At 42.5% G+C, this 144,179-nt stretch overlaps 2 protein-coding genes across 3 annotated transcripts; both read right to left on the bottom strand.

Moving 5' to 3' along the window:
- Positions 1–2,401: 2,401 nt before the first annotated feature.
- Positions 2,402–35,336, bottom strand: RNF175 (ring finger protein 175). 2 transcript variants are annotated; one of them, XM_080673207.1, is made up of 9 exons: positions 35,093–35,336; positions 32,400–32,437; positions 29,301–29,442; positions 18,847–19,001; positions 14,318–14,425; positions 10,907–11,027; positions 9,084–9,217; positions 6,142–6,243; positions 2,402–4,194 (listed from the first exon to the last, which is right to left on the bottom strand). In XM_080673207.1, the coding sequence occupies exons 1-9, from the start codon at positions 35,153–35,155 to the stop codon at positions 4,074–4,076; spliced, it is 984 nt and encodes a 327-aa protein (XP_080529333.1). In that variant the 5' UTR covers positions 35,156–35,336; the 3' UTR covers positions 2,402–4,073. The 2 variants fall into 2 exon arrangements, with proteins under 2 accessions (XP_080529333.1, XP_080529334.1); XM_080673208.1 differs by lacking the exons at positions 32,400–32,437; positions 35,093–35,336 and adding an exon at positions 30,802–30,902 and having other exon boundaries at positions 2,408–4,194.
- Positions 35,337–55,574: 20,238 nt separating this feature from the next.
- Positions 55,575–64,026, bottom strand: SFRP2 (secreted frizzled related protein 2). Its single transcript, XM_080675386.1, has 3 exons — positions 63,066–64,026; positions 60,799–60,879; positions 55,575–56,721 (listed from the first exon to the last, which is right to left on the bottom strand). The coding sequence occupies exons 1-3, from the start codon at positions 63,562–63,564 to the stop codon at positions 56,417–56,419; spliced, it is 885 nt and encodes a 294-aa protein (XP_080531512.1). The 5' UTR covers positions 63,565–64,026; the 3' UTR covers positions 55,575–56,416.
- Between the last annotated feature and the right edge of the window lie 80,153 nt (positions 64,027–144,179).

A 144,179-nucleotide genomic window follows, 5' to 3' on the forward strand; every position in this document is an offset into this window, starting at 1 on the left:
TCTGACACAAGTATATATAAACTACATGAGGCTTTGCTTACTAAAACTGTTCAAGTTTTATCTAGAGTGCTATTTTATAAAAATTACTAGCAGATTGAAAAAAAAAGAGATTTGTTTTTTCTTTATCCTGGGAGATAATCAGGATCTAAGTCCATTATTGTTTTCTGAATTATCTGTAGCAAATGGTTTAGTTCATTAGGAAATTGCACAGATGAACAGAAGATTTCAAAAGACTGTAGTCAGCTCTGCTAGCGGACTCATCCATGCCTACAGAGGGTGTTGGCCATCCCACCCAGCTGTCTCCTCATCAAAAAGGCAAAATGTTAGGGTCACCCAGCCCCAATATTGCTATTCCTAGAAGAAAAGTGTTGTGTGTCCCCATAAGACTTTACAGGATACAAATTGCATAAAAAAGCGTGTGTTTTCATGTTAAGTGGGCCTGTCTGTCTGGGTATTTGATAGGTTTCTTTAGCCATAGTTACTTGAGTGAGGGTACACAACACAAGATATAGCAAATTACGATTTTCACTGAAAATCAAACTAATAAAGTAAATAAAATACTCAGTTTAGAAGAATTTGAAAGAAGCTGTGCATATCCTGACTCTTCCTCCAGCCTCTAACTATAGGTGCAGTTCTAATTTGTCTCGAGTGACCTGGCTCTCAGCCCCGTATTCTAGTCTGTCTCCCTGGCATCGTGGTGCTTTTTGCTTCTTTGAAAGGTCTTGTTTCTGATTCCTTTTTTTTTTTCTTCTGAAAATTTATAATAGTACCTGTGAGCTAAATATATTTTTAAACAAGTATAAACCTCTAGGTTCCTCATAATGAGAAAAAAAATATTTGGCACGCAATTATTTTGAAAGATAGATAATATTTCCCTGTGTTAATTTTTATAATGTAGATTTAATAACACATTAAATTTAATGCAATTCATGCTATTTACTGATTTAGTGCAACTACCTTCTTAAGCTGGGAACCACGTGTGAAAGGAAGTGAACTTCCTTTGACCCCGCTTAGTTCTCAGCTGGAACTGGGTTTGTGTGGTTAATTGGGCTCTGGAGTCAGAAAGTACTGGGTTAGTAGGTCAGCTGGAACTGGGTTTGTGTGGTTAATTGGGCTCTGGAGTCAGAAAGTACTGGGTTAGTAGGTACGTATCTTTGGGCAAGTTACTTAACTTGACCCAAAATATTTTCCCTTCAAGTAGGGATAATAATATCGAGATCATAGGGCCTGATGTAGATATCAATGTACAGTAATGTTCACTAAGTCTCTGTGCACATGCCCCTTGGTCACCATTCCTTCTGGAGGGGTGAGGAGGGCGAGAGGACCAAGCCATGAGAATGAGAACCATGAGGTGGTTGCATGGGGCAGCAGGGATGCCTGGAGTAGATGTTGGCTGTTATTTTCCAAGAAGTAATTAATCTCCTTACGTATTATGGTTGACAAATGGATTTTTTTTTCTGTTAAGGGTACTAGCAGGAATATAAGAGATCCTGTTGTTCACAGAAAAGTATCCCAAAGAAGTAAGTTCATTAAGTGTATAACAGGCTATAGTCCCTGGAACACTCACAGAACACTTCTCTCCCTCATACAAACTCCCAGGAGAGTGTTATGGAGGAAACAGTGGCTAGCCTAAGAAAAACATGGAAAAGTTCAGGAGAAGGAAACTTGAGGAGGTGCCGCAGAAACCAAACACAATAATGGACTTTTTGCTTTACTTCTCTATTTCCTACATTAAACACAATGTTAATTATCATGAGGACTAGATACATTTAACATGGACTTGATCTCTTAGATTGAATTGCAATAATTTGCACAGCAATAGAAAAATAGCTTAATACTTCATCGATAGATTTGAAGGAATATTTTAAAAAGAATCTTTATTTTTCTGATTGTGAATGCTAAACATGTTCACTGTAGAAATTTTGGAAAAGAGATAAAATTATATTAAAGAAAATAAGTATCAGCTCTTACCCTTGTACCTTCAGATAACCACAGATAACTGGGTAGTGTATAGGTCTCTACTATTTTATATATAAACAGTGGTGGGCAAAAATAGGTCTACAGTTATTCATATGGGAACCACAGAGTTTATTCTTGTATTATTATTTATTAATTATTGTATTATTTTCTATATATATATGCATATATAACTTCACAAATTGGGATTCAATTATAAATACTTAAACTGCATAAAAAAATAGCATCTTTATTTTTTTTCCTGAGATTGTTTAGCTATTATCTAACATATTTCTGAACTCTGAGGGTCATTCAGAATTCCAAGCAAATTCATACTGGCTGACTTGCCCAGGGTTCTAAATTGTTCTAAAAGCTACCTTTATGCACCTGTCCACTGAAGATAAGTGGCAAATACATCAGAGGTCAATTTATTTTATTTATTTTTAAAAATATATTTTTATTGATTTCAGAGAGGAAGGGAGAGGGAGTGAGAGATAGAAACACCAATGAGAGGGAGTCATTGATCGGCTGCCTCCTGCATGCCCCCTACTGGGGATCGAGCCCACAGCCCAGGCATGTTGACTGGAATCAAACCTGGGACCCTTCAGTCCTCAGCCTGACGCTCTATTTGCTGAGTCAAACTGGCTAGGGCCAGAGGTCAATTTAAAGGGTCCTTCTTTTCCACAAGAAAAACTAATTTTTAGTTAGTATTTTATCCAACTATGAGCTTATTTGTCAATAAAATCAAGACTATAAAATAAAGAATCTTGTTTTATCTCCTTAACCCTTATACATTCCTGGTATGTAGTAAGTATTGAATTGCTGAAATGTTTGCTGAGTGGAGAAATAAACCAGAGTTAAATCTTCTAGTAATCTGGATGCTGAACCAATCATAACACTGAAGCACTGGGCAATTTCACGAAGGCTAATTACCAACAGGTAGAAAATCCTAGTGTGTTTCTTTGTTAAAACTATGATGGAACTTTGCATAGCATTAAGTACATTGCCAATATTTTTGACAGTGTGTGTGCTTTTTTCTACTTCTTATGAATGCAATACCTTTAAATATTACAGAGTAGATGTTTGGTGTTATGTATACAGTGTTGGCTGTTTAACAAATGACCAGTAATTTAAAATGAATTAATTTTGTGGAGTATGACATATCATTCATGGGTTAATTCTTTCTGACTGGTCTTTGCTGTTCTGTTAATTTTGTTTCCTCCTGCCAAAGGATTATTTTATTCTTTCAATAAATATTTATAGAGTGCCTATTACATACCAGGCACTGCTCCAAGTGCTGGAGATACAGTAGGGAAAAAACAAACAGTTAAAATTCTCTGCATTCATTGGAGAGAAAGACAATCAATAAACAAATCTATGATATGATTGCAGGTATGGATAAATGCTATGAAGAAAATAGAAGCAGAGTATGGCAACAGAGTGACTGTGTGTGTGTGTGTGTGTGTGTGTGTGTGTGTGTGTGTACAGAGTTGCACAAAAGACTGAGAGTGATTCTCTCCACTTCAGTGCAGCCCCTGGGTAAGCTGCGTGCATTTGGCAGACTCAGGAAACCTGGCATAGCTCTGGCCCACTGAGTGCGCTGTGGCACCTAATCTAGAGGTTTCAGGAGTAATTGTCGCTATGGGAGGGTTTAGTGGTGTCAAAGTGGCCAAGTGGTCACAAGCACAAAGAGTAGAAAAGGCCTTATCCTTCAACCGCAGATTACTTAACAACTCTGCCGGCTTCTCTGAAGATGCTGAGTTGATCAGAAGGTATTAGTTATCACCAAATGGTCTGTGTGAGAAGTGCTTTGCAAACCTCTGAAACACTCTACAGATGAGATCATCATCAGCCAAATCAGAGGAGGGATGGTCACATGTGTGGATTAGAAAACAACCGTAATGGGAAAGATGCAGAGCGTGCTTCGTTTGTTTATTTTGTTGTTCAGTTCTTTAAATTCTTTCCACATAGACAAATTGCCTTAGGTAGACCACCAAATCTTATTTAGTTCTCTAAACTCTCAGAATCATCTCTAAAATTAAAAAAACGAATATCAATAGTCAATCTAGAATCAAGGATTTGAAAACATTTCAACATGCAACACCTTGCTTCCTGTATCATTCCAGCCCTAGTGAGTAGTTAATGCCTTGAACTATTCCTATCACCATGGGTTGCCAGGCTACCAAATAACGAAGCCAATCCAGGATTTGTCCATACAAAATGTGTGTTCGCTCCCAGCTAAATCTCAGTTAAGGACGTTGCTCTGTATATGGCCAAAGAGCAGAAATATTTATAAGTATCATTTGCAAATATAAGCAATGGCGTGAGTGGACATTTCCTTTCATAGTTCTATGTGCTCATGTAAAAACTCCACGCATGGTTTTTATAGCATTGGCTATAATTATTTCCAAGACACCTAATTTCTCATAATAAAAGTTGATACCACAATCCCAACTCTAAAACAAGAATAAAAGGCCAGGGTCACGTACTGAAAGAAAGAGGAAGAGTGGAATGGCAGCATTGGACGCCAAGGGTCATGGGAGCTGCGGTAACTGAGCAAAACAGCTCTGGGCTTTCCTGTGGGCGGCTGGTCAGAGGAAATTCATTGTATATTGAAAAGCGGAACTTGTGTTCACAGGTAAAATGTACCCTCTCCTGGTATCTTCGATAAATTGTGCCGAGGGGACTTCATACATCCTATCTCTGATAGCAATGTTACATGCATGAAGGCAGTTTTTCACATGTAGCTTTTTCTTCTAGTTAGTCTCAGTAAAAAGAGCACCTGCAATATTCAAAAGTTTATTCTCAGAAGACTATAAAAATAAACCGATTCTTCCTTATTATCTTAATGATCACTTAAGGTGACACTTATGATCACATTGTGACCCATTTTAAAACAAAGATTTAGGAGCTGTGGTTTTATAAGTTATTCACCCAAAATGGTTCTGGGCTCAGTCTCCTCACACGAGAATGGAAATTCAGGGAGAGTGGATGAAAAGGAAGGAGGAAGGAGTATCACACACCTTTAGCTTTGGTTGTGCTTGAGTTACACGGACTCACTGAGAAAGGCCCGGCCTGTGGATGGAGCTGGTGGCTGCGGGCCTGTGGATGGAGCTGGTGGCTGTTGCTATAGTGAGGCTCTAGGGACCCAAAGACCCATCAGTGCTGCCTCTTCTGCTGCCCTACATGAAAGTCTTTCTTGGATTTTCAAACCTCAGAGATTGGGGGAGGGAGGTTGCTGCTAGCAGTCATTGTTGAAAGTGCATTTAGGGTTGGTGAGAGGCAGGGAACCAGGCGGTATCTGCTTTAGCACTGTACAGTTTAGGGGACTGAGACTCAGAAAGTATAGAAAGGCTGTCTCTTCTGAGAAGAGAGGGTATTTGGCAGGTTGATACCAACCTCTCAATGCCTCCTGCTTAAAGCGGGATATGTTGTAATCCATTCACCCCTGAAAGAGATACGTGTATTACGGCCTTGAACCAGTGGCTGAGGACTGAGTGTTTGCAGTCAGATCTGGATGGGGCCATCACCTGCCTGTGCCTTAATGACATTTGGGTTTATTTAGATGGGGATCCTGGTGTCTCTAAAAATCCTAGTTGCTGCCATAAGCCGACCAAGCCATTAGGTCTCCATTTCCTTTCAATATTATTATCCCTAGGGTTTAGCCTAAGAAAAAAATGAGGGCATGGCAAGGAATTTAAAAAGTCAAAATCCAGGGGAGAAAGCCCTACTTAGTTCTGGAAATAGTAAAATTTGGTACACCGTAAAAATACTTTTCCATACTCTAGTTCACATTTGGGGCTTTTAAAATTAAAATTCCAAGCTATCTGTTTCTCTCTCTCTCTCTCTCTCTCTCCCTTTCCCCCCCCCCCTCTCTCTCGTTTTCCCATATATTTACCTATCTTTTGCAATGTCCCATCACATTTCCACTAAAGCCCTTATACCGGAACATATGGAATATAAAGAGTAGAGTATGTCTCTTTTGGCACTTCAGTTCCTAATCAGAATGATAGCAGATGCAGGGAAGGAAAGAGACCAGTAAGTGGTTTTGATGAGGTAGGTGTTTTGGGAAAACAGAGAATTTTCTGTTGTGACTACAATGGAGATAATGAAAGTTTAGACGGAGAAATACAACACCAGAAACATGTAAGATAACGTTTCACAACTTATTTTTTAAAAGGATACGGGTTACTGATCATCCTCTTCAAATCAACCTTCTCTTTGCAGTAAGGGCAGGTCTGCTTTTTACCAACAATACACCAACCTCGGATGCAGAATTCATGAAAGCTTGGGCATCTTGTTAGGGAAGCTTCTAGATATGAAAGGCAAGGTTTGCTTTGTGAGGACATGCTGGAAATGACTCCATCTGTAGGGTGGAGTAGTGGAGGGTGAGAGAATGGCTGCCAGTTATGACCTGATTGTGCACATCACTTTTTAAGGGAGATGCTGGAGGACAGTGGACCACCCAGGACTGAGCTTGGAGTCAGAGCTGCAATAGCTTTATGGCCCTGAGGAGTTACCAAGCTTCTTGGACTCACTTTATTCCCACAAGAATTAAATTAGATTAAGAATGTGAAAAAGCTTTTTTACGGTAATTATCTTATGTAAATGCATCATTTTATTTCTCTGCCCAGCTTACTGTGCATTTCTCATGCATTTCCCATAGCATTCCGCTATTCTACTCTTGTGCATTACTATCTATATGTGATCAGACTTGTCTTAGGCACTTAGATGAATTTAAGTTATTTGTGGTCATAAACTTACAAATCTTTCTATTAGTTTCTTATATTTTTAATTACTGATAAGGAGCTGGTTGTTTTTAATAAAATATAAATCTAGGCATTTGTAAATTTAGTTGTATACATCCCCTTATCTAGAAAGTCTGGCCCTTTGCCTCCAAAGTTGAGAGTGAAACCTGTTTCCCACAGCACTATGTGTCACACTGTATCATGACTGTCTGCTCACATGTTTCTTCTGGACCATATGCTACATGTCATTCATCTCTGTCCTCTCTGCCTAAGTGCCTACGTATTGCATGAATATTTGAGTGAAACACTCAAAGCCAATTGCTTTTGCAAATACATTTCCTCAGGTTCCACAACATTGTTGATTTGGGTAGGATGATGACCTATAAGAGACCCATCCTATTGATTCATTTATTTCTATGGCCATTGATCTTAAGGTGGCTTTCTAGATCAAGATCTCATGATTTACTGCCTGGCCTACCACACATCCATGTGAATAGCAATGATATAGAAGGCCCTGCCCTGACAAATGGAGGGTCGAGGAGGTGTAGACAATCAAGGCCGTGTGAATAATCCCTTAATATTAGATCTGTGTGCAACTAACAGTTTCCACTATTTTATATTTTTGGGATTGGGGTCACTTTTGCAACATGCTTGGGTGAAGATAAAGTGGTGTATTATAACAAAGATTTGAAGCAAAACCCATTTGGCCCTTCATTTGAAAGGGCTGGAGCCAGCATTGAAAAGTCCACCTCCTCTTTAATATCCTCTTTCATCTCCAGAATCTCCACGCTTCTTTGCTCCAGAGCAAGACCCAGATCTCTGCCCCTGCCTTGTTAATTGGACTCATGTTTGCCTGCTTCTGGCTAATATGACTCATGCTAAAATGGGCCATTAATAATACTCCCTGCAAAGCAAATTTAAAGATAACTGCATTTTGGATTACATATGCACACATGTACAACGATTCCCAAGGGCTTTTAAAGGTGGAGAGAGAAAATATTTCCACCTGCAAAAGGCAGCAGGGGCTCTGTTCCAACATTTGAAAAGTAAGTCATATTTAAAACTACAGCCAGACTTGGAAAATTTCTATTAAGAATGATAGTTTTTTGGGAAAGGTATCCCACTGAAAAACCAACATCAAGTTCCATATGGGATGTCTTTGTTTCTTACCTTAACATGCTAAGGCCTAAATGTTGGAGCAAAGGTTCCTATTACATTTCAAATGCATCTGATCCAGTGTTTTATTCTCAGGATTGAATAAGTGTAATCTGTCTGGATTAAAGAGAATTGAGTCATAAGCGCTGCACATCTGGGGTCTTACTGACTGAGGTAGGTGGGCTTTGCAGGCAAGAGGCAGATGGTTTAACTGCCTCATAATGCCAGAGCTTTGAACTGAGTGTATAGCAATATTGTAAAATTGATATTACACTATAAAGTAAAGTATTATGTACTTAGAAAAGAGTTAAAATACTGGTTGTTGGCCAGCCCAAGCACAACTTTGCTATCCAGAGGCACATGCTTAGGCAGCACAGGCTGCCTCACTCAGGGCTCTTGATCTTGGCGTCTTTCCACATATTGAGGTTCTCCTCAGTAGTTACTGGGGGTTCCCAGAGAATGCTGGTCTCCAGGCCCAGGCTTGACTGGTTCATAACATCCAAGATTCTTCAGCCAGTAGATGGCTGTTCGGGGCAGAACTCATAGGTAGGAGAGCCAAATGGTCCAAGAACTGGGTGCTAACATTTTGGTTCCTCCTTTTGTAATCTACAGTGTCCTGCTGCCTGTGGCATTATCCTCTTTGCAGGACCAAAGCTGATATTTGCCTGCACCCATTGACACCGATGACACAAGCAGTTTCCTAGGATGACAAAGCAAAACACACCTTGTCCTTCTTGGTCCTGTGAGATTCAGACACAAGGCTCCACTCGCATAGTCCCACGTTCCTCCCTGCACCTGAAACTTTACTCTTTTTCTCACCCCTTAACCCCCTTCTTTCTCTGGTCCTTCTTGGCTACCTGTTCACTTATGGCTTCACCAGCGGTCCAGCCAGCATCCTATACAGGTGCTGAGCCTTCCTGTCCCTGTGGCACTAAAATTCCTTTTTAAAAAGGAAATTACTGGAGCAGAAGGTTCACTTTAAATTAGCAGTAAATTATTCGCAGGGATGATCAGAAACTCTCAAGAAGGAAGATGGGCAGAAGGATAAAGGCCCGGGAACTAAGCAAAGCAGGGGAGATGGGGATAGGAGGAGGAGAGGAAGGAGGGTAGGTGAGGAGATAGTCTTACCTGACTTGCCATCTCCCATACCCAACACAGATTAGTTGAAATGTGCCTCCCAGTATTGCTTCATGAAGACCAAATGGTTTCCCATGAAAAGGATACACGTGATTACAGGAAAGCTGGTAAGTGTTTTCAATGAGCCCTTCTTCATCGAGCTCCACAATGATTTTTTGTCCACAGACAGCACAGATGCTGTCTGACAAGCTCCTTGTGGGTATCCCACTGTCGCTGTAGAACTGTTGGGAGAAATGCACAGAGCATTGTTGAACAGGAGAGCACAGACCATTCTCTGAACACAGGGAAGACACTGCCAGGCTTTGGGATACTCCTTCCTTGTTGGTTTAGAACTTGAAACACCTTTTTCCCATAGGAATGATGCTAGTCTGTGTGAGGTTTCCAGACAAACAACCACAGAACCCCAAATAAGCCCAAAGTACATTGCTAAGTATAATCTCCACTCTAATCTTCCGACAAAGGAATCCTTCAAGAGGAACAGTTTCTATTCAGGGATGTAGCTCAGAATCACACAGGAAGCTTTTAAGCTTACCCAGAAATTCATAGCTCTGGAGTAAACCCAGGCATCTCTATATTTTTTAATCCTCATGTGATTGTAATGCCTGTGTGCACACACACAGAGACACACACATGCATACACCATCAATTCAAGTCACTGGGGGCTATCCCAATGGCTCGAGGCATTGTCTTTATGTATTTGGTAGCTGAAGTGAAGATGACAGAGGATGGGTGTGATCAGGTGAGAAGTCTCCAGAAAGTTGGTGCTTCAAGACTTGGTTGTCTTGCTAGGTTAAATCTCTCCTTCCAGACCCACTGGACAAGAGGGGCATACAACTCTTCTCTTCCTCTTTTGCCCATCAGCAAGCACAAGAGGCCCTGGGAATTTTTAAAGGGGTATGGTTTCTGGTTTTTGTTGGAGGAACTGGGAGTGGAAATGCTTCCTCCTTTGTTGACTTTAAGCCTTATCAGAATGGCAGTTGGCCTACAGATGACACATGGCAGAGGAATCCCAAAAGGTATCTTGTTCCAGCATTTTACCACAGAAGCTGGATTCCAAGCTCAAGGAAAAGGGTAAGATAGAGCCTATGGAGATGGGTGGAAAGGAAATCAAGATAATATCCACTTAGCCCTGCCCCATAAATGGAGAGAGAGAACAGTTCAGAAGTTCATTCTTGCCACTCACACTAGATTTTCCATTTCAGATCGGCCGTGTACTAAGAGACATGGCTGAGAATTCCTGAAACCACTGGGTCTGCCCGGCAGGCTTTGGTTTATGTTTAAGAGATGTGCATGTGTCAGACACAGATAGATGCTCCCAATATCTGACTCTGAAATCCAGCCAACCAGCAAGTATGTCCATTCTGAGTTTTATTTTTAAGAGAGTTGAACTATTAGGGATTTTTTTTTTTTAATTCTAGGGAACAATATACAGTCAGAATTACATTTAACACACTTTTTATGTTATTTACTTCTTTACATGCTATATAACAATAACTGATCTTTATGATGAGTATTACCCTGAAACAATGGTTGATTCTAAAGTGTTTTAGTTGCATCAAATATGACTTTTATTTGAAGTAGGCAAAAATAATGGGTTTTTGGTATTGTTGAATTTTTAATCCTTTAAATTATGGCAAATTGGAGTATGCTAGATATGGTTGCTTCCAAATAATTGGTATATTTTATTTTAAAAGATGCATTATTTCCTAACGACTTTATATCAAGGAGAAATATATTTTCTAATTAATTAGCAAAGACAATTTTTGGTGCAAGGAGAATCCAAGGAGCAATTGGGCTGAGAGAACCAAGAAAGATTTATTGATTTCTGAAAATGGATGCAAATATGGTGTCAGAATAGACCATTTCTCCATGTACCACAAGTGGTTACAAATAATAAAAGCAACACTTACCCCTATAGTAGAAGCCATGTAATCCGAGCAGATCTCTGCAAAGTCTCTCCCCATTATGCCATAGTAGAGACCATAGAACAGAGACACAATGCCAAAATCCATGGAATCTCTAGCCTTGATTCTATTAAAAACAGCAGGACAAAAAAATAAGAATGTGGCATTTGGGGGGCAGTGGGAGTGTTGCAGCTAGGAGAATATTTCCTGCCACAGTATCTAATAGAAACTTGGGGGGATTTTTTTTTTTTCATTGATTGGTGTAGTTTGCCTTTTTGTTAATGAAAAAATTTTAAATTCTCTAAATTTCCCTAAAATTTTACCACTCAGTGCTAAGTGGACAAAGTAATTCTTGAGAGTCTTCAAATGCTTCTTAAGATCGAGGTCCTTAGACAAGCTGATTCTAACCAATGGTTCTCAAGCTGGGCTGAGCATATAAGGACCTGGGCAGCAATTACATCACATTCTGTGGGGATGAGGCCTGTGCAGCTATATTTTTGGAAGCTCTCTGGACCCCAGGTATCCCATTGGGCAGGTAACATTCCAAACCTCTTTAACAGAGCAATAGTTTTCAGCCCTAAATATAGATTAGGATCACCTGGGGAGATTTAAAACTAGGCTGATATGTGAGTTCTCTTGAAGGGCTCTAATTTAGGTGGCCTTGGGTGGGGTCTGCACAGAAGTGCTTTTTAGGAGCTATGTAGATAACAACTGTAACATAGCTAACATTGAGAATCCCTGCTTTAGACCTCAGACTTTACATAATGCTTTCAAATACTTTATCTTACCTGAAAATATTTGAGATAGAGTCAAGAATCAACCTCAAGTTTTGAGGCCTTTTGCTACTATGCCATAGTTGTCAGGTATTAGACAAAATTTTTTTTTGCAAGTTGCATTATATTTCAAATACAATAGGATTCTCTATTAGAACCCCCTTTCTTTTTAAAGAGAAAGACCTTTTTTTAAAAAAGTAAAATAATTAGTCTCTAATTTAATTTCTAAATCTTAATCATTGCATATTTGGTTTGTTATATCTATCAACAGTCTCAATATTAGCAGTGGGCCTGGGTGGGTCTGATTCAATCGGGAAGGGAGTGGAGAGGAGTTGGGTAGTCTGTCTCAGGAATTTTATTCTGGGTGTTTTTAGGCTATGTTAATTTGAGATAGAAATGTAAAGGTAGAGAGTTTGTAGACTTAGAGGGTACAGATCTTTTGTGATGTGACTTAGGAATTCCAACACAGGTGGCAGCTTCATCATTTCAAGATTTGCCTGGAGATATATATATATATATATATATGCTTTATTTACCCCTTCTAGCCCTCCTCCCATCCCCAGCCCAGGCCCTCACCACAGTATAGTCTGTGTCCATGGGTTATGCATGTATTTATACAAGTTCTTTGGTTAATCGCTTCCTACCCACCCACCCACCCTTGCCTTCCCTCTGAGATTCGACAGTATGTTCCATGCTTTTATGTCTCTGGATCTATTTTGTTTGTCGGTTTATTTTTTTATTAAGATTTCACATATAAAGACCTAAAGTGAGATCATGTGATGCTTGTCTTTCTCTGACTGGTTTATTTCGTTTAGCATAATGCTCTCAAGTTCCCTCCAGCTGTCTCAAAGGCTAAGAGACCCTTCTTTTTTACTGCTGTGTAGTATTTGCCTGGGTCACCTTACAACTAGGGCAGTGGGAGGAGTGAAGATGACCTTCCCTCCAAGTCCAAGGGAGCAGGTGTTGATTAAAAGTATAGTAACAGCCCTGGCCAGCTTGGCTCAATGGATAGAGCATCAGCCTTCGGACTGAAGGGTCCCAGGTTCGATTCCAGCTGAGGGCACATGCCTGGGTTGTGGGCTTGATCCCCGGTAGGGGGTGTGCAGGGGGCAGCCGATCAATGATTCTCTCTTATCATTGATGTTTCTATCTCTCTCTCCTTCTCCTTTCCTCTCTGAAATCAATAAAGAAATATATATTTTTTAAAAAAGTATAGTAACAAACACATGGTTCCACAGAAGAGGATCTCAATGCAATGATAACCAACAATACTTTAGAAGGAAACAATAATTCCTTCCCAACCTGAAGGGTTAAGGCCTAGCTATGCCTCGTTGCAGGAGAAGTCATGGTTAAGGATCTTAAAATCTTATGAGATAATAGCTTTGGGACAACATAGTTTCAAGTGACTTAATAAAAGCCCTTACAGTATTTTTGCATTCACTCAAAGAAAGTAATATAGACAGTATGCTAAAGGAAGAAATCAGTGTCTTTCTCGGTCTTAAACTAGCAATAACAGACCTGTACAGTTACTTTCTGTCCCTTTCCTGCTAGAAAGTGGTAGGAGCTCCAGTTCCGACAGCTTCACGAAGTGCTTATGCAATCGGGTTGCCCTGTTGCCATAGAAAGAGCCCTTTCCACCAGGGCTGGTGCTCTCTCCTGTCGCCTCCTCATTTTATGAGTTAAGGGTTGCTGATCTCTGCCTTTCAATTTCTATTATGGCCACAGAGTAACTTTGATGTGAGAGACATCTGGCAAATTGTTGTGTGAACTGGTGTCCGTAGCTATGTGGTGTGACTGAATTCCCCTTTCCTGAACACAGGCTGATTACACAGCCTCAGCTCCGCCGGCGAGGACCTTCTCCACAGCACCTCTCAGCCACCCTCTCCCTATGGGAACTTGGTCTGGGTCATAGATATAGTGATCCGATTTCCTTTATTTCCCCCAAGATTTTCTTGCTCTGTTATCTCATTACTTCCCTTTCCATGTCTAAGCACTCAGTTCCTCCTTTTCCAACTGTCCCCAGCAAAAGGGATTTCATGGGTGCTAGAAACAAAACTCCAGAGCTGTACTGTCCAATGAAAATATAGATTGGAACCCTGGCCAGTGCTGCTAAGTGGGTAGAGCATCGGCCCTCTGACTGAAGGATCTTGGGTTCAATTCCCAGTAATGGGGATGTAACAGGGTTGCAGGTTCCATCCCCAGCCCAGGCAACCAATCAATGTGTCTCTTTTACTTCAATGTTTCTCTCCTTCCATCCCTCCCTCCCTCCCTCCCTCCTTCCCTCCCTCCGTCTCTCCTTCCCTCCCTCCCTCCCTCTTCCCATCTCTATCCCTTCCACTTTCTTTAAAATCAAATGGAAAAAATATCCTCACTCTTTGGGTGAGGATTTAAAATCAATCAATAAAAAGAATGTGAAAAATATTCATTTGTCATAAAAGTTGTTGCATGCATTGGTATTTTCTCAATAATTTACATGGATCATTAAGCTGTATAACTTCCTTTGGAATGTTCTTTTCTAGGTGGAGTAAAGAGGGGTATTTTTAAAAAAAGGCAAATAAACAAAATATAGATACAGAGAATTTGACCAGATGAATGTTCCAAGCAAGTGTTTGGAGATATTAATGTCTTCATTGGATATACTTACTTGAAAAATAAATGAAGTCCACTCAATGAAAATATGATAGCCAAATAACCCACAACACCAAATGTGTAGCTGAGTTTATAGATGAGAAGAAACCATTTGTAGACCAATCTGTAGAGTGAAAAATGGGGAGAAACACAGAGCATGATATATGATAAAGTATTTTATCTTTTTTAAACATTGTCATAAGTCAGTTTTGAGTTTCTAAAATTCTATTTATTATGTAATACAAGAACGTAAGTATATTCTATCAGCTACCATGTACATGTGTTTCTGTGTATATGCATATATAAAGTCATTGTAATTTACCCATCTTCCTCATGTGAAAATGGCCTTCAGGGATGGTTACTCCACCTGGCACCCTGCCTCTTCCTTCCCCTCCTTTTCCCATTTGGCTCTAGGGTTGGTTAGCTTAGAGTGCTTTTGGCAGGAGTGCCTTGGAGAGACAAAGTTGGGAGGAGAAGTCAAGAGGAGACAGCACCTCCTCCAGGAGTTACGCTTCCTCCTGCTCCTCCTGCTGCCCCCAGCCCCAGAGCAAACGAACTCAGCCCTCAGCCCATCTCATCTTCATCAAAGAGCCCCTCCCCAGCCCTGGGGTGAACTTGCAAGAGTGCTTCAGCCTCGTTTTTTTCTGTTCTTTGGATGCTCTGACCATGACCTCTCTTAAGGCCTTTCCTTCTTCCCACAGGGCCTCGGTGGGCAAGTGAGAGGATGGGGATGGAGGATGGAGTGGAGATGATCTAGAAGGGAACCCTGTTCATTCCCCACATCCCTGGCAGTAAAACCCTTAGAAAAAGCTATGCAGTGGGCCACAAGGCTGCTTCATGCCTGGGAGGATGTGGGAGGAGGCTGGTGCCCAGTTCCATTCCTGGTGTGCCACAGTTCAAGTCCCCCCTACTCCAGCCCGGAGACAGGAAGAGGTGGTGGAAGGAGGAGCCGCTAGCTGGGAGGCTACCTTTGGTGCCCAGAGGCAATAGCAGGTGGCTGGACTGATGCTCTCAAGGGCGAACAATGGCGGGAGGCCCTGCTTGCCTCTCAGTCCTTTCTTTCCTCATCTTCCTGAAGCCCCTCTCCTGCCTTCTACACCAAACTTCATTTAGAGTCTCACTCCAGAAACCTGACCCCACCCTCTCACCTCCAACCCTGAAGCCCTGTCCTCAACTCTCCCACCTCCCCTGTCTTCCTCCCTGTTGGAGCCATTGCATCAAATGCTTTAGTTCTGTGATATTACTAATGTAGTGGTTTTTAAATATATATATATTTTTATTGATTTCAGAGAGGGAGAGAGAGATAGAAAGATTAATGATGAAAGAGAATCATTGAGCCCTAACTGGTTTGGCTCAGTGGATAGAGCGTCGGCCTGCAGACTCAAGGGTCCCAGGTTCGATTCCGGTCAAGGGCATGTACCTTGGTTGCGGGCACATCCCCAGTAGGGGGTGTGCAGGAGGCAGCTGATGGATGTTTCTAACTCTCTATCCCTCTTCCTTCCTCTCTGTTAAAAAAATCAATAAAATATATTTAAAAAAAAAAAAAGAGAATCATTGATCAGCTGCCTCCTGCATGCCCCACATGCCCCACACTGGGGATCTATCCTGCAACCCGGGTATATGCCCTGACTGGGAATCGAACCGTGAACTCCTGTTTTACAGGCTGATGCTCAACTACTGAGCCATGCCAGTTGGTTTTATGTAATGTTTTGATGTTATTTAAAAGGTACCCCACTTCACTGAGCTCCATTCAGAAGAGACTTTCTGAAACGTGTTTTAAGTGGGGGTTGTGGGCTAACCGGAGAAATGAATTGTCATTTACATAATTTCTATGGTGAAATGCTTTCTTCATTTCAAGCAACTCACATATAAGGGCAGTCGAGAGATGGGGGTGGGGGGTAGCACACCTCCTCCTCCAAGTATAATCCTGCCTGAGGGAGGCCTCAGCAATGAGGAGTGACAAGGCAGAGCGGGAAACCTGCAGGAAGTGACTCCAATCACTGTGAGGCTGTGTCATCACTAAAGGGGCCAGAGCGGCTTTAGGGCCAGAGTGTCTCCCGGGGCCATGGTGTGGGTGCTTTTGCTTTGCCAGTGCTGAACAGTTTGAATCTTGGCTTAGTGCAGCCAGATCAAGGTGGAAGTTTGTGTTGCTAAAAGGGGAGATGATGGGAAAAGTGGCCAACCTCGAGAAGAGCTCCCTCTTCACTCCAAAACACCAGCGTGCACCGGAGTGGGGATCCTTGGACTCCACACATCCTCTCTCTACCTGAAGGGCCCCTCTCAAGGTGGTGCCAGCACCAGAGGTGTTCCTAACAGCTTCTGTAAGTGCAGGGTTTCTCTGTGCAAAGCAGTTTGTTGATGTCATTAAGCCACAGCCTGCTGTTGGGAGCAGGGGCTTGGCATGTCAGCCATCTTTGGGTTGTTTCTGGGCTCTGCCACTTACTCCCTGGGGGACCCTGGCCACCCTACCCCACATTTCTTCCTACGACCGCTCATTTATAAAGGGAGGATGACAACACCAGCTGCTAAATCGCCCTGAAGGTTGTGTGAGATAACGTATTAATGTTCCAAAGACTTGGCACATTCAATGCTTACTGTGTCATATTATCATGAGGGATGTACAGTATTAGCTTTTCCAAATATCACCCCCTAAATTGTCCTCCTTTTGGGGGTACAGGTTCCCAGAGTCCAGAACTTCCTTGTTAGTTTGATTACAGATAAGCCAGGACAGAAACTGGGTAGGGCTTCAGAGCAGTGTCCACAGACTTGATGGGATCAGGCCAAGCTCTTTGTGGCCTATTTTTGAGCCTGAACATTGCTTGACCGACACCCCGACCGTAGTAGAAACGAAACCCACTTCTTATCTGCGACCCTGCCCCTCAGCCGGGGCTTGGTGTGCTCTGGGGGAGGAACAGCCAGTTTTTAAACTGCCTTGGCACCGAAGACCACTCCTCTGGGGTTTGCCTTCTGCACCATGCACATTTGCTATAATGTGATGATGAAGCAAAGATCCATAAAGATGCTTAGGGCCCACTACCTCTACTCAATGAGTTTCTTTATCCTTACTGCTTTTCTAAAAGGAAAGGGGCCCTAATTAGCCTCTTCCATTGTTTCTCTCCAAGCGGCGGCTGGGCCTGCATAACATGTGAGTGGCGTGGCTTGGCCTTCAGACTACTGCAGGGAGGAAGAAGCTGACATGGGTGCACTGTGGGCACGAGAAGCAGAGGGCGTGGGACCCCGGCCATCTGAGCTATTGGAGCCATGGGGGTAACAAGGCAGCACTTGGGTATTTCCTGTAGTGAAGGTCTCGGCACTGAATGAGCTGATGTGCACAGAAGGACTGCATTTCACCAGGGGAATGCATTATGCATTGGAAAAGAGAACTGCTTTCATTAAAATACAATATAGATTATATCCAGGGGATGAAAGAAAGTACATTTCAATTCATCCAAAACTTAGATCACATCACAATTCTTAAATAACTTACACATTTTGTAGGAAGGAAGGGTCCCAGCTGTCCATTTGCTGATGGGGGAACCAGGTCCTTACAAAGACTAAGACCTCAAACTGGCCAGTATAGAAGGTCTCCTAACACCACCCCAAGCACTTCCCAACGTGGGATTAAATTAAAGTGCTCATAAGCCTAAATTCGTTTATTTGAATTTCAATCTTTATCATGACATGTATTGATCTAATTTCTCTTACTGCATATTTTTTTCTTACTGCATACTAGAAGGAAAAGCTGATTTTATCTCTCTCACTATTTTAGAGGATTAAACACAAGCATCTGAATGGCTAAATAATCATAAAAATATTTTACAGGCGTTTATGACTTATTTTCCAACAAAGATCATTTGTCTTTATTACCATTAAATTGCATTGTCTTATTACCATTAAACACTTCACCCATTTTCTCTTTCTCCTATTCCAGTTATAGCTGGAATTGGGTTCAGATCTTATCTAAAGAACAAGGAGAGGGAGAGCAAGCTTGTGGGCACATTATAAGCACTTTGGAAAGATGTGAATAATGTGATGAAATTATATAAATGTCCAGAGGTTGACAATGGTCATTAAAATGATCAATGGAATTTTAAAGCTTCATTTGTTATGAGAGTAATAAATCATTTCTTATGATTTATCAGATACAAACCTCATGCAGAGTTGTTAAAAATATGGACTTCTAACTCTTGCTCTCTTATAAAATGTGCGTGACAACTTATAGTGGAATAAACAAAATGCCGAGTTAAAAATAAACACGCAGAGTGCTCTAGAAAACTTAACAGTTTCACTTCTCTTTCTCCAGGCCTTCACTACTTAATAGCTAAAGTAATAAATTTTACAGGCATGTCTGAATCACCATTAAATAATGAATGTGAACTGACAGTGTTATGGCTAATCTCCAAACAGTTTTGTTACTGAAGACAAAAAAAAGAAGCATAACATCCCCCCCGCCCGCCCCGCCCATCCAGGAAAATGGAAGTTAAATATACTTTTTAGTGTTTACAATAAAGGCGATGGTAGAGAAGAAACAAGTGGAATACCTACCGGGGTGTTCTCCCGGAGAGGGGCTTTCGTGTAGCTTTGAAGAGGATGTAACTGGTGATAACTGAGAACATTCCCCACATAGACAGAAACCGCCACCAGTAAAGTTTTATTGTGAAATACAAAGGGACAACCCACATCTGCAACAGGGTCACCAGCTGTTAGAGAAATGAACAGAAAGTCTCTTTCAATGACTCAGGGCCCAGAAGGGCATGCCCATCGTCAAACGATTCAGAATCCTGTCTGTAACACTCAACTGGTTAACCATTCAACTACAAACTCCTATGTACCATGCACATGGAGCAGACCGGCACAATTACCTGAAAATTCGAATGGGAAATAATTCAAAATATCCAGCTTCTGACACTTTCTTTCTTTGGGATATTTCAGATGAAAGCAACGTTAGGCTTGGACAGCTATGTGATTTTGGATAAAGGAGCTTCCTTTCAGTTGTAAAATGGGAGATAACAATGCCTGACCCGCCTGCCTGTGCTGACTGAGGTGGGGATCAAAGGAAATCCCTGAAGGGAAAGCCCCTGCAAACAGTACTGCACAGAGCTCAGGGGCTGTGGTTACTACAGGGGCACACGTGCAGATGCACCTGATCTCAAGGGAGGAGTGGTGTCCCCGCAGCTTCTGGGAGGCTTCTGCTTGCTGTCCCAGTGCACGCCGCAGGGTTAACCCTGCAGTCCCGACTGTGCTGTTACCTCAACCCTGACTATTAGATTTGCAACCCACCATTTGCTTCTTGTCTTTCCTCTTTGGTTTCTGCTGCCTTTTCCAGGCAGCCCTAAGACATGGATCAGACTATCTCCTGCCCCTCTGTGTATAACCCCTTCGTGGTCTATACCACTGACCTGAGTCCAAGTAGCCATCAGATGGTTTTGTAAGTTGGCCGGCCTCAAGCTCGCATGGCAGGAAGCAGGACTACACTGATGGGCTGGAGGTCAATGACTTGATATGGTTACCATAGTGACTGACATTCCTATTTGTTAGATCGTTTGGGCCTAATACTGAAGCATCCATCTTATATAAAAACTGCTGTTTGAAATTTTAACCCTGCTATTTTGGCTTCTGTAAATGCTTGCTTGCTTAAATAATAAGGAAAATAAGGCTACTCCCACTTCAGAGAGGCCATTAAACCTTCCCCAGACGAAGTTATCAGTGCTGGCACCAGGCCAAGCCTTTGGTTGAGGTCTCAAAGCCCCAGCACATAGGGGCTCTTTAAGAACTTGCAAAGGGGCCCGGAAAACCCCATATTTGGGAGACAAAGATGGTAAAAAGGTATAAATACAGGAAACTTCTTGTGTGACTTCGCCCAGAATTTGAGAGACATTTCCTCTGGGCCCACGTGTAATAATAATAATAATAATAATAATAATAATAAATGTAACTCCATCTCTCTAAGTGTTGCTTGGTTCTTCTCCGGTTTTCTGTAACAATATGAGCTATTCACCTCTCTTGTGAAAAGCGGATAGGTTTAAACAATAGCAATAATCTTTGGTATTTTATGTTTTATCGTCTGTAGACTAACCACCTATCATTTACTCAGCACCAGTATAAGAAGGGAATGGCAACAAGGTTTAATTTCCGGTGTGGACTTTAATTGGTGGTGGCACCTGGCAATGCTCTGTTGAGGAGGATTCTAAGCGTGGGTCCTGGTTTTGTGTTAAAGAGTATCATGATCGATTAATCATGCCTGCCAGGATGTAGAAAGAGTTGTTATAGCATGCATGTACATATGTCATCTGGGTATAAACAAAGGCTGATGTAATTTATTTGTTGTCTTTACTCTCTTCATCTTTGTAATTAAAGGAGGTGGCCTTACACAATGAAAACTTTCTAATAGAAATTGTCTCTTAATACATTTAAAGTCTTATATTTAGAAACTAAATATATATGTGAAATAACAAATAAACCCTTTTTAAGTTTGAAAAAGATAAAAGGAGGTGGCTTTAAAAAAAGAGTATATGGATGTATTTGTGGATCTTTTAATAAGATCTTGGTTATAATAGTCCAAAGGTCAATAACCAAATTTGATAGGATTTCAAGATGTAAGTGAAAAAGGCAAGGCCACAGCCATTCTCCTTTCCATGTCAAATAAGAAGACATTTCCCAGGCTTTCCATTCTCTTTTAATTGCTTCATCCCTAAAACAACCTGGATCCGTAATCTTAGCATTGCTCTAAGTCTTTCAGAGAACAGTACAGTTGTCATTATACATATGCATTTGAACAAAAATACACATGGAGCAAATCTGAGGTAACTATCTAAAGAGTTCAGAAAAAATATCCTATAACCTGCTTTTTGTTTTAGAATTCAGTACTTCCAAGGAAGGATACATATTCTTACTCTTGCCTGAATTAGTCAGATAATTGCTTTAATTTTCCATCCTATTTTGTGGGTATGGTCAAAGCTAATGAATGGGTTTGCACCTTTATTTATGAAATATATATCCTATCTAATAAAAGAGTAATATGCAAATTGACCGTACCTCCGCTACACCCACAAGCCATGCCCACCAGCCAATCAGGAGCAAGTATGCAAATTAACCCAACCAAGATGGCTGCAGCCACGGAGTGAGCAGGAGGCTTGGGTTTCCCTGGCAATGGAGGAAGCCAAGCTTCCTGCACACCCTGGCTGGCCTTGGACTCCACTCAAGGCTACAAAGTTTCAATTAGAGAAGATAAATAAATCCCAACAAAAATGGCTGCAGCCACAGAGCGAGCAGGAGGCTTGGCTCCTCTCAAGGCTACAAAGTTTCAATTATAGAAGATAAATAATAAATCCCAGATACCAGGGCCTCCGCTTGGGTCGCTGGGGGTGTGGCTGGCCTGCAAATCACCACAGGCCCCTCACCCAGGCCACCCCATGCCCTAAGGGAACCCCTACCCTGATCCGGGACACCCTTCAGGGCAAAGCAGCTGGCCCCCACCCATGCACCAGGCCTCTATCCTATCTAATAAAAGAGTAATATGCAAATTGGCCATCACTCCAACACACAAGATGGCTGCCCCTATGTGGCCAAAGATGGCTACCCCCATGTGGACATAAGATGGCCGCCACAAGATGGCCAGCAGGAGAGGGCAGTTGGGAGCAACCAGACCTGCAAGGGAGGGCAGTTGGGGGTGATCAAGCCTGCAGGGGAGGGCAGTTAGGGGTGACCAGGCTGGCAGAGGAGGTAAGTTGGGGGTGACTGGGGCCTGTAGGGAAGGGCAGTTGGGCGGTCCCAGGCCTGCAGGGAAGGGCAGTTGGGGGGACCAGGCCTGCAGGGGAGGGTAGATAGGGGTGACCAGACCTGCAGGGGAGGGCAGTTAGGGGTGACCAGGCTGGCAGGGGAGCAGTTAGACATCAATCAGGCTGTCAGGGGAGTGGTTAGGGGGTGATCAGGCTGGCAGGCAGAAGTGGTTAGGGGCAATCAGGAAGGCAGGCAGGCGAGCAGTTGGGAGCCAGCAGTCCCAGTTTGGAGAGGGCGCAGGCTGGGCTGAAGGACACCCCCCACTCCATGCACGAATTTCGTGCACAGGGCCTCTAGTATGTATATATACTCAAATAGGAAAAACAGGCTTCCTTAAGGAAGTAGAATAGTTTTTGTGAGGACCAGAAGCCATATATGAGGAAATCAAGACTCAAGATTCACTCCTTTTAACATTCAGCATTAGCAACTTTGAGTTTCTACTGTTGTTGTTTTTTAAATAACCCATTTAAAAAATATGTATATATCTTTACTGATTTCAGAGAGGAGGGAAAGGGAGAGATAGAAACATCAATGATGAGAGAGAACCATTGATTGGTTGCCTCCTGCATGGCCCACACAGGGGATTGAGCCTGAAACCCAGAAATGTGCCCTGACTGGGAATCGAACTGTGACCTCCTGGTTCATAGGTCAACATTCAATCACTAAGCCATGTCAGTCGGACTGACCCTCTACTGCTGAGAATAAGTGTGGAGCTCCTTAAAAATCTCATCAGTATTTGGGTCCCTCGTTTCCTTTTGCTTATTGTGGAGATAGTCATCTATGCTTTATTGTAGGTTTTGAATTTTTTAGTTCATTACTTCTGATATCAAAGAAGGAAATGGATATGAAATCCATCTTTCAAAATCTGATTACCTGTCACTTGCATTTTTCATCTCTCTAAGAATTTGATTCATCTTTTTACTTCCCCCATAAATATGCTGAGCTTTTTTTTTTAAATAAAAATTTGAATTGGTTCATTTTAATTCAGTGAAACTACCATCCTCCCATATTTTATACTTTAGGTTATAAGCCAAATTTTACAAGACTAATCAATTTCCTCAAATCGGTGGAGTTATAATTCATGATAGTTTGAAGTGACCATTGGACTGTATTTTTATAAAACTAGTTCTCTCCTTGTGGATTTATAAATACAACCCATTCCTGGAAAATCCCAAATTTCTCTTACTTGATGCCTGGATTTAATTAACAGAAAATAACAATGTTCAAATGTATAGATCTGCAACTTTTTAAAAAATAGGCCTTGGAGATCAGAAATAAAAGGAAAGCAAAAAATATATATCATTATAATGTATTCTGTATGCAAATATTCAATTTATTAACTATCCTTAAAGTCTAAACCCAGCACCAGATTTTCTCAACATGTAAGGACAAAGGTCAGAAATTTGTGTTATGAATTAAATGATTGTACAGAGAAGTCCTTTTGAAATGAGGGCCACATTTCATAGCAATTTAAAAAATTCTTTATCAATTTCCAGAGCAGTTAAAACCTCTCATTTTTAATAGTAACTGCCACATATGAAATGTAGGAATGTTGTGCCTCATAAATAAACACATGAAATATGTGAACTTGAGGTGCATGCATGCAACAGAGGAGCCTGGCAGCTGGGACACATTAATGATGCCAGAGGGGTCACCATCTGGGCATGTGCATATAAAACACATCTGCATGACTGGCCCTGCATCTGGATCACATCACCCACCTTCTCCCCACCCGCACATCATGGCAGGAGGATTGTCCTGACGGATCAGATGCTGCCCAGTGGTACCATGTTTTTTCTTTTACCATGCATTATGGATGAATCTGGAAAGAATTGCAAGTCAAGACAAAACAAATATCTTTTGTCTGGTTGTACAGGATGGTGAATGGGTCACACAATAAGGAAGGGAGGGAGGGTGGGAGGAAGGAAGGAAGGAAGGAAGGAAGGAAGGAAGGAAGGAAGGAAGGAAGGAAGGAAGGAAGGAAAGAGAGGGAGGGAGGGAGGGAGGGAGAGAGGGAGGGAGGAAGGAAGGAAGGAAGGAAAGAAGGGAAGCTATGTATGTATGTGATACTTATTTCCTTTGCACTGCAAATCCTAAACTACTATGTTTGCAGCCACGTGTACCCGTGTCTGTGTGTATTTGTATGGGTGGGATGGAGGGAGAGCAGGGGGATGCTAGAGGTAAGCAGAAAATCATCATGTACATAAATGACTCCAAGAATATTGTGCTATCAGAACAAAGGCAATGAAGGAAAGTGTGGGCATAAATTGAATAAGTAAAATAATGGAATCATGGCATATGAAGGATTCTTAGAAATCCACTAGGTCTAGATTTCTATCTTCAATTCAGACTGTTGATTTTGCTATTTAAACTGTTAAAGGAGCTTCTGCAATATTACGTAAGTATGTGTATATTTGTGCCTTGCCTCATTTTAAAAAGCTTTGAACAGGCCTAATGGTTTATTGATATAGTACTATATTCTAGTGTTTCACAGCTATTAATAGGCAGGGAGTTTGTTTTAAATAGAGCAATATTTCAATCTGTGGCTTAAGGATTTGCCAGTGTATTGAGGCAAGTTAACGGTGTGTCTAAAACCCCAATTCTATGTATGTAGTCAATAGGCTTTCTACTGGTTTGAAGGGAAGGAGAAGGGTTCTTTTTCGGCACCCTCCCCCACTATTTCCTGCAGATACGAAAAGTAGGAGACATAAAAGAAGGTGGAGAGGATGGTGTTGAATGAAATTTTATTTTTAATTGAAGGCTGTTAAAAGCATTTGGAAATAATTTAATTCTGAGGCTCTGCCTATATCTAAACCATATCAGCACTATCAGCTGGAAAGAGAAAAATTCAAATATCCAGATGCTTGGACTATGTTATGCTAAAAATATGAGTATTTGGAAACATCCAGGTATTTAGTTGTATCCCAAACCAAATAACAACATTCCATTTTCTATCTACTTTCTCTCGACACTTTTTGGCATCACTTAGGAGCAGTTAATATTATGTTTTAAAACTGCTTTCTAAGTAACCTGTTTCTTTTGCTTTATCATAGTAAGCTGCTCTGATATTCACAGCTTCTACAGGCCACAGAGCAGAATCTGAAGAGACAAATTAAATGATCTCTTCAGAAGATAAACCTATTTGTTAAAAGCTGTGTCTGAAAATGTTCTGAGCTTTTTAGATTAGTCCCTCATCTCTGACGTACATGATCCAAATTATGCATGAAATAATGTGAAAATAATACTTGATGTGTAATTAAAAATGCCCTCAGGGCATAAATAAATGTATAAATAATGATTAACGTACAAAACTGTTCACATATATTGTGTGCACTTCCTACTTTTTAAAAAGTTTCCTCCCCTTGCTTATCCATAAACTCCCACTCCCACCATCTGCCACAGTTTACATAATTTTCCCATCCCAGTATACATACATACATAGCAGGATCGGAATTGTTAACCTATACCCTCCTGGGAAACTGTTTTATCCACTAGAGTACAGTGCTCGTGTGCAGCTCCTAGGCAGCCGTGGGCAAACTACGGCCCGTGGGCCGGATCCGGCTGTTCTATCCGGTTCTCTTGCTCTCCCCTCCGCTCCTTTACTTAGAATTTATATTAGTTCACACAAACACTCCATCCATGCTTTTGTTCCGGCCCTCCGGTCCAGTTTAAGAACCCATTGTGGCCCTCGAGTCAAAAAGTTTGCCCACCCCTGTTAGTGCCTTAGTCTTACCAGACTCGTCTCACTTCCAAAGGCACTTGGAGCGGCACCTTGACCCCCAATGCCCTTCGGTGAGGTTGTTTCATACACTTACAATGAAGTTAGATTCTCTTGTCACCATCTGCATTTCTCCCTGGGATCCCCAATCTCCTAAATGATCTTTAAAATTTTGCCTACCTTAAGGTCTGCTTCTTGTGCTGTATACAGTAGTTCATTGGGATTTGACAAATGCCTAAGGTCTTGTATCCAAAATTACAGTATTATACAGATCCATTTACTGCCCTAAAATTCCTGTTTCCCTTGTTTGTCCTTCCTCTTTACCTCCATGAACTACTGGCAACCACTGTCCAAAAAAAACAAAACCAACCATCATTTTACTCTCTCTATGGTTTTGTATTTTTCAGAATATAATAATAAAAGGGTAATATGCTAATTAGACCGGACATCTTCCGGATGTCATTCCAGATGTCCTTCCTGACAAAGCCGGGGCAGGAAGGAAGCAGCCCAGGTCCCAGGTGCCTGCAGGCGGCTGGAGGAAGGAAGTCCAGATCCTGGGTGCCGGAGGGAAGCCGGTGCTGGCAGCCAGGGGAAGGAAGGCCTACTCTTGCACGAATTTTCGTGCATTGGGCCTCTAGTGATATATAATTGGATTCATATAGTATGTGGCCTTTATATTGGCTGGGTTCACCAAGGTTCCTCCATGTCATGTCTTTCCATGGCTTGATAGTGCATACCTTTTTTATTATATACTAATATTTTATTGTATGGAGATATCATAGTTTGCTTATTTATTCATACTTTAAAGGTAGATGCTTAGATCACTGATTTTAGACCCTAATTTTCTTTTCTAATGTATGCATTCAATGCTACCTTTCCCTCTAAGCACTGCTTTTGCTACCTTTCACAAACTTTGATATGTTGTATTTTCATTTGGTTTTAATAAATTTTTAATTTCTCTTGAGTCCTCTTCTTTGACTCGTGTTATTTAGTATTATATTATTTAAAGTCCAAGTATTTGGGGATTTTTCTAGCTTTGTGTTATTGATTTCTAGTTTAGTTTTTGTGGTCTGAGAGTATAAAGTTGACTCTTGAACAGCTTGGGGCAGGGGTTAGGGGCACCATTGCCCAGCACCTGCCACCCCATTGAAAGCTGCATATAACGTAAATTGGCCCTCTGAAATAAGTCCATTCCCACCACAGATCAAAGATTCTCTTTTCAGTCCACACTCGTTTGAATCCATGAATGTGAAACCTGGGGGTGTGGAGGACTGACTGAATATTGATTTTTAAGAATCTGCATATAAGTGGATCTGTGCAGTTCAAACTTGTTTGCTCAAGGGTCAACTGTTCTTTGTGTGATTTCTATTCTTTCAAGTTTGTTTTGGTGTGTTTTATGGCCTAGAATGTGGTCTATCTTGGTAAATGCGTCATGAGAGCTTGAGAAGAATGTGTGCTCTGTTGTTGCTGGATGACTCATTCTATGAGTTAAAGTAAGTTGATCAATGGTACTGTTCAGGTCAACTATATCCTTACAATTTTCCTCCTGCTTGATCTATTGGCTACTGAAAGAGGGTGTTGCAATCTCCAAATGTAATTGTGGATTTGTCAATTTCTCCTTGCAGTTCTATCAGTTTTTGCCTCATATATTTTGATGCTCTGTTGTTAGGCACATATACAACAGGGGCAGGCTAGAAGGGCCTAATGGGGAAAAAGGGGACAACTGTAATACTTTCAGTAATAAAGATAAATTTTAAAAAAGAACTTCTGTGTCTTCTTGAATAACTGACCCTTGTATCATTATGTAATGCCCCTCGTTATCCCTAATAGTTATCCTTGTTCTGAAGTCTGCTTTACCTGAAATTAATATAGCTTAATCCAGCTTTCTTTTATTAGTGCTATCATGACATATCTTTCTCCAAACATTTGCTTTTAGCTTTTAACATATCAGTGTTTTTATAGTATAAGTAAGTTTCTCCAGAAATTCTGTTAGGCATTTCTATTTTGCAGATAAGGAAACCATGTTTAAGATATATTTAAAAATCTTTTCTTTGATATGAGAGCATAACTAATGAGGTTTAATTCTAGTCTCCTTCATTAAAAAACAAACACCTCTGTAATGTAGAGGATGTTTATTTTAATTAACAAGACAATAGTGACATGGCAGCAAATTGATACATGTTCTTTTAAATAAAAACCACCACCCCATCAAAACAACAACAGGAACCACCCAAGCCTTAGCTGGTTTGGCTCAGTGGCTAGGGCATTGGCCTGTGGACCCAAGGGTCCCATGTTAGATTCTGGTCAAGGGCACGTACCTTGGTTGCAGGATCCTCCCCAGCCTGGGTCCTGGGTGGGGCTCGTGCAGGAGACAACCAATCGATGTGTTTCTCTCACATCGATGTTTCTCAATGCCTTTCCCTCTCTTTTCTATTCTACCTAGAAAAACAAACAAACCACCCAAAATTGCTCTTTCTATGTAAAATGTACAAAATTGCCTCAATTTAAGTATTATACAGAATTCTAAAGAATTTCCTTAGACCCTGTGCTACACAGAAAATAATCTTTATGATGGGTAAGAGGAAAATGAAATACTGGTTTAAGCCAGCACTTCATATGTCACAGGCGAGTCTTCTTATAAATGATCAGTCCAAGACCCAGAATCATGTAGAGTGATCACTGAGGACCTTCTCCCTTTACAATGTTTCTTCACTTAGGCCACATTCAAGTCCAAACCATTGATCATCAAAATGTGGTCCCAGGACCATCTGGGAACTTGCTAGACTTGCAAATTATTGGGCACCTGTTGAATCAGAAACTCAGGATGGGACCTGAGAATCGGATTTAATAAGCCCTCTAGGTGATAGAGTTACACCCTGAGATTTGAGAACCACTGCTCTAAACATTGTAAGGTCTCAGGCCCAACAGCCCAGGGGATATGAGACGGCAAAGGTCAAGTGGACATGCTTGAGTGGGACTGGTCTTTGAAAATGGGATTGTGCCCTATGTGGCTGTCAGTGCAGTGTTTGCATAAACAAGCTTTCATGAACATGCAAGCCATCAGTGCCAGAGTTTATTGCGAATGAAACAAAGTTAGACAGCCTCACCTTTTGTTTCTGGAATTCCTAATTCTCCTTTCCTGGGCCAATGGCAGAAGTTGTTCATGCACAAAAGGAAAATTGGTTTCCTTAAACCAGGGCTTCTCAACCTTGGCACCATGGACGTTTCTTTTGTTGTAAGGAGCTGTCCTGTGCATGTTGAGCAGCATCCCTGGCCTCTACCTTCTAGATGCCAGTAGCACCCCCCAACCCCTTCCACTGAGGATAAAAAATGTTTCCAGATGTTGCCAAATGTCTCCTGGGGCCAAAATTGTACCCAGTTGAGAATCACTGACTTAAACAAACCATTTTCTTCAAAATGGTAAAAAAAAAAAAAAAAAAAAAAAAAGGAAGGATGTGGCCGCAAGAGGAGGAGGCTTCCAGCAGCCACCAGGGTGACTTACGTTGTAGGACCGGCCATGCCTCTGTCTCCACTGCACCAGCACTATCTGGGCGATGATCAGGGCGGACAGGAAGATCAAGATCATCTCCACGTGCATGGACTCGTGGCCCTGGTGCATCTTGTACATCTTCTCCTGCTGCAGGCTGGAACCAGCAAATGAGGTCATCTGCAAAAGTCCTCAACCTTTGCACATTTAGCAAAAAAAAATAGTCTGGGCCCATAGGAAGCAATTAGGGATTTCAAATGTAAGGGTTTTAGGCTTTGACTGCAAAGTTTTCCTAAATTTTTCTTGGTTCCTCCCTTTCCCCCAGGCTTGGGGAAGAGGCAATTGAGAGGGGGAGCCCGAACTTATCAGCAAAGCCACTTCCTCTCAGCCCTTAGTTTTTCCATTTGTATTGACTTCAGCCTTGTCCTTTCAAGTTAAGTTATGCCCACCCCACACCCCCCAAAAAAAATCACTGATGGGTCCTGGAAAGGCCTGGGTGCCAGTCCTTGATTGGCCAGTTTATCACCATATATAGTCTTTCGTAAGTCATTTATGGTCTCTGAGCCTCAGTTTCCTCATTTGCAAATTTAAAATAATGATCTGTCTGTATTTCAGGATTGTTCTAAAATTGTAAAGAATGTATGTTATTTTATTTGTCAACTAGAGGCCCGGTGCACGAAATTCGTGCATGGGGTGTGTGTGTGGGGGGGTTCCCCTCAGCCCAGCCTGCACCTTCTCCAATCCGGGACCCCTTGGGGGATGTCCAGCTGCCGGCAGTTGGACATCCCTCTCACAATCCAGGACCACTGGCTCCTAACTGCTCACCTGCCTGCCTGCTTGATCACCCCTAACTGCCCCCCTGCTGGCCTGGTCACCCCCAACTGCCCCCCCCCCCCCCCCGCCGGCCTGGTTGCCCCATGCAGCCTGCTGCTCAGTCATTTGATCAGCCCTCACTAACCCCCCTGCTGGCCTGGTCACCCACGCAGCCTGTTCAGTCATCCGTTTGGTTGTTTCAGTTGTGACAGTTGCTTAGGCTTTTATATATATAGATAATAATAATTAGATTAAATCATGATGGCTGAATGTTCAGGTTTTCATTTGGACTCTTGGTTTTGCACAATGGTAGAGAAAACCACTAAGGTGGTGTCATCTGGCTTAACTATAGCAGAAGTGGCTTTGAAGAAAGCCTAGAGCAGTGGTTCTTGACCTTGGCTGTAAGTTAAAAATCACAGTGCTCGAGCTGTACCCCAGATCAATTAAGTGAATTAAGTGATCATTCAATGATCATACCAATTAAAAACACCATCGCTGGGTATAATGGGCTGAATTGTGTCTCCCCACCTCTAACCCCAAATTCCTATGTTGAAGTCCTATTCCTCAATGCCTCAGAATGAGACTGTTTTTGGAGACAGGGATTTTAAAGAGGTAATTAAGGTAAAATGAGGTCATATGGGGGGGCCCTAATCCAATCAGACTGGTGTCCTTACAAGAAGAGGAGATTAGGACACAAACTCACACAGAGGAAGACACAGCAAGAAGGCGGCCATCCACAAGGTAAGGAGAGAGGCCTCAGAAGAAACCAAGAATCACCGACACCTTGATCTTGGACTTCTAGCCTCTAGAACTATGAGAAAACAAATTTCTGTTGTTTAAGCCTCTCAGGCTGTGTCATTTTGTTATGATAACTCTGGGAAACTGATCACAGATTTCTAGATGGTGATCTAGGCATCAGTAATTTTTAAAGTTCCCCACCAGTGTAATTTTAAGATATAGCCAAGATTGAGAACCACTGGCCTGAGGAAGAAAGAGCAGTCCAGGGTCAAGATTAGGGAAGAAAGGGGAAATTATGAACATTGCCAACCAATAACTTTATAAATATTGTTTAGCATTAATTTCATCTCCAGTGAAGCATCATTAGTCACAAAATCTCTTAAAATTTCCACTTATGGCTGGTTACAGTGTGCATTTAGTTAAGGTACCAGTCAGAAAACACTGCAGAGTGATCTTTTGTGTCACAGATAGTGACCTTTTAAAGGTACTTGTTGGATATGTGGGTTTGGTTCTTCCCTTTACTAGCGTTTCTACAGAACTACTATAAAGAGTAGAGCAGTGCCTCAGAAAAGGGCCCCATTCAAATCCCAGGGGTGCCCCCTGCTGGAGAATGTGCAGAAATTAATCCACAGAGCCTAGTAAATAAATATTCTTACTTGTGTTCAGCTTATTTGAGATGGAATCTTAGGTTGTTAATGCTGGAAGGTACCAAGGATGTACTGAAACCCTTTATTTATCAAACTAAGACACTGAAGTCCATTTCAGATAAACATCCTGAGTAAGATCACATGGCTATTAGTCTCTGTGTTGAAGCTGAGCTTAGGAGACAAGAATGGTTTTTAGAAGCTCATTAAAAAATATGCTCATTCCTCTGAAGAAATGGGAAGTGAAAAATAAAATAAAAAGGTACAAGAATTTAGTAATAGTTCTTACAGCCCCAAGTTCAAAATAACTATTTAATATTCTACGTAATGAATAGATTTTCAACTTAGGCCACATAGATAGAAGAGTAAATCTCTCATTAGCCTAAAATAGGACTTGCATAGATATCAAACAAAATATGCTTTATGACATTAATCTATTTTGGAATGCATAATGAAAATGCATGTCAAATAGCTAACTGATGTGGAAATACTGCGGGAAGTATAAAGTGGTATACAAATGTAGTATTTCCTATTTTGATTAGGAATACATTCCTGATTGATTACCATAAAGCAAAAAAGGAGGGACTCTTCACTTTTATTTCATTTCATGTGGTGACAGGTAGCAGAACACAGGGGAAGCAGCACATGAAGAAAACCAGGTGTATCTTGTGCCCAAAATAAATGCTGAGTTGGCACTGCCTGATTTTGAAGGACATACCAATCCAGCTTTGTGGGGCGGCACAGAGTGCATTGTGGTTTTGGTCTGTACTACCCTTGGGCACACATGGTTATGCTAACTCACCTTCTCTATCCTCGGAAATTTACAAATAAAATGATGGCTTCATTTAATTTCTCAAACAGTTAAGATGGAAATCTACTTTTTAGTGTAACAGCAATAAAAAATATACTAATCACTTACTTCCACTCGTCATCCGCAGAAAGCTTTGTGTGAGAGATCTGAAAAAAAAAAAAAAAATGAGCCAGAATAATTTAGGATGAACGCTCCAATAAAATATTTGCTTACAAACTAACACACACACACATACACACACACACACACACACACACACACACACACACCCAAACAGTAATAAGGTCACTATCTATATATATAAAAAGCCAGCAACTGGAACGCTGTAATGACCAGAATGACCGGTCTCTATGACGCCCACTGTGGCCAGCAAACCCCCCAGATCTGGGGCTGAGGATGGCCGGCCAACCTCCTGTGGCCCCTCCCCCCAGCCAGCTCTACCCCAGATCGGACCCTCTCCCTGATCGGGGCCAGGACCAGCTGGCCAACCACCTGCAGTCCCTCCCCGCAGCTGGCCCTGCTCCCATTGGGCCCCCACACACACCAATTGGGGGTGGGGCTGGCCGGCCAACCTCCCACAGTCCCTCCCCTGGCTACTGACCCTCAATCGGCCCCCCCAAAACACAATCAGGGGCAGGGCCTGCCAGCCAATCGCCTGAGGCCCCTCCCCCCATCAGGTCCAGCCCTGATCTGCCCCAATTGGGGCCAGGCCGGCAGATCCCATCTGTGCACAAATTTGTGCACTGGGCCTCTAGTTAATAAATATTTGAGAACCAGATGAAGTGCCATTCAATCAAGGTTGTAGAGTGGCCTCCTAATAGGCAGTATCACCCTGGCTTCTGGGATACAATGTATAAATCCAAGAACCCCCCCAAGAAACATGTTTTGTTGGTGTCTCAATTGATGCCAGTGATTAAATATCTCTAAGTTCAAGGTTTTAGAGACAGATCTGACCAGAGGCTCTACTTGTTTGGAGCATTTTTGTGTCCTCCCGCTAATTCAATTTCATTGAAGGCCTGGTCCCAGGGAAGCGGGTAATGGCCTTGGCCTTGCAGACTGAGCTGGAGAGCACAGAGACCATCCTCAGGAAGTGCTTGTGGATGACCTGCAGTGCACCCATGTGCCACCTTCCCTTGATCACTGCTAATGCACTATATTGGGCCATTTGAAAGCTAAATAAATGCCAATCATTATGCAGTCACCAAGGAGTCTGGTTAAAATGTAGATTTTAATTCAGGAGTTCTGGGATGGGGACCGAGACTCTGCATTTCTCTCTCTCTCTCTTTCCTTTCCAGTCCTGTCCTGTCCTGTCCTGTCCTGTCCTATCCTGTGAAAGAGAGGGCTAAGGGATACCCTGGCCAAAGGGCCTGGCCAGGCAGCTTCGATTGCCTGCCTCGTTAGCCTTTTATTGTAACAGCAGTTTGAGATAAAGTTTATCTTTAAGATACAATCAGTAGGGGAAGTAATATTGGCAGTTTGAGATAAAGTTTATCTTTAAGATACAATCAGTAGGGGAAGTAATATTGGGAGGACACGTGTGTTTGTAGTGTCCTTTGCATTTCTTTCTTTTTAAATACTAATTATTCATGGATTGATTTTTAGAGAGAGAGAAAGAAGAAGGGAGAGAGAGAGAGAAACATCGATTTGTTGTTCCACTTATTTATGCACTCATTGGTTGAATCTTGTTTGTGTCCTGACCAGGGATTGAACCTGAAACTTTGGTGTGTTGGGATGATGCTCTAACCAACTGAGCTACCCAGCCAGGGCAACTTCTAATTGTCTTCTATGTGACACAGTGACTGTTGGTTGGTGGATCATCAGAGCTTTGCTCTTGGGAAAAGCTGTGAGTCCCTCCTAGGGCCAAGTTAACAGAGGGGCCAAGCCTCCTGAGGGCAGTGATGTCAGCCTCAAGGGAGAGCAAACATCAGCAGTAAAGGTGACTCTACCAGTCTTCTGCCCCTCCTGGTGTGCAGTTTTCCATCTATAACCTCCTCTGGATGGTCTGGGTTTGAAACCAGCAAGGAAGCCCATGGAGTTTTCTTATAGCTTCCTCACTGTAGAGAATAAATCCCAAATGCATTGTGTGGTCCAAAGGCCAACCACAACCTGGCTCTTCCTTTCTTTTACTAAAAACCTTTGTGAACCCTAAATTTCTAGAGTCGTAGTGTATATCACCCGCCCCTGCCTTTCCCCATGATCACTCCCCAATATTTTCATCACTTCCAAGCAATTTGGTCTGCAGTTCCTTCCATCTAGAAGCCTTACTTCCCTCATCACCCACGTGGCCAGGTCTCACCCATCCTCCAAGGCCCAGCTTACATGCCACGCCCCCCATCAGCGTTGCCCATCCCCCACCCCTCCCCCCCCCACTCCCCTGCCAGGAACAATCCTTTGCTTCTTAGAAATCCTACAAAGCCTCACTTGAACCTGTTTTGGGGACAATAATCTCTTCCTACTGCGTTTTAACCAGCCCTTCGGGTGATTCTGAGGCACGCTCTAGTTTGAGAACCAGAGAGTGAAGCGTAATGTACACCCGTCATCCCTCAAGCTGTCTTCCTTAAGGGGAGGGGCGGAAGGGAGGGAGAGGAAGAGAAATGGAGAGGAGTTGGGCTTCCTGGGGTGGGGTGGGGTTCAGGCGAAAGCACCAACGTCTTCCCTTGGGTCCCCGCCCCTCCATCCGTGGCCCATTCACACCGCGAGGGGTCGGGGAGCTTGGAGACCCGTCAGCGCGGCCTCCCAGGCCCTGGGTGAGCCTGGGACCCTGATGTGGTGTCCCTGCCGCCTGTGCCCGCATCCGGTACCTGATCGGGCTGCGGGGGCGCCTCCAGCACCGCGCCGGCCTTGCGCTCCGCTCCCGCGGCCATGCCTCCGCCCCCAGCACCCGCTCCGAGGGTCTCCGCGAGTCCGCAGGGGACGCCCTTCGGACGCTGGAGCCGCGGTCGGGAGCCGAGCCTGTGGCTGCGGATGGGCCCCGCCCCGGGCTGTGCGGCACCCGGTCCCGGCGCGGGGGGCCTCCGGGCGCGCCCGCCCCTGAGCCCTTCGCTCCGCTCTGGCCTCCTGCAGAGGAGGGGAGCTGAAGATCACCATCGCCAGCACGACTGGTGAGACCCTGTGGGTCAAGGGCCCCTCCGCAGTGAGGCAGTCGCCAGCCATCGTCGCTAATAAAACGTCCTGGGCGCTGGGCAGGAGCAAGCTTTTTTGTTACCAGGTGACGGGGCTGGCGGACGGCCCAGAGGTCCGTAGGGAGAGCGGTGGGGAGCTGGGAGAGAGCAATGGAGAGGAGAGAGGGAGGGAGGGAGGAAGAGAGAGATCGTTTCTTCTCAGCTCTCTCCCCCAGAAGCATTTATCAGAAGACAGTTGTCCAAATGCAGGGAGATTGAGCCTCTGTGCATCCACAGCGGTGTTCCTTTCCCTGGGGTTCCTGCGCCTCTGCCCTTGGTTATCTGCAGTTTTAATCACGGCGGGCAGCTCCCTAGAGGCAAACCTGGTCCCTCCCAAGATGACAAAGGGGAGAAACTCCACTGTGGGGAGAGAACGCAGACCCTCTTGGCCCCTGACTGCTGTGGAAATCACCCACAGCTTGCCTTGGTCCCCTCCACTTTTTAAAAAAATAAATATTTTATTGATTTTTTTTTTTTACAGAGAGGAAGGGAGAGGGATAGAGAGCTAGAAACATAGATCAGCTGCCTCCTGCACACCCCCCACTGGGGATGTGCCCGCAACCAAGGCACATGCCCTTGACGGGAACCAACCCAGGACCCTTCAGTCCGCAGGCCGATGCTCTATCCACGGAGCCAAACTGGCCAGGGCGGTCCCCTCCATTTTAGGGGACACTCTCCTTCCTTTTGGCCTCAGGCCCACGCCTGGACTCGTGGTTGGAACAAACTGGGACTCTTGGTAAGCCTTTAGGAATACTTGGGTGTTAATTTAGGGCAGTAGACAAAGAGGGAACACACAATCAGACAGTCTGACTTACAAAATATGGCTAACTTCATTCCAGTTTGTGATGGCTCATTTTCCAACACCTACAGAAGCTACCGGTAGAGATTGACCCACAGATGAACATGTCCCTGCTACTGTGGAACTTTCAGCTTAGCAGGGGGTAGTGACAAATATCAGTAGAGTTTATTGTGGTAAGTGCTTCCTACTCCAAGTACTTTACTGTGTTAACTCATGCAGTCCTCATAACAACCCCATGAGGTAGGTGGTGTTATAATCTCCATTTTACACAGGAGAACACAGAGTGGTTGCCCAGTTTCAAAGCTAGTAGGCGGTACTGTGGGAATTTGAACAAGAGAAGACTGACTCTATGGTCAGTGATGGGATGGAGGGGAGATGGAGAGACATGGATGGAGCCAAGTGATAGAATCTACAAGACTTTACTGATCTTCAAGGATGGTGCCCAGGCATGTAGCTTGAGGAGCCTGGCATTTGGGCACATGATGCTGCCATCCCTGAGAATGGGAATTTCGAAAGAGCAGTTGATTTGGGGAAAGAAAGATACTGAGTTCATTTGGACATGTCGCCTCCCTACCTGGCTTCTGGTCTGTCTTCATGTGGCAAAGGCCACCCTTTCTTTCTAGCCCAGAATGTCCTCAAATTCTTTTATATTCTCTTGTCACAAGAATACCTTGTATGTGTTAAATTATTTCTTGCAAAGTGGTTCCCTGTAGACTTCCTACCCTCTCGCTGATTGTCACTCATTAATTTTCCCCATTTCTTTTTAAAAAAATATATTTTATTGATTTTTTACAGAGAGGAAGGGAGAGGGATAGAGAATTAGAAACATCGATGAGAGAGAAACATCGATCAGCTGCCTCCTGCACACCCCCTACTGGGGATGTGCCTGCAACCAAGGCACATGCCATTGACCAGAATTGAACCCGGGACCCTTCAGTCCAGAGGCTGACGCTCTGTCCACTGAACCAAACCCGTCAGGGCTTTCTCCATTTCTTTACTACCCTACTGAGGACACTGAACTGCCTTGGGCTGATGGTGCCACCTAATGGTTAGATCTTGCAGAAATCCTTTATTGTTTTGCAGATGATCTTTTTCAAGAAACTCTCTTTTTCAATTTCCTCTTTTCTCATGTCTTTTAAATATTTACAAATAAAATGTCCATTTGAGCCTAAGCGTTACAGCTAAAACCGGTGATTAAGAATGTCTTCAACCAACCAGGTACAGTGCTGGTCACCTGGAGTAGGGTGGTGGACGGAGAGAGTCTAGACAACTGCTAGGGACTTTCCTCTGCCAAAGGGATGGCAGTAGCAGATTCCATCTAAATGGGGGTGTGCATGTGTGTGTGTGAAATGCAAACCATGCAGGCAATGCGGAATCCAAGAGCTTGTCTGATCTCAGAGACCAGTAAGAAAGAGGTACCAAAAGTTCTACACGTCAGTGATTCTTGAGGTCAGGGGCAGACTGATTCATAGGGTCATCATTCCTAAAAGGAGAGGGACTCTGAAGACAGGACTTACTTTGACTAATGAAATGTCTGCATAGAGATAATGAGGCTAACTCCCTTTGAGTCATCCCCCTGCAGCCCTCTCCCAGAGCCTGTTCAGACACTGGCTGCTTAGACAGAAATTGTACAAGCCGGTCTGATGCCTAACTGCCAGGGTTCCTGACTAGTTTTCCCTGGCCCCCAGCTTCACTGGATAGACTTTTCCACCTTCCTTTCATTAAATCTGCGTTTGCTTAACTACTAGTTCTCAAGACTGAAGGCTACTTAACTTTATTGTTTATCTTGTTCTTTAATTATTAGTACTGTAACATTATTGACCTCTACTCTTTCTCTTCTTCTCCTTTAATCCTCATCCAAGGATATGTTTTTATTGATATTTTGAACAGAGAGGAAGGGGGGACGGGAAGAGAGAGAGAAACACATGGATATGAGAGAGAAACATCCATTGATTGCCTCCCGAATGCATCCCGACTGGGGATCGAACCTGCAACTTAAGTATGTGTCTTGACCGTGAATCAAAGTCACCACCTTTGGTGTATGGGACGATGCTCCAGCAAAATGAGCCACCCAGCCAGTGCAACCTCTACTCTTTTTTTTCTGCCTAAAGTGTGCAGTGTTTAGCTCTATTATGGTTACATGGAGTTTTGTGAGCTAGCGTGGCCCTAATCACCATTTATAACATCTCTTTGGGAAAGTAAATTCCGCCTTTCAAACCACAGCTTTCCAAATGCACGTTTGGAACACAATCCATTTGTGAGCTGGGAACTCTATATTAATGTCTCTTGGCCCAGGGCAGCCCCGCGACCAAATGACATGTGGTTTAAGGTTCATGTAGCAGCCAGTTCATTTAAATAATGTTAGCTGGAGCTCAGCTTTCAGGTTCTCAGGTTTCTGGTTAATTTGAAATAGAGGAGGCAGCGGGTCCCAGTGCTCAGACAACAGTGTGGATGGGGCTCCTTGCTCCCTATAGAGAGATGGCACATTCCCCGCTTTTCATGGGTTATCCTGCAGGTTTTAGGACTGAGCCTCTTCCAGGGAAAGCTTTTCAGTTCTATTGAACAACTGGTCTTGAAAGAAGAACTGCTTTTAAAAACCAGCTATACTTTCATGCCTGGGAGTTCAGCTAGGGTCATTCTAGTTTATTGAGTACAGAGGCCCCCTCAGCAGGAGGGAAACCACATTTAAATCCTCCGTGGGGCCCCTTCCTCTCCCCTCCTCTACTTGTTTTCCTTTTCCGGTGCCTCCTCTAAGAAGTCTCATCTTTACCAGCCTGTCCCAGGCAAGCCAGTCTTTGCTGTTATAACTGTAAAGAGTTAATATTTATTAAATACCCACAGTGCCAGGCTCAGCACTTTATGTGTCTGATATCATTTAATCCTCAAAATGACCCCCAGTGACAGGTATCGCCGCCCAGCATTTTACAGATGAAGACATTTAAGTTACAAGAGGTTAACTTTCAATCTAAGGATGCATAGCAGCGCCACTGCTCCCTGAGCCCTGGCTTGTGTGGGAGGCCCACTGCTTCACTGGGGGCGCCCGCAGGAAAGCCTGTCCTGACATAGAAGTTGTCATTTCTAGTTAAGACCAAGGACTTGCCACCATGATTGCTGCACCTCAGGTTCATTGCAAAGATCACACTGCACCTCTGTCCCACCAAAAGCCACAATCTCATGAAAGAAAAAACTAATGTTTCTATTTTCTCTTGACTTTAGACATGTGTCCTACTTGAGGGCTTGAAACAAGATAAGTTATAGAAGCAACACCAAAGTGCAAGGTTAATTTTTCCTAGATTTTAAAGCCTTCTGATATATACTTCTGGCCCTATTTATGCTCCCTACCTGTGGGAATAGCTAACACTTGTTATAGTGCCTACTAATGCCAGGCATTTTATATATTTTGAATCCTCAAAGCCACCTGGTGCAGTAGGTGTGCTGTTATTATCATCCTCATTCACAGTTAAGGACAAATAAGGACTCTGGGCCATCCCCCTGCTTAGGACAGTCCTGTTCTCTCACCAGGCTTTCCCAGATCCCCAGTGGGAATGCATTTCTCTCAACCCTTTGCTCCCATAGCCTTTTGCATTTGTCTCTGTTCCAGGCTGCTTTCTGTTCCAGGCGTTGGTACATATGTCTTTATCAGCCACCAATTGCAAATGCTTGGGGAGCAGAGACCCTATTCTAACCATCTTTATTCCACCACTGCCTCTAGCACAATGCCTGGCTTGGGCCCAATGGAATTGGTGGTGTGTTCACATTTCCAGGTCATCATGCTTCTGCCCAGGCCTCTCACTGCCTCACAGAGGGAGAGTGAGGACAGTGGCTTCCCCTAGTCCATGGCCTGCAGAGGTTCCTCCAGGAAGGAGAGAGGGCTATTGTTTCTGTGGCCACAGACCTTCCCATTCTACCCATTGCAGGCCCATTGAGAACTCTGCACATCCATATGGACAAATAAGAGGCCTAAATTGTTCTCTTAGCATTTTTTATGCAGTTAGGGATGTGCATGTACTAGTACTACACTTGTTTTATAACGTGATGTCATTAATCAGGACAGGGACATATTTTTGCCATTATTTAAAGATGCTGAGATGTGGCTGGGAGAAGAAAGCAGTGGGAAGGGTGAGGCCTGAGTCTGTTCCATTCTACCTGTTATCTTAATCCTTGTGTCGAATGAACATCGATTTTGGTGTTTAGCCACACAATGCTAAAAGTTTGTGGCTTGCGTGAGTGCTGGAGATATTGTTGTTTTTATAGTTTATTCTATAAATAACAGTGATCCTAGCACATCATGTAATAGTTGGAATAGTGCACACATGGAAATAAAACACATATTTACATTATTTCAGATGATCAGACAAATGGATTATCAGTGTTTTGGGTTGTTTGTTGTTGATGTCACCTTTTTTTTGGAAAGGATGTTAATTGTTCTAAGTTACTGAATGGTTATAAACAAAAATTTGGTGCCGGCCATGTCGAATTATGACTATTTATAAAAATTTAATATCTTGGCATAAAATTACTTACGTGTATTTAATTTTTATAGGAAACACATTTTGCCATGTCTCCAAATAAGGGGAGTTTTAGAAGAAGCCCTGATATGATAGTGGGCAATTTAAGGAATAGACACTACTAGTTTAAGATTTTCCTGAAGATCTTATGGGTACCGTCAAAGTGGCTATCGTTTTGGGGGCAACTTTAAGTGAACAACTCAGAGGAAGTTTTGTCCTGTTATAAATGTGAAGAAGGAAGGGCATGTGTGGTCTCAGTGCCTGGCAAGACTTGAATCGGGGTCCTGCCTCTACTACTGACTTGCTAAGTATTTTTGTGAGGGTCTCTATTTTCAACCTTAGTTGCTGTTGTGTCCATATTTTAAGTATATATATATATATATATATATATATATATATATATATATATTTAAATATATATTTTATTGATTTTTTTACAGAGAGGAAGGGAGAGGGATAGAGAGTTAGAAACATCGATGAGAGAGAAACATCGATCAGCTGCCTCCTGCACACCCCCTTCTGGGGATGTGCCCGCAACCAAGGTACGTGCCCTTGACTGGAATCGAACTTGGGACCTTTCAGTCCGCAGGCTGACGCTTTATCCACTGAGCCAAACCGGTTAGGGCCTAAGTATATATTTAAGGTATTATTAGTGTGGCATGAGAATGAAAAATCTCTTGGTAATGTGTCTTCTGGGTGAAGAATCACCAAAGAAAATGGTCAGAGCTGGTAACCTGAACATGAGAAACTTGATTTTTTACTGGGCTTGGGTGGGTTAATTATCTTTGCTTTTTAAATGGCCTGAGAAATGGAAAGGACACCAGCCAGTAACTACCAATAAGAGCTATTCATAAAAGGAAGAGAAGGTTGTGGAAGGTGAAGTTAAATTTGTTTGCATGCATGTTGATTTTGAGACATCTCTGTACATGCAGACAGAGATGTCCACAGAGACTAACCAAAGCTCAGGGGGAAAGTTAGAGATAGAGACAGAGATTTGGTGTTTGGCAGTGGTGCACTCTATAGGAGTGAAGAGCATTGTCCTGGAAGTCTGCAATGTGAGAAAAGGAGGAGGTCCAGCATTTGGTTGATAGTCCAGACAAGAAGATTTAGAATCAAACAAATTTGGCTACAAGTCTCAGAACACATTCACTATGTGACCTTGAGCCTTGGGACATCTGCCTTCCCCCCGCTTCTCTCCCCCACCCCCCATAACAGACTTGAGATACAATTCACATACCATACAATTCACCATTTTAAAGTGTATAGTTCAGTGGCTTTTAGTATATACATAAAACCATGCAACCCTCACCATTTAATTTCATAACATTTTCATCGCCCCCAAAAGAAACCCCAGCTCATTAATACTCACCCCTTCCTCCTTTCTCCATCCCCTAGCAACCACTAATCTACTTTCTGTCTATATAGATTTTCTGGATGTTTCATATTAATGAAATCATACAATATGTAGCCTTCGTGTCTGGCTTCTTTCACTTAGCATAATGTTTCTAAGGTTCACCCATCTTGTAGCATTTATCAGTACTTCATTTCTTTTTATGGCCAAATAAAATTTCATTATATGGTTATACCACATTTTGTCTATCTACTCATCAATTGATGGACTTTTGGGTTGTTTCCACTTTTTGGCTATTATGAATAATGCTGATATAAAAATTCATATAGAACGTTTTTTGTGGATATATGTTCTCAGCCCTCTTAAGTATATATCCATAGTACATTGCTTGGTCATATGGTAACTTTATGTTTAAGATTTTGAGGAACTGCCAAACTGTTTTTCAAATTAGCTGTACCATTTTGCCATCCCACTGGCAAAGTATGAGGGTTCTGATTTTTCCACATCCTCACCAACAGTTGTCATTATCTGATTTTTTTTATTCTAGCTATTCTAGTGGGTGTGAAGCAGTATCTCACTGTGATTTTGATTTGTATTTCCCTAATGACTAGTAATGTCACACAATCTTTTCATGTGATTACTGGTCATTTGTGTATCTTCTTTGGAAAAATGTCTAGATTCTTTGCCCATTTTTTAATTGGGTCATTAGTCTTTTTACTGTTGAGTTTTAAGAGATTTTGTAAAAAATACATTCTAGATAGCAGTTCTTTATTAGATATATGATTTGCAAATATTCTCTTCCATTCTGTGGGTTGTCTTTTAACTTTCTTGAGGTTATGCCTTGAAGCACAAAAATTTTAAATTTATATATATATATTTTTCTTTTGTATGGTGCTTTTGATGTCATACCTAAGAAATTACTGCCTAATCTCAGGTCATGGAGATTTACTCCTATGTTTTCTTCTAAGAGTTTTATAGTTTTAGTTCTTACATTTAGATCTTTGGTCTACTTTGAGTTAATTTTTGTATATATTGTGAAGTAGAGGTCCAATTTCATTCTTTTGCATGTGGATATACAGTTGTCCTGGTACCATTTGTTGAAAAGACTATTCTTTCCCCCATTGAATAGTCTTTTTCTTTCTTTCTTTCTTTCTTTCTTTCTTTCTTTCTTTCTTTCTTTCTCTCTCTCTCTCTCTCTCTCTCTCTCTCTCTCTCTCTCTCTCTCTCTCTCTCCCTCCCTCCCTCCTCCCCTCCCTCCCTCCCTCCCTCCTTCCCTTCCTCCTTTCCTTTCCTGCAAAAAGCTTTATTGTTTCATTTGGTCCAATGCTTGGGAGAGGGCTTCAGGGTGGTTAAAAGAATGGCTAGTAGTTTCGGGGAGAGGCTCAGGTAAAAGCCAGACACCAGGGGAATGCAGAGGGGCCTCTCAAAGGCCTCTGGGCTCCAAAGGCTCCTAGTCCTGCTTGAGGGTGAGCCTTTCCAAGAAATACTCGCCCAGCCCAGCCTGGGGCCAGCCAGTCTTGCAGATGTTAGTCAGGTGGTCTCCCATCTTCTTGATGAGTTTCACCTCTTCATCCAGGAAGTGGTTCTCCAGGAAGTCATAGAATGAGTGTCTGCACGGGTAGAACCCAGGGCCTGCAGCTCCAAAAGGGCCTGGTTCAGGTTCCTCTCCAAGGCCAGGGCGGCTTCCATGGGGTCCTGAGATTTGCCCACTCGTCTTGGGGAGACTTCAGCACGTCCTGGAAGAGAATGCGGCCGCTTGTTTTGCAACTTTAAGGGATGCTCAGCACCCTCACACTTTTTCTCACCTACCTTCTTCTCCACCTACTCAGGGAAGAGGTGGCCCACACCCTCCAGAGCCACATCTTCCCTGTCAAAATAGAAGCCCCGAGAGAGGTAGGTGTGGGAGGCACGCAATGCAGCTTGGCCGGGGGGTTGACCGCAGCCTCCACCTCAGCGGAATAATTCTGCGAATTTGGGAGCTCATGGTGGTTCGGCAATAAGGAGTTAAGGTAGAAAACAACAACGGTGTGTTGGCTGGTCCTGGGAGGTGGTTCTGAAGGTGGTGACTGGCTAAGACGTAGGAGGGTAGAAGAAGGGGTGTCCCTTGGGTCTGTTCCGTCCAAACACTGTTGAAGCAAGAGACAGATCCAGGACAACCGAGGGTCCTCCCTCCCTCCCCCCACTCCCTCTCTCCTCTCTTTCTGTCTTGGTACTCTTGTCAAAAATCAATTGATCATAAATATAATGGTTTATTTCTGGACTCTCAATTCTATTATTTTGATCTATGTGCCTATCCTTACGCCAGTACCACATTGTCTTGATTACTATTGCTTTGTATTAAGTTTTGAAATTGGTAAGTGTGAGTCTTTCAACTTCGTTCTTTTTCCAAGATTGTCTTATCTATTCCTGGTTCCTTGCAGTCTCATGAGAATTTTAGAACCAGCTTGTTAATTTCTGCAAAAGAGGCAGCTGGAGTATTGACAAGGATTGTATTGAATCTGTAGACCAATTGGGGGAAGTATTGGCATATTAACAATAATAAGTCTTCTGATTCATGAACAAGGGAAGTCTTCTCATTTATTTACTTCTTTAACTTCTTTCATTGATGTTTTGTAATTTCCAGTGAATAAATCTTGTACTTCATTTGTTAAATTTATTCCATACCTAAGTTTTTTTATTCTTTTTAATTCTGTGGTAAATGGAATTAACTTCATTTTTGAATTGTTCAATGCTAGAATATAATATTTTATTGTATATTGATCTTACAGCCTGTAGCCTTGCTGAACTCATTCATTAGTTCTAATAGTTTAGTGGATTCCTTAGTATTTTCTATAGGTAAGAACATGGCATTTGCAATAGTTATTTTAGTTCCTCCTTTTTGATCTGAATTCTTATTTTCTCTCTCCTCCCTCCTTCCCTCTTTTCTTTCCTTCTTTTCTTCCTCCCTCCTTTCCTTCCTTTCTTTCTTGCCATAATGTGCTGGCTAGAACTTCCAGTAATATGTTAAATAAGAGTGGAGAGAGTGAATATCACTTATTTTTTCCTGATCTTAAAGGGAAAGCATTCAGTATTTCACTATTAAGTGTGATGTTAACTATGGGTTTATGTAGATGGCTTTATCAGGTTGAGAAAGTTCCCTTTTATTCCTAGTTTATTGAATATTTTTACTCTGAAAGGGTGTTGGACTTTGTTGAGTGCTTTCTGCATCTATTGATATGATCATGTGGAGTTTGGTCTTTATTCTATTAATATAGTGTATGACATTGATTAATTTTCATGTTAAACCAAGCTAGCATTCCAGGGATGAGTCTCACTTGGTCATGGTGTCTAATACTTTTAATATGCTGCTAGATTATTGAGGTTTTTTGCATCTATATTCGTAAGGAATTTTGGCCTGTAGTCTTTTCTTGGGATTTCTTTGTCTGGTTGTGCTCTCAGGGTAATACTGGCCTCATAATATGAGTTGGGAATGTTGCCCCATCTTCTATTTTTTGGATGAGTTTGTAAATGACTGATATTAGTTCTTCTTTAAATGTGTGTTAGAATTCACCAGACAAGCCATCTGGGCCTGAGTTTTTCTTTCTAGGAAAATGTTTTATTAATAATTCAATCTCTTTACTTATTATAGATCTATTTAGATTTTCTGTTTGCTCTTGAGTCACTGTTTTCCCTTGAGTCACTTTTGGTATTTTGTTTCTTTCTAAGAATTTGTCAATTTTGTCTAGGTTATCTAATTTTTGGCATAAAATTGTTCATAGTATTCCCTTACAATCCTTTTTACTTCCTCAAAGTTGGTAGTAATATCCCTTTTTTATTCCTGATTTTAGTAATTTGGGTCTTCTCTTTTTATTTTGGTCACTCTAGTTACAGTTTTGTCAATTTTCTTTTCAAACGTTTATTTTCATTTGTTTTCTCTGTTGTTTTTCCATTCTCAATTTTATTTATTACTGCTGTAATCTGTATAACTTCCTTTATTCTGCTTGCTTTGGGCTTAGTTCACTCTTCTTTGTTTTTTAAGATGGAAGGTCAGGTTATTGACTTGAGATTTTTTTATTTTTTAATGTAGGCATTTATAGCTATTTCCTCTAAATATTACTTTAGCTGCATCACATACTTTTTGGTATATTGAGTTTTCGGTGTCATTCACCTAAATTTTAAACATATTTAGGACTGTGTTGTTTTATTTTCACATGTTTGTAAATTTCCATAATTTCCTTCTGTTATTTATTTCAAATTTTATTCCATTGTGGTTGGAGAACATACTTTGCATGATTTTGGTCCTTTAAAAAGTATTAAGGCTTGTTGTATGGTCTGTCCTGGACAGTGTTCCATGTGTACTTGTGTGATGAGTTCAGAGATTTGGGGGCTGATCAAGGAAGAATGGGAGCACGAGATAGCAGTTTGGGCAGCATTTGGTCAGGGTTGCATGAGAGGGAAGTCCTTCACAGTGGAAGGCCTTCCAGAGACAGAGGCCACCGTCCAAAGGGGGAAGAGGGTAAGGGAACTCCAGGGAAAAGGGGAATGGGGAGGACACTGAAGTATCCAGGTGATGCCACTCAGCAATCAGGTGTAGGGCTCTGAGTCAGCTCTGAAGGGCAGCAGCAGTTGGGGTTTTATCTTATCTATGGCTAGCAGATATCCAGTGCAGCTCTGCAGGGTATGTGAAGCAGACAGACTCTAAATGGCTAAAAATATGCTAATTTTGGATCTGCTTAAAGCAATGGGATATGTAAGAATTTGAATTTGGCTTTGAACTAATGCTGCCAAGAAGTAAACAACATAAGGGCCCACCTACAGGGGCCAGCTTTGGGCCATTTACTATAAATTTAAGAAACATGTTATTCTGTTTGGTGGAATGTTCTGAAAATAGATGTCTGTTAGGTCTGGTTGGCTCATAGTGTTGTTCAAATCTTCTATTTTCTTGTTGATCTTCTGCCTATTTGTTCAACCCATTATGGAAAGTGGCATATTGAAGTCTAACTATTGAGTTGTCCATTTCTTCACTTTGTCCACTCTTTGAACACCCCTCTCACTTTTTCCTTGCCCAGATAATTCCTTATGATAGCATAGGAAGCAGTTCAGCATTCACTCTGGTAGTCTGGCTCTGCTGCACAGGGGGTAATGTTACTGGTTTGAGGTGGATTTTAGTTTAATTTTTCTTTTCTAGTCTCACATCCCAGGCCAGTGCTCATCCTCTGCCAGACAGGTTTAATGGAACTAGGCCAGGATGTGAGGGCCATGTTATACTTAGAACCTCTCGCCTTTTGATTTCAGCATGATCGTTAGAAGTGTAAAACAGTAAAGAGATTATTATGATCTCCCTATACAACCCCCATATTTTCATTCAGAAAACCAATAAAACGCTAACATATTTATTAGGTATAGGTCAGTATACAATGATCTGGTTTTCCCCTAACATGACTATTTTGATCCTTAAAAAAAATCAAAAATCAAATGCTTTCCCCCTTTATTCTGGTTTTTGAAACACCTGCTAAAAACAATGTTTTGCCCATCATAGAATTAAGCACTACAAGAAAGTCTCCTTTGTCACATAGAGTGTGAGTGCCAAGCATTTGACACCTAGCTCCCAGTCTCTCCTCACATAACCATGGCAGACACCATCAAGGACATATGTATATCCTTTTCCACTGAAAGTCTGTTCATGACTTTTACCCGTGTCTGAGTGCATTGCTTGATTTTTTTCACTGTTGAGTTTTGAGTGTTCTTTATATATTCTAGATACAAGTCCTTTGTCAAATATGTGCTTTGCAAGTATTTTCTTTAATCTGTAATTAGTCTTTTTATTCTCTTAACATGGTCTTTGTTTTTGAACTTTATGGAGGTATAATTGACAAATGAAATAGTAAGGTACTTAAAATGGACAATGTGATCATTTGATTGCAAAAAATTTACATTTTTAAGAGGTTCATTTGATCATTTTTTCCTTTTATGGACTGTGCTTTTGCAGTCAAATCTAAGAACTCTTTGCCAAGTATTAGGTTTTGAAAAAAATTTATCTTCTGTTTTTTTTTTTCCTAAAACTTGTATAACTTTACATTTAAATTCATAGTCTACTTTGAGTTAATTTTTGTATGTATTGTGAGATTTAGACTTCTTCCTCCATATGGGACATCCAAACACTCTAGTACCATCTATTGAGAAGGCTGTCCCTACTCCATTGAATTGCTATTACATCTTTGTCAAAAATTATTTGGGCATATTTGTCTGGATTCATTTTTAGGTTCTCTGTTCTGTTCCACTGATCTATGTTATGTCCCTCCACCCATACCACACTGTCTTGATTACTATCTTATCTAATAAAAGAGTAATATGCAAATTGACCATCACTCCAACACACAAGATAGCTACCCCCATGTGGTCAAAGATGGCTACCCCCATGTGGACACAAGATGGCCACCACAAGATGGCCAGCAGGGGAGGGCAGTTGGGAGGGACCAGGCCTGCAAGGGAGGGCAGTTAGGGGTGACCAGGCCTGCAGGGGAGGGCAGTTAGGGGCAATCAGGCTGGCAGGGGAGCAGTTAGGCATCAATCAGGCTGGCAGGGGAGTGGTTAGGGGGTGATCAGGCTGGCAGGAAGAAGTGGTTGGGGGCAATCAGAAAGGCAGGCTGGCGAGCAGTTGGGAGCCAGCAGTCCTGGATTGTGAGAGGGATGTCCGACTGCCCGTTTAGGCCCGATCCTACCGGCAGTCGGACATCCCTCAAGGGGTCCCAGATTGGAGAGGGTGCAGGCTGGGCTGAGGGACCAACCCCCCCCCCCCGTGCATGAATTTCATGCACCGGGCCTCTAGTAGTTAAATAATAAGCCTTAACATTTTAAAATAGGGCTGGCTATCCATGTTTACAAAAAAGCTTGCTGAGATTCTGATAGGAATTGTATTAAACCTATAGATTAATTTGAGAAAAATTAACATCTTTACCATGTTGAGTCTTCTAATCTATGAACATGGTATATCTATTTCTCCAGTTATGATAGATAATTGTCTGCTCTGATGTCTTTTATCAGCATTTTGTAATTTTCAGCATACATGCTTTGTTATATTTATATCAAAGCATTTTATTTTTTTTGGAGCAATTGTAAATGGTATTGTGTTCTCAAATTTTGATTTCTACTTTGATGTTAGTTTATGTAAATACAATTAGTTTTGTGTGTCAATCTTGTATTATTATTAAGTCACTTATTAGTTCTTGGAATTTTTTTTTGTAGATTCCTAGAGATTTTCTATGTAGATAATCATGCTGTCTATAAATGGACAATGTTTTATTTTTTTTCCTATCCAATGTGTGCCATTTCTTTTTGTTGCCTTATTGTACTGTCTAGAACTTCTAATATGATGTTGAATAAGAGAGAATGGACATCATTGCCTTGTTCTTGAAGCATTCAGTCATTTACCATTAAGTATGAAGTTAGATGTAGGGTTTTTAGTATATAATCTTTGAGAATAGTTTCCTAGTTTACTGAGGATTTTTATTATGAATGGGTATTGAAATTTGGCAAATGCTTTTTCTTTTGCATCAATTAACTTGATCATATGATTTTTCCTCTTTAACCAGTTGAAATGGTAGATTACATTGATTAATTATTTAACATGAAAAGTTTTGCATACCTTGAATAAATCCAATGTGGTTATAGTATATATACTTTTTATACATTGCCGGATTTGGTATGCTAATGTTTTTTTAAGCATTTTTGTGCCTAAGTTCATAAGAGATGTTGGTCTATATTTTTCTCTTTTTGTGTGTGCTATCTTTGCCTGATTTTGGTATTAAGGCAATACTAGCCTTATATAATGAGTTGGGAAGCATCCTTTCTTCTTCTATTTTCTGGAAGAGATTATGTAAAACTGGCATTAATTCTTCTTTAAATGTTTGGTAAAATTTTCCAGTAAAATTTCTGGGCCTGGAGATTTCGATTTTTAGTATTATTTTAATGTGAACTTACTTATACTCAGAAGAACAAATGGAGCCCAGGAAGACTGTGTCCAGGAGGGTCTGGAGAGATGTGGATCTCATTCACTATTGTTTGCTACATGCCTCGGTGTCACACTCCATGGGTGGGGAATGTCCTACCCTCAGGCCATAGGCCTTATGTATAAGGTCCATGAAATAATTTGTCTGGCCCTGTGAAGGCATTAGGGTTGAGTTAATTAAATGTTTGACCAAATAGAGCAGGCTAATTTTTAAGTTGATCATTTTGTATGGCCTGCAAATGATGTTATAAATATCCAAATGGCCCTTGGCAGAAAAAAGGTTCCCCACTCCTGCCTTATACTGTGAGCTTCTTGTGCGTAGTCATGTGTTGGGACCTCCTCACTAAGGGTAAGCACGCCATACAGATTACTGAATAAATACATCAATGATGATAGTTGGTGCGCAGTAAATCTTGCACAGTGTGTTTCAAAGGCAAAAAGCTCATTATTCCACAATCCAGATGCAGTGACTGCACAAGGGGTACATACGGCTGGACTTGCTTTTCAAGATGACCCCCTCCCTTCATCAAGAATATTGAAAACATGATAGTAAACAAGAGTTAAAAGCTAAAAAATCCAGGCTAGCTAGCATTTGATGTTAGGAGAGAGAGTGATGAGTGGAGGGTGTTATTAGATAAAATGGATCCTTTTTAACCCTGTGGATTTCAGTATACTGACTTGTGCATGTACACAGAGCCTTTGCTCTTTGTACACTTAGGAAACGCTGCCCAAAAATTCTTACAGATTTGTTCTTATACAAAAACTAATTTCTCTAGTTATTTAGGAAAAGGAAGAGGAATTACATGCATAGTAGATATGTAGTTTTCATATCTTTTAACTTTTCTGTTTAGGCTGATCCCCTATTTGGGGCATTTTAGCAATTTATTAACAGGTCAAGAATCATGTTAGGAAACTCAGAAACCCAATGTCTTCTGATTACTTGCTTCTTTTCTCCAGTAATGAATGACATTCAGGTTTTCATCTGCCTGCAGGAGAAATCTGATAGTTGCAAATATAAATAAGGATAAAATGATTAATTCAAGAATAAATGAGCCTTATATATTTGAATGTTCATGCAAAACAAAGTGATAAAACAATGTGAAAAATTAAACAAAAACCTAGCTGCTTTCCCCAAGCTTGCCTCGTTGTCTCCTAGCCTTGTCAAAGATGGGACTGGAAAGTCCAAAGGGAGGCACCTATGGCAGGAGGCAGATATTGGAGGGATGTCTCAACTGCTAACTCCTGAACACCTGATTGAAGGAGGCTATGCCTGCTCCCCAAGGCTGAAAGTTTTGCATCCCATTATATGGGCATGTCACTTTGGCTTGTTTGGAAAAGGAGCATTCAGATAGGTCAATTTCTTCCAAATCATCTCTTTCCAGTAGATTTTGATGCATTGTACATATTTCCACCTCCTAATCTCTAAATCCTCGGTTTATTGCTTCCTTTCTTTTGTAATTTATCTTCTCTTTCTCTTTTGACTTTTCAGTGTCCCTAGTTTACTGTTCTAAATGTTTAAAATGAGCTGGCCTTGATCCATGAGTGTCCCCTCTCTAGTCTGGTCCATATGTGCCTTGTAGGAAGAGGGAGGGTTGTGTCTTGAGTTTGTGGATTCATATGAGAAAGAGAGTCAAGTGGCAAGCCAGAGAAAAATGAAAGGGGGTAATAAAATGGTGCAGCCCAAGCTATGGGCTATGGTATTGATTTTTGGTGCCAGAAGAACTTGAAGAGCTGTAGAGAGGTCACAGATGTATATGTTCAAGAAACTTTTAAAGTAAATTGATAAAATGCCATAAGATAAAGGCTTCACATGAACACCACTAAAAATTGCAGATTTTCTGGGATATTCTTGCTCTCATTGACTATACTTATCCTAATATATAAAAACCCAGGGTCCGTAACATCCAAAACAAGTGAAGGCTCGACCGACCAGAAGTCAGTACTGGGTTGCCATGGCAACCCAGCACTGAATGCTGTGGCTGCGGAAGCCCGGACCCAGCACTGACTGCGAGGGGGCTGAGGATCAGGCTGGAAGAGAGGCCTGGAGAGAGAAGCAGGGTCTGATCTGTAGCCTCCATGGCAGCTGTTGATCAGTACTTGTCTCTCTCTTTCATGCCAGGCCTGGCCAGCAGCCTCACCTCTCTTTCCCTCAGGCCTCCACTGGGGCTGCTGATCAGCCTCACCTCTCTGATCAGGCCCATTGATAGGCCTGGAGATACTGACTGGCATAGAAACTGACCAATCAGAACCTAATATGGGTGAACTGCAAAGGCAGAACCTAAGACGGGGGCTGAGGAGGGGTTTTAAGGGCAACAGCTGTTCGGTGTAAGGTGTAAGAAAGCAGTTCAATTTTTTAATGACTGGTTTCGCAGTATAGTGCATATGGCTGGCTATCAGTCCAGATATAGGGATTATGTATTTTTGTCTGCCAAGAGCATCTCCTCCTGATGAAAAAGGCTCCCCCACATTTAAGCAATCCTATCCTATATAATCTATCTATACTACTAAAAGAGTAATATGCTAATTAGACTGGGTTGACTGGCCATCTTCCGGACGTTCGACTTCCTTCCGGACAAAGCCATGGTGGTAGGGGCCAAGGCAGAGGCTGTTAGGGGCGATCAGGCTGGCAGGGGAGGGCAGATGGGGGTGATCAGGCAGGCAGGCAGAGGGGTTAGGGGCAATCAGGCAGGCAGGCAGAGGCAGTTAGGGGCAATCAGGCAGGCAGGCAGGTGAGTGGTTAGGAGCCCGCTGTCCCAGATTGTGAGAGGGATGTCCAACCGCCGGTAAACCGGCGGTCGTACATCCCCCAAGGGGTCCCCGATTGGAGAGGGTGCAGGCTGGGCTGAGGAAACCCCCCCATGCATGAATTTTGTGCACTGGGCCACTAGTACTTCATATAATTAGCAATTATCTAATCTAATAATAGAGGAATATGCAAATTTGTCCATTACAGCATCACGTCACAACTGGATCAGCAGGTTGCATCCCTGCCCTCTGCTCAGGCAGCTGCAAGGTCGGGGGTAAGATAGGATACCATAGGAGGGGATAAGAAAGGACAGGGAGAGGAAGGCAGGCCTGCATTCAGACAGGCCGAGAGGAGAAACAGAAATACAGAAAGGGAACAAGAAAAAGACGCAGGAATGGAAAAGGGAAGGAAACTGTACGCAGAAAGGGGTGGAGACCACAGGGGGCCGGAGCAGGTGTACCCGGCGAGGGGGGGGGGGTGCAGGCGGTGTGGAGTGGAGAGCCCTGCCTAGATGTGGGAGGAGGGCGGTGGCAGCCATTGGCGGGGAGGCGCCCATGGGTCCGGGACAGAGTGGAGCACAGTCCGAGGCCTTCTGCTTCGCGGCAGCAGCACCCAGACTGCCTGGGCCTGGGCCACCCTCGCTGGGCCGGGCATCCTGGGCAGGGAATGGGAGCAGGACAGTGGTGGGGAGGCCGGGGAAGGAGGGGCAGCGTACACCTGGCTGGGGCTGAGCCCTGGGCTGGGGGTTAACGCCCCCCCCCCACACACACACACACAACAGAAGCTTTAAGAAGGGAAGGAGGGAGGGAAGAACTTCATAAAGGAGTCAGTAGAGAGCAGAGTTAAAGAAGGAAAGAGGATGTGTGAGTGAACTGTAGGAGCTAGAATGAAAACCAAGTATAATTGTGTACTGGGGACAGATTTTAAAAGTAGGAGCCCGAAAAGAAAAAAGATAAGTGATAGTGAATAATTAGGCAGGTTAGATAGATAGATATTAAAACAGTGGAAGTAAGTAGAGAAGAATGCATGGGGAAGGTAGGATGAGAAAGAGGGAGGGAAGAAAAGTTTTAAAGGGGAGCCGGTAGAGCTTAAAAGAATGGGAAGAAGGAAGAAATGGAGGAGGGAGCAAATCAGGTCCGAGGGAGGAAGTGAAGAAAAAAATTAAGGTGGGAAGGAAGGAAAAGGGGAGGGAGGGCAGGGAAAAAGATAAAGGAAAGAAGGAATGTGGGGAGAGAGGGAGGGTAGGAGAAAGATGGGAAGAAGGATGATGGAACAGAAGTAGGAAATAAGGAGGAAAGAAAAGTTTATAAATGATGAGTCAGTAGGAAAAAGTGTTACATAAAGGAGAGGGAAAAATTGTGTGACAGGGAGAAGCCAATAAGGAAGTCAAATACAACTGTGTGTGAAGGGAATAAGATTTAAAAAAAAGTTAAAAGGGGTGACCAGGCCGGCAGGGGAGGGCAGTAAGGGGTGACTAGGCCGGCAGGGGAGGGCAGTAAGGGGTGACCAGGTCGGCAGGGGAGGGCAGTTAGGGGGATAAGGCTGGCAGTGTGGTTAGGGCCAGCAAGCAGTTAGGAGCCAGAGGTCCCGGATTGCAAGAGGGATGTCCAACTGCCAGTTTAGGCCCGATCCCACAAGGACATCCCCCGAGGGCTCCCAGATTGGAGAGGTTGCAAGTTGGGCCGAGGGACCCCCCCTCCCCCCGTGCACGAATTTTGTGCACCAGGCCTCTAGTAGGTATATAGTTGTTATCGTGATTACTTACTTTCTTTCTCTCCCTCATGTAAACTCTATAAGAACAAGGACTAAAGTAAGTATCCCTGGCACTTAGAACAGGGCCAGGCACATAGCAGATGCCCAGTAAATACTTGTTGAATAAATGAGTGCCACCACGTTTCTAAAATCCACTTCCAGGTAGAACAGAAGATAGAATTTGTCCTTTGAAAGGCCTGAGTTTCAGCTCGGCCCCTCTGAGCCATGCTCTCCAACCCTTCTGAGCCTGTCTCCTCACGTATTTAATATAATTTCTCTGGAGGCTCCCAAATAATGAACTATTTGGATGGACATTTTATGGATGTCTGTCCTTTTAAAACATATTTTTATTGACTTCAAAGAGGAAGGGAAAGGGAGATAGAAACATCAATGATGAGAATCATTGACTGTTTCCTGCACGCCTCCTACTAGGGATCAAGCCCACAACCCAGACATGTGATTTCCAGGTTCATAGGTCAATACTCAACTACTGAGCAACACTGGCCAGGCTGCCCTTTTAATGTTGGTTTTTCACCCCCCCCCCCATCTCCCAATGGGCACTTCAAATCATGGCTCTTTATCTGAGGGTTAAAGTGGGGAAGGAACTAACAATTTTTGCAATGGTTACTCTTTTTCGTTATGAAAATCTCTGGGAATGAAAAGGACAACAGTGGAGGCCATGAACCTTAGGGTTTCGAGCAGTGTTGTCACATGGCTGCAGCCGAACTGCTGAGAAGGGGCAAGAGCAGGAGCGTTCTCTGCAGAGGCTGTCAATCTCCGCCTCCCTGCAGGCTCCAGTGTAAACATCTGTACAAATGAGATGTGAGGCACCGGCGGGAGCCCAGTGCCGCCACGGGGAGACACTTCCTGTGTCACTTAAGAGACAGATACTTCAAACTGTGGGAAGGCTGGATCTCAGGAGAAAGGAGGTGACCACTCTTATACAACTCCTACTAAAAAGACCACGACAAGTAGGTAGAACAGGGTGTAAAGTTTATATACAAGAATATAATGTTTATCTGAAATATTTACAATGTTGGTTAAAGCAATATTTTTACAACTTTTTCAGGTCAACTACTATGTATATTACAGGTAAGCTACAATGGTTTCATTTGCAACAATAAGAAAAAAACGTTTTAAACAAAGCTTAAAGTACTCAGGCCAATTACAAAATGTGTCTGTTGTGCCCTTTATTCGAAGAAATCGTGCTGTGATGGTTAATGTGCTTTTTATAAATGGAAGTACTCTACCTGGAAATGCAATGTGTGCTGCAGTTAAGTGAATGGTTAGGCGCTGAGTCTCAGGCCTCAGGCCGGAGCTGAGAGATGTTGAGATAACAGCCAGCTTTATCCCAACCTGGTTTCTGACCCACAACATTTTGGTATGGGGCCACATACCAAAACAAAGCTATTTGTATGTTATGGCAACCTTAGCAGAACGTGAAAATCATGTGACCCAAACCAAACAGGAAAAAAATGAGAATCAGACCCAAGTCACAGTTGTATCTACTCAAAACTAGCTTTAAAGTAAGCTATTTTAAAACTTCATAAAAATATGCATGGTTTTATTACTTTGAATATTTCTACAATACTCGGGTGGGTTTTCCTTTATGTGAAAATAGGTATCCATTCCTGAGGCCTCTAAGGGCCTTACAACTCAGGAAATGCTGGGGGTGCAAATGTGCAAAAGGCAGGGATGCTGCTCTAGGCTGGGGCCGGAGCTGCAGGGACTGTGCCTGGGACAGGAGAGCTGAGGCCTCCTGGTGGATGTGGTCAGCCGAGCCCTGGGGCTGGCCTGTCGGAAGCAACCGTGATGCCCAAACTAGCACTGCAGCTTGCGGATGCTGCGGGAGATGCGCTTGAACTCTCTCTGCCCCTTCTGCCACCGCTTCACCGAGGTGATCACCAGCTCCCCGCCCAGTTTCTGTCCAATGACCAGGTAGGGCGCATTGATGTCATTCATCTCCTCACAGGTGCACTGCAAGCTGTCTTTGAGCCACAGCACCGACTTCTTCAGGTCCCTTTCGGACACCCCGTTCAGCTTGTAAATGGTCTTGCTCTTGGTCTCCAGGATGATTTTCGTATCTCTGTTGATGTAGGTTATCTCCTTCACTTTTATTTTCAGTGCTACCAAGAGGGGATGAAATCACTCCAGTTATAATGAGGGAATACAGGATAGATTGGGAGCTCCCCTCGCCCCATTCTACTGCATATTGGTGTGACCAGGCGTGGGGGTGAAGGAAGAGCTTCCTGGAGCTGAGGGACTGTCAAGGGCTGTGCGAAGGGGGTTGGGAGCTGGGGGCAGCAGGTGCTCCATTTCTAAAGCCTCAAAGGGCCCTAGCCAGTTTGGTTCAGTGGATAGGGCCTTAGCCTGCGGACTAAAGGGTCCCAGGTTCGATTCTGGCCAAGGGCACATGCTCAGGTTGCAGGCTTGATCCCGCCTCCCCCCCCCCCCCCTCAGCAGGGGACGTGCAGGAGGCAGCCAATTAATGATTCTCTTTCATCATTGATGTTTCTATCTCTCTATCTCTCTCCCTTCCTCTCTGAAATCAGTAAAAAAATATTTATTAAAGCCTCAAAAGGTTTGCCTTGTACTTTGTTTCAAATCAAAACTCCTTCTGTGAGACTCATTGGACTTCCCTAGCCCAACTAGTGTTTGTGTGTAGGACGCACGTGGTTTGTGCTCTGCTCTCAACAAAGGACTTCCCCTATTGGAAACGTCAGCATGAAAAGAAATGCCTGACTCTTAGGTGAAACGTGATCTTCTGTGGCTGTAAACTTTAAACTCAATTAATTAGGTCGGATAGGTTTTTGGACAAACCTGTAAGGAAATTATATCACACAATCATTGTTTTCTAAAGAACAGACTACAGGGAAGGAGAGATGATCTTACAGCTGCATTTGATTTGGTAAAGTAACTAGGAGAAAAATATCCAAGACTCTTTTTAAGAGCACATGTTTAGCTGTAAAAGTGTTTTTCTGAAGACCTCATCCTCATATGCTATCATTTGCCTGTCCAAGGCCAGGGCGTTTACAGATCATGTATGTACTGTTTCCAAAATGGATATTGGACTCATTAGAATGCTAAGACCAAAAGTAAGTGGTTTACATAAAAGACACATTTTATAGTCATAAACAGTATGCTTTGGGACAGAAAACCCTGCAAACATACATGGTGGAATTACATTTCAAGAATCCATGAAGGCAGAGAAAGGACAGAATTTTAAGGTTGGAATAAATCATCCAGTTAAAAATCTCTTATTGGCACATGAAGAATCTGAATTCCAGAGAAATGGAGTGACTTACACAAGGTCACCCAGTTAGGTAGTGTCCCGGCTGAGCCGAGTTTTCAGAACGCTGGTTCCTAAACCTCCTTATAACACTAGTGTGGTCTCATAAGGCAACTTCCAGTTTCTTGCCCTGGTGGGAGCATTAACTCACCCAACTGAATGTGCCCTAAGACCCTTGGTGCCACTGACAGCTGTTCTGTATCGATATGTACAAGTCTAACGTCCTGACTTTGACGGCGTTCAAGTCATCGTTGAAATTAGTAATAGAGGAAGAGTATTGTGTGTATGTGAGTATCACTGCTTTGGCGCTTTCTTTCTTTCTATCTCAGAAAGAGAATTTGACTAAGATGGTTTTTTTGGCAACTGGAAAATGACCAAAGCTCAGCCAGGTAAATCAAGGATACTGTGACTTAGCCAACCATGTTTTTGTCTGATACACCTCTGAACCATCCCACTGAGTTCTCAGGGTTTATGAGACGTATATCATGGAATAAGTCACATGTTCTTGTGGCCTCTGTATAAGGTATGGGAGTGGGGATGTCATATGGTGAGAGCAGTGATTACAGAGAGAGCATGTGTGAATTTCGCCTGGTCAAATTAAATATTCTTGAGCTCCAAACATTAAAAAAATCATCACTTTGACCCAGAGGGAACATTTATCACTCATGTTTCTCTAGCTTTAAAATAGCCAACATTGCAAATGATTACCCTGGGGAAACATTAGGCCCTTCCTCTCTGGATTCTCAGCTGGGACCAAATATAGGGAATTAAAGTCCCAGAATAACATTTCCTGCCCTGGAAGATGAGAATGGGGATACAGGATGTGATAATCACCATCCGATTCAACAATAAGTTGTATGCAAAAGCAGATGGTTGGGCCTTTCTTTCTTCACCAGTACTTTCAGCTCTGAAATAGAGTTGGAGACCGTGTTTCTACATTTCCCCTGTACTTCAGGTGTGCAATGGGGAAAGAGTGTGATGTTAAATACATCAGATTTTTATCCTTGTTCCTTCTACCATTCCATTACTTCCCCAGAGTACAGAGGTGACAGAGAATACTGCTTATAAACCAGGGTATATAATGTACTTCCTATAGGGTAGGTTCATTAGCCCTTTTGGGACAAAAATGAATGTGGGGAAAAAGAAAACAAAGCTTGTGATGTATCTACATGTGTGGTACTTTAAATGAAATGGCTTCTTTGTTGTCTTGAAGGGCTTTTTCCTCTAAGGAGAGAGAACACTAGCACTAACCCTCCCCGCCCTGATTTTTTTGGCCCAGTCTTGACAGAGCATCCTTAGGAAGGTCGTGTGTGCGTGTGTGTGTGTGTGTGTGTGTGTGTGTGTGTGTGCATGTCTCCTAAATTGACTGTTTTGGAGCTTCATAACATAACCAACATTTTCATGGAAGTCAGGAGGGAGATCTGGATTAAATCTAGTGCAAAGGACATAAGCTGTCAGAAGAAGGTATAAGCCTTAATATATATTTTGTTAAAATTATATTTTCCACTCTGGCCCTTAATCATATCTGGTAGGGTAAAGCTAGGAACTGTGTTGATTAAGACCCTGGAGATTTGGGATTGCTGCCGCCCACATGCCAGGCCTTGAGAGTTGTATATATTTGAATATAGACATAAGAAACACTATCATCCCACTTGTGGTTCTTGCAGAGGGGAAGGACAGGTTGGGACAGAGTTGCCTCCTCTCTTTGTCCCTTCCTTGGCATGGGACTCTTCTCCTACAGCCGTGTCTCTGGTTCTCAGCTAAGTGTAAACCCAGGACACCTGCTGGGAGAGACTTGGGGTTATAAGGAGCAGGGTTAGAAGTATCTCAGAGTTTCAGGGACCCGACCAAACCCGAGATTTCTGGGAGGGCACTCCTCAACAGTGGGAGCTGGAGTGATTTCTCTTAGTCTCAGGTACTTTGTTGAGGATGTAGAATTAGTGATACAGACCTGTTAGAGGCCACTATTGTTTGATAGAGCAGGGATCACATCTGTTTACCAGTAAGTTTAGCCTTCTGCCTCAATGAATGCTTCTAAGGGGTACCAACTACTTAAACACATCAAAAGGTGCCTGCTTTAGGAATGGGATGAAGGCTAGAATGCCTCAGGAGTCTGAGTGAAGTTCTTGGCCAGTCCCAACTTTGAATTTGGCATTGACCCCGTGTCTAGCTGGGCTCCTCCCTCACCCTGGAGGCCCGAGGACAGCAGATAAGGTGCTAATTGAGTCCTGCGTGGATGGTCTCCAACCGTCTTCCCTCTTTTAATATTCTCTTAAGGGTAGTGATTTACACTCTATGGAACTTGAGTAACATATCACACACTATTTATTGTCCCCAAGCATCATGTCCTCAGGGATCGTTCATGTATCTTGCCTAGTAAATTCCTGAGCTTTATTTCTTCTTTTTAAATGTAAGGAATTCCTCCTCCACTTATTAACCAGTATCCTGGATATAGTCACTGATGGTTATGAATAAAATAAGAATATTTTAGTTTGGCGCTGGACTAAATTTTTATTTGTGGCCAACTTAATGCCTTCAATGTGTGTGGCTGGGGCTAATATTTACGTTTCCATCCTCGGTGCACATGTCAAGTGTCGGAAAGACCCCATGACTCAGGATAAGGCTTGCTGGCAAGAAAAAGCCCAAGTGAAATGAAAATATGCCATTGAAAATTAATAATCTGAATAATTCTCATTAATTGATTATTGCTTAGCAGAACAATAAGACTCATCTGAAAAGACACAACTCATTATAAGATTGTTACACAGGGAGGAAAGTAGGATGGAGCAGGTTAGACGACGTTAGGAGAGGTGCACGGATGGGATTGGTATTTTACATCTTCACGATTTGCACCTTACGTTTTACTGGTAAATAAAACTTTTGAATGTTTTGTTGGTGGTGGTGTATTACTTACCAAAATCATTTTTACAAAGAGTTTCCATTATGTCATTGTCATCCTCGTTTTTATTTTTGCAGGCTTCACAGACCTTTGGAGCTAGAAAGGTGAAAATTGAGTAAGTTTGCTTAAAAGGGAACAGCAGGTGGCGTTTGTAAACAACTCAAAGGGGCTTACCCAGGCAAGAGTAGCGGGACCCCAGCTTCTGTCTCCTTTAAAAAAGAAGGACCAGTCGTTCGTTCCTAAGGAAGTCTCCATGCCTCCTATTTTTTGATGGACAAAAATGCCCATGTGCTCTGCTTAATACATGGTGAATCCCAAAGAAAAAGGGCGCTTGGGGCAGAGTGTGCGGGCTTTTTAGTTCTTTCTCCCCACCTCTGGGACAAACTCAGTCTCTGAAAAAGTTGTTCCCAAAGCCTCTCTGAGGAGAAAGCTCCAGAAGACTCTTGAGAGATTTTGGAAACCCAATCACAAACGATGGCCAAAAGATTGACTTTCTCGGCTGTGGGACACCAGTGCAACCCGTCTCTGCTGGGCTCCGTAGAGCTCTGTGTCCCAGGAGAGGCATTTCAAGATATTTTTAAGGCTGCACAGGCGAAGGTGGCTAGTGGTGTAAGGGTCACCTAGGGGCTCGTTCCCACCATGGAAACACCTTGGGAAGCACAACAGCCTGCTCTAACCGGTTCTGTATCACCTGGAGCTTTCTGCCAGGTTTGTGCTCCAGTTAAGCAACATTTATTTCATTTTTATCTTTGTCCCTTGGGGAAGGTTCTTCTTGCTCTTCTTTGTTTGTTTTAAATTCTCAAAAACAACTCATAAAACAAAAACCAGCCAACCAAACTACAAAGTAGCTTTTCCTGAAGTGTACCAACATTGAAGCCAACTGCCTCTGGGGTCTGACCCCACCTAGGAATGTGCAGGAGCACAAAGATCAGAGAGCCTACTGACGCTTTTCTAAAACATTTTGATTTCCTGGGAAAAGGAAAAAAAAAAACAACAAAAAAAGAAAGAACATTTCTCCATTTATAAATGTCCTGTCTTTAAAACTTAGGTGAAATTTGATTTTCATTAATATGAAATTGAAAGTTCATAGAAAAAAAACTTTATGTGATTCATGACAGAACAGTTATTTATCAAATTAGAAAAATGCAGAGCCCATTTTGAAGACCTCCAAACTTTTATTTTGAAGAGAGAAAGTGGCTTTTGGGAGAAAGGTAGTGTATAATGTTGGTGCTGATGGGGAAAGAAATAAACAAAAGCAACACACATAAAACTGCCCTTACCTCCCCTCACTCAAACAAAATGAAACATTTCCAATTAGGAGCTCTAGGAATGTATATAAAATGTTACTAACCTGTATTGGTTGGTCTGTGGTGTATGTTGGACAAATGTTTGAAATATGCCAAACATTTGCAATAAATTAGAAATCTAACCAATAAGATGATTGCACACTCATGGTGCCTGCCAGGAAAGATTGCTAAGCAACTTTGCATTTTCTTTGACTAATGATGGCTCTAGGAAGACAATTAGAGATTGAAAGGGAGATGCTGCTGGAGCCCTAAAAGGGATTAGGAAGCCCCTTTCCCTCCCAGGGGGTACCTAAGTCAGTGCAGACTCATTGTGTATGTTTTGCTTTCAGGAAAAATATCAAGAGCCCATGAGGTTTTCATTGCTTTGATGGTTTTTGCACAGGAACTCCCCGTTTTCTAAAAACTTGGGAAACTCCTTTTTTGCCTGGCTAATTAAAACCACTCCTAAGATAAAAGCTGATTTGTGATAGAAAATGATTCCTGGAGATTCCCTTCAGGCCCTCTTCCTCAGACACCTGAGCAGTTGTGACCAATGCTCAATTTTCAACACGCAGAGCCAGATGCTCACCTACGCCTCCACACAGGACCACTTCCAGGCCCCCCACTCCTCTGGTTGCAAAAATAATTTTTTATCATAAGGAAAAGATGCCGTTCAGTTATTCATTTTCTTTTCTTTGTTAACTGTCCCTAAGAAAGGTATAACTGGAATAACTCGGGAGGGGAATGAGAGGCGTGTGTACGCGTGTGTGTGTGTGTGTGTGTGTGTGTGTGGAATGAGAGGCGTGTGTACGTGTGTGTGTGTGTGTGTGTGTATCTAAAATTTATCACAATGACACACTATGGCAAGGAGCGCGTCCACCCCGCCAGGTCTGGCACCGCAGGAGGGGACGCATCGGGATGTGGGGCGGGACCTCGGAATTTCCTCCGGAAAGTCTTAGAAAAGCTCAGAGGGAGGGAATAAAGGGGAAGGCTTACCTTCTTCGGTGGCCGGCAGGAGATGGTCGCTGCTAGCGAGGGGGATGCAGAGGTCGTTGTCCTGGGGGAAACGATCGCACTCGAGCATGTCGGGCCAGGGGAAGCCGAAGGCGGACATGACTGGAGCACAGCGGTCCTTCACCTGTACACAGAGCGAGTGGCAGGGCTGGATGATTTCGTCCAGGTCATCGAGGCACACCGGGGCAAAGAGCGAGCACAGGAACTTCTTGGTGTCCGGGTGACACTGCTTCATGACCAGGGGGATCCAGGCGCCCGCCTGCTCCAGCACCTCCTTCATGGTCTCGTGGCCCAGCAGGTTGGGCAGCCGCATGTTCTGGTACTCTATGCCGTGGCACAGCTGCAGGTTGGCCGGGATGGGCTTGCAATTGCTGCGCTTGTAGGAGAAGTCGGGCTGGCCGAAGAACAGCCCGCGCGCCGAGCCCAAGCAACAGTGCGAGGCGAGGACCAGCAGCAGCAGCGAGCCGGGGCCCTGCGGCATCGTGGGCGCGCGACCCCGGGGGCGGGAGGAGCGGAGCGGGGGAGGCGCGAGGCGGCCGCGGCCGGAGCTGGTCCCGGGCCCGCTGCTCGCTCGCTCGGCGCGGCTCCGGGGCCTGGAAAGTGGGCGGCGGGCGGCTGGAGCGCAGAGAGGCCGGGCGTGGGCAGGACTGCGCGGGCGAGGACCTCTCCGCTCGGCTTCGTGCTGCAAGCCCGGGCTCAGCTCCGGGGGGCTCCGACCCGGGGAAGCAGTGTGTGCAACTGCTGGGGCCCAGCCAGAGTTTTCTTGGCCTTTTTAATGCAAATCTGGAGGCGGGGGGAGCAAGGGAGGAGCCAGTGGAGAGTAATCTGAGGAGGGTTGGTCACTACTCACTTGGTCTGGGGTTTTCCTTTGAGAATGCCCCTCTTGCGCTCCCTGGAAGGAAATTCTGGCCGCCCCCCCCACCCCCTCCCTACACATACCCCTATAGGTGCGGCCGAGCGCGCGCTCACGGATTGCTTTAAAGTACAAACAAATAGACCAGCCTGGCAGCTGCGCCCCAACAGTGAGCGTGCGGGGCGCGGGCTGCGAGAGATCGGGACCGCAGGGACGCGATGGGCGGCCTTGCCTCCAGGTCCTGGCGGAAATGCACTCAGCCCCCACCCCCGGGGCGGGGATGCAGTTCCCCCCGGCGAAGCCCCGAGCAGGGTTTGTTTGACCCCATCCTGAAGTTTCTGTTCTGACCCGGGGCTTCGCGGGGGAACTGCATCTCCCGGCGCCAGCCGGCGGGCATCCGGGTCTTTGTGCCTTCAGCTTGCACCTGGGACCTGTTCGCCCCAGGCCCACAGTTACCAACCTGGCCCACCCCGTACGTGTGCTCCTCCCTGACCTTTTAAAAATATAATTATCAATAAAGTTGTAGGAGCAAAAACTTTGACATGGAAAAGAAAACGTTGGGGTGGTTATTTTGTTGGGGTCAGTCTAGAGTTTGCAGTTGTGGAAACGCCTCTGCAGAGTCTCCTCTGAATCACACACCGCTGCCCACCATTCCCCGGCTTGGGAGGAGGCCTGCCCTCCTTCCTTAAGTGAATGGGAGGACTCAAGTTCGAAGGCATCCGGGATCCTCACACACACAGGCCTTGGAGCGGGGGAGCTCGGGAGAACCGGAGGACGGGCCTCCGGGCGCGGTTTGTAAGGGCTAGCTGGGCACAAGGGACTGGCAGAAAATGTGCCTGGTGGGCAGGCTGGGAAAGAAGGGGGGCAGAGGAAGGAGCCCTGTCTAGAGACCCACGAGTGCTAGTCGTGGCCTTGCAAAATCGATTAAACTACCCTGCATATGCCAGTGGGGTGCCTCGTGTGCAGAGGTGAACAAAAAGGCTGGCCTCTCCCTTTCTGGACTGCAAATGGTAAGTTCACAGTTGTAAACTGGAACTGGGATGCCAGCAGAGGGAAGGTGTGTGGTGGGGGCCACCTTTCCCCTAATCGCCCCAAGTCTTTCGTTGGGGCAGGTCGTCTCCTCCTCAGCTTCCCAAGCAGGTGGGCGGTGCAGATCCAGAGATAATCCTGGAAGAGCGAGCCTGCAGAAGTTCTTTCTCATGTAAGGCGCGCGCATTTTGCTCCGCCCACTCGGAGCCATCCACTGGCAGTGTCCGCAGCCCCCTTATTTCCCTCCTTTCCTGAAGGATGTATTGGCCTGGCGACCCCAAGTCGTCCTGCTCTCTTTGTGGTCCCACTGCCTAGAGGAGGGGGATAATGTGTGGGCGGTGAGAGCTCATTCTGCTATCTACTCGGGAAAGTCGCCGTCTGGGGGGAGAGCATCTTCTGGACAAGAATCTGAGTCCCCCCAAATCCAAAAATCCATCTTCCATCTTTTCTCCTGCGGGGGAAGGGCTGGGGCGGCAGCAAAAGGCGGCTCTTCTGCCGAATTGGTCGTAGGCCTTTTCGTTTTAAGTAAAGCCCCAAGAGGACGAAAAGCCCCGCTCCCAAGACACACTATTTTGAAAATAAACCCCAAACGAAAGGAAAACATTTAGAATCAAACAGCTAATCAGAGCCAGAGCTGGAAGAGATTCTGGAACTTGAGCCCAGGGATGGAATGAAGGCTCTCTCGCCTCCACTGCTCCAGCCCCACCGCTTTCTTCTGGTGTCGCCCCGATCCCTCAGACCCTCCAGCGCGGAGCTATAGGAGCCCAGAGCGGTGGGGCTTGTTTGAGGCGGGCACCTCCGCACACCCGGGAACAGCGCGGGCCCAGGCGCCCCGCGCGCCCCGAGGCATTGTTTGGGGAGTCCGGCGGTCCCGCTGGCCGCCAGGGGGAGCCGGGAGCTGCAGTGGAGTCTCCATCGCCGCCGCGGCTCCTGTCCGGTTCTAACCTGCCAGGTTCCAGGTCCCGCTGCCCTCCTCTTACCTGCGCTACCCAGCCTCGACTCATCCTGCACAGGCTGCGTCATTTTACCCACATTGCGTCCTATCCCTCTCCCTTTCCTTCCCCGCTCGTTCGCGCCCAGGTAAGCGTATGCCCACGTGACAGGCGCGACCGGGGTACGAGCTGATTGAGGGGGACGAGCTGATTGAGGGGGACAGGAGAATAGCCTCCCATGGAAACTGGAGCTCAAGCGTGGACCTTGTGAAAAGCGCACGAAAGCGGATGCATGGTGACTCGCGGCGCGCCTCCCCCCCAGCCGGGGTCGCTGTGCAACCGCAGAGTGACGCGCGCACGTGTGTGCAGCCAGGCCGCGGCGCCTTCACCCTAACTCGGCTGCGCTCTGGGTTGGCCCTCAGGCCTAGGGCCTCCGACTACGGATCTTCGTAGATCCTTGCCACTTATCGAAAACCGCCGAAGGCTTTTGCTTTTACAAACCGAGAGTCATGGCTTATTCCCCCCTCCCCCCCGCCGCCTCTCCCTCGAGGCCCCCCCCTCCTCGAAGCGGCCCCCCCCCCCGACCACCTCCGGTCAATTTAGTACTTGCCCATTTTAGGAAGGAAACGATTCACGCAAACCCAGGGTAAGCGGTGGCGGGCGGCAATTCCTTTGGGCAGCCTACTTAAAGGGGGCTGCCTGCCCATGGGTCCCTGGTGATGGGATTGGTACTCGCCCCTCCCCCCATCCCAGCCTCACCATGCACACAGTGAACAACATCCCACCCAAATGCTGCAGGCCTGAAGCCGAGCTTCGACAATCCTTGTTTCGGATTTGGCCACCCTGCTCGGCTGTAGTTTCTGGACCAGCAGGACACTGGCTCTCATTCTCAGAGGCTCTGCTCTGCTGGAGGGGTCTCCGACCCATGTGTCTGCTATATCCACGGAGAGCCCGGGAAACGCAGCCTCTCGCTTCCACTGGGGAACAGCAAAGTTAAGGCATATGGACTCATATCTGAGAGGAAGTGCAAGCAAAAAGGGGGAGAACAAGAGTAATATGCAGGCTTCCTAATTCTCAAAGTCCAGCACCGGCTTCAGAGGGGCAACCTCGAATTGGAAACAAGTTTCTTAGCCCCCAAAGAACTGCAGCCCTGACCCACCCTTCCTTTCTGTTGGAAAGATTGGGTTTCCCTGTGATAGGTAGGACAAGGGTCTCAAGGTCTGGCCCGTTACTGCTAGTAAATGCCATTCTTGTTACATGTTAAAATGTAGCACAGTATTTTGTAGACACTAAACCTCATCAGTTTGACCAGAACTCAATTGGATAAGTTTGACCAACTGCAGAGAAGAAATCAACATGTAATTAACCAAATGGTGTGTAAGCAGTGGCTAAGGCTCCCTTTGGGGAGGCAGAGCTTTGGATGTGACTCCCCTGTCTTCTTTACTTGCTGCAAGTAAATACAAGAACCTTGTTACAACCACCTCTCCTGGAAAAGAACACCCCAAGCAGCAAACCCTTTGAATTCTCTAACACTTGCTCCTTATTAAAGGCAGGACCTTCTGGGAGGCTTTAAGCCTTGACAGCAACTCGTGAGTGGGGAAGGATGGAGTTAGCTAGGGCAGGCCCTGACCGGCCTGGGTAGCCTGGTGAGCCACAATCCCTTAGCCCAGGCCAACAGGCTGTACTAACAGACCGACTGTAGGGCTGTCTCATGAAATCCTCACGGCTACCCGGCAGATAGATGTGACTATTACTTTGCAAATTTGTCAGTAGTTGTGAGGAAACTGAGGCACAGAGAGGTTAAGTAACTGGGACCGGGTCACAATGTGAGTGGTCCAGCTCCTGGCTTTAGGGACTCCTCTTGACCCAGTGGGTGTTTCGCTTGGCTTTCATCGGCGGGCAGGCCGGCCGGCCGGGTGGGTGATGTCAGCTTCTCTCCCGGGGCGGTGGTCTTGGGCCATCCCGGCTACCGTGGGCGGCGTGGCCCGCCAGCCCCAGCATGTTTTGATGGGATTCGCGGCAGCCATCTGGTGGCGCCATTTCCCAAAGAGATGGTCCCTCTAGGGTTGCTAGTTGGCTTCCGTTACCTGGTTGAGGCTCTGAGATATGTTACATTTTATATGTTGGGCGTGCGGCTGGCCTTCTTTCGCGGGTGGGTGGGTTACCTCATTCCTTCGGCGTTGGCCCTCCCTGCACCCGCGCCCCTCGGCGAGGACGCGTACCGCGCTGGAGGGGAAGCTTCCGGGGCAAACGCACGGGGGGCTGGTGCCTGCGGCTCCTCGCCGCGCGCTCTGGGATCCCTCGGGCCCTCGGACCCCAATCCTCAGGCGCGGATATCCCATAACGCCTATCTCCTTTAAGATTTCCGGGGGTTCAGGGGGGCCCCAGATCGAAGTTGGAAAAGCAAACGAAAGGTCCGGGGAGGCTCCGACTCGGCGCGGGCGGGGGCGGGAGCCGCGAGGGAGGCCTGGTCCGGTGACCGCTTCCCCAATCCCGGCGGAAGACGTGGAGCTCAGCGCCCCCCTTTCGTCAGGATGGGCGAGCTGGCCGAGGCAGTTCGCGGGCGGGGAGGCGGAAAGCCAGATTGCAGTCGACATTCCGCTGGACGCCGGGCGCAGGGCTCCGGATGATGGTCCTTGGGGGCGAAGCAGGAGCCATCCCTGGGCCACCTGGCGGGCAGAGCTGTAACAGCGCCTGGCTGGTGCGCCCAAAGTCAGTGTGAAGGCTTCAAGTTCCCCAGACCTCTTCGTACCAAGTACAGAACTTGCTCTAGGAGAAAGGCCTGAAGGCAATGAATGGATGGATACTTTTGGAGTTCAGCAGAATGACTAAAAAAATTACACCTACAGGCGCTCTCCCTCCCGAGAGCACGCCCGAATCTTTCGGTTTCCTTCCCCTTCCCTCCCTCCACCTCCCCTTCCCCCCACCCCCATTACCTTTCTCACTCCCATGCCCCTTCCTTTGCCTCTATCACGTGTTTCCTCAACCCTTTCTTCTACACATTACTTCTACCTCTGTGATTTTATAAATAAATGTTCTCTTATAGTTTGAAAAAAAATTACACCAGCAATGATAATCTACTGCAACATATCATTATTATTTTTTTACTTTTCTTCATCTACAAGAGTGTTTTTAGTCAACAGCTGACTTGCGGTAGACTGAGAAAGCTGGTTTATTGTTCTGTGCTTCTGGCAGGAACAACGAAAGGCACATCATAGAGGCTGTCTGTGGTTGGTGCCTTGGGAGAGACCCAGACCCAGTTTCTTTTATCGTTCCCTCGAAGATGTCTTTTGGCCCTATACACTTTGGGAGAAAGAATGGGGCTAGGGCATGGCATGCCCTACATGTGCATCCCTAACTGCTTCTGCTTCCAAAAGAAAAACAACAACAACAACAACAACAAAAATTCACCCAAACAAAAACACCTGGAGTGGGGGAGGCAGTTCAGTGGTATGGACCGCAGGGAAGGAAATTCCATTTGCACAGACCCATCCCAGCCACCTTTTGTTTACCGCATAGGACCTCAAATTTGCTGGACCAGTAGTAATTCTTTGGTCTTTGCGGTTCAAAATTTTGAAATTCGTGTCACCTGTGTACACCTAGTCTATTTTGCACTCTTAATTACAGTAATATTTATGAAGTGCCTCATATGTAAGGAGCTTGACAGTATCCTTTCCCCCCTCCCTCTCCCTTGTCCCTTTCTTCCCCATTTCCCTGTCTCTTTAGTCCCAGTAGTTTATTGCTCACTGATGTGTTGCAACTGCTGATGAGACTCTTGAAGCATCTGCTAATTGCTCACATTAGGAAATCCTGAATGGAAACTGCAAAATCCCAAGGCCATTCATAGAGGGCCCAAGGCCATTCATAGAGGGCGGTCCAGAAGTCACAGTGTCTCTGGGAAGAAAGACCTGCTTCATTGTCTGATCTGAACAGCAGGGGTCACTGGCTAAGCTGGTGTTTCACTCTGGTGGGAATTTATTGCCATCAGATAAGGGCACAAAGTCAATACAATAAAGCCTATTGGCTCTAAAGCAACAGATGGAATCTGAGTTCCTGCACAGAAGTACGATCTTTCCAGAGACAAATCCCAGGATAAAAAGCCCTTTGTCAATCTTACTGAACACACTTTTAGGGACACCACTTCATGCTCTGTGTCTGTCTGTCTGTCTGTCTGTCTGGGTCTTTCTCTATAAGGGTAGAATTTTATGATGCTCAAACCAAGAAATTTGTCATATTTATTAAAGTGATTCATCCTTTTTTGACATACTCAGCTTCAGTAAGTCACAAGCATCTGTAAATTAGGAAAAAAAAAAAAACAACCATTTGTTTTTGGTTGATTTAAGGCTCATAGTATAACTTGTGATTTTGAACTATAGTAACCAGCATACTCAGACTCAGCACTCTGATTGAATTTACTAGCGCTAAATGTTAACAAAATTTCATTAGTAAGCCTACTATTTCTTAATAGTTTGCACATCTCCAGTGGTACAATGGGGAGTGAAATATTGCATATAAATAACGTTTCCAAATATTATATTGGACTTCTGGTAATGTCCAGTCTGTGAAATGTCTAGCAATCATCTTGACCATATTGTCCAGAGCTTTGCTGCTTTCCCTTTGTTTCCTTGAAATCTTAGTTAATTAAAGAAATTCATAAGAAGTTCTGCTCTGGAAGAAAAAAATGCTTTTATGAGTACAGTTACTTTATTATTATTTGTACTAGTTCAGAAACCCTTCCCCATGTCCAAATTTGTCTGGATTCAAGCTTCAAAATTAACAAAATTATCTGAAGTTTTCTGTTATCAACTTCTTCCCTGGAATAAATACTGCGCCTATCTATATGTACCTGTATTCTACTTCCAGGATTAGTTTAGTTAAAATAAGTTTTAGGTTTATTAGATACAAAGGGCTGTCTTTTATGTTCAGGGATGGTCCTATTGAATACTGGTCATTTGGATGTGTGCCATCACTCACTTTTACAGAAGTAAAAACCATGTATACTGATTTATGCTAATTATCTTTCCCAGTTCTTGTACACATTAGTACTCATTTTCAAGATGTTTGACCATTGACAGAGCAACTAGTTTATTCAGGAATTACACATATGCAAAATCATAGATACATTACTCTATCAGTCAGGATGGGTTCGATTTACTGCTGTAACAATCATCACCAAAGGATAGAAGTCTGTCTCTCACTAAAGCAGTTTGCTGTGGGTCAGGGGGCCTTCCAGGGCAACTGTTTTCCAAGCTCAGCCATTCCCATTTATTTTTATGGCATTGGCATAGCAAGAGGTGCTCCCATAATATCTTAACAGGCAAAGAGAGGGCTGGTGAACCCATTACTAGAAGTTAAATACTTTCATTAGGAAGTGGTACATGTCACGTTCACTCACATTTCATTGGCCAAAATAAGTAAGAAGGCCACCCCTCACTTTAGAGGGGTGGAATGTACAGTCCTGCCCTGTGGCTAGAAGTGGAGAAGAACTGGATATTAGGGAGTAATAGTAATGCCTACCACATCTAGGTACACATTTCCTATCTGATTCCATGCTGTGTTTAGAGCTTAAGCTACTATGGCTGATCCATAATTGTAAAGTTATGAGTAAACACTGGTAAGGTTTATAGATTAATATGCTGTAAAGTTGGAGTTAGCGAAAAAATTGACAAGTGGAAAATATTACCTGAACCTTTGTCTATGGTTATGCTTTGATTGGTATCAGAGCAGAGTCTATATGACAGCAAGCTAAGTTATGTTTTGATTTCATTGCATTTGTAACTGGCATTGTTGACTGACACGAATACATAAAAATAGACCACTGATGGGGGGAGGGCAAGATAAATATAAAGCTGCTCCCTGGAACTGAGGCCATGTACAAAAGTTCTACATTTCTAACTGGCAGTTTCAATGAACTTTCTATAGGGAATAAGAGCATTACTGGAAGAACATACCAAAGGAAATATGCCTTTAAAATGTGTTTACATTATATAGAGAAAGAGAGTGCTTACAAGAATGTAACTTGGGGGGAACAAAACTCTTTTATAGAAAGAAAACTATTTTCTGAATTAATTTATTTTAGCAAAATAAAAGCCTTGAGCAAACTTAAATGCATTGGGGTTATGGCTAGGGATACATATTTATGACATATTTTGTATAACATGCATTGCTGGTCTTCATGGATCAGATATTTAATGGCATTTTGAGGTGATCCAGCTATGAAAATACATTGAATGAAATGTAAATTGCCAGGAAATTAGATAAAGACAGAAGATTGAGGGAAGGAAGATAAAGGAACCCTCTAAGCTATTTGGATGCTCTTATTATCCACGCAACAAGGAATGCCAAAAAGAGGAAGAACATGCCTAGACTCCCCAGGGGAGGGGAGTCAGACTCTTTTTTGCCACAGAGGGAGAAATTAGGATTCTTAGATTCTCTTCTTCAGCATAGTTGCAATCCAAGGAAGCAAATCCTGTGGTTTAGTTTGAGATATAAATTTGTTACTGGGAGATACCAGCTTCTCCTAGACTAATGTCTGGGGCAGGCTGAGGGTAAAAACTAGGCTGGGCTCAAATCTGACTTCACTACTTTCTAACTGTGAGATCCGAACAAGTTACCTAAACTCTCCATGTCTCAGTTTCTCCATCAGTCAAGTGGGATACTAATGCACCTCGTGAGGACCAAAGGAGCATAGCACTTGGAAATATAGAGTAAGTACTTTATATAACTACTATTTATTATGTTTTTCCACCAAGTCTAGTGCATCAGGTCAGCCAGCTCTACTCCTGGAGGCTTCCTCTGGGAACTTCTCACGTGGATGTAATGAAGTGTTAAGCGACTTACCCAGGTTGAAAATAAAGCCCCCAATCTCTGGGAAAGTTGGACTGATACTTGGCTGTGAAGGTCTGGGCCCGGCATGAACTCTACACCATCTTCCCAGGGAAGGGAAAACAAATCTGACTTGTACTTTACACACATTGAAGCAAAAATCAGGCTCACTATATTGGAAAGAGATCTAATTATTTTTAAAATGTTGTTACTGTTGTTGGAATTTGAATTTGAAGTAAAAAAATTGTCTTACAAAATAGATGACAAGTAGTTGAAATATTAACTGAGGGAAACAGCCCTGGCACTCCAAGCAAAACCCTTGTAATTAATCTTCGCTGGTAATCTCCTCAGGGTAACCATTACTAATTAGAAACATGTTTTGTCAACCCATCCAGATTCTAAGCCTGGTGATGGCAAGAGTATATGTTTTTTTTGTGCTGCCACAGCCTCAAGACTAAGCGGTATGTTTTGCATACAGCAAGTGTATAATTTTTTAAATAAATCTTTATTGTTCAGATTATTACAGGTGTTCCTCTTTTTTTCCCCCCATAGCTCCCCTCCACCTGATTCCCCACCCCACCCCATTCCCTTACCCTCCACCACTGTCTTCTTCCATAGGTGTAAGATTTTTGTCCAGTCTCTTCCCGCACCCCTCACACCCCCTTCCCCCTGAGAATTGTCAGTCCACTCCCTTTCTATGTCCCTGATTCTATTATATTCATCAGTCCATTCTGTTCATCAGATTTTCCATTCACTTGATTTTTAGATTCACTTGTTGGTAGTTATGTATTTGTTGTCATTTTGTTGTTCATAATTTTTAACTCTACCTTTTTCTTCTTTTCCTCTTCTTAAAGAATACCTTTCAGCATTTCATATAATACTGGTTTGGTGGTGGTGAACTCCTTTAGCTTTTTCTTGTCTGTGAAGCTCTTTATCTGACCTTCAATTCTGAATGATAGCTTTGCTGGGTAGAGTAATCTTGGTTGTAGGTTCTTGCTGTTCATCACTTTGAATATTTCTTGCCACTCCCTCCTGGCCTGCATAGTTTCTGTTGAGAAATCAGCTGACAGTCGTATGGGTACTCCCTTGTAGGTAACTAACTGTTTTTCTCTTGCTACTTTCAAGATTCTCTCTTTGTCTTTTGCTCTTGGCATTTTAATTATGATGTGTCTTGGTGTGGTCCTCTTTGGATTCCTTTTGTTTGGGGTTCTGTGCACTTCCTGGACTTGTAAGTCTATTTCTTTCACCAGGTAGGGAAAGTTTTCTGTCATTATTTCTTCTAATAGGTTTTCAATATTTTGCTCTCTGTCTTCTTCTGGCACCCCAATAATTCGGATGTTGGTACACTTGAGGTTGTCCCAGAGGCTCCTTACACTATCTTCATATTTTTGTATTCTTTTTTCTTTTTGTTTTTCTGGTTGCGTGTTTTTTGTTTCCTCATATTTCAGATCTTTGGTTTGATTCTTGGGGTCCTTTGATCTACAATTGAATTTCTATATATTCTTTATTTCAGACAGTGTATGCTTAATTTCTGACTGGTCCTTTCCCCTTTTTTTGGCATTCTCATTAAGGTCCTTGAAGGTCTCATTAAGCTCCTCAGAGGTCTCATCAAGTTTCTCGGTGGTTTTTAGAAGATTCTTGAGTAACCTTATAAATGTGGTTTTGAACTCTATGTCCAGTAGTTTGCTTTCCTCCATTTCTTTCATTTGTGACATGTTTCTTTGTCTCTGCATTTTGCTGCTTCCCTGTGTTGATGGAGTGGTTTTCTGTGGTAGTGACCAGTGGTTCAGCCTGTTACCTGAAGTGGACACTCTTGGTGCACCCCTTTGTGGGCTGAGTGCAAAGTCTTGGTGTAGTTAAGCCTTGATTGCTGTTGGTACACTGGGAGGAAATGACCTCCAGGCCATTGGCTGTGAGGACCCGTTGTGTCTATAATGGAAGAACTGCTGTGCTGGAGACGCCCTTATGGGGCAGGACTTGCTTCAGTGGGGCTTTGGTGCTCACTGAGTCTGCCTCTTGAATGTGTCACTTATGGATGTGAGTAGTTGAAATCTGGTGTTGTCTCACACTGACCACTAGATACACTAGCTTCTGGATCTCCAATGGGGTGCAGGTCAGCTACTGTCTGAGGCCACCCAGCAGGAGCTACAGCGAGAACTACAGTTTTCTCCTCTTTGCTTGGGGTTTGGAGGTTTTGGAGCTGTCTGACCAGAGCTGCAGTTTGTTAGGTTAAGCTGTGATAGGGCAGGCCATTTATATGCAAAAGCTGCTGTGTGGAGCTTGGGTGGCTGCCAGTCAGCCATCTCTGTGTCTCTGGATTTCCAAGTCCCTGCGTCCCACCCCAGCGCAGTAAACAATGATTGCTGCACACAGCTCTGCAAGAAAGCCACTCTCACTTTCCGACCCGATGGCAGACAGTCCAGCTTCTCCCTGTAAGAGTTTGGGTCCCCAGCGTCTCCCCAGAGACTGGAGTTCAGGGTAATCGGGAGCTTGTCCCCCTTCAGGTTGAAAAAAGCAGCGCACCCAGTCACCCACTGCCAGCCTGATTTGCGCGCCTCTGTACCTCAGCTTTTCAGTGCTTGTGCACATCTCAATGCTCTTTTCTCTTTCCTTCTAGTTGTAGAACTTCCACTCAGCCAGCTTTCCCGTGGTTCTGGGTGATAGACGTTTTGTCTTTTAGTTGTAGTTTTGAAATTGTTGTGCGAGGCAGCAGTTTAGGTATTCACCTATGCCGCCATCTTGGTTCGGATCTAGTTTCTCTTTTCTTAAAACACGTCTTACTGGCTTAGAGCCCCACCCTAACTTCATTTATTTAATCACCTCTTTAAAGACTGTATTTGACTAGAAGCTCCTGAAGGGCAGAAATCCTGCCTTTTCCATCTTGGGCTGCCAGAGTGTAGCATAGTATTTAGCACATAGTAAGCATTCATTACGCAAATGACCCTCAATGAAATGAACTGACATGCATCTCTTTATTCCTTGGGCTATCATGTTGGAAGCCAAAGCAAGACTGGATGAAAATGGTTGGAGAAACAGGAGAAAACAATCTCCTGAGGATGCCTGGGCACATCAGGTAGGTCTTAAGTGTGTGACTATCTTCTGAGATTTCATACTTATCAGTAATGCAGTGAGTTTTCATTGTAACTCAATGGCATTCATATTGGAAACAGGTGTCAACTGTAATGTGATGATTTCTCATTTCCAAAAAGCTAGGGGCAGGTCATTGCAGATATTTGATAAAGCCAGCAGGTTTGCTTTAAATGGCTCAATGAACTGCTCTTTCTATTCTGTGTAGACAAATATTACCATTGTTTATGATTTGGGGGCAGGATATTTTGTTCTAGATGACATATTTTCAATGAGGCATGCTCTTTTATTATTATTATTTCTTTGCCCTTCTCATTTAATGATATTTATAAACTCTTGGGTGTCATAGGTTCTTATTTAGCAGCAGAAGATTCATCCTGCTTGACTAACAATGTATCTATTGTTCAGTCTCGCCCATCACTGATTGCTCGGTTGGTGGAGCTTGCATCTGGCTTCCCTGTTTCTCCATATGTACACTAATTTCTAATGTCACAAATGCCCTATATGGTAGCCACTTTTATTTCCTCCATTTGCTTCTGCTTTTGTCCGATGTTTCTTTCTACTTTGTCTCATTGCTATTAATTTTGAAAGGTCAATTGTTAAAAATACACCTACCTCCATAAAATAAATATTTAAAAACATATATTATTTTCACGTTCACTACCAATTTTTTCATTTGGACCTAGTTTGTTGAATGTGGAGGATAAAGGTTATCCTCCTTGGCCTTCGAATATCACATACCCCAAACTAGGAAAGTAATTCTTCAGGATTGAAAATAGGGCATGAATAAATCAACACACTTCAATATTGTTTGGAGCCATAGGAAATTATGGTAATGATCAAGAGAGTAGTTGGCATGGGAAAACTTCACTTGTTGTTTATAGTGTAGTTATAGGACAGCTTAAGTATCATATCCTGTGTGGCTTGTGGTTCATTGATTAGACTGCGTAATCCCTGAAAACATAAGGGACATCTGTGAATCCACTGTTCGTTCCTAAACTAAAGGCCCATAGGCCATTTGTTGATGGGCAGACTCTTATACAAATTAGCAGGTGAAACTTTCCTAATGCTGAGAAAGCTTGATGTTGGGGAGGGGGGGGGGGCGCGGGGGTGTGGTTATCCAAAAAATGACATTAATTTCACAAACAGTTCATGAGATTGTTAAAAACGAGACAAACCTCACATTGGATGTGAAAATAAAATAGTTATGAAAAATACAGTGGCAAGCTGGTAAGTCTACAACAGTGAAATCCTTTTGTCAAAGGAGTAGGAAATCCTCAGCAGAAATATTAGAAAAGTATGTAAGTACTCTTACTTTAAGAAGTAGACAGTTAACAATGGCCAATGTTTTATTCAACAGAACTAAATAGGGTTAGAATGATAATTTAAAGTTGTTTCTCCATATGAAACTTACCTGAGTGTCAGACTTCCAGGAAGTACTCTGAACAATACCTTGCTATTTTTTTTTTTCGGATTTGTATATCTCTGACTTTTTACACTTTTACCCACTGTGAGTGTACAAAAATTATGTGTTCAAAATGTGTATATTTTTCTTGGTGAGAACTAAAAACGTGATAGTTTTCATATCAGAAGGATGGTTATACTTTTGCAAGATTGGGCCCCTGTTGCATTTAGCTGTTAGCAGAAGTGAGGGTATGTGATTGGTAGGGGGTGGTGTCGAGTGTCATTGAAAGACAGAATAGATGCTTCTTCCTGTAATCTCTTTGATTTTGTTATATAACTGATTACGTACATTCAACCCTTTCACTCTCGAGACCAGCTGTTGGTTACCAGGCTCCTGGGAAGAGTTTTCTGGGTGGGCCAGGTCTTTGCTGTGATAGGTAAATGACAACAGTAACAATGGCCATCAAAACACCTGTAACGACAACCCTGCAACCCCCCAAGGCTTGTAAGAAACTTGTGTCGCCCCCCTTCTCCCGGTGAACTGATGACACATGGGACTTGTGTCCCATGACAATTATCAAACCTGATGCCAATTCAGTTCCCCCACTCTGTCCCATAAGGTGACGATTTGGAGACATTTTCAAAGGGAATAGGCCACCAAGATCACGTCTTTCAGTGCATGACCTCACTCCTGAGAAATTCGAGCAAGTTATTAAGCAATTTTATTTTTTTTTACAAGGAGAATTTCAATGTTCCATTCCTGGACTGTTTTACACATGGTATTTGGCGACCTCATTTTTCACTTAGGCTTGTGAGCACTGCCACTGCACTGAGGCTGAACTGAACAACAGCCTGGAGCATAACGCACACACAGATCCAAGCAAACTTGGCTTCAAGGTCTATATCAGTGACACTACTCTCTATGGGAAGCAAATATTCCCGTTAATTTAATACCTGAAAATATTTGTGTATAATCTTCTAGTGTCTGTTAGATTGGCATTGGAGACTGGGAAGGTGACCCAGGTGGTCACAGTCCATAGAACATTTATGTTCTTCTTTGACGACCAACTCACCTCTGGGCTCCTGGGAGCTGTTTCCAATGGAATGGAGAGCGGAGAGAATCATAATTATGTCTCAGCCCTGGTTCATCACCCAACAGGGACCTGTATTTCTACATGTGCCCTTATAAATCTTCTAGCTAAATCAGGCTCAAATGTAAAACCCAGTCCCCTAGGGAACTTTTCAATATAAACCAAAGTCTGGTTTGGGCTGATTTTTTTTTTTTAACTTTGTGAAATGAATTTACTCATGATAGTTACAGATTTAGTGCAAAGTCTTATTTATTTTACATGACACTGACAACAAAAACAAAACAAAAACCAAATGAACAAAAAGCAGAAACATCTTCTGAATACCTTATAACATATAGATCAAATTCTATATACATTTATATTTATGAAAATATAGCTTACCGGCTGATAGTATATTAAGAGGAAGCATAATATTTTTGGGCAATGAACTGTCGTTATTTTGCTTTTTAACTAAATACTGTTTTCACCTTCTTGTAGAATATACTCATAAGGAGATAAAGTAATGGACATATGACAAACTTGTCCTTTCTGGTTGTTCTTGTGTTCCATGACATTTATCAAACCTGATGCCGATTCAGTTGGGTTCAGTACAGGTTAAATCGTGAGTAAGTAGCATTCTGGTGTTAATCTCCTAAGGAGCTCTACCCTGATGTCCTAACTACCCCCAAAGGAAGAGATTCCGTTTAAGCAGTGTTATGGCACAGACATAGTTTTTTAAAATCTGGATTGGCTGATGTTACATTTCAAAGTCCAGACAGAGTGATAAATTTCTCAGAAATGAAAAGAAAAGAAACTATTGCAGTGAGGGTCACTGGTTTTAATCTTTGTAATTTCCCTTCTATAGCTTTTCTTTTCGCTACAGATCTTTTTTATATTGAACATTCAGCTCCTGATTTCAACCTCTGAATTTGAATGGCAGGATAAGTTACTGGAAGCCTTTAGCAAAAACGATGCTGCCTGGAAAGGATCCTTGGGAGTGCTAGACTCCTACAAGGAATAACAGAAAACCCAGGGACCTCTAAATGCCATCCATGTGAGCTGCTGGGGAAAAAATAGCTTGCATTTTCTGGGGAAAAGGTGACTCTGTATTCATGTAATCATTTCAATTATTATCCTGCTTATTAGCTGTAAACCCCAGAAGTCACAAGGTTAATAGAAACCTTTCCAAAGACACATACGTTAAACTTAGGAATAGGGTCATATATTTGCAGAATTCAAGATTTATAGGGAGGGGTATCTGAGTCTGTGTAGGGAACACTGGCTGCTGGCACATACGTTCTTGGCTTCTGTATTCTTTCTGTCTGCATCAAACACAGCTTGTTCTTCAAACTAGCAGAAGCTATTTAAGCCTTAAGGGATGGATGTCCCCTACACCCAGCATCATGTAAGCAATAGAGGTATGTGTCTGTTTACCTAATTAAGAAAGGGCCTCAGCAAGCAATTTGTAATATTAGTGATATGCTTTTGTATTTCAGTACATAATTTATGTTAGATTAAAATTTTTGGGTCTGATTGTTTTTGTTAATTCACTTTGAATTTCTAGCTTTTAGTTCAATATCGTTTAAAATTGATTTTCTGTTTTTAACATGTGCAAAAGGCTGCCAAGGATACTATAAGTGAAAAAGATAGAAGTAATACAAATAAGGAATTAGCATATGAAAAATTTTTAACCTCAGGGATAATCAACAAATGCATGTTAAAATGAGATTTTTCCTCCCTATGAAATGATCCAAGATGAAAAAAAGAGGCTCAGATGCCGGGCACTTTGCTGTTCTCTTTGTAGGAGTGAGTGTCCTGAGAGAGAAAGCCAAGGCCCCAGGGAAGGATCAAGGCTGGAAGCAGCAAGGAAAGTTTTTGGAAGGATTAGCACATGAGCAAGCACTTCGAGAAAGGCTGAAATTTAACCCGAGGGAGGGTGGGATGGAAAGCAGGACACGCTGCATCATGAAAGGTGGTACCTTTTCACTCCATCATGTTTTAGAGATTTAGGCATCCTGGCACGTGACATTTGGTCCTAAGAGTACATGTCATGTGCACCTAAAGTCACCTATTTTGCAGTATGAGATGCCCCATGGTATATTGTCTACTACAGAACAATCCATAGGAAGTTCCTTTGGAGATATAAGACATTTGATACAAGAGACATTCCAACCCACCTGTTATAGCCAAAAGATAGTCTCTACTCTATTGGTGTGTCTTTGAAGGATATGAGCAGCCTGCTGCCATTTTGTGTCACCGTCCTGTGGAGGCAGGCGGTGCACAAGAGACAAGAAGCCAGAGAAAAGCACACTCAGAACCAAGGGGCAGAGTTAGAATATAAACTCCTGGGATCTTGTTGTTTTAAGAAAGGGCCTCAGCAAGCAATTTGTAATATTAGTGATATGCTTTTGTATTTCAGTACATAATTTATGTTAGAGTAAAATTTTTGGGTCTGATTGTTTTTGTTAATTCACTTTGAATTTGTTGTTTTTCATCCTGGTATTCTCCATCATGACTAATTTCTGGTTTGTACATTTCAGAGGCTCAAAAATGTTTGGTCTTTTTTATGGTATGTAGTTTTATTTCTTGGCCATAATTTAACCTAGAGTATAGAAATATATAATCTGACTTCTTGCATCACTGACCAGTCCTAGGTTTAAATTCAGTTTCCAGTTCCCTGTCCCAGATGAATGAATTCCATTGTAAGGACAGGTCAGCCACTTGCCTTCCCCCAGAGTATATCTTGGTTTTGGCTCAGGGCTGAAGACAGGGTGGTAGATGGAGTGGGGAAATAGGATAAAGGCATGGTCATGGAAGGACCCAGATCCTAGGTCATCCTTGGCCTGAAGAACTTCCAGGAGGACGAGTTGAAAGGCATTTAGTATTGTTAGCTCTTCTTGGTTTTCATCAGTGTTCCCATGAGGCTGTTTGTTTATCAAGGGTTTTGCAAAGTTCCTGATCTTGGCCTTGAATGTGCAGTTCATGACTCAGGCTGCCCTTGGTCTATCCCTGGCATTTCCACTCTAACCAGACATGGGCTGAAGCAATAAAAGAAGCAATTAAAAGTGTCAGGGTGCAGGGTTAAGGTTAGGGGAAACTTGCCGATTCATTAGCATGGTACTGAAATGTCTTCCCTTGGGAAACCCTCTAACTCCGGTTTCCATTGGATCCTCTGCTAAACTCCTTAGACCAAAATGATTCAGCTGTGGGGATAGGATGCCTTGTGTCTTTAGGCTTTGATCTCTAGCTCTTAGAAACACACTATGGGATGATGTGGCTTCAGCCTATTTTTTTTCCCAATGTTACCCTTCTTGATTAAAAAATGCCATACATACAAGGTCAAAAGTTTGTGATAAAGATTTTTATTCCATATAAAATCATTTAAACTGTTTGTTTCAGGGATTTGCTTAGTCAATCTATGATGACCTCAGTGCAGCTTTCCTTGATATAAACAGAAAGGCTTTAAAAAATTCAATGAATCCCAGTGTTGGTTAACATTAGAATTGGCTCATGCTGAAGTTCATATTGACCTCAGAGCACAAGTTTATCTTTTGAGGTTGCTTTGACTTTGGGGAGGGTAGATATTGGAACTTTCCATGGAGAATACTGCTTGGTTGACTTGTTTTTCTTCTCCATGATGTTGGAAAGAAAATCTCCCAGACCAGAAGGCTCTCTTCTTACTAAAAGAGGCAGTCCATCTATGGTACTACTGACTGGCTGCATGGAGGAAAGAATCTCAAGTTCAGTTGAATTAGCAGCAGCTCTAGGCTGGGAAAATATTGCTTCTATTCTTTTATAGGTGATGTACCTGTGGCCTCAAGAAGACCACACAACTTAGCCAAATCACTTGGACATGATGCTGATAGTGGTGCTGAGATGCAGTAGCTGTCAGGTAGGGGGATGAGACCAGGTCCTGGGATTCCTGATTCCTGGAATCCACAAATCTATATTACAGAGCTGGCCTATGTCAGCTTGCTGAGTGCTCCTGAGTGATCTATAGGAACTTGAGACTAAGGACCAGGCTGGATGGTCTTGCTACTCTCTCCTCTGTTAGGTAATTGTTTACTACCTTTGTCTTTCAAAATCCCTTCATTAAAATACTAAAGAAAAATATCCCTTTCTCCCACCCCCTCCAAGGCTTGAATCAATTCTCTGCTGTGGCTTCTTTGTTGGCCTTCTTTAGTAATTGCCTCTCTTTGCTGTATTTTTTTTTTTTAATATATTTTATTAATTTTTTACAGAGAGGAAGAGAGAGGAGAGGGATAGAGAGCTAGAAACATCGATGAGAGAGAAACATCGATCAGCTGCCTCCTGCACACCCCCTACTGGGGATGTGCCCACAACCAAGGTACGTGCCCTTGACCGGAATCGAACCTGGGACCTTTCAGTCCGCAGGCCGACGCTCTATCCACTGAGCCAAACCGGTTTCGGCTTTGCTGTATTTTTTGATCTCTCCATATCTGCCCAGGATTCTCTGCAGTTTACAGAAATACTTAAGTCCCTTCTATATTAAGAAAAAAAAAAAATCTCTGTTTTGCATCCCTCACTATCCATTCATTCTTTCACAGCCTAGCTTCTTAGAGGATTTGTCTACAAATTTTTTTTGGCCTTAAAAAAAGTTGAAAGATATTTTACTTATCACATTGTGTAAGATAAGGTGTTCAGCATGTTGATTTGATACATTATGTATTGCAATGTGATTGCCCTTGTAGCCTTAGCTTCTACACTTAATGATTTTACTTTCTAGTTCATTTATTTTTATCACTGAGTAATATCTCATTGTATGGATGTACCATGGTTTGTTTATCCATTCACCTATTGAAGGACATTGTGAAGGACATTGTGGCTGCTTCCATGTTTTGGCAACTAGGAATAAAGCTGCTGCAAACATTTGTGTGCAGGTTTTTGTGCAGATATACATTTAAACTCATTTGAGTAATTATCACTTAATTTTGAAAGTCTATGTTCCTTGACTTTCATGGTGCTCTTGTCTGGTTCCCTCCTACTCTTTGATTATCTCTTCACATTTTCCCTTGCTGATGCCTCTTCTTCTTCTTTTTTAAAATATATTTTATTGATTTTTTACAGAGAGGAAGGGAGAGAGATAGAGAGTTAGAAACATCGATGAGAGAGAAACATCGATCAGCTGCCTCCTGCACACCCCCTACTGGGGATGTGCCCGCAACCAAGGTACATGCCCTTGACCGGAATCAAATCCGGGACTCTTCAGTCCGCAGGCCGACACTCTATCCACTGAGCCAAACCAGTCAGGGCTGATGCCTCTTCTTTTACCAGGCTCTGACATGGTGGTATTTCCAGGGTTCTGTGATGGACATTTTTATATTTTCAGCACTGTATTTCACACTATCTTCTGGATGGTCTCTTCTAGGACTTTAGTGATCACCTCGCTGATGTGCTCTAAACCTTAGAGAGGAAGGGCATCTGATGCTAGGGACTGTTTCTCGTATGGAAGTCAAAGTGTCTCTGTTTTTCTGACATACATACACTGAGTGGCCAGATTATTATGCTCTCTGAACGCATAATAATCTGGCCACTCAGTGTATATCCTATATAATAAAAGGCTAATATGCAAATTGTCCCCTCGACCAGGAGTTTGACCGGCAGGCAGGCAGGCCAACTGCCCATGTCCCCTCCCCCTGGCCGGGCTGGCTGGACCCCAACCATGCACGAATTCATGCACCGGGCCTCATATATATATATATATATATATATATATATATATATATATATATATATATATATACTGAGTGGCCAGATTATTATGCGTTCAGAGATCATAATAATCTGGCCACTCAGTGTATATGACTGGGGAGGTGTTTCTCCTATATTTCCTCTAATGCAAGGTTTCTCAATCTCAGCGTTATTGATATTTGAACCAAATAAGTCTTTGTTGTAGGGGCTGTCTATGCTTTTTAGGATGTTCAGCAGCATCTATGGCCTCTACTCACTGGATGTCAGTAGTACCTCTGTATTCCTCCCAGGTTGTGACAATTAAAAAGTCTTATTTTTTTTACAGCTGCATGGCATTCCATTGTGTAAATGTACCACAGCTTTTTTATCCACTCATCTACTCATGGGCACTTGGGCTATTTTCAGATCTTAGCTATTGTAAATAGCGTGCTATGAACATAGGGGTGCATATATTCTTTCTGGCTTCAGGATTCTTAGGATATATTCCTAGAAGTGGGATCTGATGTGCCCCAAATGACAGTTCCATTTTTAATTTTTTGAGGAAACTCTGAACTGTTCTCCATAGTGGCTGTACCAGTCTGCATTCCCAGCAGCAGTGTACTAGGCTTCCCTTTTCTCTACATTCTTGCCAGCACTTGTTGTTTGTTGATTTGTTGATGGTAACCATTCTGACAATTGTAAGATGATCTTTGAAACAGCATGGAAGGACATGAAGAGTATTATGCTAAGCAAAATAAGCCAGTCAGAGAAAGACAAGTATCACATGATCTCACTTATATGTGGAATCTAATATACAAAATAAACTGATGAACAAAATAGATCCAGAGAAGCATGGAAGAGACTGAGGAATCTCAGAGGGAAGGGGACGAGGGGATAGGAAGAGATTAACTTTCATGGCCACGACTGTGCCTTTTTTCACATTCCTGCTTTTTCCTGAATTGTCCTTTCTCAGGGTTGAACACCTGACAAGCTTCTAGTTATCCTTGAAAGACTTGGCTCACCTCCCTTACAAAGTCTTTTCTCATATCCTTCTTCCTGCTTTCTCTGTAGTTACCTCTTCCTCTGTGCCTCACTGTCCTTTCCTGATGGCACTGTGCTTGCTTATTCCTACGTGGGACACTGCATGGGGAGCTGATTGAGCTTTGGCATTATGCTCTAGTCTTGGAGTCCCAGCACCTTCACAGTGTGTGACAATTAAGGCCCAATTAATATTGTTAAATAAACGAGCCATTATTGCTCCCGCAGTCAAAATCTTCCATGATACATTCTCATAGCACTATGCACAGCTCCTTCAAAGCACTTATTACCATTACAATTTTTCATATTTTCTAAGTGTGATTATTAAATTAATGTTTTTATCCTTCACTGGGCAAACCACAATAAGTACATGAGGGCAGAAGCTATAGCTGGTTGTGGTCATGAATGAATCATGCAGTGCTTGGAACTTAATAGGTGCTCAGAACATATTTGTAGAATGAATAAGTGATTTTGGGAAAGAGTGGCCTTGAGAAGTTCAAACTGGGCTTATTAATAACAACAACAACTAATGTTGGTCTTAAAAGTGTTTTCATAGGTATTACTCTCATTTAATAATCACAACAACACTAGAAAACGGTACTGATTCTATCATATAGATGAGAAAGCTGAAGAAGCTCCAAGTAATATTCTCAGGTCTCATAGTCCACTAGAGGCCCGGTGCATGAAAATTCATGCACTGGAGGGGTGGGGGTCCCTCAGCTCAGCCTGTCCCCTCTCACAGTCTGGGAGCCCTTAGGGGTGGGAGGGGACCCGGCGATCAGGGGAAGGCGATGCCCCCATCACACCTCTGCTGCTGCCACTGCCAGCAGCGCAAGCCTCAGCTGACCCTGGTTACCTGAGCCTCGAGCAGCCCTGGGTGGCTGGGCAGCCACCATCTTGTGACTGTGAGCACCACAATCTTTGAGGGTATGGCAGTCAATTAGCATATTCCCTCTTTATTAGATAGGATGATCATTGTATTATAGCATTTGGGCCCTGGGTTATTTTTTGTCTCTACCCTATATTTGGGGGAAATGAGTAAATTTTTAATGAATATTAAGTGAATAAGTAACTATGGGATTAGTCTGTATTTTATTGGTTCAGAGAACAAGCATTTTTACATCTGTATGAGAAAAGGTCACTGGAATCTATAATAGCTGCTGATAGCCCCATTATCAGCCTCCTAGTAACACATTGTCTTTCATTTGAATTCCAGGGGACAGCCAGGGAGAGTCAACACAGAGTTTTATTTTTTTTATTTTAAAATATATTTTTATTGATTCCAGAGGGGAAGGGAGAGGGAGAGAGAGAAGCATCAATGATGAGAGAGAATCATTGATTGGTTGCTTCCTGCATGCCCCACACTGAGGATGGAGCCTGCAATCTAGGCATGTGCCTTGATAGGGAATCAAACCATGACCTCCTGGTTGAAAGGTCAATGCTCAACCACTGAGCCACACCGTCCAGGCAATGCAGGGAATTTTATAGGTCCAGCAGATGAATATTACAAATGGGAGAAGAATTTTAGTGTTTTAAAGAATAAAATACTTTCTCTGTATTAATTTACAATGTAAATCATTGACAACTTGAATGAGATAAAGGAAGCCTAGGTCAGTGATTCTTAAGCTATGTGGTATTGGAATCATTGGATGGGACAAAGACTAATATAGACCCTTAATCTCATCTTTTTGTATCACTAGAAACTAGGGGACATTAACCTTTACCCGCACTAATCTGGGAGTGATGGGAAGAATTAATTTATATGTCTGAGAGCCCATTGTGGGTAAATTATCAATTTATTTCTGAAGTTAAGTAGACATAAATGTATTATGAACTTGAATGCTATAGGAAACCAGCTGAAACTCTTTTGCAGAACATTGGGATTCCCAGGCCATAGCTAAATGACACTGATGAATCAACCCAAACTTTTTACTCAAGAATGCTGATGAGTTGAATCCTGAAAATATATGTACATAGAAAAGGTGAAAAGGGATATCAAATTTGGACTAATATCCTTTAGAAGAAGCATTCGAAATGAGAATAGATTCTTCATGGGTTGGAATTATTACAACCAACTAATGTGATGTGTGTCACCAGGCCAGTTCAGTGAAGACATTCAACAAGTTGTTCTTTTTTTTTTTAAATTAAAAGGAAAACTCCATTCTAACATAGGAGTGTCCAACTAGCGAAAAGTTTCCTGGCAAAAAAGTAGCCTCTATTTCAAGAAGAGGCTGTATCTGCTGGGGTATATGGAAAATTATTTACGGTGATACTAAAGCATAGTCTATACCCTATAATTTTACATCTGATAGAAAAAGAATGGTATCAAAAGGCATGCGAGGGGCCATGTGGAATTCCAGTGGAATATTCTTGATGGGGCTGATAAAAAGTCTTCATAATGTTCGACCCACCTTTGAGACAAATGGAAAGACTAAAGATAAATGTGAGTGAAGAGAAGTGATTCTAATAATAATAATGTGAATGCATGAGTTATCAATCTTTGAGTTACTGATCATTGATTGATTGCTTGGTGAGATCTTCATCAAGAAATGACTTTGTTGCTAAAAATTACAGTATTGGGAAAACATATAGCTACTGATGAGAGCATATGAAGACTCACTTTGTGTGTGTATGTTACATGGAGATATTGTCACTCTATTAAGCAAGTCAATTATTTCTTGTTTTTGAGTCAAGAATCTAATGGAAACTCAAAATAATTTTCCTTTAGCCAGAGAGCCTTTTATTTTGCCTTTTCTGACATTGATATTCATACTTATGACCATCCATAGGCGAATCCAGGAGGACCAGAGACAATGTTCATAGACTGAGAGACCAGAATGAATTAGTGCACATTTCAATTTAAACTATTTTTTTAAAGGGGAATTAATGCTGTGATGTTAGAAGGCATTATTTTATTCACAGAGCATTTGCAAAATCTATTACGTGTGAGATGAATCACATGTAAATATTTGGTAGAAGTAAAGCAAATTTATTCCCTACAAAATGGACCCACTGGTAGGAACAAGCCCAATGAGAAGAGGCCCTTTTACTTTCCTAAGCATCACCAACATAGCTACTTATTCTCTGAGTCTGGAAAAGACTCAGTGGGGTTTAGTTTTATGAGGTTTAATGTAAAGGTGTTGTATTTCTTGAGATGAAATCATAACACAGTGGGTTGCAAGAATTTTGAGAGATTATTTTTTCAGAGTGTTGGCAAGCACCATCCTCCAGAGACTTCTGTCTCTAAGAGAGAAATATAGATCTTCTTTCATAGGATTGAAATGATAACTAATCTTTAATCCTTTCAGATGGCCAGGGTTTGACAGGTGAGGCTGATTTGGAATGCATGTAGCAGGTCTGCTCTCCCCAGTTGGCCTTTTTTGAACCTGTTACTTCCAGTGTATCCTTAAACTCCAGAATACTTGGGCAATGCATTTTTTAAAAATTTAATAAATCTTTATTGTTCAGATTATTACAATTGTTCCTCTTTTTCCCCCTCCATATCTCCCCTCCACCCGGTTCCCACCCCACCCTCTGCCCTTATCTCCCCCACACTGTCCTCATCCATAGGTGTACAATTTTTGTCCAGTCTCTTCCAGCATCCCCCACACCCCTTTCTCCTGAGAATGGTCAGTCCACTCCCTTTCTATGCCCCTGATTCTATTATATTCACCAGTTTATTCTGTTCATCAGATTTTTTATTCACTTGATTCTTAGATTCACTTGTTGATAGACATGTATTTGTTGTTCATAATTTTTATCTTTACCTTTTTCTTCTTCTTCCTCTTCTTAAAGAATACCTTTCAGCATTTCATATAATACTGGTTTGGCGGTGATGAACTCCTTTAGCTTTTTATTATCTGTGAAGCTCTTTATCTGACCTTCAATTCTGAATGATAGCTTTGCTGGGTAGAGTAATCTTGGTTGTAGGTTCTTGCTATTCATCACTTTGAATATTTCTTGCCACTCCCGTCTGGCCTGCATAGTTTCTGTTGAGAAATCAGCTGACAATCATATGGGTGCTCCCTTGCAGGTAATTAACTGTTTTTCTCTTGCTGCTTTTAATATTCTCTCTTTGTCTTTTGCTCTTGGCATTTTAATTATGATGTGTCTTGGTGTGGTCCTCTTTGGATTCCTTTTGTTTGGGGTTCTGTGCACTTCCTGGACTTGTAAGTCTATTTCTTTCACCAGGTGGGGGAAGTTTTCAGTCATTATTTCTTCAAATAGGCTTTCAGTATCTTTCTCTCTTCTTCTGGCACCCCCATAATTCGGATATTGGTATGCTTGAGGTTGTCCCAGAGGCTCCTTACACTATCTTCACATTTTTGGATTCTTTTTTCTTTTCTGGTTGAGTGTTTTTTGCTTCTTTGTATTTCAAATCTTTGACTTCATTCTTGTGGTCCTCTAGTCTGCTGTTAGGTCTCTGTTAATATTTTTTATTTCAGACAGTGTATGTTTAATTTCTAGTTGGTCCTTTTTCATATCCTCAAGGGTCTTGTTAAATTTATTGGCCTTTTCTAGGAAATTCTTGAAAAACCTTATTACCGTGGTTTTGAACTCTATATCCAGTCGTTTGCTTTCCTCCATTTCTTTCATTTGTGATCTGTTTCTTTGTCTCCGCATTTTCGCTGCTTCCCTGAGTTGGCAGAGTAGCTTTGTGTGGTAGGTGTTCTATAGGGCCCAGTGGCTCAGCCTCACCCATTACCTGAGGTGGACACTTTTGGTGCACCTCTTTGTGGACTATGTGTACAGCCTTGTTGTAGTTAAGTCTTGATTGTTGTTGGTATCACTGGGAGGAATTGACCTCCAGGCCAATTGGCTGTGAGGATCAGCTGTGTCCATGCTGGGAGAACTTCTGAGCTGGAGACACCCTTTTGAGACAAGACTTGCAAAATTGCAAAAGCCTCTGTGCTCAGCTTGGATGGGGCAGAGTTTCAGGGCGGAGCAGACAGCCTTGGCTTCCCATCAGCCTTGCCCTGTGAGGCCCCTGGGTCTCAGTGTCCCTCAGCAATCACTGTAAGCACCTCTGACAGAAAGCCGCCCTTGAATTTCACCTGCTGCCAGACAGTCCAGTTTCTCCCCGAATGAGTCTGGGTTCCCAGAAACTCGCCCGGAACTGGAGTTCAGCGCAATTGGGAGCTTCCGTCTCCCTCCCGCTTTAGAAAGCCAGCTGCCCACTCAGCCGCCTGTGCACTCAGCCGTCCGTCCTCTCTGCGCGCGTACCTCTGGGCCTCTGCCTCCGCAGCTCCGCTGAGTCTCAGTGTGCTTTCTCTTTTCCTGACAGTCCAGTTTCTCCCCAATGAATCTGGGTTCCCAGAAACTCGCCCGGAAGTGGAGTTCAGTGCAGTCAGGAGCTTCTGTCTCCCTCCCGCTTTAGAAAGCCAGCTGCACACTCAGCTGTCTGTGCACTCAGCCGCCCTTCCTCTCCACGCGCGCTCGCGCGTCTCAGTACCTCAGCCTTTTTCAGCTCCTCTGATTCTCAATGTGCTTTCCTCTTTCTTTCTAGTTGTAGAATTTCCACTCAGCCAGCTTTCCTGTGGTTCTGGATGGTGTCCGTTTTGTCTTTTAGTTGCAGTTTTGATATTGTTGTGCGAGGCAGCAGTTTAGGTGTTTACCTATGTCGCCATCTTGGTTTCTCCCGGCAATGCATTTTTGACTGCCCCTCCCCCAACTCCTATCCCATGATTAAAGATATTTGTATTTATTGATAGATTATAGTTCACCTTTAAGCTTTACACAGTTTGATTCACCATGACATTTGACCCTCCAAGTGACTATTTGGCCAAGACAAGAGAATGCTATCAGACTGCATCTCAAGTTTCTTTCCTCTCCCACTCTGATGTTTTAGGCTGACTCTGTTTTAGAGAAAGCTGAGCTGTTCCCTTGACTTAGGTTTGACCTTTATTACTCGGTTCTGGAACACATATAACTGTCCTTAGGCTAAACATCTCTCTACTTTTGTGACCGTTTCATCTCCAATTTCCCTGCAATGCAACATCTTGAACCAGGTTTCTCATGAATGCCAGGAGGGAAACAAGACACTGTGGGGGGAAATCTGGTGCCTCTTCTGATTTCCTGATTTTGATGTGTATGGAAGGGAGTTTTCGTTCTCTGCAGCTGAGAGCCTTCTTGAAATGTGGTTCAGGCAAGAATGTTTTGGAAGCGCAATTAATTCAGCATGGGAGTCTAGCAAAGCTGATGCACGCCCCGGTGTATGAAGCTCTCTTTTCCCAGGGAGATTTTTTTCTTCCCTCGTTTCAGAAATAATAGATGCAATCTTAAGACTTTCAAAACATTCTGCAGCGGCCGACATATCAGCTGTAATGATAAAAAGATGTGCACATTGGTGCAGATGTGTTTGTATCAAATCGTGTGCATGATGTATCTCATGTGGAGCCTCTCGTGAATTCTCATGGTCATACTGATGAAATGAGTGTTGTGGAGGAAGGGAGGGAGGAGTCATGAATTATTACCATCAAGGAACAAATGTTACATTCCTTATCTTTCTCAGATGCTTTCCTGCAAATGCATGTCAGAGCAGGCTGTCATCAGAGGGAGGAGGGAGGTTGAAGTGCTGGGGCATCATGTGCAAGAGGAACTAGCTCATTTGCAGCTGTAGACTATCACCTATCACCTTGTTTCCCAGACTTGCCTGCTCACCTGGGGAGTGTGAGAATCATGGAGATTCCTGTAGACTTACCAAGGCAGAGTCTCCAGTGCAGGGGCCTAGGAACTGGACTTTCTCACCAGCAGACCCATTGATTGCTATGAACAGGCAAGTCTGGGAATCACTCACCTCATATAATTTAAAAAGGGGTGGATTTTGTGAGGCGGGCGTTGGAGGTGGGGAGGTGGATGATAAATAACGTTGTCAAAGGGACCATTTTTGGCTCTGTGTTTGCTAAGAAGTTGCTGGGAGAACGTTGCCCTCGTGTTTCTTAATGTTCTCAAGGCTCCAGCCAGTATATTTTTCTCAAAGTTGGTTCAAGAACAAACTTCGTTTTTTTCTAAGAAACTGGTCTGTTTCCTTCTATGAGATGAGAATTTTGCCACCTGCTGAACCCCTTTTTTATCTCAGTTGTCAGGAAACATGATGCCGGGTTTATGCACAATCTCTGTTGCCACATCTATTATGGTTGGCCCGTTAGATTTCCTCTTTCTATCATGGTGTTTCTTTCCTTTAAATCACTATTTTGGTTAATTTTATGATATTGTTCTTTTTAAAATATGTTTTCATTGATTTCAGAGAGAGAAAGGGAGAAGGAGAGATATAAAAACATCAATAATGAGAGAGAATCATTGATTGGCTGCCTCCTGCACATCCCTTACTGGAGCTCGAGCCAGCAACCCGGGCATGTATCCTGGGAATTGAACCATGACCTTCTGGTTCATGGGTCAATGCTCAACCATCGAGCCACTGGCCAGGCATGATATTATTCTATAAGTTACTTCCAATCTCTTTTCCTCTGAAAAATGGCAGATTATAAATACATTAAATGGAACTTTCAATTAAAAGTTGTTAGTGGAGGGAAAAAAAGATGATGTTTAAATGGTGACTGATTTAAATCACTTTCATTTGGACTCTGAGTGCAGTTGTATCCAGACCACACAAATATGCATTTTGTCCTTGTTCCTACCAATGACTGCAGTGCGTTAGGGAGAGAACCAGAGGCCTAGTACAATTATGGATATTTGGGAAAGTGCCTATTCTGAAATTAAATGACATAAATAATAGTTCTGTAAAGGTAGGGTGATTTTTTTTATTCATTTTTCATAATTCATATATATAGGGCTTGATTAGAGATATGGTAGGCAGAACTTTTTTTTTTTAAAATATATTTTATTGATTTTTTACAGAGAGGAAGAGAGAGGGATAGAGAGTTAGAAACATTGATGAGAGAGAAACATCGATCAGCTGCCTCCTGCACACCTCCTACTGGGGATGTGCCTGCAACCAAGGTACATGCCCTTGACCGGAATCAAACCCGGGACTCTTCAGTCCACAGGCCGACGCTCTATCCACTGAGCCAAACCGGTCAGGGCGGCAGAACTTTTTTTGGTTTTCAAATACAAATACAGATAGCTGTGAGAATAAGTGAAAAAGGTGAAGGGGAATATAGTCAATAATACTGTGATAAGTTTGTACAGTGACAGATGATTGCTAGATTTGGTGTGGTGATTACATTGCAAGGTATATAAATGTTGAATCACTATGTTATATACCTGAAACTAATATTGTATACCAACTATACTTACATAAAAAAAGGCATCAAGGTAATACATGAAAACAGGAAACACAAAGTAGAAGGAGTTATAATGAAAGGCAAGACCCTGAACCTATCCCTTCCAACAACAGCCCCTTTCAGTTTCAGTTGTTTAGGTGGCCACCTTGAAAATTCCATTGTCTTTGCATTGATCTTCTTTTGCTCTGTGCTACATTGACGTTTCATGTTGCCATGCCTAGGTAGGTCCAGGCACATTTTCTGTGCAGCGCACTCCATGGACCCTACAATCCAAATACTCACTTTCTTCCGGTCAGGGAATATTTGACTTTTACTTCTCTAATAATTTCCTACTCTCTGTTTTCTCTACTTTAGGGCACCCTATTGAATCATACCCCTTAGTGCCCTATTTTTCTCATTTTCTGCTGTTCAGAGATGATTTGTTTTTCTTCCTTGAAGGTAAACACTGGCTGCTCTATTGCTGTGTGAGCAGGGTAACGTTTTCCAGTGACAGATATCCATCCGATTCCTTGCTTTCAGCTCCATTTCTCTGTCCTCCATTCTCCTTGACACCATCTTTGTGTTTCTTATGGGAAGATTCTTTCCCCCTCCACTGCAGTCTTATCCTGCACATATTTGGGGCTATAGCTATCTCTGTTCTGTTTCTTCCATCAAATTGCCTCCCCCAGTCCTCTCGCTTTCAAAATCTGTTTATGCGTTTATTTCTATGTGGATTCCTTTACTTTCACTAGGTCCTGGTGTGTTAGAGTAGGTTTGATGATGCTTTTAGTAACAAACAAACCCTGACATCTCAGTGGCTTAATACAATAAAGGTGTATTTCTACCTCATACAGATTCCAATCTGATGTTCTTGTTTGGGCATCTCCTCTGGTTGGTTCTCCTCCAAGCTGTGAGTCCTTCACCCTCAGCCATGCAGGCAGGGGAGAGATAGATAAACAGATAGACATAGAGATGAGAGATATATAAAGAAACAAGAAGAGAGGTTTTACAGAGGCCTTAAAGTGTGATAGAGCACATCTGTCAACAGTAATTGAGTGGACTCATCAAGAGAAGTTGAGGAATTAAGTTCAACTGTGTACCCACAAAGGCAAGGAGAACTGGATATGGATGGTCCAGAACAGTTTTGAAGACATTTATCAGCAGGAAAGGCAGGTATGTGTGTGTGTGTGTGAGTTTGTGTATGTGTGCACATTTGATTTATCACCTTGAACTACAATTATTTCTTATCCTTTAATTGATTTTTTTCCTCCCAGTGGGAATCAGAAGGGTATCATCAAGAGGCAGCCAAGGTCCAGCTGGTGTGACTCGGTGGTTGAGCATTGACCTATAAACCAGGAGGTCATGGTTCGATTCCTGGTCAGGGCACATGCTCCGGTTGCGGGGAGTGCAGGAGGCAGCCAATTGATGTGATCTCATATTGTTGTTTCTCTCTTTCTCCATTCCTTTCTGCAATCAATAAAAATATATTTTAAAAAAGTATGAGTTAATATAAAAAAAAAAGCAGCAGTAGCCAAGGATGAAGTTGGTATGTGAACTCCTCCAAACATTTTTGGATTTCCAGACTTATTAAGCTGCACACAAATGTAGCTTATAAGTGATTTTTTTAAGGTATATTAAATTATAAATGTAATACATATTCATCATGAACAATCTGAAAATATCAAATACAAAGAAATAGTCATCGTTAGCTTCATCTCTCAGAGAAGAGTGCTAACATGTTGACATATTTGCTTTCATCTTTTCTATGCATAATATAGGTATATGTAAACTTTTTATCCTGCTTAACTATTGTATTAAATGGCTATATCATATTTTAGTAACGTATTCCCTTGTTATTGGATCTTTAAATCATTTCAGTGTTTTGCTCTCATAAGCATTGCTGCTATAAACTTTAAAATTTTTTATATTTTTCTGCATTTAGAATATTTCCTTAGAAATGGAATTTTTGATCAAAGAGTGTAAACTTTTTAAGGCTATTTGTATATATTTTGCCAAATTACTTCCCAAAATTATCTTTCAATTTGCTCTCCCAAAACATTTGGGTATTTTTTTTCTAATTTTGGAGGTGAAAAATGTGAATTTTCTTTGAAGCTTTAAGTGGGAGGGAGAAGATTTTCCTGTTTTTATAACCAATTACACTACTTTTTAAAAATGTTGTTTCTCTATGTAACTTTTACATTTTCCTACTGGAAATGATCTACTTTAAAACTAAGCTTTTCACATATTCAACCTAGTACACTTTGGCCAACTAATTTCATCATATTCTTGGGTCTGGTGTAAAAACTCACTGACTGGGTTTCAGTTTACCAAGAATGGATGGGTACTTTATCTTCTCTCCTTTGCTTTTTTTTGGCGGGGGGCGGTGGGGGGTAAGTCGGGGGTGGGGTTGGTAATGGAGGAATGAAAACTCACTTTAGGGAATTTACAGTTTCTCTTTTCTCTTGTAAGAGATTATGGATGAGAAATTCCCTAGAAAATTTGTTTAACAATTTTGCTTAAAGCTGGAGGAGTGAGTGGAGAGTTTACTGAGAGAAGGTAAGGCAAAGTCTTAGGGAGAGACAATGGTATGTGAGTGTCCGGGGAAGTAGAGAAGCTGGTTGTGAATAAAAGGTGAGTTTTATTAGACATTCAGAAGTAAAATGGGATGGGGGCCTGTGTTGGGCCAGACGAGATTGGGGAGATATTATAAAGGAATGACAATGGAGTTTACTGCGGAGAGTCTGGCAGATGTCTACCACAGTCAGAGTTTCAGTTAAAGTCAAACCAGGGACTTAGTGATCCTTAAAATCATTAAGGAAAAACCCAACCTTGTCAGTCTTTTACACTTCAGTTTTAACTGGACCCGGTCTAATTCTTTCTTGAGAATGCACTTTGATAGGAGGAGGGAACAAACTTAATGTCCTTGGGATCTGGCAACCAGGAGATGACACTGAGAAGAAAAAAAAAATAAAGGAAGAGGTGGACGATTCAAAGACAGATTTTCTCTCTTTAGTTGCAGTGTGATTTACTCAGGACAGTGGATTGGGGACAGCAGGAAAGGGGAGAATGTAAAGGACAGGTTATATGTGGAGGCTGTTGCCTGGGGCAGTGTTGGTAAACATCCAAGGCTGGAGAGAACCAGTGGTTTCTGGGGCGGGATGCAGGTGTGTACATGAAAACCACAGCAGGTGGGACAGGCTGCCTGGGTTGCTCCTCTGGCCAGCAGTATTTCAGCAACATCTGTGGAAACACTGTATTCAGAGGCAAAAACGGCAGGGATAGATCAACAGTGGGATTGTCAGGGATGCCTCAGCTCCTAATTCTTCATGTGTCTGAACTTGCCAACTCTGCCAAAAAAAATCCCAAACAAAAGGTACAGTTGATTTACTAGGTTTAGAATAGAAGTTTATATAATATATTGGCCAGTGATACAGAGAGAGCCAAAAATATGACAGCAGGGATTAAATGTCAGGCCAGCTGTGTCTGGTGTGACCATTTCTGGTTGATGCAAAATAGCACACTAACTTTGGGTTGGAAGCATATTAACTTGTTTGGATTTTTTTTTTTAACTTGAGGGATAAACTCTGGTGTTGAGGATTCCATTAAAATTTAATAATTTAATTTAATAAGTAGACTCTATGTAGAGTATATCTTTTTTTAAAAAAAACTTTAATATGGAAGAACAAAGAGTAATTTTTTTCAACTAACTCCCTGATTTCCAATTGCTTTAGATCTCCAGCAATCAGAGATATTACTGCCCAGAACAGGCTTGGCAAACAAAAGTGAGTCACTAGATCTCAAACAAGTGAAATAATCAATATTAAATGCTGCCATGTTGGAGTTCTCCCTTATTCTTTTGAAGCTCTGGCCAATCTTCATAATCCTTTTTTTTTTCGACACTGAATTGTGGGTATACTCTGGAAAGTATTTCATCATGAAGCAGATATAATTCTGATTAATTTGTATTAAAAACTGTTAGGAACTCTTGCTTTTCAACAACTGTTACTCCTATCAATAATTTGTACTCGATAACCTAACCACACACAGAAAGAGATGATATTCCATTGTTTTACTTTCAGCTGCTGCCCCACAGCAAATACCTCCTCCTTTTCAAAGAGGGAGCTAGATGCATTCCTGCTGGACTTATTAAGAGGCTGGCAGAGCCAGGCATGACACTATTAAGCTGTCCCCCCACTTCATCTATTAGACCTTGGAAGATGGGTTGAAGAGAGCCAGTAAGGTAAAGAATAAGGAGTTAAAGATAAGATAAAAAGCCTGGCCAGTGTGGCTCCGCGGTTGAGCGTTGACCACAGGAACTAAGAGGTCGCAGGGTCAGTTTCTGGTCAGGGCACATGCCCAGGTTTCGGGCTTGATCCCCAATAGGGGTGTACAGGAGGCAGCTGATCGATGATGTTCCTCTCTATCTCTCTATTCCTCTCTCTCAAAAAATCAATAAAAACATTAAAAAAGGGATAAGATAAAGAGTATGTCAGCCCAGGAGGTAGAGTCTGTGTGTGTGCATAGGTGTGTGTGTGTGTGTGTGTGTATGTGTGTCTGCATGTGCATATATGTACAGATTTCAGAGGAGGAGGTGGCTGGTAGTATTTCAAGAAACCTGCTCATAGAGAGAACCCCCTTAAAAGGAGGAGAGTCTGTCATTTCACTTCCTGTCTGGATGATTGCCTGGCCACAGAAATTCATGGGCCCACCTTGGTGATCTGGAGTGCATCCTGGGAGAGCTTTCTTGGAAGCTGCCTGGCTAAGGGGGAGGGATGGTAGCAGCAGGGCCTGTACTCTCACTGGAAATAGTGGTAAGAGCCTAGTTTCCCAGAGGCCAAGTGGACATTGAGGTGTGAAACCAGACTTGAGTCATTTTTATGGGACTCTCCTAAGGGGATGAGCTTCAAGCCTGAGGCCCGAAGCTCCTTAATAAAGAGTTGAAATCTCATTCAGAACTGATGTTCAGACCTATCCTGATGTGTCACACCACCTATCTGACTAACTCGCTCTGTAACAGTTCCCCCCTCGGACGCCTGGCCCGAGGAAGATTGGAAGCAGGGTCCTAGGAAGGAACAAGGGCTTTAAAAGGGTGGATCAGACCAAGCCTGAGGTGTGATGGCAGCAGGGCACAGGGGACCAGGGACCATAGTAGCCCTCCTCCCAAAGCTACATGTTCTGTGAGAGAGGGCTACAGGGGATCAGAAGCGACATAATCATGCTACAGGAGCCCGGACCCCGAAGCTGTAAATGTCCTACACTCTTCCAAACAAGGAGGACATTAAAAGAGCTGTTTCCCAGGTCAGCTGCAGAGAGCCAGCAGTGGCGGTCGTGAGGTAGAGGTTGCTAGGAAGGTCTGGACCTGGTAGTTCAGGGAGAAGGCCGAAGCCTGAGGGAAGTCATGGTCAAGATCAGGTCGGCACAGGAGCTGGTGGCCTCCATAAGCAGACAGCAATAGCACTGGAGCCTAAGGAACCAGGGACTATGCGATGGAGAAAGCACTCGGAGCCCAGGGCCAGGCTGGTCAAGCACAATGGCTCAGCTCTGAATGTGCTTCAGATCATTACCTTATCTGCTGTCTGGAACCGCTCAGAAACCTAGGAGCCGGGAGCCTAGAGGAAATTCCTGCCTCACTCACTCAGCCAACTAAAGCATACCTAGTATCAAAGGGCTCTTCTGGGGCCTGCAGACTGGGTTGGACCTTGGGAACCCCTGGGATACACAACAAATTCAAGTGTGACCCACCCCCAAGGAGGAAATTTCTTTAGAATGCTACTGATACTCATTAGCTAGCCCTGTAGAATATTGATAAGAACGGACAAATTTAGTGTCTTTTTGCATTTAGTTGGTTTGTAAAAAGTTTTGCCCAGGCTATTATCTAAGACCAAAATGCTCTAAAATTCTTTAAAAGTCTCTAAAATTCATGAAGAAGATATATAAGCAGGTCTGTGGCTGAGCAGAAAAGGGAAAGACATCCACCCTAAATGCCATGAGCATTGCCTCTTTTCTGGAGGAAAGTACCGCACAAGGGAGAGTCCCTGTAGAAGGGACTCCAGCAGCCGGTTTTGCTGGAAAGTAGTGGCACCCGTGCAGAGCAGAGAGCTCTCTCTTTCCATCAGATAGATTTCCCAGACGCCCCGGGTCCCTGGGCAGTCTTCCATCTATGTGCCCATATATTGTTCCCCAAAGAGAAACATGAAATGATTTCTTTGTCCAGAGGAATTTCAGCGGCGGAATACTCCGTGACCCTCTAACCTCCCCGTCCCTTCCCTCTATGTATCCTCTTTCCCCTTGCCTTGTTTTGTTGAGGGATTTTCTTTTGTCTTTGCTTCTGCTTCATTTGGCCAGCGCTCTGCGGGTCTGTGGCACCTGGGAAGGTCTGAATGTGGCCTTTGTGTTGGGTGAACTGCACTGTGCCCAGCCAGGCAGAGATGATCACTCAGCTTTTCTATAGCTTCATATCTGCAAATTGCTCAGCCATATGTCATTTGATTTGCACCAGCCCTTTGTGCTGGAGGCAGTGCCCCATTCTCATCGCCCTTCATTTTCCAGTCGAGAAGGCGGACGATATGTGACTTGTTCAAGGATGCATGTTGAGTGGAGAATCTTGCCTGCTTGGGCCACAGGAGACTTGCAAGTGAAGATAACAGCAGTGAAGCTGACCTGGGAGGAGTGGGTTACACTGGGGGAGGCTGAGGTTTGCAGCCGTTGGAAAAAATCCTGACATGCTAAATGGAAGGTGGGAAAGACTTACTGGTTTAAGACCTCAAGGGAGAATCGCACCACAGAGAGGAGCTTGTAAGCTCAGATGATTTCTGGGTGCTGGCATTTACAGAGACTTTATTTTGAGGCGGTGCTGCCTGGGTTTGTTGATTATTTCAGGTGGTCTATCTAGTCCAGGCGTCCTCAAACTACGGCCCGCGGGCCACATGTGGCCCGCTGAGGACATTTATCCGGCCTGCCGGGTGCGGCTGCCTGTCCTGCTTAGCAGCCGACTCGTCCCGGGCCCGCAGTGCGCATAGGAATTTGTTCATAGTTTTTTTTTTTTTTTTTTAAACTATAGTCCGGCCCTCCAACGGTCTGAGGGACAGTGAACTGGCCCCCTGTTTAAAAAGTTTGAGGACCCCTGATCTAGTCAATGACAAGTCCATAATGGTCGGATTGCATAGCTTGAACTCCAGACATGCCCCCACCTGGTAGAAATATTTCTTCCTTTCCTCTCTGCAGCCTTCCTTCCCACACCTTTGGAAGGTGCCCTTGTTTTTTTGCTTCACTGAAACAACTTCAGTCATCAGGCCTTCAGGCTCCCTCATTCTTTTCCTTTCCTACCTCTGCTGAGCTGTCCTTTCATGAATCGCCTTACCCTTTGTTTCCAAGAAGAAGGGGATCTAGCTTTCTTTCCTGAGACAGTCTACCATCCTCGCCATTGACTGAATGTTGACCTATCTTCTTAATGACCTCCCTCACCCTCTCCAGCACCACGTGCTCTCTGGCGTCCAAAGTCTCCCCATTGACTCTGGCCCCTGCACACCTGTGCATTCACAGTGCTCTACTGACTTCCGAGTGCTGGTGTGCCAACTGTCTGTTTCCCTCTTTGCTCCAGCTGCAAACTCTTTGAATCAGTGGACTCTTCTTCCCGTCTCTGCTTCCTCACCTCCCACCTTCAACTCTCTTACCCTACATGCCATGGATGCTTCATTTACTCTCGTAGTAAATGATCTGTAGTTGGCCATACCCACGGTTTCTTTTTGGCTTCAGTTGTGATTTTTTTCCAGTAACATTTGACATTATAGATTATCCCATATTCTTAGAATCTCCTTTTCTCAATGAGCCTTGTGACCCAGCCTGCCCTTGTTCCTTTCTCTGTTTGCCTGCTGTCTGTCTCCTGCACCAGCCCCTTCAAGCTCTCTTCATGTCTCTCAGAGAATTCACCTGTCACCTTCTAATGACCCATGGTTATGACAATGACACCCAAATTTATACTTCTGCCTTAATTATCTACTGTGCTCTGATACCTAACTTCAGACTTGTCACTGGATGTTTCCAAATTGATGACATGAGGGCAGATGAGGCAAATGTAAGTGAAATGGAATTCGTCATCTGCCCTCTAAAACCCGCTTCTTCCTCCTGATTTCCCATTTCTTTTAATTATGTCACTAAGTGCTAAATCTTACTGCCATCTTTGATCCCTTTCTCTCCTTGTGTCCATCATCCAGTTAAATCCTGTCACCTCCTCTATCGTGGTAAGTCTGGAATCTGTCCTTTGCCCTCCCACTGCCATAATCCTGGCTCAGCACCTCTGACCTTTGCCTCCCTCATCTCCATCATTTCCTAAGTGGCCGGACTGGCCTTCCTGTCTCCTACAATCCATGCACACTTTTTCTAGATGAAACTTCCTGAATCTCCAGTTGCAGAGCTAATAGTGACTTTTTTCACATTACTTCTTTGCTCAGAAATGATCAGTGGTTTCTTATTGCTTCAGATGTCAGCACCAAGCTTAACTGCCCTGGGTCCCTCTGCCTCTGGGCCCTGCCCACAAGTCCAGCCCATTCTCCCTCCAAATTTCCCACAAGACTGCTCCATTCAAATTTAAATCCTGAAATGTCCCTTGTTCCTTTTCATATCCTTGCCATGGTTTACAGCATTTTCTCCTCCTCTGACACCTTTTCTCTGCTCTCCATCTCCAGTGCTTCACCTCTCATCCCCATTCATCATGGTTCAAAATATATGCCACATATACTTAAAGAGAAGGAAGGAAGGAAGGAAGGAAGGAAGGAAGGAAGGAAGGAAGGAAGGAAGGAAGGAAGGAAGGAAGAGAGGGAGGGAGGGAAGGAGGGAGGGAGGGAGCTACTGACCTGACACACTGAGTCGTTCTCGCACCTCCGTGCTCCCTTCCCGGTGCTCCCGCAGCTGTGCACCTCAACCTCAGAACACATTGAATCACCGGGGAACTCTTAAAAGCACCAGTGCCCAGGCTGCTTCCCAGACCGATTAAATCAAAATTTCTGTGGCTGTGAACGGGTATTTTTCAAACCTCACCAAGTGATTCCTATATGCAGCCAAAGATTTATGTTCACCCATGCGACATTTTTGTAGATGATTTTAGTAGTACTGCATTCATTTCTCCATTAAACTGTTGATCTTTGTTTTTTGTTTGTTTGTTTTTGTAGCTTTCATGATGTCTAGCATTGTTTCTTATACTCATGGGGATTTCAAGAAAGAAAGCTTTAAATGAATTTAAGAATGAAATACAAATAAAAGAGTTATTTTTTAGAGAGGAATGCCAATGGGCTCTGTGGCTGTCCCACAGTGGAAATGGTGAATTGAGTCTTTTGTATGTAAAATAACGTGTTTCAAGTATTTCATATAATCCATTTGTATCCAAACAGTTCATATGCCAATTAAGTGTTAATATTTGTCTGTTGATGCTGTAATTTGCCCATGATATGCTAACAATGAATAAAATGATATGTACACTTCAAAGACCTTGGATGAATACCTGTTCTCCCTCATGGATTGTTATCAAGAATAAGCAAGTAAAGCTTCCAGGGGGAAAAAGCTTTAAAAAGCATAGTTAAATATTATTGTTAATGAAGCTGCATTTTTTGAAAGAACTAAAGCATAAGGAGCCTCTTCCTTTCATGAATACCATTGATTATATTAAGTCAAATGGAAAAGTAGCATTATCTTGGGCATATCTGCTTCTTTCCATATACTAGCTAACCTGTGACAATGTGTGACTGTTGCAGAATTTATCTTAGTCTGCGGGGATGGGAGTGCATTTATATACATTTGTACTTGTATTGTTTCTATACTCAGGGTGAGGTGGTCCCTCACAGAAAAAAATAAAAAGGAAAGAAGAAAGACTGCTGAGCTGATTCTTTTTTTTCTAGTTTGTAAAAGCACAGGATTTCTCGTGGAGCATGATTTAATAGCATGCACTCTGAAGCCAGACCAGTTGGTGTTCCAATTCTGGCTTGGTTTACCAGCTGGGTTGACCTTGGATAAAGTGTTGGTCTCTCTGAGCTTTGGTGTCCTCACCTGTGCAACAGGGAGTGACACGTCTCAATGTCACAGGGAGGATAGTAAACCAAAGAAAACCTTATATGTAATATATGTCAGGTAGCTTACACTTATTAGGAGCTCATAAAAGTTCCTGTTTTCTTTTTTGAAAAATATATTGTTTTTATTGATTTCAGAGAGGAAGGGAGAGGGAGAGAGAGATAGAAATATCGATGATGAGAGAGAATCATTGAAGAGCTGCCTCCTGCACGCCCCCTATGTGGGATGGAGCCCCAAACCCAGGCATGTGGCCTTGATAGGAATCAAACCGGGTACCCTTCAGTCCACAGGCCGGATGCTCTATCCACTAAGCCAAATTGGCTAAGGCTAGGTTCCTGTTTTCTTAACGAGCCACGGGTAGCAGAAATTTGTTTCCTCCCATGATTTTAGGAGACTTCCTCTTGGTGTATTTCAGGGCACACATTTTACTGGTCGATTTTTTAGGCAGAAATAGGGAGTTTCATTTTGGATCTGAGTTTTTCACTTTTCTTTGGACCATTTAATAATTTTCTTCTGTAAATTCACTGACTTTCTTTGCAGTGTCTTTGCTATAAATTCTTCTCACTACATATAGTCTTAAGTCAAGCAGAATAAATGTAATGGTAAAACCTAGTGACCCTCATATGAGGAGTGTAGGACATTATACTAACTTGGCTTCCAAGGAATTCACATTTTCATTAAAAAAATTTCTGAACTGAGTGCCATTTGCAGAAGTTCTGGAAGCTCAGGCTGAGGAGCCTCCATATTTTTGCCAGAAACAAGTCTTTGGTGGGCTTCTCTTTAATTGATTGCCTTGTATGTAGATTGCAGAGTGCTTGGACTAGTCACAGCAGTCTCTTATAAATTGAAAACAAGAGTTTGCCCTCAATCCAAGCAAATCATCTCAAAGGCCATTTTTGAAATCTTGAAAAAAGTCTGACATTTTGTTAAAACAACTGGCAAATAGATTTTTCTTGTCCTCCTTCTATGTTTTTTTCCAAATCCATATAATTTGTATAGTGCGATTTTCAGTCTTTCTTATTTTTCCTTACATACGTACATTTTATGCAACCTGAAATTGATTTATTAAGCATGAAACTGGACCCTTTGCTGCCCTACACAGAATTACTTTGCAAGTCGAGCTGGAGCATAGCTGAAGTGCACCCAAAGTTGATGTCAAGGCCTGTTTACATTGAAGTAAAATTAAATTTATGGATTGGAGAAGGAAGTCTAATTTTTATGTCTCCTTCCTAAAAGCCAACTAAAATCTAGGAAGAGGGAAAACTATCTGAGCCAGTTTGAGTGGATCCAACCCATTTCATCTTATACAATTGGTTTGGTTCATTACTTATGGGATGAAGGCCGAGGAGCGTTAATTTGGGAAAAAAATAACTGAGTGACCCTATAACATTAGGGTATAATTATATGAGCATTTCTTAGTATCTTGCCCAGATAGCTTGGATTTTTCAAAAAATTATCTTTTAAATAGAGAGATAAAATATATTTTCTATATATTTCAATTTAATTTTATGAACTTCTACTCACTGCTCAGCATTTCCAATTCCTGAGAACCTCATTAGTTTTTATTATTGTTACTTCTCTAGCTTCCTCCATTAAAGAGCTCTGCTTCCCCAGTGGACCACCGCATCTTTGGGTTTCCAGCCCTTGGAATTTTGCTTCCCAGTTCCAGAGCTAGGGAGCCAGTTTGCATTCCTTCCTTGTCCCAAAGTCCTTCTCCTATTTTGAATACTTCAACTTGTCTAAATTTATCAAGGGAGAAAAGGAATGTATTACTTTGGCCTGAAAAATTCCTTGCTGAGTCCCCCACTCCATTAAAAAAAACACTCAATATTTGGAAGGAATTGGCCAACTCTAATTTGTGGGCCTGAAGGGACCAGATGATTTCAGAGAGAATCATTGTGTGATCATTTCTGTTTATGAAGTGGCTGAAACAATTCGGAATTAACCACATAACTTGATGACTTGTTTGAATTACAGAAAGTAGGACTGGCAATCAAGCGGAATTGAGTTTTTTTCCATCTTTACCTATTTTAAAGGAATCAGTGTAGAGGATGAGCTCTTAGATAAAGTTCTCTGACCACTAACACAGATGTAGCTATCATCTGAACACTTGGGAAATCTCAAAGTTGGCTCTTTAATCCAGATGGGTTTGGCCACAGTTCTTATACATATTCTATGGTTGAATTCTGTGGCTAGTTATAAAATTTTTGAATTAGGAGGGACCTTAGGGGTACCTAGATAAATATGCTCCTCACATCCCACAAATGAGAAAATAGAGTTTGGATGGGATTTCAGAGAAGGATGAATTTGAGTTATCTTTTCACTTAACTTTACTCTCAAGGAAAGTCTCTTTACCTCAATACTTTAAAAGTTAGATCATCCTTTTCCCTCATGTCTTTGACAACCTCTATTCCCTTTGAACAGAACAGGTGAACCAAAATTCATTAAAATGGTAGATAAGGATGTTCCCATTTAATTCAAAATTTAACACAGGGTTTATCCTAACTGGAGGCAAAAAGGAAATATTATTGGTAGTATTCACAGTGCTTTTGATTAATGCTGTATGTATGATAGTCCTGGTTTGTTTCCTGAAAAGCAGTCAATTGGTATGAATGTGTCCAACCCTCTACTCCTGAAAATAGTATTCCCCCCCACAATTTTCTGTTCTTTTTCTTCATCTAAAAAAGCCTATAAAAGAATGCCACTTTGATAATAATGTTTTTGTAACACCTTTATTGAGATACTAGAGGCCTGGTGCACGAAATTTGTGCATGTGGTGGAGGGGCAATCCTTCAGCCTGGTCTGCACCCTCTCCAGTCCGGGACCCCTCGGGGGATGTCCGACTGATCGGGCCTAAACCGGCAGTCGGACATTCCTCTCTCAATCTGGGACCACTGGCTCCTAACCGCTCACCTGCCTGCCTGCCTGATTGCCCCTAACCACTCTGCATGCCTGCCTGATTGCCCCTAACCTCTCTGCCTGCCAGCCTGATTGCCCCTAATTGCTCTCCCCTGCTGGCCTGATCACCCCTAACTGCTCTCCCCTGCTGGCTTGAAGGCCCCTAACTGCCTCTGCCTCGGTGCCCGCCACTGTGGTTTTGTCCAGAAGGACATCCAGAAGGATGTCTGGTCTAATTAGCATATTACCCTTTTATTAGTATAGATAAGTCACATAGCATACAATCTACTCATTTAAAGTGTACAATTCTATGTTTTTGGTATATTGTGAAATCATTACCATAATCAATTTTAGAACATTTTCATTACTCCAAAAAGACCCCCATACCTTTTAGCTATCACTATTCCTTGATGCTCCCTTCCTCAACTGCTAATATACTTTCTGTTTTAATAGATGTGCCCATTCTGGACATTTTATATGAGGAAGCATATATGGTCTTTTGTGACTTTTTCCCCAATTAGCATACTGTTTTCAATATTCATCCCTGTTATAGCATGTATCAGTACTTGATTCTCTCTTGTGATAACATTTATTGTATGCTATACCACATTTTGTTTATCCACTTATCAGTTGATGGACAGTTGAGTTATTTCCACCATTTGGCTATTATATATAACTAGAGGCCCAGTGCACGGAATTCGTGCATTGGGGGGGGGGGGGTTTCCCTCAGCCCAGCCTGCACCCTCTCCAATGTTTGTGAAACATTCCTTGTGGTTGGTGCACTGCCCTCATAGCAAACGTGTCTCCCCAAAATATAATTTCCTTTCTACTACTATAAGCCTTTCTGAGACATTTGTTACTTTATGCTTGTATTATTACTCTAATTGGCTTCAGAACTCTAGTTTCTGCACTTCATTTTATTCCAAAAACATGACAAGATGAGTCTTATAAAACAAAACAATAAAATCCTTAGATTTTATTTTTCATCCTTTTGCTCAAAACCTCCAGTGACTCCCTTTTTCTTATTTTAAGTCTATGTGCTCTGCCAAGTTCAAAGTTCCCTATTACATTGCCTCCATTAATCCAGTCATTAATTAATTCACTGTGTATTTCTGTGTGCCAGGGCTGAAAAGAATACCATGAACACTGCCCCTGCTCTCATGGAGCAGGCTGTCCAGCAGCAGCCTGAGAAGTAAGCCATGGAGTAGACACGATGAGAGAGGGAAGCTTAGAGCACGGTGGGAGGGAGCTTAGAGGATGGGCATACACTCTCACTGGGGAATTGATGAGAGTCTTCTTGGAGGAAGTGGCAGAATATGGATCCCAGTCAGTGGAGAGGAATAACATTGTTCCAATGGGGAAAAGTTGTGCAGCAGAGGCCTGGAGGTGAGAAAGAGCCCACTTACCTGTTAAAGGGAGTGACAAGTTAAAAACAGAGTTGAGTAAATGGGTGGAATGGAATTCAGGCCAAAGTGGAGAAATCTATCTTGGAAAAGAGGAGGAAAGGATGAAAGGATGGGATGCTAATTTCATAGGCTTGGTCTTGGGAAGCGGAGGCAGCTGCTCTCTTTTTTGATGGCTCTTATTTTTCCTATAAAGCAGGAGCTCAGGAGCTCAGCTTCGAGTGGGAGGTCACGGTTAGAAGTGGGAAGTCTGAGGAGAGTGAAGAAGATTTGAAATACCCTGTTATGACAGAAACAGCACAAAAGGGCAGTGTAGGACAATGGAGATGGAAAATGGAGTATCTACCTGTGGTGGTGAGGAATGCAGGCCCTGAAATAAGACACATCTGGATTCAAGTTGCCATGAGTCCCTGCTCTGACACTATGTGTGTGACCTTGGCAGGTATGTAATGTCTCTGATGCTCAGTCTCTTCATGCAGTAGCCATAATATTAGTACATGAGTTGTTCATGGAGTTGCTGGGAGGATTACATGATATAACACATGCAAAGCACTTAGCGTAGTGTCTGGTAGGTAGGCAGTAAGCACTTAATAAATATTTTCTATTACTGTTATTGTTATTATTATAATAGTAAAGTATCAGTTTGGTACATAACAGTGCTCAGCAGCACAGGAGTGGCATGGAGAAGGTGGAAAGGCGGATATACACAGTGCTAGGTGTTTCCAGGATACATGATAGAAGGCTAGATGGGCAGCTGAACTGATGATATTGGCAAGAGAGTGGTTAGATGATGGAACTGAAGCTGGATGTATAAAGTGACAGTCAGATGGAGCTGATTGGTAGGTATGTGGGAAATAACTGCATGAGAGAACTAGGGCAGGAGATGGTGGTGAAAGAGAAGGAAGTTTGAATAGAACATTTCAGAGGTGGTGTGACCACAAATAAAGATTCTACATTAATATGCCTGCCTACATCAAGATGCTCAGACTTGGTAATTTGTTTAGTAAAATTTCTCCTTACCTCTGAAACCCCATGGAGCAGGCAGATCAAAGAACTGAAAGCTTAGATAGATTTCTGAGATTCCTATGGTGTGGGAGTATATGAAGGCTGGGTGCAGAGGGTGAGCCAGGTGCTAAAGTGCTCAGTTAATGAGGGAGTGAAGGGGGAATATGGCAGATAAAGATGACAATGTTGAAGAGCAGTGGGTTTTTTCCCAGAAAGTTGGAGGAGGAAACATCTGGAAGGAGTACTGGCAAATAAGAAAGATGACTCGCCCCATTTCTCCACCTTGACTTTGCAGGCTGTGGAAGAATGCCAGGCTCTGTCTGAGCGAGGCAGGCTGAGGAAGCCATGTCTTCAAGAACTGCCCAGGGTCTCTTGAGGTGGGGAGGTTGAGAGACCATTCAGGAGGTTGAGGATGGAAGGTGGTCACAGTCCCAACACCAGAGTTTTGAGGGTATCAAGGGAAGCTGGTTAAGGAACAAGAAGCAGCATAGGGCAGTGGGGAAAGGAAAAGAGTGGGTGTACCTGCAAAAACATTTCACCTTCTTGTTTGGCATTTTCTGTGTGAAGTCAGTGGCAATTCCATGAGGTCAAATTGCTTTGCTGTGGCATTGTTTATTATCATCTTCATGGTTGACAGTAACAAAAAATTTTCAAAGATAAGTACTTGGACTTGAACACTAGATTATTAAGGTCATTTTCTGATTTGAATTTTCTTTGTTTTAAAAAATTATATCATTCAACCTACTAATAATCAATGGAGTTTTAGTTAAAATCTGCTACATAAGAGAAATGGCTGTCAGATGTTTCTGTGACTTGACCTAGGAATGCTCATGGTGATTTTGTGTTGCAGCAATTAGCATCCCCGGGTTTTCCATAATTCATAGAAAAGAATGCCAGAGGTTTCAGCAGTTATCACATATTGCTTTTCTTTCAAATGAGAAATAAAAGATCAGATTATCTTTCTCTGTTTTTCTGTTAACAAACATGATACATGCTCATTATAGATATTTTTTAAAATCTGATAAGCAAAAGGTTAAAAAAAAGAAACAAAACAAATACTCCTCCATATCCAATCACTCTGAAGGTGGTGGGGGGGAATCATTGTTTACATTTTAATGAATGGCCTATGAAAATTGTTGGTGCGGAACTCAAATGTATGGAGAAAGGCTATGATATGTGGTTTAAGTTTCTGAGTTTGAGTAGTAGTATTTTGTCTTTGTCCTCAATATTTGCTCTTTTTTGTTGTTGTTGTTTGTTTATTTTGTTAATATTCTCCAGAAGATATTTTTTCCCACTGATTTTTAGAGACAGTGGAAGGGAAGGGGGGGTGAGAGAGAGAGAGAGAGAGAGAGAGAGAGAGACATCGATGTGAGAGAGACACATTGATTGGTTGCCTCCGCTAAGCACCCCGATGGTGGGGATAGAACCTGCAACCCAGGTACGTGCCCTTGACTGGGAATTGAACTAGCGACCCTTCAGTGTGGGAACTGATGTTCTAATCATTGAGCCACGCTGGCCAGGGCAATACTTGGTCTTTCTATCTCCTAAATACAATGAAAGTGCTCTAGCTTCTCAGTGGCAGCAAATTTACCAGGAGGCTTCCGGCTATTTGCTGCCAATACCACATGGGAAGATAGCTGTTCAGTGCTGGACAACCTTACAGTCAGGAATGTCTTCTTTATATGCTCTGTGCTTGTTATACAGCATTTACTTGTGGTCAGACTTATGGTTTTAAAAGAAGCCTGATAAATGCCAGCTGCTCAGGATCCAGTCTCTTAGCTTAGGGACAATACTTAAGGAACCAATCTGGGACATTTCAGACTCAGAATCCCATTCAATAATAAACCATTGCCTGATGGTAATAAACATTAGCAGGATTGTACCTTTTGGTTTTCTTTCATTGAAAAATGACTTGAGTTTTTTCAAGGATGTTTAACAAAACCAAGAAGCTCAGTGCCTGTCACTGTTGTTGGGGTCAGGCCTGGGAAACCCTGCCTAATTCGAGTGAGCCTCACCACGGCTATGAGGGAAAGCTCTGGAAAATATTTCCCAATGGGATTTGTTAGATTGGGCTCTTTGCTAGAGTGATTCTCCCACACAATTCTTGCTACACACGGTGCTCATTACCCTGTCTGTCCTCAGGATTCTTTAGGCTGGGCAGTCCCTGACCTGGTCCTCTGTGAGACCTCTCCCTTCCCTGGCTGGTTTCTCCTCAAGGTCTCAACCGTTTCCAGGCATTAGCCACTCAGGGGGACCTTGTTCTGAGGCAGATTTTCTGACTTTCTCCTTACCTATCTGCACTGAGCTCTTAGGTTCACCATGTTAATTTGACGGGCAGTCACAAGATCGAATTGCTTGGCTTGTCTCTAAAGTGATAATTGTCCTCATAGGCTAGAGGATTTCATGGGGCAGGCTCTGAATATACCTCATCAACAGACATACATATCCTGAGTGCTAAGGATACCTTGTGCTGCCTCTAAGATGTTAGAGTCAAGAGAAACTCACAGCAATGGGTCTTCCATTTGTTATTTGAACACTCTTCATCAATGTATTCTTTTAAAAATATTTTTTGTACAGTAAGTGTACATACACATCTTCAGGCACAGTTTTCAGTAAGACCCAGTTTAGGAAGTTGAGGTTCTAGAAGTGAATTCCCTTAAAAATCTCCGTAAGTCCCCGTACCTATGGTAAGTCTTCACGTCCCTCCAGAGTTCCTGTAGGAGAGATCTCAGAAGGAAGGGCCTTGCCCCCTCCTGACTTCATATAGCATCTGTTACATGTGTTTTCTGTTCTGTTTTTTAATAATATGTGCTCATTGTACAAGATGCAGAGAAGTTCTGTAGAGCTCTTTGTCATGTCCAAGTACAAGTTGGTTCTTCATGAAAAATTTTATATTAATATGTTTTTATTGAATTTTAGAGAGAGAGGAAGGAAGAGGGGGAGAGAGATTGATTGGCTGCCTCCTGCATACCCCCTACTGAGGACTGAGCCAGAACACTGGGCACGTGTTCTGACCAGAACCCGTGACCTCTTGGTGCATGGGATAACGCTCAACCAACTGAGCCACACTGGCCGGACCTTTCTGAAATCTTTGACTGAGGCCTCTATATGTAAATCTCTGCTCCTCGTTTAAATTAGTAGGTACTAAACTGACATTTAAAGTCAGGCCACTAGACTGCGGGTTCATGAGGGCAAATGAGGGCTCTGCTAGGGTTGAATTATGCATTGTAAGTTGTTTGTGGGAGGGTTAAAAGTGCAGCTTCGAGCTAAGAGACAGAGCCCAAGGAGGCAGAGAGATCCCCAGAGGAGTGTGAGAGTGCTGCCCCAGATAGCTGTCACCATGAGCAGCACTGTCCCCAGCAATAACTTGTGAGTGAGAGTAATAACCAGCACTCAGATCTGGAGTTCCAGACAGCCGCAAACATAGCAAGCTAAATGTGAAGTGGCACCGCTAACAGTACATCTATAATTACATCTTATTTTATTAGTTGCAAAGGATAATTGCATCCAGAAAATTCCCAATACAAATGTATGCTACAGAGATAATGTATATGTTGCTCTGAGAAAACAAGGCGGGTGAGAGGTCTCAATAATGCTAAGTGATTTTCTAGCACTCATCACTGGTTAAGTGCCATGTGGGCTGTAGGAAAACAGGGTAAAGGGAGCTGCCAGAGCCTGGATGTTTGAATCCTCCCTGGACTCTCAAATCTGTTCATTTCTCAGCTCTCTGCCCTTAAGTGTCTTGAGGGAGGGGAATGGCTTTGGAAAACACCAGGCACACAGTTCCATTCTTGGGACTGGATGCTCGGGCAGCCTATTTTGGTAGAGCTGAGGTTTAGGCCAGCCTTGGTGCATGCTTCGTTGGCAAAGTGGTCATGATAATATGCCCTCGTCTTTCCAAGGCAGCCTGCTGAGCTCAGCAGGGGCATCGAGTGCCAGGCCTTTCCCCACCTAGGCACTGTGAACACAGATCTCCTAATGACTGCCATAATTGTTTTAAGCATTGGCATTTAGGAGCTAGGAGATGGTTGCAGATCAAGCTCCATATCTTTGAATATTATGATTTTCTTGTGTTAAGGATTAGGCTGAATTTTCTTTATTACTAAGGTAGGTATCAAACAGAACAAAAAAGGCATAGTGCCTGGGAGGTGGGGGTGGGGTGGGGGTGGCCGTCAATGGGGGAAAGAGGAGACATATGTAATACTATATGTAATACTTTAAACAATAAAATTTTTAAAAAAGCCATAGTGCTTTATATAGAGATGCTCAGAAAATGTTATTGTTCATGGTGAAATTATCCAGATACTTTAAATATTTGTGTCCCTAGTAGAAAGATCATTAACAGCTTTCAAATATTTTAAATATAAAGTGATACAGTCTTAGCTACCATAGTTTCTGTTTTTATTTTTTTGTTGTCACATGGGTCATCACTTTTAAAAGCTGTTGTTAATTTAAGAAGTGATTGACTAGTCTCCGAGCCAGTGAGGCCGTAATCTGGCCCCTGGTTACCAGTTGGCAACCTCTGATTTGGAAGACCTCTTCTACGGGTTAAGTTTATTCTGGCTTTTTCCTGCATCAAATCTGTCTTCTCCCTATGTAACTATGGAGATAAATGTTAATACGGAAAATAACATGGATAGTTGGAGAAAAGAAGCACAATACTGCATTTTGTCCTCCTGCATCTGGTTATACGCTGTGATCTCTCTGGGCCTTTAATTTTAGTAAGCTGATTCCCTATGTCCATGCCCATTAACTGAATTTTCTTTGTTCATTTTAAAGTCTTCTGAAAAGTTGGATTGCTCCAGGAACCAGGAAAGACTTAATTACTTAGCTTATTACTAAAAATAAAATGGAAAACAGTAATTTTTTCCCCCCTTAAATTGGGCCTTGAGACTACAGGGCAAGTCTGAAAAAAATTATAGATACAAACAGGCAAGGTATCTGCGTGTGCCAAGACAAACAGAACTCTTATAATTTATGCTCTGCTTGGCTTTGACTATTCATCACTTGTTTGTGGCAGGATGATGACTGATGATACATGAAAACGAGAGAAGATACGTGTAAATCTTGCATGAGGGAGGCGGTAAGTAAAGATGCTCCAATTCAGACATTCGACGAGTTAAGCTATGAAGTGTACCATAACAGTGGATCACAAAATTTGGTGTTCACCAGGGGCACCTTTGAGGCCTTATTAAAACACTGGCTGTTGGGCCCTAACCCTAGTTTCTGATGAGTAGGTCTGGGGGAGAGGGGCAAGAATTTATATTGCTAATAAGTTCCCGGGTGAAGCTGATGCTGCTGGTTCAGGGGCCATCCTCTAAGAGCCATTGTTCTAGAACACTTCAAGGCTTTACTATTTGTAGATATCACGTCTGACACATACTGTGTTTACATTTACTTAAATTCATCATGTCTCTTGGTTTATAAATGGCTAACACTGATGTGTGCTTTTGGACCACTGGACTGCAGATCTGGCATTAGTTGTGTGAAAACAGAAGATGTGCTGACCCAAGTAGGAGAGGTTGTTTATCATACACGGAGTGGCCAGATTATTATGATCTCTGAACGCATAATAATCTGGCCCCTCAGTGTACTTCTCTTTATTTATTTTATTTTTTAATATATCTTATTGATTTTTACAGAGAGGAAGGGAGAGGGAAAGAGAGTTAGAAACATCAATGAGAGAGAAACATCAATCAGCTGCCTCCTGCACACCCCCCACTAGGGATGTGCCCCTATAAATCGTGCACCTGATCAGTTTTCCCCTTTGCACTGGCTGATAGAAAGCTCAGGGCAAATAGGTGGTTGATCTCCAGCAAAAGTCTAGAATACTTTTGGTACCCATTTGAGACACAAATACACTGAGTGGCCAGATTATTATGCGTTCAGAGATCATAATAATCTGGCCACTCAGTGTATATGACCCAAGTTACCTATTCTCTTTGGTTGCGGTTGCTTCACCTGAGGTGCCTATAACAAATTAAAGTGATAATGATTCTTTTTAATAATATGCCATCACAACCAGACCTTCTGCATTTTAGACAAACTTTCTAGGTGAGTTTCCATGGTGGGTGCGATGAGTAACTTTATGTGTCCACTTCAGAAGACTATGATGCCTAGTTGGTTAAACACCAGTCTAGATATCGCTATGAAGGCATTTTCAGGTGTGATGAACTTCTAAATCAACAGACTTTGAGTAAAGTAGATTATCCTCCATAATGTGGATGGGCCTCATCCAATCAGTTGAGGGCTTTAAGACCAAAGACAGATTTCTGAAAGAGAAGGAATTCAGCCTCAGGACTGCAGCATAGAAACCCTGTCTGTTTCCAGCCTGTTGACCTGCTCTGCAGATTCAGTGCTTAACTGTATTTTTAGCCTGCTGAGCTTGCCATATGGATTTTGGACTTGCTAGCCAGCATAATCTTGTGAGCCAATTCCTTAGGTTGGTCTATCTATCTATCTATCTATCTATCTATCTATCTATCTATCTATCTATCATCTATCTATCTATCTATCATCTATCTATCATCTATCTATCATCTATCATCTATCTATCTATCCACCCACCCATCCATCCCATTGGTCTGTTTCTCTGGAGAGCCCTGACTAATACAGTGAAGCAGTAGAAGTGGGGCTTAGGATCAGCATTTTAACTAGCACTCCAGGTGATTGAGATGTGTTGGACAATGAGCTCTCTGGTGAGTTTTAGAGAGCAGAGAACACTGTAGAAATGGTCACCAGGCACTTTGGAACAATTAGTTCATTTGTGTATTCATACATTAGCTATTTCTCAGGAGCTACCATGAGCCTAGGAACTGTTCAAGCCACTGGGCACAGTGCAGTGTATAAGACAGATAGAAACAACTCTCTCCAGAGTACTGAGGTCTCAGTTCTAAGGACTTTTGATAACATAAGAAACATCCAAGCCTGTAGAGATTTTTTATAAGCATTTATTTGAGCCAATGTATGCCCTAGAGGAAGATCTCAAAAGCTCCCAAGAATACGTTTTGCAGCTTCTTTTATGCACTTGAAATTAAGGAGGGGGTGGACATAAGGAAGATTGGAGAAAGCAAAGTGGAAGTGAATTACAGAATAGTTAACAAGATTATGTGGTCTCTTGAGGGTTAATAACCCCTTCCAGTAATTCAAAGGTATGTTAACCTAGAAGCACAAGGACAATGGATAGGGTTGGCTTTAAACCTTTCACTAAAGAAGTTATAGCCCTAGCCAGTTTGGCTCAGTGGATAGAGCGTCAGCCTGCAGACTCAAGGGTCCCGGGTTCGATTCTGGCCAGGGCATGTACCTTGGTTGCGGGCACATCCCCAGTAGGGGGTGTGCAGGAGGCAGCTGATCGATGTTTCTCTCTCATCGATGTTTCTGGCTCTCTATCCCTCCCCCTTCCTCTCTGTAAAAAATCAATAAAACATATTAAAAAAAAAGAAGTTATAGGCTTGGGGTGTGACTAGCCACCATGACTGGCCCAGTTAGGAATTTATCATCAGATCACCCTGGCAGGTTACCTTTCATAGAAGCCCCCTTTTTTTCTGTCCACACTCTTAATGGGTGTCTTTTTGAGCAATCCTATATAATAATGAGTTAATATGCTAATTAGACCGAATAGCCGAACGACCTTCCGGACATCCTTCCGGATGACCTTCCAGACGAAGCCAGGGCTGTGAGGGCTGGCCGAGGCAGCCGGGGCTGCAAGGGCTGAGCCCCTGGCAGGAATTTCGTGCATCGGGCCTCTAGTTAAAAAAATAAGCCTTGTTTTACATTTTAAAGGTCTACAGCTATCTTCCTCCCCTGTTTTACACTAAAATTTTTATTCTAGTCATAATATAGGTACTTTATGATGATTGCACACTTTTTATTTTTATTATCCTCACTTGAGAATATTTTTTCCATTGATTTTTTTTTTTTTTTTTTTTTTTTTTTTTTAGAGAAAGTGGAGGGGGAGAGAGGGTGGGAGGGAGAGAGAGATAAAGAGAGAGAGAAAAACATCAATCTGAGAGAGACACGTTGATTGATTGCCTCCCGAACATGCCACCACTGGGCTGAGGATCGAGCCTGCAATTGAGGTACATGCCCTTGATTGGGAATTGAACCTGTAACTTTTCTGTCTGAGGGCTGGCACTCTAACCAGTGAGCACACCAGCCAGGGCATGATTCCACACTTTAAGACTATTTTCTTTTAGTCTTAGAGTCAGGTCTCTTGGCATTTAATTGTTAGAGCCTTTCTAACACTTTTAGTAAAACTATTTTAAATTAACTTCAAGTAGTAAGTACTTCTTAATATAATGCCATGCCAGGTATTATATTAAATACTTTTCCTTTCAAGGGTTCACAGTGTAGGAAGAAAAATCCTGATGTTAGGCCACGGAAATACAGTGGATTGGTTGTAAAGGCATGTACACGGTATCCTGGGAAGACAGGAAGGCTCTGTTCTGAAGGTGGTGTAGAAGGCAACCACTTCTCCATCTATCCATGGGCACGACCTGGAGTAAGACTTCCCTGGCATTGGTGGAGTTATGTTACTTTGTGTAAGGACTACAGAATCAAGTTCCAGGGCACCCTGGTATTCTACCCTGCACCATAGGTCCTGAATTTAGTTTCTATTGGCTTCTGTTTATTTGGTGCCAGACTCATTGCTGGTGTGTGTGTGTGTAGGTGAGGAGGGACTTATTGAAAACAAAGTTATTCCAGGGAGGTAACATTGAGTCTTGATCCTACATTTTTTTGATATTTCCTTATCCTATTGGTTCTTTTTGACTCTGTCTTTGCCATGCTCTATACATTTGAGAATAAAGCTCAATCACCGTATATAACAAATTAAGGCAATAATGATTCTTTTTGATAATATGTCATTTTTCTTTGAATATTGTTTTAGTAAATGCTATATTCCAAGTTTTTCATAAGAAACAGATTTTCCAAGATATCCCAAAGGACCATACTGCATATTTCATGTGCAGATAAGGAAGAGCTGGAGTAGATTAGCATCTAAGGAATACATGTATCCTGAAGTAAAGAAGATTCATTTACATATTTAAACACAACTTTAAGTTACTAGTCCTACTTCAAAATATACTTTTGAGCATAATTTTTTGAAATCACATGGCCTATGTTCAAATTAATCGAGGGGAAAGTTAATGTTTGATTTATTCACCAATGTAAACAAGAGAATTTATGCATTATAAATCTTTTATGCCACAGTATTTGAGTTAGTCATCTTTTATGACCATGATGCCAGCAAAAGTATCCTATTTGTATCCAAATTTTTAACCCTTAAATCATTGCATTTTACTTAAGAAAGAAGTCCAAGTCCTTATCACTTTATATTTTAACTCTTTATTGAATTTATATACACATATATGAATATATGTATGTACATATATACACACACAGGCACAAGGTAATCACATATCATAAATAAACAGCTTGATGAATTTTTACTAGCTGAACTCACTCTTGTAACTAGCACCTGAATGGAGATGTAGAATATTATCAATACCCAGAAGCCCCTTCATGCCTCCTTCATTGTATCCCTCTGCCAAGGGTAACCACTATCCTAACCATAACAACACTTTGGGAATGAAGCTTTGGGTCACTCTACCAGGCAAAGAACTATGACCTGCTGAGGACAGAAAGAATATGTAATGGATAGTAGAAGTAAGTTATGGATATCAGCTAAGACCACATTACTAGTTGTAATAAAAAGGATTATAACATTATGAGTACTTCTTCTTTAAGATATATATCAATAAATTCTTTTCCCCTCTTTCATTTCCCTACTATCTACACCTATATCTCAGTAGTTACCTTACAGAATATCAAAGGGGAAGTATGACTCGACTAGAAGAAGAACAAAGATCACCAAAAGATGGATAAAGTGACTTTATATTTTTTTTGGGAGAGAGAGTTGGTGTTTCAGTTTGGACAAGAGTTGCATGATGTTAGGTAGAGGCATGGCTTTGAAGTAGTTTGTATTTCCAAGTTAAATATAGTTAAAAGAGATATGTAGACAAGGAGAGGACCACGATGGCTTTGTCATGTGTCAATGAGGCTAGACCTAAGTTTCCAGAATTCATTTCCTCTGTGGTTTGGGGTTAGGATGAGGTTAGGGTTGACCACAAAAGAAATATGCATGAGATTTGGAAAGGGGAAGTGAAGCAGCAGGCCTCACACTCTGAGGTTGGTGGGAACCACAAGGCACGTGCTGCTCCTGCATGTGGAGGCTGATCTGCAGGCTCACCTTATTGACACAGGGCAGCCCCTGCGCCCTCATTCCCCAAGCTCCTGTTAGGTTTTCTCCTTCTGTTTCTTAGAATTGTAATGCGTGCATGCCTTCATAGGGAAGGTCACCAACTCCTTCCACACACCTCCAGCATCACTGAGGTTGGACGCTGTGAGAAACATACAGGTTCCAGTTTATCTTCATGGGTTCCCCCAACTTCACATCCTTCCTTTCTTTGCGAGCTAGTTCTCAGACCTGCAGCAACTTCAGCCTTGTACCAGACACACAGAGGCAATAGCCTTCCATTGGATTCTTGGCAGTTTCCCAATTGTACAAATTCAGTATAATAAATCCTGCATTCCATATCATTCATAGTGGTATTGTTTCTCTATGACAAATTTTTGTTTAAGCCCTCATGAGTACAAATGGGTCCTGTTAGTGTTTTCTTTTTTTCCTTTTTTGAACCAGCCCATGACCAATATAACTTGTAAGATAATGGTCCATCTTTCAATTTCATTTAATGGACAGACAGTTAAATGAATGAAATGTATTTAACTTTAGAGTTTATTCTGTGCTTCTTCTTTAGCAGCAAACACTTGTTTTCTACTTCCTTTTTACTAATTGATATATGCATCCAATCAGTGTTTTCCAAACTTTGTGTGGCTTTTATTGCCACCTCGCCACTAAACTGCTTTTTAAAGGCTGTTGCAGATTGACCTTTGAAGACTCCCTAATTGCCAACCCAGTAGCTATTTGCTTATCCTCATTCCATTTAGCAACTTCAGAAGCAATGGGCATTGCTAACTGTTCTTTAGAAACCAAGCTCTGTAGGAGCAAGACTCTTGTTTGTCTTGTTTTTGGCTGTGTCCCCAACACACAAAAGCCCCGGGCAAGAGGAGGTAGTAATCAATATTTGTTGAATAAGTGATTGAATACATTTGTTCCTTAAGATTTGCTTTTTCATTGGTTTCTGAGATATTGTGGTTTCCTGTTTTTCTTCTACTATTCCCCCTACCTCCCCACCCCTTTTTCATTGTGGGAAACTCCTGTCTGTTTTTGAGCAATTCTAGTCTTGACTGGTTCAAGCATCAACCAGATCTACATTCTATCCTTCTTCATTGCTCTGTAATGCTAGAGCCTTCTGAGCATAAATGAAAAAAGGTAGCTGACTATGGAGGGATTATAAAAGGTGGAAGGATTTATCATTTGATGTCTGACTTACTCTTTTTCTATTTCTGGAACCTCTCTGTCATCTCCATCAGGAAACATATCTTCTAAGTAGAAACCAAGAATCTTAAGTGTTATTGTCTTGTATTTGTAAGGGTTATGTATTTGGAGGAATAGAATATCTCTCTCTCTATATCTCTCTCTCTACACACACACATACACTCACACACACAGACATGAAAGACTTAAGCCAACGGTCTTAAATTGTGTTCTGCTGCATCCTTGAGAAGGGGACTAGCAAAAGCTGTTCATTCATGACTCTGACTCAGCGAGAGTGGCGTTGCTGGGCTTGTGTACACGATCCATCCGCTTTGATCTGGTGACTCTGTAATTTTGAAAAACTTTAACTTTTTCCACAACAAAAGAAAAATGCAGTTTACTCTTTTAGGGCAGAGATAGTGGTGAGGCCAGTTATTTGTGAGTTATTGCAAAATACCACAAACAACAGCAGCCCAGGAAGGGAAGGGCCACATGGGCAACCTGCTGACAACTCTCTGGACAAATTGGAAAAGTGTGTTCCAGCAAGAGTTGGGATTGACAATTAATAAAACCACATCCTACACAGAAAATATTGAACTTGAGAGTGGAAGAAATTTTATTTCTTTGTTCAGGCATCAGGGTTTTAGAGCTTGTAACCAGAATGATTATAGTGATAGGTTTGGTGCTGGAAGATGTATTATTATTATTATTCTGGCTGCCCATCATGTGGATGGGCTAATCCATTTTAATTTGGGGTTATTAGCATTAGATGGTACTTACAAAGAAGGAGAAAATTTTATTGTACTTACTGTGAAATGCATTCTATGGTCATCCCTTTTAAAAAACACACAAATAATTGTGAATAAAGTTGATACATTTAAAAATATGTTTTTTATTATTGATTTGAGAAAGGAAGAGAGAGAGAAAGAGAGAAAGAGAGAGAGAGAGAGAGAGAGAGAGAGAGAGAGAGAGAGAGAGAGAAACATCAATGTAAGAGGGTCACATCAATTGGCTGCCTCCTGAACACCCCCAATGGGGATCGAGCCTATAACCCAGGTATGTGCCAGGACTTGAACCGGCGACCTCTTGGTATATAGGACAGCACTAAACCAGCTGAGGCACACTGGCCACAGCCTATAGCAGGACAGTTTATATTCATCCCATCATTTGAAGAATCTTGACAATGTTGTTCTCAGTGTCAAAGTTTTGATTATCCAGTTGAGATATTCCATTTTTCTGTGTATTATCTGTGGCATCATCTATTTGGATTTCTTTTTCGGAGTCTGATGTCCTTGGCAACTAAGATTTGAGGTGTTGACTGAACTTTAGGTCTATTCTTGCCTAGCAGGCAGTTATCTTCTGTTGCAAGACTCAGCCCTGATTAGAATCCAATCTGGTACCCTAAGCCCTACATCATTTCCCAGAGATGTTTGATAACAACACTATATTTTCACCCATAATCTAGTATGATTTTTCACTTAGATTATGTTTTCAGTCCTTGAAAGATATCTAGAAGAAATTGACTATATTCCCAAAAGAAGTGTGAAAAAAGAATTCATTCATGTTGGTGTGTTTGTTTATTTGACAGCTTTTCTGAAGATCTTGATTCATGTTTTGAGCATTCACTCCACTCTAGCAACCAGCCAATGGCCAGTTTTATCTTCAGTTTAGCAAGGGAGACTGGATACCCGGAGAGATGGAATCTTATGTCATGGCTAGGTCTGGCCACTCGGTGTGTGGAAGGGTCGGGACTCTGGGCCTTTAGGTCTATTTCCTTTGGTCACTAGCCATGATCCCTTTCAGTGCATTTTCCACAAGTATTAGCCAGGTAACAAACAGAAAATCTGACATTAAAGATTTTCCAAAAAATAAAAACTTGTACTTTTTGGCACATTTTGTTCTTATAGGGGTGGGGACAGAAGACTTTACAACAGCATCTAGGCATAAAAATGAACCACCTAATTAGAGTAAGGTTTCGTAAGTAGAAAAAGTATTTTTTATTTACTTTAGGAGTCCAATTTCAAACTTGAGAGTTGTACAGAAAACATTTGAAAAAAATAGTATAATCAATGTGCTCAACATTGAGCACTAATTAAGCTAATTTGTCTCTATTGAAAAGAAAAATGAAGAAAACACTGAGGTCTGGCTGTGTGAGACACTGAGTTATGAGAAAAGAAGAAAGGAGACATAAGGTGGAAACTCATTTTTGCATGTCTCTCCCTGCGCCCATCTTGGTGAAAGCCAAGATTAGTTGTACACAGGGCCTGTTGTAATTCTTCAGGAGATTTTTCCATGGCTCACCTCTGCTTGTGCATCCCCTCCGATTGTCCATCATGAATCTTCATGTGAAATCAAGGGAGCTCCCACCTTGCGCATTTTCCTGCTTACTCCGAGCACCTTGCCCGGTATCTCTGTGTCCACAAAGCGTGACATCACGAACAGACCCGAAGCAAGGAGAGGCAGACAGTGTGGCCTTTCAGGGGACTTTGGGACATTCAATTTTATCTCTGATGTGTAAGTGTCCTTGCTCAGTTCCTGAACAGAACCCCTTTTCCTTGTTTTAAAAACAACTAATTCATCTAGAGAACAGTAGAAAATCATTTGCCACTAGGCACTGAAAAGTAACTTTATTTTCTCTGGGCTCCAGTCCCCTCCACTGTAAAAGAGGTATTTGACAAGTTTCTTTCCATCCTGAGAACATTTGAGTCTATTTTTAGTCTGTTGCCAATTCAAACAAGTGATCATATTTTCTAAATGGGCAGGGTGATTCTGCTACTTATCTGGGTGGCCTTGCAAATTGTTGCAATCTCAAGCACTGAGCTATGGGTGTGGGATTTACTTGTAAGCCATTCTCTGTCTTTGATCAGGTGACTATTTTTATTTATTTATTTTTAATTAATTAATTTTTATAATTGCCCATTCCTCTATGAACAATACTTAGCAGTTCCTAAGAAGCGTTGGACAAAGTCTGAGATGTTCATAAAATTCTGCATGACGTTAAGACCAAATGGTGAATAAACATCAGGTTTGGTTATTCCTAGCAACAGCTCTCTGCAAACCTGGGCCATGCTCTTGATGGCAATTGCTTTTGGTGAGGGAACCACAGAATGAGTTATTTCTCAAAGTGTGTGTGTGTGTTTTTTTTTTCCCAAACTGAGACCTTTAAGGGAGTGTTAGGTTAGGCTTCTTAAAGAATAAAATCTGAACTGTCCTTCACAACGATGAGGTCCTGTTGGATGTGACCTGGGCTGATAGACCTGACATCACCTCCCACACCCATGTCTCCAGCCAACTTGCCTTCTTGCTGTCCCTGGGGGCACTCCCAGCAGTTCTCACATGAGGGCCTGAGCACTTTCTCTGGCTCTGACTGAAATGCTCTGTCCCCAGAGTCCCATGGCTGCCTCTTGCTTATCATTTGAGGCTCTGCTTAGCTGTCTCCTCCTCAGGCTTCAGTGGTCACCTGATGAAAATCGCCGCCATTCCCACCCCACCCTCAGTCTAGTCATCATCTGCCCTGTCATCTTGTTTCATTTTCTTCACGGCAGTGAATGCTAGGTAAAATGATTTTGATCATTTATTTAATTGTTTTGTTATCTGTTCCCCCACTCCCCCCTTAGAGGATGCTATTTCCTTGAGAGCACAAACTTTGTTTTGGTTATGACTGAACTCAGTACATATTCACTGAATGGATAAATGAATGGATACTTGATGCCAGTGCTATCCTATAGAACTTTCTGTAGTGATGAAATGTTCTATAATTTGTACTATCGGATATGGTAGCCCCTAGGTCACATGTGCCTATTAAACATTTGAAATGTGGCCACCGTCACCGAGAAGCTGAATTTTAGGTTACATTTTAAAATTTAAATAATCTCATGTGGCTTGTGGCTATGATTTATTTACTTTAGGAGTCTAATTTCAAACTTGAGAGTTGTACAGAAAACATTTGAAAAAAATAGTATAATCAATGTGCTCAACATTGAACACTAATTAAACTCTATTCTGCCTTTGGTATTGAGTGATTGAATCAAGGGCAAGATATCAGTAGTCATGTCAACAGCAAGAGCAGTAGCAACTCTTGGGGCATTCTCCTTAATGACACTTTCCCTTTTTACTTTTCAGTGGGATCAGTGGAGTAGAACGATCTCATCCATCAGGCCCATGAAAAATCACCTTTTGGGATGCAGTTTTTAGTATCCTTCAGTGGGAGCAGCAGAGAAAGTTTTATTAGCTGCCCTATGCTTTTGAGGGCTGGCCCCTTCGTTACGTTTTCCTTCTGTTAATAACCTGTTTGCTATGTGGAGTTATGTATCTAATAGTTTCTTAAGAAGTAAGATATCAAAGGGTTTTCAATTAAAAGAGCACTATTGCATGGCTGAGTTTTAAAAATGAATCTTTTTAGAGGAAGACATTCACTATTATGTGGGACTCTTACTCTGAGCTGTAATTTATTCAGGGAAAGCAAGGAGAACCAACACCCCCATTCATAGTTAAGTCAGAACAAAGCTCTTTTGTAAAGAAACTGTTTATGTACCCTCAACACTTTCAAGGCATCATTTGGGGCGTATTACCTCACAGGTGATTTACATTTTCTGTTTAGTATCACTTCTTTCCCCCAGTCTGTGAAAGGAAGTTGAATGGAGAATTTTTTCCAGGTTTGCAGCTTTCCACTGTTCAAGCCTATAGAAATGCTCCATGTAGCTGCAAGTGTGCTGCTCGGGGAATAACAGTTTTAAGACTCTGGACTTGTCCATCGTTTATCTTCATTATATGGTGTCTGTCAACAGAAAACCATTTCCCAGAATCCCATAAGGAGTTGCTCCATAAAGAAGCATGGAGTCTTGTGACAAGAAAAAGGCATTGCAGTGAAGAGTAATAGGAAAGGGGGTGTGGGGATAAACAGAAGCTTTTAGAGCTAATTCATGGCTGGCGTCATCTCCATTAGCTTTGGGACTGTTTGACGTTGAGTTCAGAGAACATAACCAGGGCTGGTTTCCATCTGTCACGGTGATTAATGGGAGTATTGTTAGGTAATAATAGTTTAATAACATAGCTGGAGCCGAAGAGGCACACCAACAGTGTATATGTAATTTCCAGACCAAGACAAACTGTGGATAAAACCACCAGAGCCAGGAAATTGGGGTCCTATTCTCAGCCCCATCTCTTAGAAAAGGGCCAGGGAGAAACGCTCCTCAAGGTTGAAGAGGGTTAAAATAGTCTACCAGTGGGGTGAAGAGAGCTCTCAGGAAGAATGGCATCTTAGTGATTTTGATGTACATATACCTCCAGAACTGAAAAAGATAGTTAAAATGTAACTCGTCTAAGACATACTAGTTGGGTTGACAACAGCCAATGCATCAAACTTAAGTCGATAGACTGGATTCAACTTTTCCAAGTAATGTCTCAGTTATATCATATGATATGACCCTACACTCAATTTAGCAACTATCTATCATTGACATGAAACCAAAATAGTTAAAAGTATCTTGATCTTGTGTGTCTTCAAAAGGCAAAATCTGGTCAACTCGTAACAACATGTTTCAATGAAGTTGTCCTTTCTCTTGGTGGTGACCCAGAGACCAAACATATACTCAGAGCCTTGACCATATGGCTTTTACCACAGTGTTGGAACTTTTCAATGGAGAGATCACTTTCCATACAGAAAATTGGCAACACAAGGCTATTTACATGTTAGCTTACCTTCCTGCTCAACAAAGAGTCATCTAACCTAACAAGATGCTGTCCAGCTTTTAACTCAGAAAATTTCTACCAAATGGATATGAGCATAAATGGACAAAACTTTCAAAAAGTAAGAATGGGCTTAGGTAAGAGGGAAGGACAGAATCTGGCTGCATGCCCTTATGGACTGGTGGCATGACCATGTGGGTTATTCCTCACTGCTTAGTCTGTCATGGTATCAAGGTAGCTTGAACCCTATTTAGAGAGAGGTAGTCCAAGATGCACTAAAGCTAACAAAAGAAACTTGAAAGTAAGGGACTGGAATCTAAGCGAAGGAATAAGACATTTTTTATTGTTTTTCTTAGTGGATGAGACTATATTTCTTTTCCCTAATGGTTCAGACTACATTTCTTTTCTCACTTCCAAATGGATGCCCCAGGCTCAGGAATCTCAAGCAAAGTGTAAGATTTTTCACGAGGTATAAGATTTTATTATGTGTTTGGAGAGAGTGTGGACATTCTTCATCATCTGTGCCTGAGCATAGGCAACGGGTTATTTGAAAGTGGTGGAGGAATCATTCCTATCAATCAACCGCAGGGGAGAGATGATGCTGGGTGTCTGCCACGTGGGCTTCTATTTAAGTCTGGCCTCAGTCAGGGTGTGTCTATACCGCACAGAGTTATGCGGGTTTGGATTTAGTGGGAGTGCAAGGTTCTGTGCTTGTTTTTCCTTCCCCTGCACCCAGCCAAGGGAAGGAGTTCTGATAAGAATGGATCAAGGTCAAGGGTATTTATTGGGCCACAGGACAAGGCGATGGAGTTTCATTGTCATTAGAGGATGAGTTCAAGGTTTTAACTTCCAGTGGTCTCATTTCAGCCTTTTTCTTCCTAGGAAGCTTGTCTTTCCGTACAGAGGCCTTGTGGTCGCAGATCAGACAAGTTCTAGGCCTTATAAGGAAACTTTTTTTCTTTTCATTTCCCTTGGCACATTTATTGTCACTAAGCTTTGCTTGTCATCAGAGTGATAGGATGAAGAGGAGACTTCGATGTGGGCTGGGAATCAGATGCACTTGACCTCTCTCTGGCCTTGCCATAAATAGCAGCAGTAACATGGGGTTAGGGGCAAAGGGCTCTGGGTAAAGAAAGAGCACCTTTGCCCTGCCTTCCTCTCTAACCATACATTGCTCTCAGAAACACTGAAGGAGGTGGCTGGGTTGAAGGATCCCCAGCTGCTATTCAGTTTTTAACTTAACAAGACATGATTTATAAAGTAAACACTTCCAGTGTCTGTTTTGAGGCTGCTCATATTTCTCAAACAAACTGCCACATTTTCTTTACTTCAAGCTATGTGGACACAGATGGGTCTATAGGGATCTTAGACACAAAAACTGTGAGAAAATAAAGTGACACTCCCATGGTAGTCAAGTCAAAATGATGGACAAGTTTTCTCACTTTTTCACTCTCTTTTGTTAGACAGTGAAGCTGTAAATCAGCACAGTCAGCTTGGAATGGTGCAATGAGCATTAGCTTAAAAGTCAGATGCTGTGTTCAGTTCCTGGTTCTCCTCATCGAAGTGCATAGCTATGTAGGTCTTTTCATTTTATAAAATGAAGAGGATCAGCCCTGGCCATTGTTTCTCAGTGTTTAGACACTGATGAAAGGTCGCAGGTTTGATTCCCAGCCCCAGTTGGGGTGAGTGTGGGAGGCAACCAATCGATGTGTTTCTCTCACATCTCTCTCTCTCTCTCTCTCTCTCTCTCTCTCTCTCTCTCTCTCTCTCTCTCTTTTCCCCTCCCTCCTTCTACTCTCTCTAAAAGTCAAAGGCAAAAATATTTAAAAATTTTTAAAGAAGTGGTTCAAGTAAATAACCCCCAAGTTCCCTTTCCAAGTACTAGCAGTATGCTAAGATAATAGTGAGAAATGTGGCAATTTCTAAAAAAATTATTGATGAAAGACTCATTTGTTTGAAATACAAACTTTAAAACATACACACAAAAATCTCTAATAGTTTAGCTTGAAAGGTTAAGTTTTCGATTCCTTATTAGTTAACTAATTAGAAAAGTTTTTCTGCTGTTAGTTGAGGCAAAATCATTTTGGGAGTTTGTGTGTGTTTTACTTAAAATTTCTATATGATTACCTTAATTTATGACTTATTTTAAAAACAAAGACTATACCATTTACATAACTATTACATGTTCTATAATATTCTATTACCTATTTATTTAATATCCATGTTATTCTCCAAAGGTATACTTTATTATTATTCACATTGAGTTTCTATTCATTTATGTTCCTCTCCCCAATTCCTTGTTTCTCTTGACAACCTATTTTTGTTACTGTTGTCTTATATTCAGTATTCTGAGGCCTCTCAGAGGGGTTAGTTAAGAGTGAGGGGTCAAGGGCACATACATAGATTGCAGGCTTGATCCCTGGCCCTGGTCAGGGCACGTGGCAGGAGGCAACCAATTAATGTGTCTCTCTCATATTGATGTTTCTCTTTCTCTGTCTCTCCCTTCTATTCTGCTCTCTCTAAAAATCAGTGGAAAAACATCCTCTGGTGAGGATTAAAAAAAGAAAAAAGAGTGCATGATAATGGGACTCTGGATTTAATCTCCATACAGGCCAATTGTTTTGCCTATTTTTTAGCCATAGCTTATGCCTTTTTCCCACCAGCTAGCCACAAATGAGCCCAGGCCAATATGGACAACTTTGCACAAATCCATCGCCACTGTTACAAAGTGTGACGTGGGCTTTCCCCTTATTCTGATGAGTCAGTAATAATGAGATCGTTGTTTTCAGGTTGAGAAAAGATGAGAGTTTGCCAGGAGAAATCGTTTTGGCATCCGGAGTAACAGAGTTACATGCAGATGGCTAGAAAGGGGAAGCAGAATGAGACAGCTTCTCTTAGTCCCATTGCCTGGTTTCTTTCACACCCATCCTGGTTCCTTCAGGCCCTGGACATCGGGTGATGTTTCATGGATGGTTTACTGACGATGACTGAGTCCCAGAGACTCTCACCGAGCAGTGGCCTATCTGGTGTGGCAGCATCAGAAAAAAGGCTCTGAGTATGACCTTCGTTTGACAGCCATGGTTTATTATTATGCTTACACTCCTGCAGTTTCTTGACTGAAGAAAGTTCTCTCCTGATTGTGGTGATTATTCACATGTTATACTGTGAAGCTGTGTTAAGGTTTCCAGAGCTATATTCCATTCTGTGCAGACATTTCCTCCCGTTTTCAATCTAGAATTTTTTCAGTGAGCATTTGGTAGAAGAATCTGGGAATGATTTCATCATTTGTCATGGGGGAGAAGGTTCTTGCACCTTACCATTAAAACCCTTCCCAGATAAAGAGGGTTCTGAGTCAAAATTGGGGAACATGGGTAAGTATTTTTAAAGCTGTGGAAGTTTAGATGTACCTGGTATGTGATTAGAAAAAAACGGCTTCTCCCTTTTTGTATATTGATTTTTAGTTTTATCTTAGCCATTCAATTTTCCCTTGTCAAATTACCCTCCATTATAGCCATTTACATGAGGTAAAGAGTGGAGGTAAGTGCTGTCCTTTACAGAAACTTTTTTTTTTTTTGAGACTTGGAATTTTACCTTTTTAAAACCCCATGATTTCGTGGGCAGAGAACCCATTGATTCAGCATGGAAGTTACCTCAGCATGAACGCTTTTCTAAGAATTTTCCAAACCCCATATTTTATTCCCTTTTTATTGGTAGTTATATAGCCCAAATGCTGTTGTGCAAAATAGAGGCACCATAAAACATCTATTCTAGTGGATATAACCTGGCTGAGTGAAAGCGCTTTTTAGAACTTTCATAAGGGGAGAATTTCTACGTTTTGTTTGTCTGCATTCTCTATGGGAAACAAATAAAACCCCAAACCCAAAGCTTGGCCTGGTCACCATCGCCCTCAGTAAGATCTGCAGAGAATCTGGGCTGCGCCTTTCGCTGTTGAAAGCCTTTATAACCTGGCTAGGCATCAGGCAGTGTTTGGCCGGTCTCTGGGTTCCATTAGGAACTCATTTAAATCCTTCCTCACTTGAGCCTGCATTTTAACTACCCCCCCCCCCCCCCGGATTTCAATTAGGATTGTGCAGAAGTCAATGAAGATGGAAATTAGGTTAACGTGAAGAAACAATGGGAAAGATGCCATATTAGATAATTTACGATCCACATATCTAGATTTTACTGTAGTCATCAAATCGCTAATAACAGAGGAATGAATTATTAACCCGATAATGTACGTCACAAATGATGAAGTTAGTGCATACTTTGGAAAACTCTAGTAACAGTATAAACACGCATAGTTTTATGGCTCTGAAACAAATTGCCTGCATCACCTGAAGCCAAGTTTAGTTGAAGTAACTCAACTAATTAGATAAGAAATAATGAATGAAAATAAATATAAAGGTCTAGGTCAGGTGAAGAAAAGCTATATATAAAATCTGTATGTTATATTTGTATTAAGGTCTTGTTTTAAGGTATGTGAGAAAGGAAATTGCAAATTACGGCTGGTGCTACATATACCAAGGCCAAGGTTTTCAAACTGTACAGTATTGTTTGGCATAAAACATTCTCTTTCCTCAACCCCCTTCCCTCACTCCCGAACACAAAACCAACACTGTTTATCATCCTGGAGCTGGACGAATGTAAAAGGTAAGTCATGAACTTGACCTGGTTGACAGCTATTTTCAGAAAAATAATGACTGATTGTTAGTGCATAATTTACTTCTCTGGTAGAACACTTAAAATTTAAAAAAAAATTGATCATACCAGTACAGTTAAGTTGACCTTTTCTTTCTTCTGGTGTTCAGTTCCATGAAGTTTAACACATTTATAAATTTGTGTTACCACCACCACCACAATCAGTTTACAGAATAGTTTCATCACTCTTAAAACTCCCCCTTCATCACATCCTTCCTCAGTGTGGTAGAATGTTTTTTAAGGTTTTATGCAGACAGTTGTGTGTCGTGGAAACATGCCCCTTAGTCATTACTTCTGGTTCACTGCAGAGCGTATCCTTTCTTCCTTTCTGATTTTGGCAGTTTGCTCATATGTTCACTGCTTCTCCCTGCGTGTGCTATATAATCGACAGATTTCTCTCAAACTCAGTGGGATTGGGTTGAGTATGTGCATCTGACCCAAAGGTAGGATGTGCAGAATGTTTTCTGGAGTAAGCACTTCAAATCCCAGTGATGGAGCTGCTCGGAAGTAGCAAAAGTCTAGGGAGGAGTCTGCAATCTGGGATGGGTGGAATTTAAATCCAGGAACAGAAATGGGAAAAGAACATCCCAAATTGAGGAGGTGCATAAGCAAAGGACAGAGGTGGGCAAGTGGGAGACACTGGTAAAAACAATGGGCACCCCGTGGCTGGTGTGATAGAATGTGCCAGGGAGCCCCAAACTCCAAGGTATGCCAGAACATGGCTTTTGTTAACTGATGGTGGGAGAGCCCTGACTCATTTCTGAGCTGGTGAGAGAATGGATCTGAAAGTTGCCTCTGGAAGAATAATCATATAGGAAAAATCAGGCTTTGGGGACAAGAATGCTTGGCAATCCAGAAAGGATACCAGTGACACCTCTGTTGCTCCTTTGGTGACTTCTCAGTGAGGATGAGCCGGATGTTGGTGTCAGAATCCTCTGCACATGCTTTATGCTTGGGAATATAGAAGCACGAAGAGCAGCTTGGAGATTTGACATGGGGTTGTGAACACACAATATAATATACAGATGATGTTTTATAGAACTGTACACCTGAAACCTATATAATTTTATTAACCAATGCCGTCCTAGTAAATTCAATTAAAATATTCAAAAAATAAAAAAATAGAAGTTAATTTAATGGCTAGATTAAAAAAATAAAGAGCGGCTTGCATATTGTTTGTGAAACATCTTTTGGTCACTTGTATTAAGTTTAGAATTAAAGAATCCCTCTAGATAATGTTAAAGAGACATACCAGGTGATATTTACCTAATTATTAGATTCAATAGTCCACTGTCTACAGAGGGAGAAACTATTATCATTACAAGACTTATTCTTGTCTGAGTGGGCTACACATTGTATATGTAAGACAAAAATAGCAAACTTGTACCTCAGATTTGCAGGAACCTATTCATTCCTTCAGAAAGCATGCATCCAGAGCATGTGGTCTGCATAGGATGTGGACGCGTGAAGCCGGCTTGTGGGTCAGGCTAACCTCCAGGGAACTGTCACAGCCACCCCCTGGCCATCTCAGCTGAAGCCAACCTGACTAGGATGGTCAGTTCTCATCTTTTCAGTAACCAGAGAACTTTCCACCATTATCTCTTTACACACTTTCTTGCACCTTATGTGTTCTTCCTCTATTTCCTTAATCTCCAGGTTTCTGACCCAGATTTTTGGACCTTGCCTCAACTGGCCTTGAGCAGTGTCTCCCCAGTCTTTGTTGCCTGCCCAGCCTATTACTTTTGTTGATTCTTACTCTTGCCTGTGTTGGCCTCTTACATACATCTTGACGTTACCGAACTGGGACATATTAACTACTGTGGACCTGTGGTCTCATTGATCTCAGACCACTAACTTGGCTTCGGCCAGTGGCTTCAATCCCACCTTAGACCATTTTTTCCTCTTTTTACTTTGGTAGCTTCTGTTGTTTTCAGGTCTCCACACTCCCCACCGCCAGCCTCCAAAAAAACAAGCATGTGACACCAGGATGTTTCACAACTCTTTTACTGAAATGGCACAAAGACTTGAATTTTGGCTCATTTGGTTCAGAGAATATTTTTGTATTCTACTTTAGTTCCAGATTAATCATTACAAAACTAGGTTTGGTTCTGCTTTAGATAGATTCAAGAGAGCTTAAGAAAAAAGAGAGCCATGGTTGAAAATTGAGTTAAAAAATGCATTCAGTCCTGGGGCCAGAAAATTAGAATGGTTTCTTCTAGTTTTAAATTCATATTAATTGAGTTTTTGCTTGGGTGGGATTGAAAATAGGCAAGTAGATATGCTAACGCGGGGACTAGGTGATGTATCACCCAGGGGCTGGACAAGAGTGGAAGTAAAATGGAATTTCTAATAATTAACCATGATGATTTAGAATAGAAACGTTTCACAAGCTGACAGTCCCACATCCTAAGCAAAGGGAGAGCAGGAAGATGCTAACACATGTGGCCAGACACCCCAACAACTGTTCTCCTTTGGGACAAAGGAGACAGTTCACCTTTTTTTTTTCACACACAGGGAAAACGGAATTTAAGAAATCTGTAGAACATGGTTTTCTCATCTTTCTGAAGACTACCAAGAAGAGGGGTGCTTTGCTTAGGAAAACACTGAGGCCTGAATGTGAGGGTCAAACTCATTTTTTAAAAAGGCTACCTTCTGCCCAGCCAGCATGGCTCAGTGGTTGAGTGTTGACTTATGAACCTGAAGGTCACAGTTCAAATCCCTGTCGGGCCATAGGCCCGAGTTGTGGGCTCGATCCCCAGTGTGGGGCATGCAGGAGGCAGCTGATGGATGATTCTCTCTCATCATTGATCTCTCTCTCTCTCTCTCTCTCTCCCCCTCTCTCCATCTCTCCCTCTCTCTCTCTCCATCTGCCTTCCTCTCTGAAATCAATAAAAATATGTTTTTTTTAAAAAAGGCTACCTTCTTCCAGAGGACCTTCTTAAAACTGTTTCACAAGAGGACTTGAAACTTTCTCAACCCCAGACACACCCCTCGCACGTTGTCGTGATTAAGCAGGCTTATTTCCTCTTTCTGAGAAACATGACTGCTCCTGATGGCTGTGGGGGGACTGTCACTTTGGGTATTCTTTCCACAAGTTGAGCAGTTCCAGGGCTGCTCTGCAGATATGGGGGAGGAGGAGAGCAGAGCTGTTTGCAGTTAAACGTCTCCACATCCCCAGGATCCCTAGGACATCTTCCCTCACTGAGCGCACGAGGCCACTCAAGTTTCATCGCTTGCTCTGCTCCCATCTATAAGACGTGCACAGCGAGATGACAGGGACTGGCAAAACAAAGGCAGATCTCCCGGGGAGGGAGGCGGAGGGGGTCAGTGAAGAGGCATGTCTTACGCAGCAGCAGATGTTGGGAATGTCTCTGCCCGGTGTGCAGTGACGGCTCTGCACACAGAGGCCCTGGGAAGAGGCTGTGCTGAGACAGGGAGGGAGGGCAATGGCTTGGCCTGCAGGTCTGTGCCCTCTCCTCAGCCACCGCTGTTCAAGCCAAGCGCGCATACTCTCTTCCAGACACTGGCTAAAAGGCTCGACGTTCATGCTCTCATTCCGTTCCTTACAGTGGGCTCTGCTATTCTCCCCACTTTATAAATGGGGACACTGAGGCTTTGAGGTGTCAGATAACTTGCCCAGGGTCACAGAGGTAACACACGTGGACCCTCCACTCAAGTCCCTTTCTGGTTAGAGAACCTTAGTTTGTGACCACTTGGATTAAGGAATGAACTTTCCCTGTACCTGAAACTGTGATGACAAGTGAGGTACTCGCTCTGATGACTGGAGTGCCCTTCAGTTTAAACAAATCAGCTTGGTCTTTGTGGTCTTTCATTCCCCCCCCGCCCCCTCCCCCTCTAAGCAGAGGTGCTTGAGGATTAGGTAAATCAGTTCTTCCCAGACCAGTGGTCCCTTTCCTCCTCATCCCTTACCAGTGGTCGGCAAACTCATTAGTCAACAGAGCGGCAAACCGTGGCTCGCGAGCTGCAGGTTGCCGACCACTGCCTTAGTCCCTTCTCCATGGCACTTTCTTGGAACTGTATACTAGACCCCGTTCCTTGCTTCTCCTCCGCCAGCCTGCAGCTTCAATGGCATGTGAGCACCTGGTACTGCTGTTACAGGCTCTTTAAGAGATGCCAAGTGCCATGGAAAAGGAAAGCTTAGAGCTGGGTAAGAATAGGGTAGAGGGCAGCTGCAGGGGAGGGTGGCTACAGTATTAAACAGGATGGTCAGGGTAGGCCTCTAGGATGAGGCTATTTGAGCAAAGGAAGGGAGGGAGGTGTGTGTGTGTGTGTGTGTGTGTGTGTGTGTGTGTGTGTGTGTGTGTGTTACCACCCAACTAGACTGCAAACTCCTTGACAGAGGTCATGCTTTATATTACTTAGTATCTCATTTGCTAAACTCATAGTAGGCACCCAAAACACATTTACTGAATGTAGTGCATATCAGATTTAGTAAATTGCTATCAGAACTGAATGAGGTATGAGTGAATAGTAAGATGATTGAATTTTCCTTTACGAGTCCCTCTCAACATATAACATTTCTGCTCTTCTTTTTTCCAGCCATAGAGGCAATATGTGCTGTGCTTAGTGTAGAAAACTGAAAATCCTAAAATAATAAGGAAGGAAACAGAAATCACTCCTAATTCAAATTCTCAATGTAATTACTACTAAGCATTTTGGTATATTGCCCCTCCCCTTCTCTCACGTACACACACATATGAGTATACATAAGCTTAAAAAATTAGGATCATATTATAGCAATGACTATGTGTGACAGCCTCACATGCTAAGCACAGGGAAAGCAGGAAGATAAATTCATCAGTTCACTCCTTGAATGACCTATCTCAGGGGCACTGACCCACCATAACCCTTTAGTGGTTGGAAGGTGGGGAGGTCTGAGGGGCCCCAGAGGAGGATCAGTGCAACAGGGGGCGCCTGGAGAGGTAGCTGTTTACCAGTCCTGATCAAGTTGACTGCACCGGTACATCTTAATTGACCCCAGCCCTGAGTGCACTGAACATACTTTTGTACCTGACTTTTTTTTTTTGTTTTGTTAATCCCCACCAGAGAATATTTTTTCATTGATTTTTAGGGAGAGTGGGAGAGAAAGAGACAAAGACAGAAAGAAACATCGATGTGAGAGAAACTCATCAGTTGGTTACCTCCTTCACGTGCTCCGACCAGAGCTCAGGCCAGGGAGAAGCCTGCAACCAAGTTTCATGCCCTTGACCAGAATCAAACCTGGGACCCTTCGGTCCGTAGGCCGATGCTCTATCCACTGAGCCAAACCAGCTAGGGCTGTACCTGACTTCTTTTTTTTTTTTTTTCAAATTTTTATTAAGGTATTATATGTGTACATATCTTACCATTGCCCCCTCCCCCACTCCCATACATGCCCTCACCCCCCAATGTTTTGCATCCGTTGGTTACTCTTATATGCATGCATACAAGTCCTTCAGTTGATCTCTTATTTCCCCCACCTCTCCCTAACCTTACTGCTGTAATTAGACAGTCTGTTTGATGCTTTACTGCCTCTGTAACTATCTTTTGGTTCATCAGTTTATAATGTTTTTCATTATCCCCAAATGAGTGAGATCATGTGGTATTTTTCTTTCATTGACTGGCTTATTTCACTTAGCATAATGTTCTCCAGTTCCATCCAGGTGCCTACAAATGGTAGTAATTCCTTCTTTTTTATGGCAGCATAGTATTCCATTGTGTAGATGTACCATAGTTTTCTGATCCAGTCATCTGCTGATGGGCACCTAGGCTGTTTCCAAATCTTAGCTATGGTGAATTGTGCTGCTGTGAACATAGGGGTGCATATATCCTTTCTGATTGGTGTTTCTGGTTTCTTATGATATATTCCTAGGAGTGGGATTACTGGGTCAAATGGGAGTTCCATTTTCAGTTTTTTTTTAAAATAAATCTTTATTCAGATTATTACAATTATTTCTCCTTTTTCACCCCATAGCTCCCCTCCACCCATTTCCCACCCCACCTTCTGCCCTTACCTCCCCTCCACTGTCCTCATCCATAGGTGTATGATTTTTGTCCATTCTCTTCATGAACCCCCCATACCTCTTTCCCCCTGAGAATTATCAGTCCACTCCCTTTCTATGCCCCTGATTCTATTATATTCACCAGATTATTCTGTTCCTCAGGTTTTTAATTCACTTGATTTTTAGGTTCACTTGTTGATAGATATGTATTTGTTGTTCATAATTTTTCTCTTTACTTTTTTCTTCTTCCTCTTCTTTAAGAATACCTTTCAGCATTTCATGTAATACTGGTTTGGTGGTGATGAACTCCTTCAGCTTTTTCTTATCTGTGAAGCTCTTTATCTGCCCTTCAATTCTGAATGATAGCTTTGCTGGGTAGAGTAATCTTGGTTGTAGGTTCTTGCTATTCATCACATTGAAAATTTCTTGCCACTCCCGTCTGGCCTGCATAGTTTCTGTTGAAAAGTCAGCTGACAGTCGTATGGGTGCTCCCTTGTAGGTAACTAACTGTTTTTCTCTTGCTGCTTTTAATATTCTCTCTTTGTCTTTTGCTCTTGGCATTTTAATTATGATGTGTCTTGGTGTAGTCCTCTTTGGATTCCTTTTGTTTGGGGTTCTGTGGGCTTCCTGGACTTGTAAGTCTATTTCTTTCACCAGGTGGGGCAAGTTTTCGGTCATTATTTCTTCAAATAGGTTTTCAGTATCTTGCTCTCTGTCTTCTTCTGGCACCCCCATAATTCTGATGTTGGTATGCTTGAAGTTGTCCCAGAGTCTTCTTACATTATCTTCAACTTTTTGGATTTTTTTTTTTTGCTTTTTGCTTTTTCGGTTGAGTGTTTTTTACTTCTTTGTATTTCAATTCTTTGACTTGATTCTTGTGTTCCTCTATTCTGTTTTTGGGTCTCTGTATAATATTTTTTATTTCAGTCAGTGTATGTTTAATTTCTAGTTGGTCCTTTTTCATATCTTCGAGGGTCTCATTATATTTATCGGCCTTTTCTAGGATATTCTTAAAAAGTCTTATAACCGTGGTTTTGAATTCTATATCCAGTTGTTTGTTTTCCTCCATTTCTTTCGTTTGTGATCTGATTCTTTGACCCCACATTTTCACTGATTCCCTGAGTTGGTAAGGTAGATATTTGTGCTAGGTTTCCAATATGGCCCAGTGGGTCTGCTTCCCCAGTTAACCTGAGGTGGACACTCTTGGTGCACCCCTTTGTGGACTGTGTGTACAGCCTTGTTGTAATTAAGTCTTGATTGTTGTTGGTATCACTGGGAAGAATTGACCTCCGGGCCAGTTGGCTGTAAGGATCAGCTGTGTCTATGCTGGGAGAAGTTCAGTGCTGGAGACAGCCTTATAGGATTAGACTTGCCAAATTGCAATAGCCTCTGTGCTCAGCTTGGATGGGGTGGAGTGTCAGTCTTGGCTTCCTGTCAGCCTTGCCCTTGCGCGCATGTGCGCTTTCAGTCCTCCGCCTTCCCCAGCTCGAGTCTCCGCCTGAGAGTCCAGACTCCCCCCACAAGAGCGTGGGTCCCCAGGGGCTCGCCTGGAACTGGGGTTCACTGCAGTCAGAACTGGGGCTCAGTGCAGTCAGAATCCTCTGACTCCCTTCCACTAGGGAAAGCCTGTGGCAACTTCCGCAGCCTTTGTGCACACTGGCACGCGCGCGCATGCGCACTTTCAGTCCTTCGCCTTCCCCGGCTCCCGAGTCTCCGCCCAAGAGTCCAGACTCCCCCCACAAGAGCGTGGGTCCCCAGGGGCTCGCCTGGAACTGGGGTTCACTGCAGTCAGAACTGGGGCTCAGTGCAGTCAGGATCCTCTGACTCCCTTCCACTAGGGAAAGCCTGTGGTAACCTCTGCAGCCTTTGTGCGCACTGGCCCGCGTGCACCTTCAGACTTCTGCCTTTCCCAGCTCGAGTCTCCGCCCGAGAGTTCAGACTCCCCCCGTAAGAGCGTGGGTCCCCAGGGGTTCGCCCGGAACTGGGGTTCAGCGCAGTCAGAACTGGGGTTCAGTGCGGTCGGAGGCTTCCTTCCCCCTTCCGCCAGAGAAAGTTAGCCAGGCTCTCAGACGCCCTTCCTCTCTGCGCGCACAAAGCCCCTTTGCTGTACCTCCAATTCTCTGTGAGCCTTTCTCTTTCCTTCTAGTTGTAGAATTTTCACTCAGCCAGCTTTCCTGTGGTTCTGGATGGTGTCCGTTCTGTCTTTTAGTTGTAGTTTTGAAATTGTTGTGCGAGGCAGCAGTTTAGGTGTTTACGTATGCCGCCATCTTGGTTTCTCCCCCATTTTCAGTTTTTTGAGGAAACTCCATACTGTTCTCCACAGTGGCTGAACCAGTCTGCATTCCCACCAGCAGTGCACGAGGGTTCCTTTTTCTCCGCATCCTCGCCAACACTTGCCGTTTGTTGATTTGTTGATGATAGCCATTCTGATAGGTGTGAGATGGTATCGCATTGTCGTTTTGATTTGCATCTCTCGGATAATTAGTGACTTTGAGCATGTTTTCATGTGTCTCTTGGCCTTTCTTCTGTCTTCTTTCGAAAATATTCTATTTAGGTCCTTTGACCATTTTTTTATTGGATCATTTATCTTCCTTTTATTAAGTTGTATAAGCTGCCAGTAGATGTTGGAAATTAAACCTTTATCAGTGATACCATTTGCAAATATGTTCTCCCATACAGTGGGGTTTCTTGTTGTTTTGTTGATGGTTTCTTTTGCTGTGCAAAAGCTTTTTATTTTGATGTAGTCCCATTTGTTTATTTTCTCTTTGGTTTCCATTGCCCTAGGGGCAGTATCACTGAAAAAGTTCTTTTGGCATATGTCTGAGATTTTGCTGCCTGTGGATTCCTCTAGTATTTTTATGGTTTCCCGTCTTATATTTAAGTCCTGTATCCATTTTGAGTTTATTTTTGTGTATGGTGTAAGTTGGTGATCTAGTTTCATTTTTTTGCATGTATCTGTCCAATTTTCCCAACACCATTTATTGAAGAGACTGTCTTGACTCCATTGCATGCTCATGCCTCCTTTGTCAAATATTAATTGCGCATATTGGTTTGGGTCGATATCTGGATTCTCTATTCTATTCCATTGATCTATATGTCTGTTCTTGTGCCAGTACCAGGCTGTTTTGAGGACAGTGGCTTTGTAATACAGCTTGAAATCTGGTATTGAGATCCCTCCTACTTTATTCTTCTTTCTCAGGATTGCTGTGGCTATTCGGGGTCTTTTTTTATTCCAGATGAATTTTTGGAGAGTTCTTTCTAGGTCTGTGAAATATGCTGTTGGTATTTTAATGGGGAGTGCATTGAATCTATAGATTGCTTTGGGTATTATGGACATTTTAATGATGTTGATTCTACCAATCCATGAACATGGTTATGTTCTTCCATCTGTTTACATCTTCCTCTATCTCTTTTTTCAGTGTCCTGTAGTTTTCCGCATATAGGTCTTTTACCTCCTTAGTTAGGTTTATTCCTAAGTATCTTAATTTTTTTGGTGCGATGGAAAATGGGATTGCTTTTTTAGTCTCTCTTTCTGTAAGTTCACTGTTGGTGTATAGAAATGCCATAGATTTCTTGGCATTAATTTTGTATCCTGCTACATTGCTGAATTCATTTATTAAGTCTGTTAGTTTTTTGATGGAGTCTTTTGGTTTTTTTATGTACAATATCATGTCATCTGCAAATAAGGACAGCTTTACTTCTTCTTTTCCAATTTGGATGCCTTTTATTTCTTCTTGTCTAATTGCAATGGCTAATACTTCCAGTACTATGTCAAACAGGAGTGGTGAGAGTGGGCATCCTTGTCTTGTTCCTGTTCTTAGGGGAAATGGTTTTAGTTTTTGCCCATTGAGTATGATGTTAGCTGTGGGTTTATCATATATAACTTTTATTATGTTGAGGTATGATCCTTCTATTCCCACGTTGTTGAGAGTTTTTATCAAGAAAGGGTGTTGGATTTTGTCAAATGCTTTTTCTGCATCAATTGATATGACTATGTGATTTTTATCTTTCAATTTGTTTATGTGATGTATCACATTTATTGATTTTCGGATATTGTACCATCCTTGCATTCCTGGGATAAACCCTACTTGGTCATGGTGTATGATCTTTCTGATGTACTGCTGTATCCAATTTGCTAGAATTTTGTTGAGGATTTTGGCATCTACATTCATGAGGGATATTGGCCTGTAATTCTCATTCATTGTGTTGTCTTTATCTGGTTTTGGTATTAGGGTGATGCTGGCTTCATAGAAGGAGCATGGAAGTGTTCCTTCCACTTGAATTTTTTGGAATAGTCTGAGGAGGATAGGTTTTAGTTCTTCCTTGAATGTTTGGTAAAACTCTCCTGTGAAGCCGTCTGGCCCCGGGCTTTTGTTTGCCGGAAGCTCTTTGATGACTGCTTCAATTTCTTCCATAGTTACTGGCATGTTGAGCTGTTTAGATTCTTCCTGATTGAGTTTTGGAAGGTTATATTTTTCTAGGAATATGTCCATTTCCTCCAGGTTGTCCAGTTTGTTGGAATAGAGTTGTTCGTAGTATTTTTTAACAATCCTTTGTATTTCGGCGGGATCTGTTGTTATTTCACCTCTTTCATTTCTGATTTTGTTTATTTGGGTCCTCTCTCTTTGCTTCTTGGTGAGCCTGGCTAGAGGTTCATCAATCTTGTTTATCCTTTCAAAGAACCAGCTCTTGGTTTTGTTGATCTTTTGTATTGTTTCTTTGGTCTCTATGTCGTTTATCTGTGCTCTGATCTTTATTATTTCCTTCCTTCTGCTTACACTGGGCTTTTCTTGTTGCTCTTTTTCTAACTCTTTGAGTTGTTGGGTTAGGTAATTTATTACCATTGTTTCTTGTTTTTTTGCAGTAGGCTTGTAGAGCTATGAACTTCCCTCTCAAGACTGCTTTCGCTGTGTCCCATAGATTTTGGATTGTAGTGTTTTCATTGTCATTTGTTGCCATGATGTTTTTTATTTCTTTGATCTCTCTGGTAACCCAGTCATTGCTTAATAGCATGCTGTTTAGCCTCCATGTGTTTGATTTCTTTGGGTTGTTTTTATTGTAGTTGATTTCCAGTTTTATGCCACTGTGGTCTGAGAAGAGGCTTGATATGATTTCTATCTTCTTGAATTTGAAGAGACTTTGCCTATGTCCCAACATATGGTCTATCTTTGAAAATGACCCATGTGCACTTGAGAAGAATGTATATTCTGTGGCTTTGGGGTGAAATGTTCTGAAGATGTCAATTAATTCCATCTGGTCTAGTGAGTCATTTAGGATTGATGTTTCTTTGCTGATTTTTTGTTTAGAGGATTTGTCCAATGATGATAGTGGGGTATTAAAGTCTCCTACTATGATTGTATTGCTGTCAATCTCTCCCTTGATATCCTCCAGGAGTTTTTTTATGTATTTGGGTGCTCCTGTATTGGGTGCATATATGTTTACCAGAGTTATTTCTTCTTGTTGGATTGCTCCCTTTAGTATTATGAAGTGGCCTTCCTTATCTCTTGTTATGTCTTTCAGTTTGAGATCTAATTTTTCAGATATAAGTATTGCTACCCCAGCTTTTTTTTCATTTCCATTCACCTGAAAAACCTTTTTCCATCCCTTCACCCTCAGTCTGTGTGCGTCTTTTTTCTGAGGTGGGTTTCTTGTAGACAGCAGATATATGGGTGGTGTTTTCTTTTCCAATCCATTACCCTATGTCTTTTGATTGGGGCATTTAATCCGTTTACATTTAAAGTTATTATTGATAGGTACTTATTTGTCGCCATTCCTATTCTTTACACCTGTGTTCCTTCTTCGCTTCCTATTTCTTTTTTTTTTTTACAGCAGACCCTTTAGCATTTTTTGCATTGCTGGTTTGGTGGTAATAAATTCCCTTAGTCCTTTTTTGTCTGTGAAGCTCCTGATTTCACCTTCAATTTTGATTGATAGCCTTGCTGGGTACAGTATTCTTGGATTCAGACCCTTCCTTTGCATGACTTTGTATATTTCATTCCATTCCCTTCTGGCCTGATGAGTTTCTGTTGAGAAATCAGTTGCTAGTCTGAGGGGGTTCCTTTGTATGTAACTTTCTGTCTCTCTCTTGCTGCTTTTAAGATTTTTACTTTGTCGTTGGTGTTTGCCAATTTAATTATAATGTGCCTTGGTGTCGGTCTTTTGGGGTTCATTTTGCTTGGGACTCTGTGAGCTTCTTGGATTTGTGTGGGTTTTTTCTTCTCTATATCAGGGAAATTTTCTGTCATTATTTCTTCAAAGAGGTTTTCTATTCCTTGCTCAGCTTCCTTTCCTTCTGGAACCCCTATTATGCGGATGTTGTTTTGTTTCGTGTTGTCCCAAAGTTCCCTTAGGCTCTCCTCCTGCCTTTTAACTTTTTTTTCTAGAAGTTGCTCTACTTGGGTATTTTTTTCCATCTTGTCTTCTAGCTCACTGATGCGGTCCTCTGCTTCTTCTAGTCTACTCTTTTTTTTTTTTTAAATATATATTTTATTGATATTTTACAGAGAGGAAGGAAGAGGGATAGAGAGTTAGAAACATCGATGAGAGAGAAACATCGATCAGCTGCCTCCTGCACACCTCCCACTAGGGATGTGCCCGCAACCAAGGTATGTGCCCTTGACCGGAATCGAACCTGGGACCTTTCAGTCCACAGGCCGACGCTCTATCCACTGAGCCAAACCGGTTTCGGCTCTTCTAGTCTACTCTTGATGCTTTCTATTGAGTTCTTTACAGCAGCGATGTCATTTTTCATTTCTTCTTGGTTCTTCTTCATTTCCTCTTGGTTCTTGCTCATATTGTCGAATTTGTCTTCCATTCTTTTCAGCCACCTTATGACCATTTCTCTGAATTCTTTTTCTGGAAGGTTGCTTGCCTCCATTTCGTTTACTTCTTTTTCTGGTGATGCCTGCTTTTCTTTCATATGCGGGCTGTGTCTTTGTCTCCCCATGGTCTCTCTTCTCTGGGTGTCTGGTTATGTAGTTCTCTCTCTCCTGCGTTGATTTAAAGGCACAAAATATAGCACTACCAGGTACAACACACAAGGCACTGAACAGAAATGTATTCACAATATTAATAACCTCCAATAAAAGTGACCACCAGAGAAAGGCAAATTAGGGGATAGGAGAGAAAGAAGAAGAGGAAAAAGTAAGAAAGAAGAAGAAGAAAAAAAAGGAGTGTCAAAATGAAATTGGGAAAATGGAAAAAAAGAAGAAAAAAAAAGTAAGAGAGACAAGAAAGAGACTAAGAGAGAAAGGGAAACAGACTATATATATTGGGGATAAAACTCCAATAGAACAATCACTTATCCCAGCAAATGGCAACAACAAGTACCTGGGGATTAATACAAACTACAACACCAACTAATATTGAGTGAGGCAAGGGAAAACAGAAGCACTAAACAAAGAAAAAAATAAACAAAAGAAGAATAAGCAAAACAATCTCACAAAAAAGCATAAAAATTCGATACAATCTACATTCAAGCGAACAACAACAAAAGGACAGAGAGAAAAACAATTTTTGGATAGTTAAGACAGCGAAGAGAGAGTTGTGTATGGACTTGGAGCAGGGGATTGGAGATTGGATATATAAGTAGGGTGAAATTTTAACGGGGGTAAACAGAAAGAATAGGGAAAATCTAAAGCAGGAAAGGGGTAAGATAAACAGGACACCGAAAAGGGAAAAGTGAGGAAGAGAGTGATGGCATAAAGGTAGAGTTGAGATAGAGTAAAATGATGCTAAAGGAAAGATAAAAAT

The sequence above is a fragment of the Plecotus auritus genome, assembly GCF_963455305.1.
Source record: "Plecotus auritus genome assembly, chromosome: 6".
In the NCBI taxonomy this organism is placed as follows: Eukaryota; Metazoa; Chordata; class Mammalia; order Chiroptera; family Vespertilionidae; genus Plecotus; species Plecotus auritus.

Bases quoted from the DNA above. Each gene is read 5' to 3' on its own strand.
- RNF175 (XM_080673207.1), bottom strand. From the start codon at position 35,155: ATGGCCGCGGGAGCGGAGCGCAAGGCCGGCGCGGTGCTGGAGGCGCCC. The intron at 19,002-29,300 runs GTAAGTCACCCT...TTTCTCTAACAG, and splicing joins GGCATGGCCGGTCCTACAAC to CTGGTGACCCTGTTGCAGAT. The intron at 11,028-14,317 runs GTAAGTATATCC...TGTTTTTAATAG, and splicing joins GGACTTCATTTATTTTTCAA to AATCAAGGCTAGAGATTCCA.
- SFRP2 (XM_080675386.1), bottom strand. From the start codon at position 63,564: ATGCCGCAGGGCCCCGGCTCGCTGCTGCTGCTGGTCCTCGCCTCGCAC. The intron at 60,880-63,065 runs GTAAGCCTTCCC...TCACCTTTCTAG, and splicing joins CCTGCCGGCCACCGAAGAAG to CTCCAAAGGTCTGTGAAGCC. The intron at 56,722-60,798 runs GTAAGTAATACA...CCCTCTTGGTAG, and splicing joins TCTTTGTAAAAATGATTTTG to CACTGAAAATAAAAGTGAAG.